Source organism: Stegodyphus dumicola, chromosome 5, assembly GCF_044657685.1.
Source record: "Stegodyphus dumicola isolate Sdum_Otavi_A_Nest chromosome 5, ASM4465768v1".
In the NCBI taxonomy this organism is placed as follows: Eukaryota; Metazoa; Arthropoda; class Arachnida; order Araneae; family Eresidae; genus Stegodyphus; species Stegodyphus dumicola.
Genome location: NC_140772.1, coordinates 44,606,561 through 44,728,456, shown reverse-complemented (window position 1 = coordinate 44,728,456; position 121,896 = coordinate 44,606,561). Strand labels below are relative to the sequence as shown.

General features: G+C 34.3%; 2 protein-coding genes across 4 annotated transcripts in view; one reads left to right on the top strand and one right to left on the bottom strand.

Annotated features, from left to right (window-relative positions):
* Positions 1–954: 954 nt before the first annotated feature.
* On the bottom strand, positions 955–84,675 carry LOC118189085 (histone-lysine N-methyltransferase SMYD3-like). Of its 3 annotated transcripts, none has more exons than XM_035359635.2 (12): positions 83,604–84,675; positions 52,553–52,616; positions 50,410–50,520; positions 42,663–42,732; positions 38,201–38,328; positions 24,902–24,975; positions 20,765–20,870; positions 14,391–14,507; positions 8,034–8,136; positions 7,764–7,944; positions 3,023–3,131; positions 955–1,372 (listed from the first exon to the last, which is right to left on the bottom strand). In XM_035359635.2, the coding sequence occupies exons 1-12, from the start codon at positions 83,645–83,647 to the stop codon at positions 1,328–1,330; spliced, it is 1,152 nt and encodes a 383-aa protein (XP_035215526.1). In that variant the 5' UTR covers positions 83,648–84,675; the 3' UTR covers positions 955–1,327. The 3 variants fall into 3 exon arrangements, with proteins under 3 accessions (XP_035215526.1, XP_035215524.1, XP_035215525.1); XM_035359633.2 differs by lacking the exon at positions 83,604–84,675 and adding an exon at positions 62,369–62,575; XM_035359634.2 differs by lacking the exon at positions 83,604–84,675 and adding an exon at positions 62,369–62,573 and having other exon boundaries at positions 957–1,294.
* An 8,070-nt stretch (positions 84,676–92,745) lies between these two features.
* LOC118188030 (integrin alpha-PS1-like) overlaps positions 92,746–121,896 on the top strand; it is a 266,270-nt gene continuing 237,119 nt past the window's right edge. Inside the window, exon 1 of the mRNA XM_085816620.1 lies at positions 92,746–93,033. Coding sequence (XP_085672746.1) covers positions 92,855–93,033 — 179 coding nt within the window. The 5' untranslated portion in view covers positions 92,746–92,854. The remainder of the gene's footprint in view (positions 93,034–121,896) is intronic.

The following is a 121,896-nucleotide window of genomic DNA, read 5'->3' as shown; positions in this document are numbered from 1 at the left end:
AGCAGCTTTTAATCTCTCCAACGATATCAGCATAAACGACCAACCAATTCAGAGGAACAGTAATAACCTTTTCACAGATGGCTCCAAAACTGAGAATGGCACTGGCAGCGCCTTCTGTAGACTGGAAAATGGAGTTGTAACATTCGAGTGGAAAAGGAAATTAGGCTTGAACAACTTGGTATACCAAGCAGAGCTTCTAGCTATCAGTGCTGCAATTAGATATGCGAACACATGTCAACAGGAGAAATTCTCCATACTCAGTGATTCGGCATCAAGTCTGGCGGCTATCGCAGGTCAAAACAGCCGGAGTCCTTTGGTATACCGAATACTGAAACAGCTTCTGACAATGCCTATTTCGCAAAAAAACCACTTTCAAATGGGTTCCCGCTCACACAGGAATTCAAGGCAATGAAGCCGCTGACCTACTGGCCAAGCAGGCAGCCAACTGCACGGATATATTAGAAAGACCAACTAAACTTCCTTGGTCTCATATTAAGCGAACAACTTTGACAAGTCTGCTACAAAATTGGCAAAGTAGATGGACAGAGGCAGACGTAGGACGAAAATGTTCGTGGTCGGAAGCCATCATAGCGGTGCACTCACTCACTCATTCTATCATCAGCTTCTCAAGGATATTCACGACTCGATGGAATGCCTTTATGTCCCAAAAACGGCTACATTTTACAAAAATCAATGCCTTACCCTAAGTTCGAACCTCGAACCAACGATAAGGCAGACGACTTCAGTAACTACCATACAAGGCGACAGTATATTTACACAATAACAACGGTTCAGTTTTAGTGCATATACTCGTTACATCAAAATTCAGTTGTGCGTTACGGTTTTGTTTTCATGACTTCTTTTTTTCCTCCGTCTTTCCTCGGGAAATTTACGATATCTTAAAAGTAACTGTGATTCCCAGTTCTGATGACACAATTGCTCAATCATTTTAAAATAGACAGCCAAACAAAAGGAAACTAAACACAGTTTTATTCTATCATTTTAATGCAAAAGTTACAGTTATTATTCTTATAGATGTAAACAATAAACTAATTTTCAAAACCAAGCAATATGAAATTAAATGAGAAAATAAAAAAAAAAAAAAATCAAGAAAGAAAATCGAAGTGTGTTTTCGGACACAAATTTTAAAGTAAGATGATTTTAAAAAAAGACACTTTTTAATCACTGTAGATGTTCATAACTTTCTTCAGAGATTATATACACACTGGAAGATAAAATGCTGTGAATCCTTTTTCAAGCTTTGAGAAATCTATTTATTCATCAAACGACGAAACTGGAACAGATGAAAGAAAATGACGTAAGCATTTTAGCATAATTCTAAAGCAATCGGTATTAGCCACAGATATTTAATCTGTAACGAAAATATAATGATTATAATTTAATAACATAACTAATTGAATTAACATATAAAATACAGTAGATTAACCAATTATTAAGAAATATATAAAATGTGGTTTACATAATAGTAAATAAATAGCTTATATTTATCGAGTTTTGAGACAGTGAGCAATCAGAATAATGACTGAATCCACTACACTTCAGCAATATAATGATATGTTATTATTAATTAATAGTTCTTATTCTAATTACTTCATTTTCGTGTTAAAGGAAAAAATTTGAAATAATGTATGGTGTGGAAACTAATATACAGAAAAGACTCGACTATCGTTCTCGCAACGGAAGTTTTCTTTATCGTTCACCATTTTTGGTTCCGAGTTCTGTTTCATGTGAACAGCGTTATTTATCCTCGCATTCGTCGAAATATCGTGGTATTGCATAACATAAGCACACACAACGGTCAAGTTGACCGATGGGCATTTTTACATTCTGATTTTTGGCAACACTGGTTGAGCAAAGGAACTGAGAGAGTTTGTGAACTTTACATTACATCGGTATATGATTTGTCAATGTTTGGTAAGAACAAGTATTCTACATTTATTATCAGTCCTGTTCAATAATTTTTGTTAGTTTAAATGTTCTTTAATTTTTTTATTGCCTTACGATGTTTTTTAGATAGTAAAATAGGTAAAATAACGCAATAAAATATATATACAGTCAAACTAAACTGTCAAAATGTAAATGAACATGTGTTCTTTAAGGTGTTAATAAGATGAAAATTTCACCTTAGAATTGCTTGCTTGGGAAAATTCTGAAGCATATTTTTTATCTGTATTATTTTCTTTCTGAATTATAAACGTATAAAAATAATGCAGTAATTCTTTGTACGTGCCTCGAACCTTCGTGTCTGTTTCTAGCCTAGTTTACAATTTTGTTTTTCCGAACTGTAATCATTTTATACGACTTTTTCTCTCTCCTTTCTGCATGCCTTCGTGGTGTAACCAGTAGCACACTCAGCGCGTATTCTACAGTTCCAGGTTCGGGTTCCGGCGAGGGCATAGCTTTTTTTTTTTTTTTTTTTTTCATGTCTTCTGCTTCAAAATAACCTAATGACTTTACAAGTTTAGTTCTCGTTTCTTTCATTTGTTTATTTTTGTTAGTTTTCAAGGGTTTCAGGCTTAATTTTCAGTTTAGATATACAAAGCATGTGGAAGGAGAAAATGAAGAAGGTATTTTGCAGAGCTTCTCCGACATTAATGAAGTTATGCGAAACGTTAACTTATTTTTCTATGCCCAGCCCAAAATGCGAAGCGAAGCAGATGTTGAAATATTTCAAGCCTGAAAAAGTCAATTTTTTATTGCGACACAGTTCGTGATTCTACTGTATACAGATTTCACTTTACTTTAAAAAGGCAGAGAAGAAGAACTTCAGACATAACTGTTAAGTGGTATGGCGAAACTTTCGCGCATGAATGGGATTCTTGTGTCCTAAGACAAATAAATTTTACTTTTTAAGAACACTTATCAAATATACGCAAAAATACATAATAACAGTAAACATTTTAATATAGAATTTTTGTACATAAGTTGTATGTAACATAGTACTATTACAATTAACATGTTATGTCCAACTGTTGTATAGAACATGTTAATATCAAATTACCTCAAGACCATACTGCATGTATGTAGAATGATCAAGGAAAACTCTGCCCAAGAGAAGCAGTTTACGGTAAATTGGTATCAATTCTTCGTAATATTCTCCAAATACAAACCTGAAAGAAAAGGAAAGATTGTTCAAGTGTTGGGAAAACTAGTAATCTAATAGGGAAATGTCAGGAAAGAATGCAGAATGAGACAAAATTCCGTGTTCCAATCTGCTGATTGTGTGTATGGTTAACATTCTCATATGACAATATTCTGAAGCAATAGATTTATTTACAAGTGCGAATTGCAACGAAGGGGTCAGTTTAACGTAGAATATCCACTTCCCAATCTACAGTTACAATTTGTTGCAGGAACCTTACTTCTTTACTCATCAGAAAAGAGCATACAGTGGGTTAAAAAAAAAAAAGCATTGGCAATTGCCCTATAATTGATCATATTAGCTAACAAAGAAAATGCTTGACAATTTCAGATGGACATAACGAACACAGAAGGTAATAAACACACAAATCTAATCAAACTTTCGTTTTAATATGCCTTTTACAGAAAATATACAAAACGTAATTTTGCATGTCAAAAAAAATTTGCAAGATCATACAGCAAAATGTGGGAACAAAATTTAATACTTTTTATTCTTACCTTTTGCATTTATAACAGCTTGTAATTTATTTCTCATACAGTAAACCGAAATTTTGATTGTACTATTGGAAATTTTGTGCCATTCTTGCAGGAGTATACGCTTAAGTTCATCTTTACACGAAATTTTATGTTTCCTGACTTCTAGGTCCAATTCGTGCCATAAATTTTCAATTGGATTTATGTCAGAGGACTGAGGATGCCTTCGTGTAGGACTTTCTAAGGCAAACTGGCTCGTATACACGTCCCACATGGGGAAAACCACGAAAACACCCATGCAGATAGCCCGTTCGTGGGATTCGAACCTCGGATCGAACTACCAGTGTTCAGCGACTTTACCGCTCAGCCACTGGTGGGTCCCATCGATAATGGAGAGTTGTTCGAGTTAGGCACAAAATGCCAAAGTAGACGCATGGCGGAAAAGACACGGGCAAAGTTTCAGGTCAGCACTTCAGCGAAGACTGAAGTTTGGCCAGAAGAGGCAGTTTGATAATAGGGAAAAAGATTCAACCGCGAATGATGGTCGTCAAAGTGAAGGGCAAAAGAGAAAATATAAGGACAACTATACACAAAAATTTAAACAAGGCTGGGGCACTGAAGATAACAAGGTACAGTTCCCCGGAGGAAAGCAAATCCCTCTAAAATTTAAATGGATACCGTCTTGTTAAAAATTTGGCGTTCCCAGTAGTGCTGGTATTTAATTTCCCTGCAGGTACATTGATCGACACCTGGGCTGAATGTAGTTTTCTTTCAGAAAATTTTTTCGTAAATACTTTTAGAAAGTATAAACTGTTTAACAAAACAGGGAACAAAAGTTATTGCCGCCAAAGGCAACAGTGGAGATGCATAGTTAAGACAGGACAGGGTGTGGGAAGCACCAACACATCGCAATAACCGTCTTCAGATGAACACCTCCACAGGGCGTACTTACGCCACGCATCGGTGTTAATTGAAACGTTCATGACATTACAAATACAATACCATACATTACAGTTGATGGTGAAATTATAAATAAATATTAGCATAGTTAAGACAGCATTACAAGTTAAAAATTTGTAAAAAAAAGGTTTTATTCCCGGTCGTCTTCAAGCTACCGTAATTTTAGGCTTAGATTTCTTCAAGGCGGCAGGTGCCAAATTAAATTTTCAGAAGTGTTTTTTTTTTTTTTTTTTTTTTTTTTTTTTTTTTTTTTTTGTGTAGCTCGATAAGCTGGTAGAAGAACGGACGCAGCCACCGGTGTTCCAGATAAGTCATTTAGAGGCAAACTAAAACAAAAAAATTGCAAAAGTTAGCCAGTCAGTTTACCGTCCAGGCCAAGGCACAAACTTTTGAGTCATAGTACAGACACTAGTAACGCTTTTTACTGCATTGAGCTATTTTGAGACGGCGTTCCTCGACACGTGCAAAAATTAAAAGGTAACAATCAGAATTTTTTGAGTGTATTTCTAAAATTTCACAACTAATTTGGCGACTCCCTTAGTCACTTCCCCGACCCTTGATCCACCTATGCTTTTCTTCAATTAATTAGTCCTATGATCAAACTTAAACTTCTGCTTTTTTAATTCCCTAAAGCCTGCTAACATTCGGTATGGTCTGATTATCAGCTACTTTTAACATTTCAGAAACATCGGGTCCACAAAGAAATTTCTATCTTAAAAACTAATAATAACTAGGCTTTTTTTTTTCGATTCCTGAGCTTACAAACCATGAATTTTATCCACACACACATTATTGGTAAGACTAGAACGTATAGCGACTCGCTACGTAGGTTTTCTTTTGTAAGTTACAATGGCAATCACCAACGGATGTGCCGAAGTTTTCAGCATCAAATCGCACACCTTTTGGTTCACAAATATTTTTATGACTAAATCAAAACATATTACAAATTTTAGCGCTGAATACATCATTTGTCTTTTTTTGAGAGAAAGCGAGATTGCTTTAAAGTTATATCTGATAAAATGGAACTGATGATTGTTCATTTCGTCTTATAATTTGTTCATTTATTAGAAGTATGTGTGTGGCACGAATTTTACTATCATAATGTGCCACTGTTTCTGAAATCGTGCACGCTAAACTTCCAGTTTCAAATAATCCTTTGATTATGGCAGGAAATAATATGAGAATTTTCTGTTTGAATACAACATTTTTTCAAAACAAATACAGGTAAGTTTTATTCGTATTAGACAGATCAGATGTCTTAAGTAATAATTACCAAACAATTTCAAATTTTTTAATAAGAAGAAACACTTTCCATAAAAAATACAAAGCTACTTCTGGAACACGCACCACTCGCAGATGAAAATGCATAATACGTGCATATTTAGGAACACAAAACTCTCTAAAAACCCAACATTGAAACCGAAATACATGGCACTTCAATATAATGCTTTATCAATACAGCGTAGGTTCTCCTTCGGAGACTCATACCACACTGATTCTTCTTAGAAATGACCGGCATAAATCTTGTATAATCATTTACCGCATTGGTACTATTCGGTTTTGAGGACAGTAAAAAATCGCCAAACTACTGTTCAGTGCTATCGAAAATAATTGCGGCTACCCAAGAAAGGAAGTATAATAGTAAATAGCTATTTAAGGTTGATGTTTTAATTTAGCTATAAATGCCCTACCATAAATACTAACCCTACGAAGCTCCTCACAAACACATTTCCTACAAACGCATGAATCCAGCCGAGTATTCAGTTCCGAAGCACTCTGAAAATGCGTTGCTGTATGTTTTTTGAACACAATTCTTTCCAAGACTCTAAATTTCAATTTTTCCTAATCTTACTTTATGACGATTTCTACTTTTAGCTATCAATATTTCAACCCCCCCCCCACTAGTAATACTTAAAGAAAATTTTTTATGATATCCAGTCTTATTAACTGAACCCATAGTGCTAAATTCTTTTTAGATAACTTTCTCATACCTCGATAATTATAACTGCATGAAGCTCTACTCTTATTTACTATACAGACATGACCCTGAATAAGATAGACCTCAAAAGATTTACTTTCTTGATTGGAAGGTCGGACGAGCAAAACTAATTAGTTAAAGAACTAATTATTTAAAAAAGTTTAAACTTCCGTATATCTCCCATTCACGCTCCATAATTATAAAAGTTTTAAATTCATGTCCCATAATTATAAATGGGTACTTTTCTGTTTTGCCGGTGAAAGCGATAAAGTCGCCAATAATGGTACAGCCGATGCCAAACAGAATATTCTCGCTGGTAACCTTTTAAGCCTCATTTTCAAAACAAGTCGCAGCTTTTTCTTATCAGATTGATTGTTTCTTTCAATACTGGCATAAAATTACATAGAATTTTTATCAGATAGTTCAGTTTTATGTCTAAGGCCATTTTCGGTAATTAAGTCAATCAGGATGCAATCACAGCGCTTAACCCGAAGCCGAAAATATAGAAAAGGGAAAGTCAAGGGTTAAATTCATCAATTCTAACGAGAATGCATTAGCGAAGTAAAGCACTGCAGTTTTACATAATTTCTGAGTAAGCTATTCGTACGAATTGAAATATTTCTTGCATTTAAACTTGTGTTCCAAATTAAGATTTAACGTGAAATTAATGTAGATAATTATTGAGAACATTAGATTTTTTTAGAGTAGTTTACGTGAGATGAGATCGCTTGGGGTCACGTGATATAAACCGGCGAATCACGATGTTGAATCGTGAAAGCACAGTAAATTCTTAATGTCTTTTTACAAATTTATTGTCTTTATTTATTGGCTTCTTATAAAATTTTAAGCGAGATTAAAATGTTTATGCCTTCAAAAAAAGAATTCTTAGAACTAGCATTTTTTTAATATTTTTTATGTGTATACTGTATGTTGTTGCCAATAAAGTCTGCTTGGCGAGATTTGCGCCGGCGAAACGGAAAAGTACCTATAAATGTTTAAGCATCTCTAATACCACTAACATTTAAACTTACACTGTTAATACTGTGCTCCTGTTAACAAAATTCATTCAAGATCAATGAAAGCATTCAAGATTCTCAACCCAAAGCGCACACATTGTTTGACATGCTGCATTTGCCAAGCGTTTCAGTTTCATAGACCAACAAACCCTGAATAAATCTAAAATTCTTACTTCATAGACTCAAGCAGTTTTTTCAGTTCTTTCACTTGTTTACTTGGATAACCATTCATGAAAAGACATTTCACTGCCAGAAGTCGAAGACGAAGAATATTGGTGTCCCCTAGAACACCTTCCTGTTTCTTCAGGACTTCCTCAATTACTTCAGGTAGCGGAGCACGAGAGAGATCGGATCCTAAGTAGGCAGAAATACAGAAAGATAAAACTGCGTTTCAGTACATATGCAATCAATATTTTAATCGAATAGTTTAAAGTGTGTCTTACCATGAATGTCTGTTAATGAACTTATCACATCTAAAAGTATCTCTGACTCTATAACGACGCCGTAAGCTCTTTTATCATCAATTATTTTCGTAAGAACAGATGTCTGTAAGAACAAATCACAAATTATTTTAAACGGAAGTAATATAATTAGTTAATAAATATCAAGAATACATTTTATTGAAGAATGTATTGCACTAACATTTTTTTCATTGAAGAGAGAGTGAGCTTTAGCATTAATGAGAGAATAAAATAAACCTGTAATCTTTTTACGGACTGGTCGCATACTGTATGCCTTGAAAATTAGGAAAAACTAATTTATGCAACGCTGTGCTCACGATAGCTGCGCAATCGCAGAAAAAACAAACAGGAAACAAACGAGATTTTTATTCATTCCAAATTTTAAAGATTTGAATTCGAGGAGAAAGTCACATTATGGATTTTTGAAGATAATCTTATAAATTTCCATTCTTATGGCAAATATTGAGCGCAGAATGCTTTGACATATAATCTGAATGTTTATAATCGAGGATGAATAACTGGTCGGCTCTATGCAGGTCAAAGTGTAATTTATGTTGCCTCATCAACAGGTGCGTCTAAATTTTATATAGAGATTTAAAATGGCTGCTAACAGTGGAACTGCTCGGGCAAAACAAGTTGACAGCATAGAAGGAGAATTCAACCTCAAAAAACGGCAGATATGTGCCGATAAAGCGGAAAAAACGATAAAGAACGTTTTACTCCGACAGAGAGCCACAAACTTTGCCATATTATATTCCAAAGCTCCTGTATCGGATAAAATCATTTTTGGTGTTTAAATTATGTTGGCTTGTACGCAGAATCATATCATATACATTCCACTAAAAGCATGCCATCGACGGAAAGCATAACGTTCGGCGCAGAAACAATGGTCCAAACTGATATTTTCAGAAGAATCTCGATTCACCAGGAGAAGTGATTCTGGACACCTGCTAGTGGGAAAAAGAATAGAACCTTTTACCATCAATATAATGAAAACAGAAGAGAAACACGCAAAATGAAACATAAAAATTAGTAACGCAACAACCTTGAGTTTGGCGTAGATTTAGTCAAGATCTCTGTCGATTTCGAGGGCCCCCAAAGTCCCTCTTCGTCACTCTTGCAGACTTCTTTGATCCTGACGAAGAGGGATCTGTACCTCTTTGCCCTCGAAATCGATTGAGATCCTGACTAAATCTAAGCAAAACTCAAGTTTGTTGCGTTACTAATTTGATTTATACAACAATATATAATATACACTGAGCAAAAAAAAAGGGGAAGAACAGTTCTATATCTCTCGTTCTATACTGGGCAGATTGACAAAATTCAACGTTTTGATGTCTCGAAAGCACGACTTAGGATATACATTAGATTTATATATAGCTTTGTTCTAATATAGGTATTCTAACACAAAATCGGACTTTTTCTGAAATGACCCATATTTTCCCATATTTCAGTTCTTCAAATTATGCCACGTTTTGTAAAAATCGCATGAGCTTCAAAAATTAGCTCTCAAAATTTTAGCTCCTTATTGTTAATTGAATTTGATATACTTGTATATTTATTAATATCTCTTTTTCTTAAACATACTTGATTCCTTCTTCCAGAATTTGAAATTTAGACTTAATCCAAATATAACTCGCCCATTTTTTATGATTTATTTCTAAAATTTGTATTTTTAAATATTTCGAAAAAAATCTTGAAATATAACATATAAAATTTTTAACATCATCTTAAAAGTAGATGTATTTATAGGCACACCTGCAAAAAAAAATTAAAGATTTTCATTCAAAATTTCCTAAGATACAGATTAATTTACATATTGGAGCATTTTGAAATTTTGCATATTTTTTGGGGGCGATAATAACGCCAAATGTAGTTCAGCACTTTGTTAATATTAATTGAAAGTATGAACGAAGTCTTCCCCCCCCCTCGTCTGCAATGAAAAAAAGGAATAAACAATAGGTTGCTATAAATTAAGAAGTTTGCCAAGTAAATTGTTGCTGGCGCAAACTTTAAAAAAAAAAAAAAAAAAAATCTGCTAAGATAAATTTTCGTCTTTCTCCGTAAATTTCGCATTAAGTTTTACAAAATTTAATATTTAGGCATAATTTGCGTCATAGAATCGAAATATGGAAAACTATTGGCATACCATTTCAGAAAAAGTCCGATTTTGTGTCAAAATAACTATATTAGAACAGTGCTATATATATATATTTAATATACACTCTTTTGAAAAATAAAACCAAGCATCAAGAAGGACTTTTGCGATAGTCACGAAATTTGGTATGCAAAAACATCTTGATCGAACATGCAAATGATCAAAGTTTCAAGGCAAATGAACAGGAATTGCGATCATAGCGCGCATTTCTAGTGCGCAATTCGCAAGGTATAAAACCAGTAACAGAAGCAGAAAATTTATTTCTTTTTTTTTTTCTTTTTTTTTTTTTTTTTGTTGCTGCCATTGTAATTTCGTAAAGAAGCAACTAAAGATGCCATCACGACGATATCAAATACCTTACAGACAACTAAACGACTTCGAACGTGGTTGCGTGAAGCTGGGTGGTCATACCAAGCAATAGGCCGCCACTTGCAGCCTACAGACACTGCTGTGCAAAGATGTTGGCAGCAATGGTTGCTACAAGGTAATTGCCGACGAAATGAAGGCTCTGGAAGGCCAAGGATCACAAATGCGAGGCAATACAGGATGATTGTTCGCCAGGCCCGAAACGCTCCAACGGTATCATTGTGGAGTATTCAACGCACTAGAGCCACGTCTATACCTTCCGTGCACCATCTCACGGCGCTTGGCTGAAGCGAGGTTACGCTCACAAAGGCCTTTAAGACGTTTGCCTTTGATCCCACAACATCAGCGGAGTCGCCTGGAGTGGTGTCGCAGCCGATCATCATGGCTGTCATCAGAGTGGCATCGTATAGTGTTCAGCGATGAATCCCGCTTCACTCTTGAAACACATGACCACCGTGTTCGTGTTTGGAGAGGACGGGGATAGCGGTCCCAATCAGCCTTTGTATTTGTTCGGGGCAGAAACAACAGCCATAACCCTTGGTATGATAGTGTGGGGCATTATTTCTTATGACAGCAGATCATCTTTAGTCATCCAGCGTGCATCTTTAACAGCTCAACGATATGTTGATACCATCCTGCGGCCGGTTGCATTACCCTTCATGGCACGTCATCCTGGGGCCATTTTCCAACAAGATAATGCCAGGCCACATACCGCTCGCATATCTCTGGACATATCTCGGTTGATACTCTTCCTTGGCGAGCAAGGGCATCAGATCTTTCACGAATCGAGCATGTCTAGGACATGGTAGGCCGCCAGATTCGGACACAAAATATCACAGATCTGGAGCGACAACTGATGAATGCCTGGCAGGATGACATTAGGAACCTCTCCACTCCTTGCTTCGACGAATTCAAGCATGCATTGCCGGCAGGAGCGGTTCGACCAACTACTAATTTGATCACTCAATAGGTGATTGTGAGCCGTGAACAGGTACTGCGACCTTGATTTTAATCATTTTATTATCTGTGTATGAGCTGTACACATATTCACTTTCATCAAAAACAACCACTTCCGTCATGGTGCTTCGACTTTTTTTTTTTTTTTTTTTGCAAAAGAATGTATATTCCAAGTCACGCTTTTGAGACATGAAAAACGAAATTTGAATTTCGTCAATCGGCCCAGTAGAACGGAAGATATAGAATTGGCCCCCCTTTTTTTGCGCGCGCACTGTACATGAATTTATATTTATGTTTGAAGCGTCAGTGTGCGTAACCACTTATACCAGGAAAGGACGCGGTGGAGTAAGTGAACATTTTTTATATTCTTCCCAATTGGATGGAGGAGATCCAGTTGCCAAATCTAGGTGGTGACGAATTATCGTTCACTATATTTTAATAGAGCACCATTGTATAACTATTGGATTTTTCGGAGCAGGAAGTAAGAATAATCAACTATATCCTCTTCGAATTCGAACCACGGAATTTCTAATTACTAGCCGGACGAACAACAACTTGCATCACTACGCCACGTAGTGCAAAAGGCGAAAGTTCTTATAAAACTAGAGATTTTCCAAAAAGTTCCAAATAACAACCCGTAATTTCAGTATTACCATAATATTCAAGTAACACCGCAGTTTTCAAAATCTTCGCATACTATAAATACACAAGGAGTGCTCAATATTGAAACACACTCGTAAGCCATCAAAATCACAGCTTGCCTTTTCATGTCTCTGGCCAGTTGTCACCCTTGACAGATACCTTAAGTTAAACACACTCGACGGATCCAAATCTTAGAATTACTTCGTCAAATAACAAATAATACAAATTCACTCTTGTGTTGAAGAATCTTTTATTAACAGACATGTAAAGTGGCTATCTATGACAAACTCTTTCTTTAACTGTAATTACAATGAAAGGAAGTGGGTTCCTATTTCATAAAATTCTATTTCCATTTCATCTCACTTTAAAATGCCCAACTTAAATGAAATTCCTTTTGCAAGAATTGTTTTAATTAACAGGTATTTTCATCTCAAATCTTGCTTGTACTTCTCTTTCTTCCATAACTTTACAGAATGGATATTAGGTAAAATTTAAATACACTACAAGAGAATTGCTAAGGAAAAACTGGAACAGTAAAAGTAAGAGCAGAAGCACTGTAGAGCAAGACCATTTAACTGTGTTAAAGGCAGTGTACTCACGTTTGAAGAACTAAAAGCCGTATGCTCTCTAATTACTATGCAAACGAAGTGGCTTCACGGCTTTCTGCTAAATGCTCACTACTGTTCGCAACACCCCAAAACAGCAAATTCAAAATATTCACAACTCTACTCGGCAAAGCGTTCCAAACTAGTTGCAGTAAAAACTGCAAATAAATTTGCAGCTTTTCCCATCGGCCAAGAAATCGACTGCTCTTATAAAAACACGGAACCTCCCACCAGTAATCTGATGCTAAATGTGTTTCAGTGTCTGGTCATAAGTCATACTGACGAATTCCTACCTGTTCGTTATTTCAAGCAGAACGCGCACACTTTTCGTAATTACTGAAAATATCTACTATGAGCACCTTTTTGATTTGCTCATTTTGATGTTCAGTGTGGTGGTGCTACCATTTTGCATTATAATGAAACTTCTGGGCATCTAATTCAGAAGTCAAACAACAAAAATCAGCGTTATATTTTCAAATTTTCGCAGGACTAGTTTCGATGATTTTACCGAACCACCATCCTCAGCTGCAAAAGCGCAAACGAACGAGATAGGATATAATGATCAGATAAGATAAAAAAGCCTGAACAGAAAATAAGTTAGTGGCGCCATCTGTTGGTGAAACCAGAACTAAAACATAATTTCTTTAAAGGCCCAAGGCAAAGATGGATTGGAATTAGGTTCGTTAACTAGACCAGAAAGATTTTTTGAATGTGAAATGCCTCTAGAAAATCCAGTTCTCCAATGGAAGATGTTTTTTGAATAATTTTGGCAGCAGAAAATTTGAAAGTGTGATTTTTGGACCAACAATGTTGGGCAACAGATCACTTCTGTGTTTCTAGCATCTATTAAATATGTGCCAGATCTCATTTCTTTAAACGATGTCTATCATTCGTTATGGCGAAATATGCCTCTGGTCCTTAGCAAATGTCAAGAACAATAAGCGAAGGTGTAAACTCAGACACTGGCAAGCGTTGTTGTTACTCTCGTAAACTGCTCATCAGTGGTCCAAGCTGGTTTAATGAGTGTTTTCTGGATTTTGCTAGTGTTTGTGATTGGATTATTGTGTCGTATACATTCAAGATTTTACATTCCAAGACTTCGTTAATGAGCGCTGGCTTACGCTTGTTGTATTTTTAATTGTACTTACATGCTACACAGTAAATAAATTTTTTAAAGTTTTAGTTCTGATATTAGTAAAGTGGTAGTTTTCAATATTAAAGTATGTAAAGTGGTAGTTTTCAATATTAAAGTATGTAGACAATGAATCGTTTGTCGTAGAAGGAGGTTAAATTCAGGCTTATTATTTCTTGACAAGGATGTGAGACAATTCTTCTTTTCTATTAGAATTCATATTCAAGACAACTATACAAACTTACAATTTTTTAAAAATTTTATTTTAGCTGAATAATAAAAAGCTAAACATTCAAAATAACTAGATATCTTTAAAATGCCATTTTTTTAAATTTCATCTCAATAACAAAAGTTAAATAGTATACATACACCTATTTTTACTCAAATTTTGGGTTCTTAAGATGGGAAGGGCAACGAAAATATTCTTCAATGTCATGAAAGGAAACTTATTCTCTCAACTGAAATTAATATAAACTTACCCCATATGGCTTAGAGCAGTCGCAACAAGTACATTCCTCTCCTCTCGCACGCCTTGAACTTCTTGAAGTTTTATGAGCAGTTATGGCACACACCATTGTAAAGAGATTATGGGTTACCTAAATAAATACTAGATGTCATAACTGTTTTAGGTATGAAAAAAATATATTCAGTGAGCTGTTCGCAACACGGATGAACGTATGGCGAACACTTACCTTAAATAGTTATGAACACTGCTCTATACACTTCTAATTTCTTTGGTTTCATAATAGAAGAATTGCCCTGGATTTATTATTTAATGCAAGCAAAGGACAAGAGGCTTTCTGCCTATGTTGTGGACATATTTCGAACGAAGCGGAAGTGCCCGTTTTCCCTACTACTCAGCTCTCGTGAGAAAAAGAAGAAAGAAGAGATTTAACTGCGCGGCATACCGTAAAGACACTACAGTCACAAACCTCCATAGCCTGTCCGGAATTCGAACATGGGACCTTTGAACAAAATGTCATGTGTCCATTTTATTATTATTGCTCGATACAAATTTTGGTTTCATAACAGATTTCACTAATAATACAAATTCCATTTATCTAAATCTCATCTAATTTTTTAGCTCTGTGAAAAAATTCACCTTATTTTATTACCTTTTTTTAATATTTCCCGTCGTTTAAATGAATTTTTTACTTAGAATTATTAAATTAATATAAACTATCGATGAAAATATTTAACAAAACGTTACTTTTAAGCAAAAATATTTTTTAGTAATTCGTATCAATAAAATAATTTGAGTTTAAACTTAGTTGAAAAAATAAAAACATTTTATTTAATAATTTTTTTTAAAAATATTTTTTATTTTTTACTTCCTTGTACGAAGTAAAAAGGAAGTATTGTAATCGCGAAAAGTTTCAGGCAGCATATTTCAACGAAAATATCCATTTTGATCGCTATCGAATGCAATTTAAGGATATTTTTGCGTGATATCTGTACGTAAGGACAGAATAAAAGACCCGTTTTCTCCAAAAAATAATAAATGAATTCTGAAGGGAATTTTTCGTGGCGTCTGTACGAACGTATGTGCGTAAGTGCGTTCGTACGTATCTCGCATAACTCAAAAACGAGTAGCCTAACAACGTTCAAATTTTGTATATAGGACTGCTATAACATGTAGATGTGCATCTCGTATTTTGTTTGCAATCGGCGCATCAAACGTATATAAATATATTTATATATATATCCACTCTGTTACCCGGCTCAGTGATCTCAGTTTCTTTACTCTTATATGTTTGTAAATTGTACCTTTTTTGCTTTAAAAATGGTTGAATTATGTTGTTTTTATCTTCCGGTTATGGATTTTATGCCTTTAGTAAATCTGTGTGCAATACGTTTAGAATTATGAGCAATTTTAAAGTTGTTTAATTGCCGCTAAGCCTGTTTTTAATGGCGGCCATTGATGTTTACATTTGAAACAGGAGACTAGTGGATTTGTTGCCAATCTATCGAAACTTAGCTTTGCAACAACAAAGATAACGCATTCATTTATTATTGCCAATTAAATCATGCTTAATTCTTTCTGGAATTTTTTCGAGGAAATAAGTGTTTAAAATTTACTTCGTAATTTTTAATATAGATATTTTGAGTTTTTATGTATTTTTGTCTTCTCGCGAAGTGAGAACTGAATTAATTGAATGAGAAATACTCAATCGTCTGTGAAAAACTGTTTCTTTTTTGTTTTGTTTGCTTAATTTCTTTTATACATCATTCTAGCTTTATTATAGTATTTGAATAGAACATGTGGCAACGATTAGATAATTTTATTCTTTACATGATATAAATGTGCATTATCAGTTATAATATGAACGAAATATAATACTGCTAAGTGAATCTAGCGCCAGAGTGTCGCTATTGTAAACAAATACTAGAGTGAATTAAAGAATGGTGCATTTAATCTATTGTTTATGCGCTGTCGGCGAAGTAGATTTAATTCAATCCAATAAGTTTAAATGAAATGCAAGAAAAAATGCTTATAATTTAATATTCCGTACAAGAAAGTCATGTGGTGTACACATCAGATTTTTTATTTTAGTACTTTAAAATAAAGTAAAAAACAATTATGTTTAGTTTTAGGACATACTTAATCTTTCGTTGTTTGTGTTTGCTTTGACTGAAACAGAAACAAGTAGTTTGTGAGTTAGGCAAATAAAAAATTTCATTCCTTAAATTTTATCTTTTTTTTTTTTTTTTTTTTTTTTTTTTTACTTTGCTAATGTAAATATATTTTTTAACCGTCTAAATCTTAATGACAAACAAAGAAAAGAAAACATTAAAATTTAATCACTTAAATAAACAAAAACTACGTTCTTGGGTCTGCCTCCTGTAAATATCAATTACAAATTACCTGGATAGGCTGCGGTCGCGATTAATGGTTACATGTAGTTCAAATACTTGGGATTTTAATGAATGAATAATGCAAGAAGCAAATTTTAAAATATTGCTTTTAACATCTTGCATTTCAAAAGAGATGTAAACAAAATCAGGAAAAAAAGAAAGAAAAAAAGAACGCACTACTTCAATTTTTATAAATAATGCGCTGAGGCAGTGGCGTAATTCTGCACAGGCGCGTAAAGCATGCGCTTAGGGCCTCTTAAATCCAGAAAGCCCGAATTGCAGGTCCCACAATAAAAAATTGCTTCATGATACATTATCCTTATTATTTTCCTAACAAAAGTAATTTATAATTTAACAGCATTCACTATATCAGGGTTTCTTAAATTTTTTTTCAGTCGCGACTCCTTTTTATCACCGAGATTTTTTCGCGATCCCAGGACCCCATAATATTGATGAAAATTTTGTGGGACCCCATAAGCATTACGCAAATCCGACACGCGCGCGCGTGTGTGTGAAATTCAATTTTTTCACTTGTACTGTAATATACTATTGCAGTTTTAGGTCATTATTTTCTAATTTTAAGACGTAGAGAAATGTAAAATTTTTTAATAAGTAACAGACGAAATGACAGCATCACATGCAAAGCAAGTAAAAATGAACGTTTCTATTACATAAAGAATGCGTCGAAACGTTTTCCTTTTTTTCTTTGTCTGTATTGTCTTATCTTTATCTATTTTCAGGTATATTGCGTAAAAATATTTGGTATTTGTAAAATTATTATAATAAGTTAAAAAAATATCAAAACTGCTCAATTTTTGGCCCCTCCTTCTGCAGGTCCCGCCCCCAGCCCATAGTTTATGAAACGCTGCTCTGTATCAAACTGGCAAACGAAAAACGCCCTCCATGACATATACTTTATGGCAACTCTAGCGACGCAAATTTGATCTACTGATGAGACAAAAATGTCTTTGTTGTTGGCAGCAATATTTTCTTAACTTCATGCATGTGATTCTTTCTAATTTGATTGAAATAACGCATGGTTCATCTCAGTGGTGGTTTCATTTAGTGTAGAAGGCCCACCAGCGGCCAAGGGGTCAAGTCGCTGAACACTGGTAGTTCGGTCCCAGGTTCGAATCCCGCGAACGGGCTGGCTGCAGGGGCGTTTTCGTGGTTTTTTCCCCATGTGTAACGTGTATACGAGCCAGTTTCCCTCAGAAAGTTCTCCACAAAGCTATTCCTCCCCTTAGGCAGATAGCCCTAGTGTGCTTTGCCATAATTAAATAAACCAATCATTTAGTGTAGAAATATATTTGTTTTATTAACAAGTATGTATTGTTACGACATGTCCAGGCGCGGTTAGATAGCTTCTCCCGAAGCAGGTTTAGGGTTGCCATAAAATGCAAAGGAAGGCAGGGTTGCTATATTTGGCGCGAGAAATCACCCATTTGGCGAAATTTGGTGACAAAATTGGCGATATGTCATGGACGGATGGAGAACCTTCTGGAACGAATTCTTACCGGTTTATCCCAGAATGTTCTCGAACACAAGCCAAAACCTATATAAACCCTGCTGGTACGCGGAGAGTCAGTGCGAGTTAAGTGTGTCTCATCTAGTTAGTCCGCGCGGAGACGATCGAGTTGACAGACGACCAGCGAGTGCCGAGTGCATAGAGTCTCTTAGTGTATCGCGGTTACTGCATCGTCGAGAGAGCGTGTTGAGCTCCGGGAACGACTGAATCGAAGAGTCGGGAGCTGTGCTCTGTGTGTCGTCGAGTGCATAGCGAGTTGTAACGTGGAGTCTCAGAGTACGTGGAGTTCCGAAAACGATCGAGCACAGTCGGGAACTGTATTCTAGTGCTTTGCCGTAAAGCTGTCTTCACCGTGATAACCTGAAGGCTGTGTCGCTGATTGTTTCAACGTGTTTATAGTATAGTAGATCTTCGGCGACTGTAAAAGGTGATTTTAGAGCTGTCCTGATTAAATATTGGCTACATAAAGTATGTTTCAATACTTCATCAAGTGTCGTCGTTATTCACTCCAAATCTGCACGAACCAGTGAAGAAAAGTCAACGTAACAGTATGTTTATTATCAAGTACGTATGTCAGTTATTACAAATACATATTTACTTGAGAATAAAAAATATTTCTAATAACTACACTTATTCACAAAATCATTAAAAAGATATAAAATGTGTCAATTCATAACTTCTTTTAGATTAATAAAGTCTTTATTCCTAACTGTCTGCAATGACATTCACATCTCATGGGTAGCAATGAGCATTTTCTTCTCATAATATAATTATGCCTGCCAACAACGTCGTACCTTTCGCTGAAGTAGCTTAGCGAAAATAATGATAAAATTGTCATAATTAATTTAATGTTTAAAACTGAGTGGTAATTATGGATAAAATAGTATATATACCTTGATGAAAGTTTTGTTACAGATTTATAGCCTCGATAGCTGTATCTGCAAAACGCTACGCTGTAATGGAAACCATGAAACATATTCTCACTTTAGATGTAATATACTATTATGCAGTCGATCTACCAAAAGTAATAATTGTAAAATCAACGAATTCCATTAATTATGCATATTCTTTAGAATTTCTATCATTGTTTTCTATTTCAAACTATAACACTGTAATAAATTTTTTCAGAAAAAAAAAATATTTTCTATATTAGATGCAACAACGTGTTTTAACAAAAACAGTGTGTAATGTATCTTATGTTAATTTATCAGTTATTAGATGTACGTCACTAATGTTTAACAAAACAGTGTGTAATGTATCTTATGTTAATTTAACAGTTATTATGATTTCGATCTTTACTGTAACTTCTTCCTTCCGTTATTCCTCACCAGAATGCACATTAGCTTTGACAGTATTGAAGCTGAAGGTTTCGGGCAATCGCATCGCGCTTCACAGCCAGCTCTAGTTTAAAGCGATATTCTAGCTTTGGTATTTCTCACTAGCAGATTGCTTTAAACTTTTTCTTCCCCCCTTTTTTCCGCCGGTAAAATACTGAGCCAACGTATAGCTTATTTTACTGACGTATAGCTTATTTTACTGATTGTGCAGTCTCAGACTACGTTACCGCATTTGAATTTTTATTGACTGTTACTGCTTCATTTAATCGCTATTAGTAGTACTTTGTCGTTGCTCAAGTCGTGCCTTTTATGTTCATTGTTCAGACTTAATAAATAAGTTATTTTAAGCCTTCTTCTGTACTTGCAACTATTTAAGAAGCAGAGTTAACTCGCCATCTCATCTAGTAACGGTCTGCAGGACAAAATCAATAACAACACTACAAGAGCCTCACTTGGCAGTTTAAAGGCCGATGCCATTATGACATAATTTTAACATATATTTCACAGTCATGTGACCTTCTATCGGGCTATCGGTTTTTGCCTTGACCCTGAATGAAAAAAAAAAAGGTGAAGTGGGAATCGTTCTTATCCAACTCTTCAACAGGCACTGAAATGGCACAGCCTGAAATGGGACATAACCAAGTGCAGATAATGCCGTCGTGGTAACTGGAAAGCACGTCTGGTTAGTATCAGAGGGTTCGGAGACACGGATTAGGCGTTGGACTTTGAACCAGAATTTCGATTTGAAAATATTTGAAATTTAACTGCAGACACGGCAACAGCATTTTTATAACAGTTTTATTATAACAAATAATCGTTTTAATTTGTAAACCATCATGGAATGGCAAAATAATATTTTACTTGGATTTATTTTTTTTATTTATCTTATTTTTATTTAATTTTTTTTATATTTTAAATATAAAATTTTTCATTTAAATTTATTTATTTATTTAACTATGTGTGTGTTTAGAATTCAACAACTGATACGGGTGAAAAATCGCCAGCAGATTAAAATAATCAGCCATTGGTTGAATATTATGGGTGAAAAATCGCCAACAGATTAAAATAACCATCCATTGGTTGAATAATCACTTTGAATTAATTTCAAACCCCACAGTTATATTATGCTTACCTCTTTAATATCTTTCTTTATTTTCCTAGTAATGCGTATCTCCACAATATGGCGATCGAACATAAAAGTAGAATTCGAAATACAAGAATGCTTGATTAATGAAGGGCTTAAAATAAATAAAAATTAATTAATTAAAAACGAGAAATTTTTGAAATAACCGGAAGAAAAAAAATAATAAATAAAAAAATAAAATAATGAGTAAATAAAATTTTAAAAAATAAAGTACATTATTTTTGTACTCAGATTAAAAAACAAGTATTTTATGAAAACTGATTTCTGTATAATTAAGAAAAAACAAACTATTGATTAACAATATTAAAAATGCGATGTTCGTTATTACTTAAATAATAATGAATGATATTGCATGCATCCCAATTTTCGTAAAGAGGCTTGTGTACTGTTTCCAAGCACTGAATGTTACCCATAATGAAAACCCAAAATATTACTTCCATCGCGGAACTTTTTGGAACTCAATTAACTAAACAGAAAGTAAATCAAAGGAATAATTTGGATTTCAGTTTGGCATACAGTTCATCATACCGACTGAGGATGGAAATTTTACAGACTAGTAAAAGAGCTTGTAAAAGTTACGTTACTCTGATTAATATCGTTACAAGCTACGGATTCATGGCGATCTTTCCAATAACTACACCAGAAGCAAGACAAAATTAACAATTTATTGCAATGAATAACAACATACAGCAAAATAAAGTTCTAAATAACTCAAAAAGAACAAAGGGATAAGAAGACAGCTAGAAATATCGCAGATGTCCATATAACTGATATAGTATATTCTAAAACATACTTCACGATTCACTCAGCCAACTCTTTGAAGTCTCTGAAGTAACTGACAGACCGTCTCTAAAAGCCATAATTATATAGAACTGCCAGCCTTATGGAAGCTTCTGTAAGAAAAATCGCTCCTAATGCTTCAAAAATAACGTTTTATGGAGACTTCCAGAAGGTCACCAAATCGGCAATAAATCTCCAAACGACGCAGAGTCCTGACAGAAGAGTTTCTTCCTTTATTCCATATTCTAGATGAGCTATTTTTACAATTTAAACACTGTTCGATTTAGAATTATAAGCTCTAAATCTTTAATGAAGAAATAAAAAATTATAAACAAAATACGCAGCTACAAATTTGACTGCACAAATAAACTAAGAATACTAGAAAGTCAAACATAATCAAATTCACTAAAAAGCTTACCAGTAGTATTTTCATCGCTGCGCATTTCAATCATCCACTTCGCAGAAAAATTCCACATTATGAAGTTAACTCCAATTTTTTTTAATTCCTCAGACTTTTCATCATTAATTTGACGATTTTATCACCTAACTACGAATAGATTCTTATTTATGCTGCCTTTATTCATGCAACAACTAAAATAAATATACAGTTGCCTAGAAAAATAAATTTAATTTTCATTAGTAAGATTATTCTAATGTTGAATCTTTTCTATATTTCATCTCAACAAGAACCTACGTTTTAAGAAATATGAGCTGGAAACATCAGCCCGTGGTGATTACATTCCTTTGCACTACCTGCTTTTAGCTTTTATGCTACCAGCTAGCAAGTATCTTTGATTGAATTTAAGTTAGTAATCGCGGAGAAGCAGGTTGGTAGGCTTTAAACGTGCAAACACTAATTGAATCATTACTATCTGTCTAGCCTGAAAGGAGCACAAATTTTACTGTTTCAGTTTTTGCAACTTCAAAACTGAAGTGCAAATAAATTCTTTGTTTTACAATATTGAAAGTATTTGGCGCTTAGTTTCGAAAGGTAAAAACGGAAACATAATTCATTTGCTAATTTGAGAACAACATATCAGTGTTTAGTATAAGTCAAACTGAGCTTGTTTTTGTAATTCCAATTATTTTTCCAACAGCGAAGGAAGAAAAAATGTGCAGTTGTCTAAAAAACTGTAACTGTAATTGCCAAATTAAAGTCTAAGAGACGTGACGATCTTATCCTCTAACTAAGAATTTTTTTAAAAAATTAGATGGAAGTTTTAATTATTTATCATGTGATACTTTTTAATACAAAGTTCCCGGTTTACGTTGTTTTACTTTAAAATTTTCTGTCTAAAAACTGAGTACGTCTTATACAACGATGGCACTGGCACCAACGGGAACACCAACAATAATGTTGCAGCGAATGAAACCTATAAGACTGTCGACGACCCGTGTTAACTCTTAGATTGCTCACGTGTTGTTTTTTTTTTAAAACCACAACGCCTCAAATTCTGTTAGGAGACTCACAACAATTTCTCTCCTCTTCCGCTCATTACAAAGAGGTGCGAATATTTCAAATGATATCGTTCTCTAGATCCTAACAAAAAGCTTTCCCCAGAGTGCATACTATGTAAGCTTTAGAAAGGAAATACAAAGGAATCCTTTTTAGGAGAAAACTGCCTACAGTAAAGATGAACTAACAAACCGGATGTTTTTACTTCCTTGTACGACGTAAAAAGGAAGTATTGTAATCGCGAAAAGTTTCAGGCAGCATATTTCAACGAAAATATCCATTTGGACCGCTATCGAATGCAATTTAACGATGTTTTTGCGCGATATCTGTACGTAAGGACAGAATAAAATGCTCTTTTCCTTTAAAAAAATTATAAAACTGCTTTAAAATTAATTCTGAAGAGAATTTTTCGTGGCGTCTGTACGAACGTATGTACGTACGTATCTCGCATAACTCAAAAACGAGTAGCCTCAGAACGTTGAAATTTTGTATATAGGACTGCTATAACATGTAGATGTGCACCTCGTATTTTGGTTGCAATCGGCAGCGCCAAACGTATATAAATATACTTATATATATTTCCACTCTATTACCCGACTCAGCGATCTCAGTTTCTTTACTCTTATATGTTTGTAAATTGTACATTTTTTGCTTTAAAAATGATTGAATTATGTTGTTTTTATCTTCCGGTTAAGGATTTTATGCCTTTAGTAAATCTGTGTGCAATATTTTTAGAATTATCAGCTATTTTAAAGTTGTTTAATTGCCGCTAAGCCTGTTTTTAATGGCGGCCATTGATGTTTACATTTGAAACAGGAGACTGGTGGATTTGTTGCCAATCTAGAGAAACTTAAGCTTCGCAACAACAAAGATAACGCATTCATTTATTATTGCCAATTAAATCATGCTTAATTCTTTCTGGAATTTTTTCGAGGAAATAATCGTTTGAAATTTACTTCGTAATTTTTAATATAGATATTTTGAGTTTTTGTGTATTTTTGCCTTCTCGCGAAGTGAGAACTGAATTAATTGAATGAAAAATACTCAATCGTCTGTGAAAACTGTTTCTGTTGTGTTTTGTTTGCTTAATTTCTTTTATACATAGTTTTAGCTTTATTATAGTATTTCAATAGAACATATGGCAACGATTAGATAATTCTTTAAATGATATACATTTTGTGCATTCTGAGTTATGATATGAATGAAATATAATACTGTTAAGTAAACCTAGCGCCAGAGTGTCGCTATGATAAACAAAGTGAATTTTAAAGAATGCATTTATTCAATTGTGGTTTATGCGCTGTCGGCGAAGTAGGTTTAATTCAATCTAATAAGTTTAAATAAAATGCAAGAAAAAATGCGTATAATTTAATATTCCGTACAAGGAAGTCATGTGGTGTATTCATCAGATTTTTTAAATTGATCTCTAGATTCAGGAAAACAAAATTTGTGCTGTTAGTAATACATCGTCACTGACTGTATGCGTTAAGACTGTTACATAGTCATCATAACATGATTATATATTAATATTCATCTTTCATCCAGCATTCTTGCAAACCTTATTTCATTTTCCCGTTGTTCCGATTTTTTCGATAGATACAGGACATGTTTGTTTACTCATTGTTTGTTTAATTTACGGTACATTAATCAATATTCCACACAATTTATTTTTACTTTTGACAATGAAAAAACAATACACTACTAAGTTTGCAATTTGGTGAAGTGTGACAATGAAAAAACAATACACTACTGAAGTTTGCAATTTGGTGAAGTGTATCTTTTACATTCTAATTTATTCATTCTATTTTCTACCGTACATAATCTTTTGAGTTAAAACCTAATTGGAAAAGACATTAGAACAAATATTTAGAGCTGAAAATACCACTCACCCAATGAATAAACTGTGTACTTCAATCTTTGGTGCATCGGGACTTAGGCTGTAACTATTCATATTGTTTTTCACCTGGAATTCAAATGTAACAATAAATAAATACTACTGCATTATGGTTTATACTGAATACAACATTCAATAGTTTCTTCTGAATAAAACAATGAAACTCATTTTTCATTATAACTGCAGATTAACAATGTAACTTAAGTATAAAAAGCATTTAAATATTTATTCAAAATCTGCATCCTCTGCTAATGTGAATTTTCTATTTTAGTATAAGACTTGTTCAGAAATATTTTACTGTTTCACAGTGGCGTAGCGTGCATAACTGGCGCATCTCCCCCCCCAAAAAAAACACTTATAGTAATATTATGTATAGAATATATTCGTAATAAGAAAACAATGAAAAAAATAATCAAATGCTGAATCTGACATAAAATACTCTAAAATATATTAAGCATAGTCACTACCGAACTACACTAGCATTATTTCGGAAATGTATCTGTGTCGGTGGAAAAATCACGATAATCTAGAATTAGTTTAAAAGGTACTTATTTTAAGTAGATATATTTATTAATAATAATATAATAATACATTAATTACTATGTTTACATTTTTACTCTTGCCTTGAATGACGCAAATTTATCAATTACTTCATCAAAGTCGATCATTTCGAATTTTTCTCATTCCTCATTTAAAAATGCTAAATGACTTAAGGGATCTTGGTCCCATCGTTGATTGTAATGTCAAAATTTATTTTAATTTGCTGAACGAACGTTCATAGCTACAATTTGATAATGAAATAGTAAGGAGTTTTTGAACTGCGACTCTTACGTTTGGAAAAACTTTTTTTCCTTAGATCTGTAATAGAGTTTTAGGTTCAGTGTTATCTTGCAGTCACATTCACTGCTCAAAATAATTAGGGGATATTGTGAGTTCGGTAAATAACCATATAATCTACAACCTTTTTAACAAAAGGAAATATAAGAGATTGAATATATGGAAATATAAGAGAAAATTATAACGTTTATCAAATTGAGAATATGGTAATTTAGTCTGTGACGATGAAAACTATGCGTTTTAGATAAGGAGTGACATGCAGCATTCCCATTCCTTTTGTAGAAGGAGATTAAAAACAATTGACACACGTTGAATGCTTTGTAGCAGTGAATATACGATGTCTCAGAAGATTACTTAGTTGAATCGGTAGTCAGGAAGGCCATCAGTCGTTTGCAGAAGAGTCAAACGCAGTCCGTTCTAGAGGAAGCGTTAGGAGTTTCCCAAAATGTCATTTCCAGGCTGTTGATTCGGTTTTGGGAAACTGGATATGTTTGAGAAATTCTGGACAAGGTCGTGTTATCGTTTTAAAATAAAAAGCGAGAACTATACGTGCATTTTGTTTAAAAAAAGTAAAAAAATATCTCTATTTTAGAGAATTAAAGTGGTGAGAAAGAACGTCTTGTATGCGGAGATATTTGGTTGATATACTTACTGCAAACATTTTATTACACATTTCATCAGACAAAGCAAGAAAATAAATAATTAATTACATTACAATAATTATTAATTTTACATATACTTTTAAGAAACTGATCAAAATAAAAACTAAAATTTTCCGGAAAATATTGTTTGGAGACCATCAAATTTTCCGGAAAATATTGTTTGGAGACCATCTTTCGCCCCTCTGAGAGCGGCGCCCGAGGCATCTTACATCACCTTGCCCCCCCCTCGCCGGGCCACTGCTGCTTCAATATAACATAAACAATACAACTTCTAAGCCAAAGCTATAGTTATTGGATTCAAAAGAGCCAAATATTACAAGAGGAAGAAACACAGAAAAATAAAAATGAGTACTTCTTTGTTATAACGGCCTCCAAGATTGAATCACAAATCAACCGAGATATCTCACCAAAATCTGACTGCGTATTCTTATACCTCGCCGCCTGATTGTTCACTCTTTCGCAAAAGTTTATAGACTCAACTACATCACATGTTTTAGAAAAATGAAAAAGAACACAAACACCAAATAAAAATCTGTTTATTTACATCACATGCGACTTGCATTCCAGTAAATATTCAACTAAAATAGCAATTTGTATTTTATGAAAAATAAAAAAACAGAAGAATGTGAGTCCCAAAAGTTTATACAATATTACCAGTTGAACAACTTGTAATCAATTTCAAATTACTTAATACTTCGTTCTATTATTATGACGTCGAATACATATTTCTCCACCGAGAGAACCAAGTTTCGTAATAACTCTGGTTCTACACTGTACCCATGCACTCTCCGTGGCTGCTTTTAAGACATTCAAAAAAAGAACTGCATTCCATTCTCTTTAAATCTCCGAGACATAATACCCCACACCTTCTTGACAGGGTTAATATCTGGGCTCCTTGGTTGTCCATTAAAAAACAGTGCTATTTTCCTTGTCTAATTAATTTTTTGTTGTATTAGAGGTATGAATGGAAGCACTGTCATGCTGGTACACCAAATTCTGTCCTCCAATGTTATCTGAAAATGGCATAAGATGGTCTCTTAGTGCTTCCATGTATTTAAAAGAATCTTGCCGACCATTTAGAAAGGTGGAAAATGGAAACCTATTTGCCAGTTGAAACTGAAAGCTGCCCACATCATAACAGATCTACCTCCACTGCTTCTACTGAAATAGCTCCGAGGTTGTTTTCTAAAGTCATGCTAGTAATATTAATACCCGACAGGACTATCTAGATTCCAATCTTTTTTCATCTCTGAAAATTACAGAGATCCATTTGTCACCATATGCCATGAGGTTACGGGACCACCGCAATCAATTTTGCTTGTGAAGTTTTGAAAGCGGTAATGATCGAGTTATTTTTACGTGAATCATACTAAGAGCTTAGGAGTCCTTAGTGGTGCGTGTTTGCCGTCAGGATCCTTCGTTATTAAGCCAACTACGTACGGCCGTATTGTACGTGCTTGTTGATAATCACCGGCTAATTTAATTAAGGGCCAACCTCGTTAGGTTTTTGTGTCTAGCATCGGCGAAGTCAGTTTAGTTTAGTATTAGACTAGTGTCTTATTTACTTATCTTGATTTAAACCCCAAATGGTAGCTTTCCTGTAAGCCCGAGAAAGGGCCATCTGTTATTATTTCTTTGAATAAAACGGTATTTTAACCCTACTCTGGACTTTATCGTTATATAATCGAATTAAGGGATAAGTCGCTACACAGTTCAATAGGTTCCTCTACGTTCAGCATAGACGAAGTAGTTAGGAATATTATAACAATAAGTAGAATAAGGATACTTAATAGCATTCTTAAGAAACAATATGTCAGTATTATTGTTATATAGTGTGTTGTTTGTTTTTACATTCGCCCTTCACGAGCTCGATGAAATTACACTGGTGTGCAAAAATTAAGGACGAGACGGTTTTTTCAATATAACTTTGTACAAAAGCTTTCCAAATCAACACATTTAATACCGTAAGATCCCCAATACGTAAGGACATGAGTAATGTAAGCAACACTTACTAAAAGAGAAATCAGAGGGATAAAAAGAAGCTTTATTGAAAAAGTAGCATGGAGCGCAATGCGACTGAAGGCCGAAACATCCCTGTGATGGGTGTCCAGCAAGAAACATCCGGTCTTTAATAGGGAATATGATCTCCCCTGACTGCTAGGCAGGTTTCACAGCGTCTGCCCATGCTGAGAATGAGGGTGTAAATGAGTTGTTGAGGCATTGCTGCCCATTCGTCTTGCAGCGCCAATCGAAGCTCCGGAATCGTTACTGGTGGTAAGGTACGAGCTGCCAAGCGTCTGCCTAGAAAATCCCATACATACTCGATGGGATTGAGATCCGGAGATCGTGCCGGCCAATCCATACGTTCAATATCCTCACTCTCTAAGAGCTGTTCGGCAGCTACTGTGCGATGACATGGTGCATTGTCGTCCATGAAAAGGAACTGCGGACCCATAGCGCCTCTGAAAAGACGCACATGTGGAAGAAGAATCTCGTTACAATAACGGGTCCCGTTGACTGAACCTGCGTCGAAGATGTGAAGATCTGTACGACTACCAAGCATGATGCCTCCCCAAACGAGAACACCGCCATCTCCATACCTGTCCCTTTCAATGATGTTCGAGGGATGATTGCGGCTTCCCCGCTCTCTCCAGATGAGTATGGGATGAGAATCGCTACTCAGACTGAATCTGCTCTCATCTGTAAAGAGTACTCGTCCCCATTCATTGTCTCTTCAATTCCGGTGTTCCCGGCACCACAGAGAACGCCCTTCTCCGATGGGCAGGCATTAGAGGTACACACCGTACAGGGCGTCGTGCAAACAGACCACCACCGTGCAGTCTTCTGGCTACGGTAAAACGCGATATCGGTCGTCCAGTCGCCTGTGTCGTGTGTCTAGCGTTCTCCCGCTGTCTGTCGCCTGTTTCTTCTGGCCTGTAAGGCATATACTGGTCATCTGCGGGTGTGGTTCCTCGTGGACAACCACTACTAAACCCCCGGATAGCTGTTCCTGTAGTTTGAAATTGTCTCCAAAGTCGTGAAACGATGCTGTGAGCAATTCCGAACTCTGCAGCCACACTTGTCACACTGCGGCCTTCCTCCAACTTCCCAATGATTCGACCTCGGGTAAAAGCATCCAGATGTCTTGTAACAGATTGTTTATTCGCCATTTCTCCCTGAGGCAGCAACTCGGTGTGATTTTAACTGCTATACGGCGTGCAATCTCTTTGCCAGAAATACTGATCTTACACCGACAACATGAATTATACTACTCAGACACTCCCCCCATTACGTCTACCTGCATATCTGCGCATGTGCTACCCGTACATCACCTTACTTAATCTCCTGATTGGTCTTTCTGTCCGCTCTGCCTCTTCGTTCAGCTGATATGCTAATATTTCGACTTCGTCCTTAATTTTTGCACACCAGTGTATAGCTGAGATCTTGGCACAAATCTAAAATCAGCAAATATGGTTGGGGGATGCTATAGCAAAGAAGTACCACAAAATGTTTTGCGCATAAGTCTGTGAAGACATGTCTCGTGTTTCTTCGATTCTATGACGCACTCCTATTATTTCATTAGTATCGTACAAAAAAATATCCAAAAATGTTTTAAGTTCAAAGAAACGTCCAGATGCATTTCACAAATAACATTTATTTGATAATAATTTTCGATTTATTAATAACAATAGCGTTTCTGTTTAGTATTTTGAGAAAATTAGTTACTTTAGAATAATAAAAAAAAAATTACGTTCCACTGATTGTAAGTCGCCCCTTTAAATTTCAGTATCGTCAACAAGGGGGGGGGAATAAAATTTAAGTAAATAAAAAAAAATTTGGAACACGTTTTGCAAATATTTATTCAATAGCGTTGCGTTTTTTTTCCTTCCTTCACGTTCGTACGGGGTTCGTATGGATTTGGAGTGAATAATGACAACACTTTTTGATGCAGTATCGAAACACACTTTATTAGCCAGTATTGTCAGGACAGCTCCAAAACACGTTTTACAGTCGTCGATGAACTACTATAAACACGCTGACTCGATCAGCGACACAGCTTTCAGGCTATCACGGTGGAGACAGCTTCACTGAAAACCACCAGAGTACAGCTCCCGACTCTGCTTGGTCGTTCTCGGAACTCCACGTACTCTCGAGACTCTCCACTGGCAATGCATAACTCGCAATGCACTCGACGACACGCAGAGCACGGCTCCCGACTTCGGTTCAGTCGCTCCCGGAGCTCAACACGCTCTCTCGACGATGCACTAATCGCGATACACTAAGTGGTGAACGCGACGATCCACTCGGCACTCGCTGCCCGGCTGTCAACTCGATCGACTCTGCAGGGATTGACTCCCTAGACGAGACACCAACTCGATATTAACTATCTCGCACTCAGACGAGGCACTCTGACTCGCCCTCTCGACGATGCACACTCACTTGATGAGAGACGCACACTTCCTTACTCAGGTCAGGTCAGGTTAGGTCATAGCTTTTTACTTCAAGTTCCGTACTATTGAAAGTGCATTATTTGATCTGTATTTAAATATCCATTTAAGGCTTTAGTAATTGGGGAAGGTTTTGTCCTTAGCAAGGGCGTATATAAGTAAAAAAGTGGAATTTTGAAATGGGTACTAAGCAGGAAAGTAGGCGGAGGGGGCACCATCTAGGTGCAGGAGAGTCAACAACAGACAGATGTTGTTCTTCTAGTCGTAGTATAGGTCACGTGCAGACCAGTACGGTTTATATAGCTTTCGGCTTGTGTTCGGGAGCATTCTGGGGTAAACCGGTAAGAATTCGTTCCAGAAGGTTCTCCAACCGTCCATGGTATATCGTCAATTTTGTCTCCAAATGGGCGATTTCTAACCAAATGTTGCAACCCTGCCTTCCCTTGCCATTTTATGGCAACCCTAAAACTGCGCGGGGAAGCCCACCGCGCCTGTACATTTCGTAACAATAGCTTATTTCGATTTTTTAAAAAAGTTGATTATATTAGCATTTTGGAAAAGTTAATTATTTGAGAATAATTAAAAATTCGATACTTAAAATTTACTACTGAGAACCACCATCAGTGTTATTCTTTAGATGGGTCAAGGAAAAGATTTAAGAACGCTTTATAAAGATGAAATCATAAGTTTAAATCCGACTAAATTACATCACTTCCAAAAAGACGAGACTATGGGATTTTCATATGCAACCGCGGCAAGAACTCCTCACAGAACCTACTCCGACCACAGCTCACTGGGCCACATGCACGATGCAAGACTTTATCTTAAACGTTACTTCCTTGTTAATGTGGTCACAGCAAATGATTTGTGAAAATGTGGCGACTTTTAAAATTAATTTAGAGAAAATCAGATAAATACTATAGCAACTTAAAAAAAAAAACTTTTTTATCATTGTGGAGTCCATAATTCGACGCTCGTTGCTGTTACAGAATCAAATATTGGCACTTTTTGATTTTCATTCACATCTGCCTGTCTGCCGCCCCGACAATATAGCGGTTAGAGTAGCCTACTGCGGTACCGAAGGGCCCGTGTTCGAATCCCGGAGAAGGCATGAGTTTAACTATCCGTCCCTAGGCGCCTCCAGAATAAAATGGCCGCCATTTTTGGCCTAGGAGTGATCAATGCTGAATCGGCAAGTGCCCAGCATTGGATTTTTAAAAAAAATTAACCGTCTGTTCATTTGATAAAAAGCTTAACAGTATATAAAGCGGTAAGCAGTAAAAAATTAATCCGGAAACTACGAAACAAACTATCAGTATGAAGGGGTTCCCATCCCCTTCTAGTTGCATCTCCAAATTATTTACATCTCGATGAACTGCTGACCATTTTTGCACTTTTGTTCAGTATGCAAATTTCCGTACTCTTGAAGAAAAACACTAACTTTTTTTTCAATTGATTTCAAGTTTAAACACAGACAGTATTTTAGAGGAAATAACGAAAAATACGAAACAATGAACGGTATCGCGAAGAAACTACCGATTATTTTCAGGGCCGAATTTAGACTTGATGAAGCCAATCTATTTGAGATATGGGGCCCTTTATTAGTCTATACTATATTTTAATTTATATTTTAATTTATTTTGGGCGGTAGGGAACAAGAAAGCCCTAAGCTATAGCTTGTGTAGCTTATACGTAAATCCTGCACTGCTTATTTTCCACTTGACGGAAAGTTACAGTTGATCAACCTTAGAAGAGGAAAAAGTAAGGAAAGAACAAAAGCAGCGTGAAAATCAGATATGTTGCCCGTTATATTGAACAAATTGCGTTTTCTTTTCTACATGATTATAAATAAAGAATACCAAATATTCTAGAGGAAGAAAAATATTGAATCAATGATATCACGTGAGGAAATTCGCTATGAAAACAGTTCTTAAAATGAAACACACTCAATGTAAAAAATCCGACGATGAAGTTTGCCTTTAGAAAATAATCTTCCGATATTTGCGACTGATTAGAGGTAGCTACATAAGTAAGGAAGTACAGTTACTTTTCATATTCGCGAGCTGCTAGTTCTTTTATATAATGGTTGTTGCTATATGTCATCACTCGTTAAGAATAGAACAAACTTAAAATTTAGAAAAAACATTTAACTGAATATAGATGAAAATAAATAGTGCTGATAAAATTAAAGACTTTTGCAAAATACGATAACCCAGGGATGAGAAATCTTCCATTTGCTTTAATAAATAAATGGTAGTGATTTCAACAAATCATTTTCTGTAGCCTATGAATGTTTTGAGCATTGTACAGGATGAAAATTACGAGAAATTGCACGATTAGAAACACATGACCTTTGACTTCAATGTTTTGAGCATTACACATAGTGAAAATTAGGAGAAATTACACAATGAGGAATACATGACCTTTGACGTCTATGTTTTGAGCATTGCACAGAGGGAAAATTAGGAGAAATAACACGATTATAAACACATGACTTTAGCTTCCAAAACCATAACCTTGTTTACCTACAGAAAAACTTGCAATGCTTAATAAAATAGAGAACTCAATTTAACCTGTTTAAAGTAAAATGTGAAAAATGTTAACGTAAAAAAAGAAAGGGCTAATCTTTGGAATATGGTAACAGGCAGTTTGGTGACATTTTGGTAGGCGATAAAGGACTTTGGCAATAATGTAACAAGTACCCAGTTCCAATTACGGATTATTTTGTTTGAGAGAAATGAGAGATCATGAGATATGTCATGTGACATATATGGACGAATCACAGTTCTTTAATCGGAAAAGGGGGGGAAATCTGAAAAAATATCTGCAGTACTTTTAAGCATTTTGTATTTAGCTTCATTCTGTGTTGTGTGAATGATTAATTTTTGGATCCCATGGCCCTATCTAAAGTGAATTCGAAATGGGTATTTAGTGGGATTGAAAGGGGTAGTAATAAGTGTTTTTTTAAGGTTGTGCGAGATAGAAGTAAAAATTGCTTTTTAAGTTTTATTAAGCAGTATATTCTATCGGGTAGAATAATAATATCTGATTGCTGGAAGTCATATGTCTGAACGGCTGTCCAACGGCTGTCCTATCACCTGCACGTGACCAATTTACTCAGCTCAAGACAGTTCGGTTTCCGACCACGTCTCTCCACCACACATGCTCTCTGTACTATCCGGGACACTATACAACGCAACAGAGCTACGGGATATCATACGGCCTTCATCTCCATCGACCTGCAGAGCGCGTTCGACACCCTCTGGTGGCCTGCTATAAAACAAGCCCTCAGAATAGCACGCTGCCCAGCAAATATCTTTAACACCTTTAATAGCTATTTGGAGAACCGAAGCTTTTTAATATCCAACGACAACGGCACAACCACCAAAAGCCAGGAGCGAGGATGCCCCCAGGGCTCCTGCGCCGGACCGGTTCTCTGGAACCTAACTTTCAATTCTGTGCTGGAAGCTGACTGGCCACAGCATACTACAGTTGTTGCTTACGCAGACGACGTCGCTCTGCTGGTCAAGGGACGCACACGGAAGGAATTAGAAAGAAATGGGACTGCAACATGTACCATATTCGAAAACATGTGCACTGCATTAAAACTCAAAATTTTCACTGAGAAATCCATGGCCCTTGTCATCCTTAGGGCAGGTACAAATCCATCACGCCGTCCTTGTATCAAATTGCACAATCAAAACATCAAGATAGTCTCAACCCTTAAACATCTAGGCCTTCTCTGGGATCAAGGACTCACGTGGCTCCCGCACATTCAAGACATCAGAAAGAAGACTATCACCATTGCAAGGAAGGCACGCACCTTTCAAGGGGAAAATTGGGGGCAGAACCATCATATACAGAAGATCCTATATCACACTGTGGCAGAGAAGATCGCCACGTACGCTGCCTGGGCCCACCCAATGGGCGCTCGTAAAATCAAATTACTGACTACCGTCCAACGCCCTTTCGCCCTCAACCTCACGAAAGCCTTTCGCACAACTGCAACAATTGCGGTGACTGTCCTTGCGGGGTTGCTGCCTCTCCACATCAAAGTAGAAAGGGAAGCGGCATATATAACTCTAGTATACTTGAGAAAAGACGTCACATTCTACAATAGCACCTACAGCCCAGTCCAGTTTGAAACACCTGGACACCCTCTCCACACACACCCGGCAATTAAAGGCAAAGGAATTTCTGTCATCATTCCACGCACCCCTACCAACACTGGAATGCAAGTACCTTCACAAGGTACCCACATCTTTACAGATGGTTCTAAACAGGAGGAAGGTGTAGGCAGTGCCTACATCCACTACCAGGATGGCCTGATAGAACAAGAATGGAAAGGTCGTTTGGAAAATCACAACAGCATCTTCCAAGCGGAGGTCCTGGCCATCACAGCAGCAATGCAGCACATTGTCCATAATGATCTAACTCATGCCACACTTCATACAGACAGCTACTCAACACTTCAAGCCCTCCAGAACCATCAGCACAGATCCCCACTAGTCATCGCCCTTCAGCACCTCTTGCAGCAAAATTCACATATGCACACGACGCTGATGTGGATAAAAGCACATGCCAACAACGAAGGCAATGAGTCAGCAGACCGTTTAGCCAATCAGGCAGTAACCGACTCAAATGCACAGCAGATCCACCTTCAAGCCCCACCTTCCTACCTAAAGGGACAGCTCCGGAGTAAAGGGCTCCAACAATGGCAGGAGGAATGGAACCATAGCACAACTGGCCGCCGCACCTACGATTTCTTCCCCAAAGTCAGCACGGATCGACACATCGCAATCGCTCCGCTGACACGATATATCACGGGACACGGCCCATTCCCCAGCTACTTCCAAAGGCACAACATCTCATCAACAGATATATGCGTCTGTGGAGCCCCAGGCAACCCAGACCACTATCTTTTCACCTGCCAGCTGACAAAAGACCATCACCTCCCATGTCCAACCATTAACAGAGATGCGTACCACCGCTTTATCATCACTCACAAGCCAGCCATAACCAAAATCTGCAAAGCTATCACTCAAATCGGGGCAATGGGCCAAGATATCTGCTCACCGCAATAGACCAACACCTATCCAGCAACTCTTTAAACACGATCATCTTTTCGTCCCCTCTACCGACTATCCAACCTTTTCGAAAGCTTTTCACTCAGGGGCCACCCCCACAAGTTGTTAAACAAAAGCTCCCCACCACCAAGCCTTCAACTTTATGTGCACACGTCAATCTTCTTTAGAACTTACCTTACCGGTGTGCTAGCAGAGTACCAAATGTGTCAACTCAAAGTGCATTCATATGCCTACATCACCTTCCAACCTATTGCAATGAATGGTACACCGCACGTATACACCATGCACCAACTCCGACTATGCCTAAGCACTAGTGCACACATCAGTGAAGATCAGTACCTACACCGTACTTGTTCACAGTCATAGTAACTGTGCAACCATTGTGACTGTGTACTGAAATTACTGTGCCTAACATAGTGTCTGCGCTGTAGTGACTGTACCAACCTATAGCAATTGCATTAAAACTTAGTGACTGTGCCAAACTCCAAATTTAGTACTATTAGTACCACAGTGTACAACTAAACTTTAGTGTAGCCTGAACTCTTGCAAATTTGAACTATAGTGCAGACTGTACTTTCAGCGAACTCTAACACTAACTCCTGACACCATAACTCGACATCCGGTACTAATAGCTTCATCTCTGTGTTTAAGTGCTCACAGCACATTTGCAACCCCAAGGATACCAGCAATACACATATGACTCTAAGTATTTATTACTCTTGTTTTTACTCTTGTATCTTACATATGTGTCTCTCTTCATATTTATCTTAATATCAATGCATCCTTATGTTCGTATCTGTTAGTATTTGTTTGTTTTTGCCTGTATATGTATCTATTCTTGTATTTGTTATATTTTTATGTATCTGTGTTATTCCAACAGCCATGCACACCCACAAAGTTATTGTCACGCAACCATTGTCAAACAATAATCCTCAGCTCCTGTTTGGCCATGTATTGATCTTTAGATCTGTATTATAAACTCCCGAGGCAGCCTCGCGGGGCCCCAGGGAGTTGTTATTCCTAGATAGGGGAGGGCGTGGGACACACGCCTGTTTACCTATGTTAAACACCAGGCGTCCCCGTCCTCCGTCACCTGTCACCTGTTAACCATAAGTATCATTTTAAAGATCCTGAAACAGGCGCACATAAGAATACGATTGAGATTCTGAAGAAGATTAGGTAAGTTAGTGTTTTTATGCATTGTTCTAAATATAAGGAATAAATAAATTAATATGCTATTATTGGAAAATTGTCATTAGCAATGAATTAGTTTAAAGTAATTAAGATTTTAAGCTAATTTTTATTAATTTAATGTATGTGTTTATTTATATTTTAAGTAGTGTTTTTTAATTTTGTAAATTATATGTTTGTAGCATTTTGGAATACGTTTCAGTAGAAGTAAACGTGCATGGCAATAATTTAAATATTTGACACTAAGTATTTGCAACCATTTTTAATGTTTGCGTTATAAATTCGCAGGTGACGTTTATAATAGATAATTTAGAGGGAAAAGTTTTTGGATATTTTATTTATTTTATACGTGCAAATTTTCATCCTTGGAAAGGGTATATACTTTTTCGCGATCAGGTAATTTCATATATGTCCTTTTTACCGACTTTAAAGATTCACAAAATTTTCCTGCATTTTCGTGCAAATTTTTCTAATTTATGAGAAAAAAAGCAATGTACATACATGAATAAAGTCAAGAGTGTGCGCAATGCCATTTTTGTGCAATTCTGGGATTTTTTTTAAGTAAAAATAGGTCGACGTGTACATGGTTACTGTGTATGCATTCTGAAAAACGCGGCAAGGAGTTTGCGATTCTGCACTTTCTCCCAATTTTGCAGTTAATATTCGTCATGATTAAGCACTTTTGTTCCATAAAATTTCTAGCATAAGCGTAATTCGGCTAGCAGATTGTTTGAAAAAATGTTGAGTAAATAAAAAAAAAAGAAAAAAGAAACCTGTCTTTATTTCGTGAAGACAAAATGGCGGCGAAAAAAAAAGTAGAAGGTTGCTGTAGCAGGGTTGGTTGCCAAATTTTCGCCAAAAATCGCCAAGTTACCATAATCCAAAGATTAACCAAAGAAAGAAAAGAAAAACGAAAGGAAATCAGTGCTAACCCATTTTAAAATAAAACTAGGAACGGTTAACAAAGCAAGACAGAATCCTATATTAATTCTACATATCTATCCCGATATCATGAGCAGACACAGGAAAAGGTGACCAACGTTTCTCTAGGCTCTAAAAATATACATACCTTTCCAATTATTTCTATTAGGCGATCTGTTTCTGGCAGATTCTCTTCGCCAATATAAGTCTCTAAACAAGCAATTACTTCTTTCACAAGTAGTTGCGTTTTGGGATCGGATTCTAATTTAGCCTTGCCTACAGGAAAATAAAAACATGACAATTAATTTAACATAGTCTTATTTAGCATTTCCTGTATAATCTTAATTACTAATAGTTCTTTTAATCACAGCCGAGAAAAGGGTTACTTGCCTCGGTGATAACTAGAATTGGAGCCAAATTAACTACAAAAAAATCAGAAATTCCTCTTAAAACATCTATAACTGCTAACTTAACTCTGAAACACACCAAACTGTCTTACAAATATATTTTAAACAACACATTTTATTAATATTTTTATAATAATTGTATTATATTCATAAGTACTGCGACGCACTATATTCATATGCGCTGCTTTTATTCTTTATGGTTATAATGGCCGATTGTTTTATTGCCGTTATTTCTTTTTATCTCTCTCTCCGGTCAAGATGATGCCTCTTAGTTAATTTTTGAAGAGCAGTACCGATAAAATAAGGAACAAAATTATTTAAATACAAATTAATTGACTTATTTTAATTCTTTAACGCAATCAGGATTTCTGCGTGATATATAGTTTCTACCACATAGTTTTCTCTAAACAACTCCAAGGTGGATCAAGATATGGCTCAATGACACTAATTTATATTCGAAAGTGCTGAGGTGTCACAGTACTGCACATACTGTTTCTTAAAATCAATTGCTAGTATTGAATTTTAAACTGCGCAGACTACACTTACTTAGAAAGCATCAATCAAACAAAGGAATGTACAGCTGCACAAACAAAAGAACTGACAACTACACAACATTATGTTCTTCATTTATGTAAAAAAAATACGCAATCCCACAATTCCATTCACATGTATATATATATGAACGACTAAGAAGCCGATCATCACATCACTCTTTAAGCAGATTTGTACATCTACAACAACAATCTACCATACCCAACACGAAGTTTCAGTACTGCACATAGGGATCAGGCCAGTATAATGAAACTGGTTGTGGCTTTGTTCAATAAAGCAACGAACAAGAATCTCGTACATGGAAAGCACAACTTTCACTCACCAATAGCATCTTCTAAGCAGAAACGCAGTTACAGTCAAAAGTCGTTAATCCGGACTCGTCGGGACTTCGGCGATTTCGGATTATCGATTTTTCCGGATTATAGATCATCAGTTTAAATCTGGTAAGATGGCATTCTGAAATTACAAAATTAAAAATATGAAACTGTAATTTATGAAATAAAGAACAATTATGATCTAAAGGGTATCAAAATTTACAAAAAGAAAAAGCTTAATATTTATTTGTTTACTTTATTAAACATTTCTTTCAATGCAAGTTGTTTAAGCTGCTTCGTTTCATGTGATAATACTTTCTCTTTAATTCTATTAAATAGACATAATTTCTTGTTTAGTTACAAAGTTCTGCTGTTCAAGTCCTATAATTGCTGTGTCGAGAATACCGACTAATTTGTCAATCGAAATTTTTTCGTTTTCAATAACCTCTGTTACTTTCTTCACTATCGGAAGCGAATTATAATGACGAGGAACTGGTTTTAAATCATATCAAAGACGGAGTACATCGAGATGAAATACTACATTTGGTAAGGAATTATAAGCCAAATAAAATAAAAACATCTGCTCTGAAGATAAGGATAGTGTTGACAGATTAACTTCCAATTCATTGCGCGCCGCGGCGTTCCCCCCCGCCGAGCAGCGTGAAATTGATAAACAGATTTCGGATTTCGAAACATACTTTCGCTTTCGATCCTTTACATATTAACAAATATATATCGGAAATTCTATTTGATATAATCGAAAGTTTAAGCTTACTTTTATAAAATTGCTCTAACAGTCTGCAAAAAATAATAATCCGGATCCAATTCGAAGATTTAAGAACAACGCAATGTGCAACATTAACTGAATTAGATAATTTTAGCTTAGCTTACACCGTCTGTTATACATTAAACGCGCATGCGTAAACGTTTTATGAGCATGCGCACAAACATATTCTCAGCCGTAAAGGTCTTACGCACGCACGTAAACGCCTATGCGCATGCGGAGGTCCGGATTATAGATCATTCCGGATTATGGGTGTCCGTACGACTTTTGACTGTATTAGCAATTACAATAACTCAAGCAATAACTAATGAATACAACAATGCTGGTATCTACAACGAGAGTCTCAGTGCTATTCACCATCTTAAATCAAGACCACAGTTCTCGTATCATCAGTAACATTCAAAGGACTTATGACGCTTCAAACACCTTCATTTCCATCTCCACTGACAATGTCAAACATAGAAGAAATGAGTAAGTAGATGCACGGGCTGACGAAGCAGCTTACAACGTTGGAGGAAATTCACATATGCCTCGATCTTACTCCCTCCTCTCGCCAATTGGCTTAAGAAAAATAGCAGAATGAATGGAATCACGCACCAAATGGCCATCAAACCTATCAATTCTTTCTCAAAGAAAACAATAAAAGATGTTTTTCAAATGCACAGCTTAAACGCTATGTTACAGGTCGGACCTGGGTGAAAATAAACTAACATTGCCTAAGCAGTGTTGCCTAAGCATTAGATAGCAGTAGATATGGTAGTGTTGGAATCTAACCTGGCAAACTGTCTACAGATATCCAGCGAGCCACTTCCTCAGACTTCAGGACAATACAAATAACAGATTTCGGTAACAGCGGCTATATCACAAATAAAAGAGACTCGTCATAAAGTTTAAGGAAACCCTGGACATTCTGGGCAGCATGTGAACTCTATCTACTGTTACATAATTCGTCTTTTATGCAGTTGCATTATAAATTGCCATAACAACATGAAGTTCTTATTCATCACATCCTCTGTTACTCCTTTCCATTCCTTATCAAACCACAGCGAAGCGAGTTTTCGCACAACAGGAAGTGTTGGACTGTACCTGTTCAACCATCAAAGATGACTATAAAATACTAGTGTCGCCGTCTTCCGTTACCTATCCCGTATTTATTTATGAAAGTATAGAAGGACACAATTCAAGGCCGCTGCGCAGGGGTGGCAAAATTGTTCCCCGCATAAAGGCGCCTGGGCCATGGGGGCGCCAAAATTTATAGTACTTATAGTTTTTTAATTTAATGTTACTTAAATAAAAGTTGTTAAATTACATGCTTGCAATTTTGCATGTTTTATATTTTCTAAGCAATAAAATGAGATTTTATTTTTATTTTAATTTTAATTTTAAATTTAAATTTAATTTTACTTTCGTTTTCGTTTCTGCGGGTCGTTTTCGTTTGTGTAAAAAACAATTTGATTGCCGATACGGACAATAAAAACACGTTCCGTGTGGAGTACGTGTTAAAAAAATAAGAATTTGTAACATTTAAGGTTGAATTTTACACTATAATATTAGACACTGCTATTTCTTAAATTACTGAAAGATTGAGTCAATTAAAAGAACATTACAATTACTTCGAGGTAGTTCCCTCGTATTTGCAGCACTTTATGAGTGCAACAAAACGCCATAAAGAGGCGCCAAACTTCAATTTGAACGAGGGAGCCTAATACCCACGCTGCGGTCCTGACACAATTAATACATTTGCACATAATACATTTTCATAAGAGATTTCAAGACACAATCCAGATATTAGTCTTCCTGTGGAAGCATCCAGGTTTAGGTTTGAAATTAGTTGGCATGTTAATAAGTAGAGCTATCATATCACCGGCCCATGATACAATCTTTGGATATTCAAACATATTGCTTCCGAAAAATTACAGTGATTCCAAAATCTGTGTTTGAAGCTATGATGCATAATGGCTTGCCTTTGACTAATCCCAAAAAGTGATTCCAAAATCTGTGTTTGAAGCTATGATGCATAATGGCTTGCCTTTGACTAATCCCAAAAAGTGATTCCAAAATCTGTGTTTGAAGCTATGATGCATAATGGCTTGCCTTTGACTAATCTCCAGCATTCATTTGCATCTCCATTTTATTGTTTATATTCACTTGCTTCTCCATTTTATTGTTTATATTCACTTGCTTCTCCATTTTATTGTTTAGAAAGATTTTTTTCAGTTACTATTTGTAAGTAAGTCTGCTCTGCATTTCATGCAGTGCTTAAACCTTGCGATTTTACCGCCAGTATTAAAAACACTCCCTTTTAAAAGTGCTTAGTTTCTACCAAAGGATTATTAGTCATGTAATTTTTTTTTTTTTTTAACGCGGTGAAATTAGCATTACATTTCATATAGCGCATGAGAATTCTACATTTTAACTTCAAGAATTAAATATGATACAAGGACCTTTCTTAATCAGCGCTTACTTTTCCAATACTAATGCAATGCTTTGCATTTATACACGTATTCAGAATTCTGAAATGAAAGTTATCTGTTTATAGTAAAGAAAACTTACGTGAATCAAGGTCAGCAAAACTCACGATCTCATTGCCAATTTGATCCGTTATTTCACTCCAGTTTTTACCCTAAAAAGTTACAAAATAAGCCAGATTATGAGATTGCAAAGTTTAAAATATTATCCTAAAAACGCAATTTGTTACCAAACATTTAATGAAATTGCAACTTAACAGGTTTATAAACATACCATTCAACCAGTGATCCATATGTCTGGTTTGGATTGGTTTATTTTGATTATGCAAAGCCCTCGAGGGCGATCTGAAAGAGAAACTGACTCGTATACACGCTACATAAGGGGAAAACCGCGAAACGTCCAAGCAGCCAGCCCGTTCGATAGGACTCGAATCGCTAACAGTGCTCGTCGACTTTACCGTTCGGATATCCAGGCTGATGATATTTGCACCAGCGGTGCGATTAGCCTCTTCAGGTTATTCACAACAATATTAGCCACGCATGCTCACTGAGTTATCGGATCCGTCATTTGAGCGCACTCAGTTATTGGATCCGTCATTTGAACTGAATCGAAAAGAAGAAATCCTAAGTACACGAACTGCCAATGTCTGTTGCAGTCATTTTTTTTAAATAAAAAAACAAAAAGGCGGGACGTTGGCGTAGTTTATCATTTTTTAAGCATTGGTAAAACTATATATATATATATATGGTCAGATTTATGTTCGCATAAACTATGAACGGTTGGAATAGTTTGACTGATTTGGGGACAGAGGAACTAAAATGTCGTTTACATTTTTTGTACTTTTCGAATATAATTAGATTCAAAGATGTGCTTTGCACAATAAAGATTTTTAATTTATTCCTCTTCGAAGTTCTTCCTCTGAGAAAAGATAGTAACAATTTGAATTTTATTTCTGCGTAGAAATTTTAGACATGAAATATGTTAAATGCGATAAAATCAAATATTAAATTAACAATTAATCATATAATACTGCTTACTAACAATTTTATATGCTCTGTTTACGTTTTCTATTGAAATACTTTTCATTTTCAGGACACAAAAAATATTTCAAAGAGTAGTATTTTCTTTTTTTCCAATGGCAGATTGTGAATAGTTACAGTGTAACCCAGACCATTAAACTATATAAGGCCACATGTTGTGGTCTCTTTATTATGGAGGCACATAAAAGGTGGGCCACCATTGCCTCCTATGAAGGGACGGACAGTTACAACCATGCCTTCTCCGGATTTCGAACCCTGGCCCTTCGGTGTCACAGTCAGACTTCCCTAACCACTATACCGTCTGGGCAGCCTTTAAATATTACTATAAATACATTAATAAATGAAATTTAAATAAATAATGAGATGTAATTTAAAAGACAAAAATAATTTACTGTAAGAGATTTAGATTGAAAAATTTTCACACGCAAATGAATTATAAGATTTTATGGTACTATTCCGTTTTAAGAACCGTAAAAAAATTGCAGCGAAAATGTATGCGCAAAAGCGCCAAATCTAGCAAACGCGCTACACGCTGATTCCAGATTGTGTAAGTTTATATATTTCTTAAGACGCCATTGAAATACTAGTTTAATTTTTAAATCCTTTTTTGATATTCTATGGATTTCACAATTTGGGAATTGCCCATGACGAAAAGTCTGCAATAGAATTTTGGGTAAAGTGCAGAATCACCCACTGCTTGACGCGTTTTTAAGAATTGCACATACTCGGTCTCCATGTACACATCGATCCATTTTCACTTTAAAAAAAATCCCAGAATTGCACAAAAATGGCACTGCGCACACCCTTGACTTTATCTATGTACACATCGACCTACTTTCACTTAAAAAGTAAAAGAAAATTGACAAAAATCCAATTGTTTTTGAGTAGATGGTTTCTGCCAGGAAGATATCACACTGTGAGGCTAAGGCCATGTCAGTGGTCTTCCTTGGTGGCGCTTACTCACTCACTCACCCTTGTAAAATGCGGCAAACAAATAAGTGAGCGATTCTGCACTTTAGAGAATATTTTTTAAAGAAAAGGCATCATTCATTATAGAAAATTATGTTTGAGCATCCATTCAGTCATGTTTAGCCTTTCTTACATAAATTATAATAATAAAAAAGTATTATATGAAATTAACCTTTCATCTAAATTAAAACATCAATCTTAGTTATTTACTATTATACTTCCTTTCTTGCATTAGGGTTGCCGCAATTATTTTTGGGATCACTGCCATCAACAATAGTTTGGCGATTTTTTACGGCCTTCAAAACCGAATAGTACCGATTTTATTTCTTAAAAAACTTTGATTTTGAAATATGGCATTTGAACCTATAAATATGTGTGGACACTGAAAAGGTGATGCATATTATAAGAACAGTATAATTTTCAATAAGTTTTCTTATTGAATAATAAATTCGGACATTTCTTTGCTAAGACTAGGGTCTAAGTTTGCATAAAAATTCCTGTGTTAAGTAAAAGAATTGAACTCTTTATGAATATAAATATAACTGTTTATGAATATGTTCTTTTTTTTACATTCTAATGTAACATATTTGTCCAGTAAGGTTTCACGATGTTTATGACCCTTGTGAAATTTTTCCAATCGCGTTTGAATCAAAACAGCGAAATTTTGATTTTCATACAGTTATTTTGCCCTTTCAATTTCAAAATATATGGAAAACTTGTTTCCACACTCAAAAGGCAAGAAATTTGTATTTGTCACATCCATCGCCCTCAAGTTATGTCAAACAAATAACACGTAAATTTCTGTAACAATAACTAAAATTTTAGGTTAATCTTAGAATTATGGTAACTTGGCGATTTTTTGGCGAAAATTCGGCGACCAACCTTGCTACAGCAACCTGCTAGTTTTTGTTTGGACGCCATTTTGTTTTCACGAAGTAAAGGCATTCTCCCCCCCCCTCAACATTTTTTTCCAAAAATCTGCTAACCGAATTACGCTTATGCTAGAACTTTTATGGAACAAAAGTGCTTAATCATGACGAAGATTAGGTACGAAATTGGGAGAAAGTGCAGAATCACCCACAGCTTGCCGCGTTTTTAAGAATTGCACATACACGGTATCATCCATGTACACGTTGACCTACTTTCACTTAAAAAAACATCCCAGAATTGCACAAAAATGGCATTGAGCACACTCTTGACTTTATCCATGTACACTGCTAAAGTCCTAGCTAGTAACCTTTATCGCCTTACCAAAATGTCGCCAAACTACCTGTTACCATATTCCAAAGATTAGACAAATTTAATTAACAAAGAAATCTCGTACAAGGAAGATAAAGCAGAAACTGTTAACAACCCTCGCTATCGCTCGGTTAGGGTTAACAAAATTTCCTCCCGCTGCCGTTTATCTTACAGCAAATCGGTGTTACATGCTTGTACTTGGGTTGACTGTGCGTATGCGCTAACGTAGATGGTGCGATTAGCCTCTAAGAGGCTATTCGAACCGTCGGTGTGATTAGCCACTGCGCGCGATCCATACGTCAAAATACACACAAAGTAGCAGCAATTTCTCACCAAAAATTCGACATGCCAACATTTTTTAAACATTAAAAGCTGTCACGATCGCTATGTTTTTATACGATTTTCAATTATCTACTTATAGAATTGCCAAAAACCTTTGAGCAGTGGGCAGTTTTTAAAAAAAATCTTTCGATTTTTTTATGCTTTCTATACATTACGGGTGGCAACACTTTAAGTTAGTAAAAATCGCATGGTGGAATTTAGGAAAGTTCCAGAGCCGGAACTAGATTTTTCAAAAGTCACAAGCCCATATTTGCATTATTTTAAAACAGTTTTCAAGCAGTGAAACAGGTTTCAAATGGAAAGAAACACATGAATCCAGGCGAATCATTCAGTGAGAGTTTACTATATAATGATAGGCTCACCAGCGGCCGAGCGGTAAAAGTCGCTGAACACTGGTAGTTCGGTTCGAGGTTCGAATCCCGCAAACGAGCTGGCTGCTTGGCCGTTTTCGTGGTTTTCCCCATGTGTAACGTGTATACGAGCCAGTTTCCCTTACTAAGTCCTCCACGAAGGCATCCCTCCCCTTAGGCAGATAGCCCTCGAGGCTTTGCCATAATCACACACACACGATATAATGATAAATCATATCTTTAATACAAAAGATATACTGTATTTAAATATTTTGTGATTTTGCTCTTGAATTTTATGTGGCGTAAGGACGAAGAAAGCGATGCTTAACAATAAAGTTAAAAAGACAAAAACAAATTGTGTTAGCAGGGGTGAGTCTACAAGCAGAATGCTACAATGCTACAATACAAAGCAGAATGAATCTACAATGCTCAGCGACAGCATAAAAAAACATAACGAATCCTCTAGAGTGACATTAAAATCTGAATCTTCCCAGACTTCCTTTCTTTTATAAATTCTGTTTCCATTATGAAGTTCCATAGTTTCCCATTATTCAATTTGACTTTTTAATTACAGTTATTGGCATCGGTCCATATCAAACACATTTAGGATTTTGCGCGAATACTTGGAGATCTCTTCAATAATTACGGCACATTAGTTGGAAAAAAACTGACAAATTATTCCAATTAATAGCAATATATAGTGAAATAAATAGCTGTATATAACTCAATGATAACGGAGAAATAAAGCAAATTCTCCTTGGAAGTATCGTTGTCAACTGATATTATTCACAAAGCAAATTCTATACACAGTTTACTCAGTTGATTCTTTGAAGTCTGAAACAATTAATGACCAGCTGTCGGAGCCCTATTTATATAACGTTGCCAGGTTGTGAAAATTTGCTCCTACGGCTTTTCGCCACGCGTTTTTTGGAACTTCCAAAAAGTAGCAAAAAGGCAAAAGTGTTTCTGCCTGCAGCTAGGATTCTATTTATTTCACAATGGATTCGAAGAATCTAGAAGCAAATGAACATAAATTCAACTAATTCCCGTTAACATAAATTCCCGTTTTTCGTTGTTCTTGGGCTGAAGCCGTATACCAGGCTAACTAGATATGTGATAAACGTAACATGAAAAAATAACGCAAAAGCATAATAGTCCTTGAAAAATTCCTTTTAGGAGAAAAAAAACTATGGCAAATCGTTCGTAATAAAGACTATACGAAATAAAACATGTCCGTCGATGTCGAAGCTTGTATGTAACGCACAGATTGAGAAGTGGGAGCCATGAGATGGGTCAAATAGTACACGTGACTGAAAGTTTAACGATTGGCTGGCAGAAGCTTAGCTATCGGCTGAAAGTAAGAAAGGCAACAGAGCACCAGCAAACTATAGGCTTTGTTCCAAATAATAATACAGTCAAAAGTCGTTAATTCGGACACCCATAATCCGGAATGATCTATAAACCGGAACTCAAAGCTACAAACTTTCTGCGCATGCGTCGCATAGACGCATGCGCGTAAGACCTTTACGGCTGCGAATACGCGTGTGCGGGTGCGCAAAATACGTTTACGAATGCGCGTTTAATGTATAACGGATGGTATAAGCTAAGCTAAAATTATCTAATTCAGTTAATGTTGCAGATTGCGTTGTTCCTTAATCTTCGAATTGGATTCGGCTTATTATTTTTTGCAGACTGTTAGAGCAATTTTATAAAAGTAAGCTTGAACTTTCGATTATGTCAAATAGAATTTCTGATATATATTTATTAATAAGTAAAGGATCTACAAAGCGAAAGTATGTTTCGAAGTCCATTAAACAGAAAGTGGAATTGCTTCAAAAAATGGATAAAGGCATATCCTTTGTTTATCTGAACTTTGTTTAACTTTAACGCCGCGGCGCGCAATGAATTGGAAGTTGATCTGTCAGCACTGTCCTTATCTTCAGGGCAGATGTTTTTATTTTATTTGGCTTATAATTCCTTACTAAATGTAGTATTTCATCTCGATGTACCCCGTCTTTGATATGATTTAAATCAAATTCCTCATCATTATAATTCGCTTCCGATAGTGAAGAAAGTGACACAGAGGTTTTTGAAAACGAAAAAATTTCGATTGACAAATTAGTCGGTATTCTCGACACAGCAATTATAGGACTTGAACAGCGGAACTTTGTAACTGAACAAGAAATTATGTCTGTTTATAGAATTAAAGAGAATGTAATATCACATAAAAAACGAAGCAACTTAAACAATAAATTACGGTTTCATATTTTTAATTTTATAATTTCTGCATGCCATCTTACCAGATTTAAACTGATGATCTATAATCCGGAATCGCCGAAGTCCTGACGAATCCGGATTAACGACTTTTGACTGTATATAAATAATAACACAAACAGAAATAACATGTTATAACAGCATATAAGTAAAATAATATAAAGTAACACGGAGAGGAGGACAGAAACCATGCGTTTAAGAAAGGGGTAGACTACAAATGATAATTAGGGTAAAGGGCAATACAAGAAACAAAGAACAACAAAGGAATACATTAATCAGTCTAAATGTCTAAGGATCATAATTTAGCATTGGAATTGAGGGGTTGTTAACGCTGGAAATTCTGTTAAAATAATTTTAGAAATTTTTGCAATGAATACAGTAACAGTTTTTGTGCCAAACTCTTCGTGTATAGTTGCGCTGCGGTAGAACCAGCGAGCATGACAAATTGGGCGTAGCGTAATGTTTTGACCAATTTGCATCCTCTGAAACGTGGTTTTACAAAACCCCAGACGGGACATTGGCCGTAGCGTAATGTTTTGACCAATTTGCAGCCTCTGAAACGTGGTTTTACAAAACCCCAGACGGGACATTGGCCGTAGCGTAATGTTTTGACCAATTTGCATCCTCTGAAACGTGGTTTTACAAAACCCCAGACGGGACATTGGCCGTAGCGTAATGTTTTGACCAATTTGCAGCCTCTGAAACGTGGTTTTACAAAACCACAGACGGGACAGGCATAAATAATAATAGGACGCAACATGGCCTTATAGATGAATAACTTATTGTCAAGGGATTAAACCAAGTTCTGGCGAATTAAGCGATGAAGACTTCCTCGCTTTACACTTCCGGAATTCATAGATTACATGTGTAATGTGAGGCTTCCGTGTTAATCTTTCATCAAGTATAACACCAACAGAGATTAGTTGCTTGGACCACAGGATAGCAGTATTTTATACATAACAATTCTCGGCTCTTCAGTATGAAAACATGACTGCCACCGTTTTTCCGACGCTGATCTTTATTTTCCAGCTCTGAAACCAGGATTCCATGTCTGTGGTTTGTAGTGCGTGTTTAACCGAATCCAGGCAGATTAACAAGTGATACAGAATTCTCCCAGACTGGGAAGGCGGGGACCCAATCGCCAAAACCCGGTGCTGATGAATTATCACCCATCATATCTTAGTTCGGGCATAACTTGTGAAGTCATTTAGAATTATTTTTAACTCCAGATCTTCCTACTGCTAGCCGAGCGTGCTTTCTAATTACACCGAGAAGGCACGCGGTAAAACCTTACACACTGAAACCTCCCCATATCGAGAGAGAAAAACTTTATACATTGAAAAATCACATCGATAACACATCACAAATTTGTATCAATCTGTAATAACATACTTTAATACTTGGAAGTAAATTCAAATTAAAGTGGTTTTGCCTCTCTTTGGTATACAAAATTCGACCAATTAACAATGCAATTTATCGCGTGGTGCAATAACATAGAACATTTGATTTTATTAATAATTTTTTGCGTTTGAAAACCATCACAACAATATTTTTGATATTTCTATGTCACGAAGTGATTTTAGTATGAAAAAAATATGAGAAATTAATAAAACTTACTTTTATTTTCAATATTACTTTTGCTACAATTTGCACGATATCTTGCACAAGGGTGTCTGGCAAATTCTTCAGAAATTTGCATTCTAAATTGTGATCACTCCAGGCTTCTTCCTAAAAATTAAAAGAGTTCATTTTAACAACACATAAATGGGAGAGGAAAAATACTGAAACAAATAGTTGTATCTTTCACATGACGCAGACCACACATGTACATAAAATACTAGCAAATACGCCTTTACAATGCTAAACGAACATAATTATACAGTAATTACAATACTTAATATAAATAGTTATTAATTAAAAATAAAATGCTTTTAATCTTCGTCCTGATTACGGTGTTTGGACAAAAATACTTTACACAATTTATGCCGTTTACAATTTTTGTATATTTTTGAACATATTTGTGTTTGTGTGCAAATTAGATTTTTTGTTTTGTATTTTTAAGTATAGTTTTAATTAATTTGTTTAAATATTTATTGGCATTTTAAAAATAATTTTATTATTTTTGTTTTGTTTTGATAACTGGAATTTTCTTAATCGAATTTATGACCATGTATTGAGCTTGACAGCATATATTTCCTGTATTATTTTCTACAGATTTTAATTCTGAACCCACTTATATTTGAATTGTAAAAATATCTTAGTAGGGAACTAGCGACACTTGGCGATTTCTCGTCGACTTGATGACATTCTAAATGTTTCCAAAAAGACGTGTTTTCTTTTCAAAGTCTAAGAAGAGATTTTTCTCGTAGCTTCTTAAAGCGCTTAACTTTCCCCTCAAGCAATTCTATAAACACAAACTGTGAGCGACAAAGAGTCAGTCAGTCAGTTCAATTTAGTTCACTTATGCATTCCAGAATTCGGGCAGACCAACGGCCGAGTCCTTGAATACTGGTAATTCGGTCCGAGCTTCGAATTCCGCGAATGGGCAGGCTGCATGGGCGTTTTCATGGTTTTTCCCATGTGTAACGTGCATACGAGACAATTTACCTTAGACAGTCTTCCACGATAGCATTCCTCCTCTTAGGCAGATAGCCCTCCAGGCTTTGCCATAATCACATAAAACAAACAGTCATTCCAGAATTCTGCGACTATCTTTGATTCTACTTTCCTTTACGAGTTATTTTCGTTATCCGTGATATTCTTCGGCTGGTAACGAAAATTTGCTTATTTGTGTTTCTCTCCTTGGACTAGTTTAGTTATTTACTGTATCAGCTGTCATTTTTTAAATAAAAAGCTAACTCTGCGACTATCTTTGATTCTACTTTCCTTTACGAGTTATTTTCGTTATCCGTGATATTCTTCGGCTGGTAACGAAAATTTGCATATTTGTGTTTCTCTCCTTGGACTAGTTTAGTTATTTACTGTATCAGCTGTCATTTTTTAAATAAAAAGCTACCTTCTTTCTGTTCAAGTGACATGTTTATTAAGGAGATTTCTCTGAACCCGTTGCACACAAAAATACATTAAGCAATTAAATCAGTCAGACCTAACCAATATTCTTTCAAGCAGTTTCTTTTATAACTACAGTTACAATAAAACTTCTCCTAATTTCATTTCTTTTGACCGAAATCGCGTTCAAACGAAACATTCATTAATGCTAAATCAGTATGCAGAAAAACATTTTGAAATTTTTTTAAATGAAATTTTTACCTTTTTTATTTTTTCCATATTTGAAAGTAAATACAAATGATATAATATAGCCAAGTAATATAATAGAGTGACTGAGGATGAGGGGACCCAATCACCAAATCGTGGTAATGACGAATTACTTTTTTACCACTACTTTTTTAGTTCGGGCGCCACTCGGTAGAGTCATCTAGATTTTTTTCGAAATCATAAGATGGAAGAAATCCACAATACCCTCGCCGCAATTCGCATCACGATGGTATGCGGAAAGGAGAAAAAAATACCTTATTTTAGAAGTTTTTTTAATTAAAAAATAAAGCATCAGTTTATTTTTACTCTTCTAAAATTAAAAAAAAAAATTAAAACATGCATTATAACGCTAAGATAATCCGCTTATTACATAAATTAATATTAAATAGAGATGTGTCTCTCTCTTTAAAGGAGGTACAAAGCTAAAAATTTTCGAAAAGAGCAGTATAAAAGATGGAATTGAAATGAATATAATCTGCCTTACCTGACATTTTTTTCCACAATACTGAGTAAAATGACAAGCGCCACAACGTTTTAGATAAAAGCTCCTGAAATAGAAGATAGAAAAATGATAGAAATAGAAAAATGATAGAAAATATAGAATAATGAAATATATAAATGAATACAGAAAAATAGAAAAATTATCTATTCTAAAATAGAAATCTATCCTGAAATAAATAAATGATCTATTCATTTATGTAATAAGAATAATTACGAAACTACAACATAAAAGGATCACGTAAAAATCAAATATACATGTGTTAATAAAGGGTAGAATAATTATTGTACTAATTTTTTCTGTCTAGTTTATTTATCACACTTCGCATATTACATACAATTATTTTAATTAAAATGTAGTCTGCAGCTTTGTTAATTTTTACTTAGCATCTTAATTAAAATTTATAAGTTTTATTAACATGAATAATAATTATAATTTACTATTATTATTTTGCTAAGAATAATGGCATTCTCCAGTCAGTATTCTTAATTGATTGGTTGGTTGCTCATTTGACTGATGCAAAATAATAATAGGAGGAGGGTTTTATGTGTATGAGAAAAGGACTGCCTGAGAGAAACAGGCTCATATTCATGTTAAAGAGATACACAGCCAAAAATAATATTCGGAGAGCTTTCAGATTTCATATTACGGCCAAAGGGGCGTTTTTAACATTTACGCATACATTACCCGTTTCGAGAGCATTTGGGCTAATAATATTTAAAAACAGCATACGTTTAGAATTTTGACGGGTTAATCTTTGGATTATGGTAACTTGGCGATTTTTTGGCGACCAACTCTGCTACAGCAATCTGCTAGTTTTTGTTTGGACGCCATTTTGTTTTCACGAAGTAAAGGCATGTTTTTAATCTGCTAGGCGAATTACGTTTATGCTAGAATTTTTATGGAACAAAAGTGCTTAATCATGACGAAGATTAGGTGCGAAATTGGGAGAAAGTGCAGATTCGCCCACTGCTTGCCGCGTTTTTAAGAACTGCACATACACGGTATCATCCATGTACACGTCGACCTATTTTCACTTAAAAAAACGTCTCAGAATTGCACAAAAATGGCATTGCGCACACTCTTGACTTTATCCATGTACACTGCTAAAGTCCTAGCTAGTAACCTTTATCGCCTTACCAAAATGTCGCCAAACTACCTGTTACCATATTCCAAAGATTAGACTTTTGACGTTTTATTTTTATACATTATTTAATTTTTTTCATTTTTATATAGTTTGGTCTCGATATGCAAAGGAAATAATGATAATGCAAACGAAATAAATAATGAGACTATTTAGATATGAAAACATTAAATCACAAGTTTATTAAAATATTCATAATTTCAAGTAATACATTTTATAAAATTATTTAATACACTTCAGCATTATTTGCGTTTTTCAAGCACGTAAGTACGTAAATACTTCTTGGGTTAATCAAGTCAATCAATGCAACTTCAAACACTTTTAATTCAACTTAACCTGAAATCAGGGGCGGACTAAGGCCTAGGCAACCTAGGCATGTACCTAGGGCCCGTAAATTTGGGGGCCCGAAAATTAGATTTTTAATTTTTATAATTAATTTTTATTTAACACAGAAACGTGATATTCATAATTATTGCTTAAACGTATCCAAATTATGCCGAATCGTTGATTGATTAAGTCGACAAGTATGAACGAGTGTCGATGTCGAGTGTCGATGTGTGTAAATACGATCGAGCCTCGCGCCTATCGAACGTGTTTAAAAAGTCAAATGTAGCTATTTAAAATCAATATCTCCTGAACGTACTGCATCGTTTGTGAGTTGTGATTGAAAATTGTGCAATTAAGACTTAAATACCTAGACTTGGTTGCAAATAGATTGTTTTAGATTTACAGTTAATATTTTTTGGAATTCCTAACTATTTTAGGAATTTTTTATTTTATTTAAGGGAAGTTTTTATAAAATTACATTACATTATTTAATTAAAATAATATATAATATAAATACGATAAATTGTGATTTTGTTTTTGATTGTGATAATGAGTAAAAATTAATTTACAAGCAGATCGAGATAAAGTGACAAAACAAAAGAAAAGATCGTTGGACAAATTTTTGTGCAGTTAAGTACCTATATTTGATTGCAAATAGATTGTTTTGGATTCACAGTTAATACTTTCTGAAATTCCTAAAATAAAAATGTAAGTTTTTATAAAAGTATTACATTATTTAATTAAAATAATATAAATACGACAAACTATGATTTTGTTTGTGATTGTGATAATGAGTAAAAATAAATTTAATTGGAAATCATTTTCTTCTTTCTTTTTAGTACATGGTCTTTAAAATGAGTTCCTATAAACATTTAAGGGGAAGTGAAAAAAGAAAACGAAAAGCAGATAGAGATAAAGTGACAAAACAAATGAAAAGATCGTTGGGCAAAATTTTAACTGTAGATGGAGAACAATTACAACAATCGTCATCATTTTCACAAATTTCACCTGCTCAATCAAAACTCCAGAATCATCATTTGTGTCCGAAACTATTCTGCAAAAAGACCAGCAGGAAAAACCAAGCAATTCCGTTTGTGAAGATGAAACAAAAAGAGAAAATATAAATTTAAAATCATCTCAAAGTAATGATGAAACTAAGAGTTTTGTAATTGCATTATGGCCAGAATATTTAACATACGCCATGCTAGAGTATTACATAAAAAAATCCACCAAAATCAATAAATGGATCTTTGGAATCATCTTCTATTCAATGCAACGAAGGGTCAAAACAAATCACAAGATAATTAACTATTGCCTCCTTCTTCAGAACAATTAATAGCGGGGAAAAAGTTCAAACAGATTGGTTGGCTTATACTGAAACCAACAACTTATTGTACTGTTACGTCTGTAAATTATTTTCCAGACAAACACTAATCACAAAAGGGATGAAGGATTGGAAGAATGTCCATAAAAAGTTGTCAGAGCATGAAAACTCCAGTGACCACATTAACTCCATTTTAATTTTTATAACAAGATCTAAAATTACCGGACGCATTGACACTGAACTGGAAAAACAAATTATAAATGAAAAAAATATTGGAGGGAAGTACTTAATCGTGTGGCAGCGATAATTAAATTTATTTCTTCATACTCTTTAGCGTTTCGTGGTAAAAATGAAGTGTTTTTCGTGAAAGTAATGGTAATTATATAGGTGCTTTGGAATATTTATCCAAGTTCGATCCATTATTGCGGGAAGACATGAAAAAATAAGCAAACTGCGGCACCGGTACTATAAATATTTGTCGTCTACAATATGTGATGAATTTATTTCTATTATATCGAAAGATTTACAACTCACAATAGTAAACTAAATAAAGGATGCCGAATTTTACTCTCTAATTATTGATTCAACACATCAGCTGACCGTCATTTGCTATGTTCTTCCAAGTGGTATAAAAGACAGATTTTTGGGATTTCTACCTATATTTTCTCATACTGGTGAAAACTTGGAGAAAGTTATTTTAGAATGGTTAAATAATATAGATTTAGACATCACTGACTGTCGGAGACAGAGATGGTAATGCATTTATTATGTCAGGTAAATATACGGGACTCCAATCCAAAATAAAACAATATATTTTTTCTGCCCACTATGCGCAAATCATTCGGAAGCACTTCCGCAGAGAACCCGGTAAATGTAAACATCGCCAACTTTGGCGATAATAGTTCAAACCTGGTAACCCAGCGGATTTATCTTATTCCTGCCCACCAGCGGCCGAGCGGTAAAGTCGCTGAACACTGGTAGTTCGGTCCGAGATTCGAATCCCGCGAACGGGCTGGCTGCATAGGTGTTTTCGTGGTTTTCCCCATGTGTAACGTGTATACGAGCCAGTTTCCCTTAGAAAGTCCTCCACGAAGGCATCCCTCCCCTTAGGCAGATAGCCCTAGTGTGCTTTGCCATAATTAAATACACCAACACCAACTATCCTATTCGCTTGTTCGAAGTTCGCAACCATTCCTCTTGCGTTCACTTTGTTGAATTATCGCTGTCGTTGTCCGCATTTGCAGATTTATATTATTCTTCTCTTATTTATTATTATTTTTTCTGAATTTTTTAACAACGAATAGATAGAAATATTTTCGTAGATAGATGCCGGTTCTCGGTTCGGGAAGAAAGGAAGAAAATACGCCGGGGGGGGGTGAATGCTAATTTGTAACACGGCTATTCACGTTGTGTTCTTAATTATTAACAGCTGTGAGCATGCTATGAGGTTTCCAACCCTTAAATAATTTGTTTCCGTAGGCCGCAAAAATGTGCATTTTAACTAATTAAGTAATGCTTTTATTTTTATTATTGGTTATTGTCATCTAAAATTATGAGAATAAATCAATTTTTATGGCGTAAAATTTTAACAAGATAATATATTGTTAATGCTTAACAATAACCTTTCAGAGGATGGCAGGTGATATAAATAGATGATTAAATTGAAATAAAAAATATGATTATCTACGATGACAGAATAGTTTGATGCATCACCATGGTCATCAAAATTATCAAACCACTGCTGATGTAAGGAATATATTGTTTTCTGTGTTAACTGGAATTTAAGACAAATTTTTTTCGTTTATCACGTTTAACCGGGTAATTTCAGTACATTTATACTAATTTATATTTTTTATTTCCGTTATAAATGCTAATATATTATCTTATGCTTAATATATTGTTTTCTGTGCTAACTTGAATTTAATAAAAATTTATTTTCGTATATCACGTTTAACCGGTTAGTTTTACATCTATATGCTTGTTATCTGTGAATTTTTACTACCATATGCTTAATATATTGTTTTGTATGCTAACTTGAATTTACATGCACTAAAAATCACGTTTACAAAATATCACGTTTACGGCTCGGCTCATCGAGCTTGGCGAGTAAAAATGCAACGGCGCCAACGGGTTCTTTCCCGAAGGGTCAACGGGTTCTCTGCGGATGAAAACCTAATCATTCATTAAATTTAATTGGAAACGATGCTGCCGAAAGTTGCATGGAAATGACCACTTTTTTAAATATCGTTCAGGAATTGTACGTATTTTTTCAAGTTCTACACATAGGTGCAATGCATTACAAAAATTTTGTAAGAGCAAACACTTGAGTATTAAACATATGTGACACCATGTGGTCTGCTCGTTCCGATACTGCGAAATCCTTAAAGGAAAATTATATGAAGAAATTAAACATTGTTTACGTCATTTTTCCTCAAACAAAGATGAAAAACCATTAACAAGGTCCAAAGCTGCCGATTTACATAAAAAACTTAATACATTTGAGTATGTAGTGTTACTTACTATATAGGAAAAGATTTGAGAGAATAGATGCTTCAAACAAGACACTTCAATAAAAAGACGAATCCGTCAATAGAGCAGTTTTAATATATGATTCAATTGATAAATTTCGTACAAACTGTTACAGATGATTTTGACAATTTAGAAAAAGAAGCAGAAAAAGTTAAGAAAATACGAAAGCTATTTCATGGTGAAATTCCAATCATGAAATAAGATTCAGTGGCAAAGAACATTTTAAAGTTAATACTTTTTGTTGTATGCGATTCTTTAATTAGCAACATTAAAAAAAGATCTGAGGGATATAAAACTATTAGCAATAAATATCAAAACAATTTTTCATGATAGTGATGTGCTAGCGACTCTTCAATAGAGGAATTAAAATGTGAACAAGATTTAAACTTAGCAGAACTGACAAATGAAGTATTACAATTTAAGACTTTTCGGTACTTTTCCGTTTTGCCGGCGCAAGCGATAAAGTCGCCAATAATGGTACAACCTTTTACGCCTCATTTTCAAAACAAGTCGCAGCTTTTTCTTATCAGATTGATTGTTTCTTTCAATACTGGCATATCATTACATAAAATTTTTATCAGATAGTTCAGTTTTATGTTTAAGGCAATTTTCGGTAATTAAGTTAATTAGGATGCAATCACAGCACTTACCCGAAGCCGAAAAATATAGAAAAGGTAAAGTCAAGGGTTAAATTCATCACTTCTAATGAGAATGCATTAGCGAAGTAAAGCACTGCAGTTTTACATAATTTCTGAGTAAGCTATTCGTACGAATTGAAATATTTCTTGCATTTAAACTTGTGTTCCAAATTAAGATTTAACTTGAAATTAATGTGGATAATTACTAAGAGCATTAGATTTTTGTAGAGTAGTTTACGTGAGATGAGATCGCTTGGGGTCACGCGATATGAACCGGCGAATCAGGATGTTGAACAATGAAAGCATAGTAAATTCTTAATGTCTTTTTACAAATTTGTTGTCTTTATTTATTGGCTTTTTATAAAATTTTAAGCGATATTAAAATGTTTATGCCTTCTTTTTTAAAAAGAATTCTTAGAACTAACATTTTTTTAATATTTTTTATGTGTATACTGTATGTTGTCGCCAATAAAGTCTGCTTGGCGAGATTTGCGCCGGCGAAACGGAAAAGTACCGACTTTTCTACGTAAAGAAAATATTATTTCGCCTGTATCCATGCGGTCATTTATTCAGGAAAATAATAATATTGCAACATTCCCTAATTTAAACATACTTCTGAGAATTTATTTAACACTTCCAATAAGCAATGCAAGAGGTGAAAGATCATTCTCAGTAATGGCCAGAATAAAAAAAATTTTAAGATCCACATTAGGCCAACAAAAATTAAATAGTTTATCATTACTTTATATAGAAAAAGAGTTATTAAATAAGTATATTAATTATGACAAACTAAATGACGAGTTTGCAGAATTAAAAGTGAGAAAAAAGGCAATATAACTAATCAATCTAGGTTTAATAAATTATGTTTATGTTTGTTTGTTTTAATAAATTATGTTTATTTAATTTTTGTAAGTGTATATTATTTTTTTCCTTTTTTTTTTCTTGGAATCCGATAATCCAATAGAACTACTTACTATATCCTTTAAAACCAAACTACCAAACGCAAAGTATGTGTCGATTGAAGGATAGGCCCGGAATTACAATGTTGCCTAAGGCCCGTTTTAGCCTTAGTCCGCCACTGGTGCACTCCCTTGACTTTATCCATGTACCTATTTTCACTATTTTCACTTTCATTATTCATCGACCTATTTTCACTTAAAAAGTGAAAGAAAATTCACAAAAATCCAATTCTTCTTACTCTTGTAAAAAGCGAGGTCTAATCCTAGTATCCGGTGCACACGGGATTTGGCTACTTTATGATGAGCAGTAAAAACGAAACATATACGATTAGTAAACGGGTCATTCAAAGAAAGTATATAGTTATACATAGTTATATAGTATGTATGTAGTGATAGTATATAGTGTATAGTATATATACATGGACGTTCTTTGGGTCATTTTTGGTGTTGGCGATAATTTTCAAAATCGCGCCAAGGCTGCACCGTATACTAGGATTTTACCCAGTTAACTCTTGCACCGTCTGGTGGGTATTGTTATGCACCTATCACTGATTATGGACAGTTCAGGCTGTTATTACTGCTTGCAAACATAGCTGTGGTGTATGATCTGCCGACTGATTAGGAAACTTTGGCTCAACGGTGATCGTAATTGGATCATTAATTGCTGAATTTAACTAACATTGAAAGTGAACTAACATTGAACATTGATTGTGCTGGATATTGTTTAATTTGTAATTTATGTTGAGGATATAAACTGATGTTAAAAGTGAGAGCAACGTGTAAGTTGCATCTTTCTAGTTAAGAGATTTTAAAAGTAATGTTTTATGTGTAACCGGAGGTGCAGTTTTTCTAGAGAGGTCGACCTCCAAATTTTGCATCGTATCTTTCGGTACAGCTCCAGATCTTCTGGTTTTGTCTCTGAATTTAAATCATCTCATTCAAATGTATATAAAAAAATTTGATACCCATAAAGGAAGTAAATGGAAGAAGAATTTGGTGACAGATTCATAACAGCTAAGACAACGCCATTATCATCTCGTAGTGAAACAGAACCTGTGTAAATTCTGTTTTTTTTCTGTATTCATTTTCATTCTGATTAATTTTTAGGCTAAAGTGCAGAATCGCCCACTTATTTGTTTATTGCTTTTGGTACGGTGCAGTCTTGGCGCGATTTTGAAAGTTATCGCCAACAACCAAAATGACTCGTTTAACTACTCATCGTATATGTCCCGTTTACTGCTCATCATAAAGTCGCCAAATCCCTTGTGCTCTGGATACTAGGATGAAACTTAGATAGAAGCTAAATGAAAAAAACTGTGAATTTTGAATCACCAACACCAAAAATGACCCAAAGAACGTCTATGTATATACTATACACTATATACTATCACTACATACATACTATATAACTATGTATAACTATATACTTTCTTTGAATGACCCGTTTACTAATCGTATATGTTTCGTTTTTACTGCTTGCTGCTTATCATTCTGCTGGGATGGGTTCGAATCTTGCACCAAGATATGAAAATTTACGATTGTAGTGTTTTTGCGGATTGAGGGTGCTACATCTTACATTGTGAAAATTGTCTGGAGGAACATATGGCAGAAGAGAAGAGGGATACTAGATCTCCTTTTCTGACTAATTCTACAGCGAACTATTAAAGGTTTTACAATACAACGTTTGCTATTTTTAAATTCAAAATTCACAGTTTTTTTTCATTTAGCTTCTATCTAAGTTTCATCCTAGTATCCAGTGCAAAAGGGATTTGGCGACCCAAACAACTTCTATGTACTATACACTATATACTATATACATACCCAAACAACGTCTATGTATATACTATACACTATATACTATGTATAACTATAATATATTCTTTGAATGACCCGTTTACTACTCATCGTATATGTCCCGTTTTTATTGCTCATCATAAAGTCGCCAAATCCCGTGTGCACCGGATACTAGGATTAAGCCAATATTAAAATACTGGGGGGAAGTACAGAATAGCCCACTGCTTGGTGCGTTTTTAAGAATTGCACATACTCGGTATTCATGTACACATCGACCTATTTTCACTTAAAAACACATCCCAGAATTGCACAAAAATGGCACTGAGCACTTCCTTCACTTTACCCATGTACACATCGACCTATTTTCACTTAAAAAAAATCATCTCAAAATTGCACAAAAATGGCACTGCGCACTCCCTTTACTTTATCCATATACACATCGACCTATTTTTCACTTAAAAAGTCAAAGAAAATTGACCAATTCTTCTTACTCTTGTAAAAAGTGCCAAACAAATAAGTGAGCGATTCTACACTTTATCTAAATACTGTGCGTTTGCAATTCATGAAAGAACGTATTCACCCTCATCAGTCTCAACTTGCGGATAATCGTTTTCGCTAGATAACAGCGAAAAAGGTAATCAATTCTTATTGTGTATTTTACAATAATATCTATCAACTATTTACCTACTGTAGAATAATTATTAAACCAGTCTGTAACACACAATTGTCATACAGCAACATATTTCAGAACAATATTCGTAAAATAGTATTTACAGCTTACATAATAATGCAAGCTGTAAAACGGAGGAATATAAAAAGTTCACAATATTACATTACTAACATTCCTAAGCTTAAAGAGATAAGATATTTAAAGATACCTATAAATATGGTTTAGATAATTATGAAAGGTACATTGTTACATTATATCACGAGGCACAAAAATCTTCCTTTGTGAAATAGTAGAACATAAAAGTTATACATTTGGAGCCAATACATTGTTATAAAATGAAGCAAATAGCTTAGCAATTTTAAAAAAAAATTGAAATCACATTTCCTTAAAGAGGAAAATCTTATGAAAAATCCTACCTTTCAAAGCAGTTTTCGCACATAACTGCATGCAAATCCTTCCTAAGTACAGTCACGAAAGCTTTTTTTTTATAAATTATATCCCCAGGATTGTAATATTGCTGCCGATCCTCTGCCATTTCCTTTCACTTACACACAGAATTATCTTACCTCTTCACTACAGGAAAGACACTCGCTTAATTCTGTTCAAGCCTGTCGCGTCAGCTACAGGATGTTTACTTAATGCAAATGACGAATCAGAATCTCCTCAAAACTACGAGATATTTATTTAATGCATAGGAAGAATCATAGTCTAATGAAACATATATACGGTATAATTTATATTTTATTTATAACTTACATTTTTTATTAGTCATCGTTTTCACATCTGGAAATCATACCGGGTCAGATTTTTTTGCTCTTAAGAGGATAAACGCAATATAAATTATTATTCCACGGTAGAAGTGGCTACCACTTGAGCAAAGGAATTGGTTAAAAATGCGCGCAGTCGGTCAAGGGGTCATTTTTGAAAATCAGATTAGGAATATGTTCGGGAAAAGCTTATGAATATATTTTATACAAAAATGAGGAATATATTTCGTGCACTAAACACGGCTTATGTTAGGCAGCTCCAGATTAACCGAGGCTTGTATGAAAAAAATTTTGTTTATTGTGGAACGATGAAAGTTATTATCACAGGCAACCAGAATAACGCCAAATTTCAACGGGAGGTGCAAAAAGGAGTAGAAAATGTGTGTGGAAAAAACAGCAGTGATAGCAGACCTCACAGTATTTAAGGAATTTGTTTTTTATTCACAGCATTACTAAAATTAGTAGAATTATACATAGTACGATTGTGGTAAGTTGGCGTACGACCTTGAAGCTATTCATTCTTAAGAATGCTAAACGCAGATGACGCTTGGCGACCGCACGTTTTGGCGACTTTTCAAGCGATTCTTTTGCGCTTCCGAACCGCCTGTTTGCCGCCTATACGACTTGTCAGGGGCGTAGCTAGAGGGGGCATCTGTCCCCGGGCGCAGAATCAAAGGGGCGCCAAACTGATGTTACGACATTTTAGAATTAAATGTTTTCCATCTTTGGCAAGCAGTAGGGGGCGCGAAATCTTCAGTTGTCCCTGGGCGCTGAAAACCCTAGCTACGACTCTGCTTGTTGTTGATAGTTTAGAATCAGAACCTATTTAAACTTTGGTGTGCTCGTAATGTTGTGTTTGAAGAGTGCTTTTAATTTTGAAATTCACTGAATTCGTTAATTATTGCTCACTTAGCTTATTACGCTTTTGAAGAAACGAGTTTTTTTTTTTTTTTTTACGAAAAACATGTCTGGAAAAGATAGAACTATCCAATAATCCAATGCAAGGATCAAGGGAATTGTTCCATAAATTGCTAGAGTTTCTTGAGAAGGAAGTAGTTTTTGGAAAGCTACGTATGCCTGTTCTTACGAATTTTGTATATACGTAAAATAATTTTACCGCAATTATATGTAATCTAACGTATAATATAACATGGAAAGCCTCAAGAGCGTTAAGCTTCTTCGGAAAAATAAGATTACAGAGGCAAGCCCATTTAACACTGAGGTAAATGATTGCCGCCAAGCTGACGATGGTTTGGGCGGTTTAGACTTTGTCGCTCAAATAAAAATAGCCAAAAGTCGCCAAACTTGGTAACAGTTTTGTTTGATCCCTATACAGTGAGTCCCAAAATTGAGGGTACACTTAATGCTAACTTAATTTGTAGGCTATTAAGAATAGAAATTATTATGCAAGTTTTCCTAGTTTTGTTCCATTAAAAAATATACATTTTTCTTCTTAACTACACAAAAAATAAGTTATAATACTCCGTTAAAAAAGTACTATATTACTTAAACGAAAATCTTCAACTTCTGAAAGTCACAAAATTGAAAGTACACTTCTTAAATGACTGTGTAAAACTACCAGTAAAATTTTAAAAATAATTTGTATCTAAGATTTATACAAAAATACAACCTTTTAGTATCCAAATATTTCAAATTTGAGCTTACTACCTTTCTGTGTGACAAATATGGAGAATAGGAAAGAAAAGACGATTGGGGAAAGAAAACTGGCCATTAATCTGTCTAATCAAGGAAAATCTTTGAGAAAAATAGGAGAAATACTTGGAAGAAGTGTAAATTGTATTAGAAAAATCATTCAAAAATTTAGAAAGGATGGTACGCTGGAAAACCAAGCAGGGAGAGGCAGGAAGAAAATTCTCAGTTCAGCAGCAGAGAGGAGAACTGTGCACACGGTAAGGATTGATCCTACAATAAGTGCCCCCAAATTTGCCGCAAGTACTTCGGAAACTGTGGGTAAATCTGTTTCTGCAGAAACAGTGCGCAGAATCCTCAGAAGGGCTGGTTATAATGGCAGAAAAGATCTCAAAAAGCCCTTCATTAGTAAAATAAATAGAGCTAACAGATTAAAATTTGCTAAAGAGCACATTCTAAAGCCTAAAGATTTCTGGAATGAAGTTATTTTCAGCGATGAGAGTAAATTTAATGTTTTTGGCAGTGACGGTCATCGTATGGTATGGCGCAAGAAAAATTCAGCTTTAGATCCAAGAAGCACAATTCCAACTGTGAAGCATGGAGGTGGGTCAGTAATGGTTTGGGGCTGTATGGCATCATCGGGAGTTGGAAAGCTAGTGTTTATTAATGGAATAATGGATAAAATGGGTTACCTTAATATACTGAAAAATAATTTGAAGGACAGTGCTACTCAATTGGGACTAGGATCAAAATTCACATTTCAACAAGATAATGATCCAAAGCATACAGCAAAATACTGTCAAAGAATGGTTGCTGTATCACTGCCGAAATCAGCTGAACACACCCCCTCAATCTCCTGATTTGAACGTGATCGAAAATTTGTGGTCCCACCTTGAAAAAGAGGTCCGAAAACATCAGATCACAAGTAAAGAACATTTGAAGCATGTACTAAAAGTGGAGTGGGAAAACCTTTCACCCGAAATTACGAAAAATCTTGTCGATTCGATGTCCCGGCGGCTGGAAGCTGTCATCAAAGCGAGTGAGTATGCTACAAAATATTTATGTGTTGTTTTTTTATAATTTATGTAATAAAATAATTACATGTACCCTCAATTTTGTGAGCTCAGATTTTTGATGATTTCTGTTGTACATTTTGTTTCTATATTTCATGCATTTTTTTATGTCTATTCATGAATAAATATTAAGATTAGATATCTTTCTATATCCTCGTCTAAAGGTTTTGGTGACTGTCTTTATCTGACAGTTTTTGTTTTCATTCTAAACGTGAATTCTGTCGTAGAATGGAGTGTACCCTCAATTTTGGGACTCACTGTATATCTATAATTGCTCTGACTGCTACACGTAACTGTAATTGTATGCTGCCCTATAGGTAACTACTATAACTGTATATACCTTCCAGCAAATCGAAGGTATTAGAAACTTCTCAGCGGCCCGGGAAACATTATTTAAGTCTGTAGAGAGCATCAAAATTAAGTTTATTTCAAAGTATTGAGAGATTACTCTGCGAAGCATTAAGGCTTTGTATACTGTCTTGTGTTTAATTATCTTAGCAATTCATAACTACTGCTGGCATTGTGTCATACTGAGACGAGCTGTTCGAGTGCTTTTGTGAAAAGTTCCAGAACTGTAAGGTTTGGAACCTTACAGTTCTGTAAGGAAGTGAACTTTTGGGAAAATAAATTTTATCATTTACCATCGGTTCTGTGTGCATTATGAACATTATTGAGCAGGCTCAGAGAACAGCTAGTGTGTTAATGAAAACAATTACAAGCATAAAGCAAAAAACTAATACTTCGCTTATCCTGCCTACTCCAAAGAAACGAAGAAGACCTAATAAAAACTGAAATGTGCTTAATAAAAATCTTAATAAGAACCATAACTTTATCCTCATCAATTTCAAACTATAGTAGTTTGTAACCAAAAAAAAAAAAAAAAAAAAGGTAATAGTGCCAAATCTGGAAGCAACTATGGTTATTTTTAGTGATGGGCCACTTCGGTACTTTCTTGTACCCGGTACGAGAGTAACGGGTACAGACAAGTACCCGGTACAAAATACCCGTTACTCAAGTAACCGTTACTTTGAAAAGTACCGAAAACCGATTTCAAGTACCGAGTACCCAAGTAACGATTTGGAGTACCGAAGTAACGAAATACCGGAGTAACGGTTTGCTGTACCGTAGTACCCTAGTAACGGTTTGCTGTACCGGAGTACCCTAGTAACGGTTTGTTGTACCGGTGTACCCTAGTAACGGTTTGCTGTACCGGAGTACCCTAGTAACGATTTGGAGTACCAAAGTACCCTAGTAACGATTTGGAGTACCGAAGTGCCCTAGTAACGATTTGGAGTACCGAAATACGCAGTTAACGATTTTGCGCACTGAAGGAACTCTGCCACGTCACCACGTGTTTGATTTTATCTGTACGGAGTAAGATTTTGAATGAAAACATGTCAACTACGGAAGTGTCTGAGGAGCAGGCCATTCATGGACACAAGGAGCGCATATCACCATTTCGCAAATACAACCAGATACTACTGTCCTCGTACCAAAACCGAAGTGAGCTGAACCCTCATCGATCCTCCAGTAACGAATACCGAAATACCGAGAAGAGACGCATATTTTCGTTACAAAGTAGCGAATACCGAAAAGCACCTGTTTCGGTAAGAAGTAACGAATACCGAAAAGTACCGATTTCGGTACTGAAGTAACGGGTACTTGGATGTACCGATTTTCAGTATCCGTTACAACTAAGTACCCGTTACAAAATACCCGGTTCGGTAGTACCGATTCATCACTACTTATTTTACCATGGAATCATTACCTATTCAACAGTAGTGTATATTTTTTAGAGCTATAACCATAGCTCATGGATGTCTCTTTAATTAATCACACGAGATGAAGAGGAAAAAATTGGCAGTTCAAAAGGAAAACAATCCCGTGAACAGCAAAATTTCATAGCTGTAAATAAAACAACGATAAAGAAAATATTAAGCAGTATCTTCCTTAGCGCACCAGAACTCCCGAAATCTCACAGAGTAAAATCCAAAACTTAATTCAGTTACCTCCCTTTGAATCGCATCACTTATCCTGGTTCTTGGAACCACACTTGTACACTGTTAGGCGGGTTCTGGAAACCTTCGAGAAGAATCGTTCTAGGGAGTAAAAATGCGTTTTCCAATTATTTCCAGAAAATCATTATTTGTCACGTATTCTCCAAAGTGGCGATAAAATTTGTCACTAGGCTCATTTCTGCCCATATCTTACTTTCTAATATCTCAGAATTTAAACGTCATCGCATTCAGAACGCGTATATAACCTGGCCATATTTCACAATTTAAATGTTGTCGCATTCAGAACAATACAAGAAATAAACGCTCACATACAAAATTAAATGGCTACAAATTTAACTACAGAATATTACGTCCTAAAATTACTAATTACTACCATTGTTATGAAGTGAGGTACTGCAGGTGGCGCTGACGCGCCAAAAGAGTTAGTTAGGCCATCGTGAGCAGACACGTATCTTGAAACGTCCAAAGGGCTAAAATCTTGTAGTCTCACTCTTGAATATGTATATAATATTGTGTATTGCGTTTAATCATCGTAATAAATGTGTGTGAACTTGGAGAATCTCTTGAAATATACCAACACTGATCACCCTGTAACCACACCTCTGGACACTGTGAGGTAGGCTATGCTCCCTCTATTGGGAGTCCTCACTGATGGCTCCTAGTATTGGAGCCATCAGTGAGGACTCCTGTGAAGATCAGTGAGGATTTCCAGTGGGATTTCAAGTGAAATTGGTCGGTAAGAATTTGAATTATTTATTCCTAGTATCGATCTTTGAAAACGAAACATAATGGAGGATCTAGGCAAATCCAAAAAGAAACGTGCTATTATACGTAGTAAAGTTACCACACTTCTAAATAAACTTGAGAAACTATTTTCCGAAGAATTCAGTAAAGAACATCTGGAAGATTTGAATGCATCACATGAGTTGTTAATTGAATACCATGAGAAACTTAAAAATCTTGACTCAAAGATCGATGACCTTATAACTGATGAAAAAGAATATTATAACGAATTACCTGCATGTGAAGAGTATGATGAAAAACTCATAACGTGTAAAGCTAAGATTGTTAGTAAAATAAAGAAAATTAACAGTAATAAAGTTGTTGAAAGAAATGTACTTGCAACTAGTAATGGTGTTAGTAGTACTCTGAATGGAAACAATGTTGTTACAAGTAGTGCTTCAGTAAAGTTACCTAAATTAAATATAGAAAAATTTGCTGGTGATCCCAGTAAATGGCTCGAATTTTTTAATTCCTATGAGAATGCAATTCATTTTAATCCTAGTTTATCCAAAATAGATAAGTTTACATATTTGAAAAGCCTATTATCTGGTTCCGCATGTAATTGTGTATCTGGTTACGCTTTATCAGAAGAAAATTATGATATATGTATTAAAAGTTTAGAAGAGAGATTTGGTCGTAAAGATGTTATTATATCAAAATTCAAGCAAATTAACTTTTAACAGTTAGAACCAGTTAAAAGTTCTTCAAATGTTTTTGAGTTAAGAAAGCTTTTATGATCAGTTACAAATCTGTGTTAGAAATTTAAGTAGTTTGGACGTTACTTGGTCAGATGATCAGTTGCTCAACCCAATAATTCTTAAATTGTTACCTGAAGATTTAGCTCTTGAATTTCATGGGATAAGATCATCTAACCAAAACATTGAAGTGAGTGAATTAATAGAATTCATTAAAATCGAAACTGAATGCCGAGAAGCAAGCATGTTGATTAACAGCTCAAAAGGTAATAAATGCGTAAAGGTTAATCCTAAACTAGGGTTCAAAAATTATCAAAATAAATCATCAACTTCCACATTTAATACTTTTTTTTTTTGTTGTGATTTTTATAATGAACATGATTCTCTTGAATGTGTGAAACATACTGATGAACAAAAGCGGAAGTATTTAAAAACATCCAATTTGTGTTACCGCTGCTTTAAGAAACATAGGACAGTTCACTGTAGAACGCTTGTGAAATTTGTAATAAATCATCCTATAATAAACTATTTTGTTATCTAAAAACAAACCAGAAGTTGAGAATTCTAAAGTGGAAACAAGTGCAAACGAAAACAAAGCTATAGTGTCTGCTACGCATTTGGATAAAAAATCCGTATTATTACAAATTTGTTAGGGCATCGCTCAATATAAACAAAAGTAAACAATTTGTCGAGTGTTAGCTGTTTCAGGTTCCGAATTAAGCTATTGTTCTAAAGATTTAGCGAACAAATTAAATTTGTTTATAAAAAGAATAGAAAAAATTAAAAGTTTATTCCTTTGGAAATACCGTATTTATGCGAATCTAATGAGCATCGTTTTTGACCAAATGTAGTATTCAAAAGTGGGCTGCGCTTTAGATTCGATGGCGCATTAGATTCGAGTGCAAAGTTCGCCGATGACGTCAATCAAATTTCTCGACTACATTTACTGTTACATTTATCGTTGACACATTATTGCATAGAGGATACAAACTGCAGAGTACGTCGTCACGAAATGGAGGGCAAACAGAGAAGAATGTCATATGACGCTACTTTCAAACGTAAAGTAATTAATTCTTTATGCTGAAAAAAATGGCAATAGAAAGGCAGGGAGAGAGTTCAACGTAGCTGAGAGCAATGTTTGCTTGTGGCGGCAACAGAAATTGGCACTGTTTGCAACTAAAGCTAGCAGAAAGAAATTCACTGGCCCTCGCAAAGGAAGACACCCTAAAATTGAAGAAAACGTTTTGGAATTTGTACGTGAAAGGAGGAAGAATGGACCACCTGTGACTAGTGACACCATAAGAAATAAAGCAAAAGAGGAGGCTGAAGTTCTTGGAATACCGAAACAAGAGTTTAAGGCTAGCCGTGGATGGGTGGATCGGTTTATGAAGCGGATGGGTTTATCTCTAAGACGCCGTACAACAATATGCCAAAAGCTTCCTGCAGATTTTGAGGGAAAACTACTAACATTTCAGCGGTATGTCATCACACTTCGGAAAGAAAAGAATTTTTCAATGGGGCAAATTGGCAACGCTGACGAGACGGCAATTTGGTTTGATATGCCTCGTAACTACACCATTACGGAGAAGGGGACTAAGGAAGTTATCATCAAAACTTCGGGATGTGAAAAACAACGCGTAACAGTGATGCTGGCAATAACAGCAGACGGGTGCAAACTTCCCCCTTTCTTAATCTTCAAACGGAAAACATGCCCTAAAACCCCTAAGAATGAAAAGCTGTTCCCAGATGATGCGAAACCAAGAGAAGGGGTGGATGACAGAATTATTAATGCTTGATTAGCTCCGAAATGTATGGAAACGCCGTCCCGGTGGGCTCTCTAATCCATCAATGCTTTGTCTGGACGCATTTCGTGGTCATCTCACCGACGACGTAAAAAAGAAGATGCACAGCCTAGGCAGTGATCTTGTTATCATTCCTGGAGGGATGACATCTGTGTTACAACCCCTGGACGTTAGTATAAATAAATCTTTTAAGGGGTACGTTCACGAAAAATGAAGTACGAAAAATGGTTTTGTGATCCAAACCGTGTATTGACCCCGACAGGAAAAATTAAGCGTGCTGCACCGCACATTGTTGCACACTGGGTTTCTGCTGCCTGGAAAAGCATCGAAGCACCAATGATTGTGAAATCTTTCAAGAAATGCTGCATTTCAAATTCATTGAATGGCAGTGACGATGACGTGCTCAGGAACGCCGAGGATGACTATGATGAGGAAAGAAGAAATGAAGCTGCTTCTGACGAAGAGAGCTGCGAGGATTCCAGTGATGAAAACATTAGTGAATAAAGACGTTTACTATTAATCACTGATTGTAGAAACTGTTAGCTAGATAGAAATGTTACGATTTATTTCATGTTCATATTTTACGATAGGTACCGTATATATGGTAGTGCTAATTAACAATGATTGTTTCACATGACAATAGCCCACTAATAGGTTAATTCTATGTTCTGCTACTTTATGTATAAATCCATTGTTGTATAAAATATGATATCTAAATTTAAATAAAATTATCATACCATTAATTGATAGTTTATATACAAATCCATTGTTGTATAACATAAGATTCAATAAATTCCTCATATCATTGATGCGCATTACATTCGCCGACAAACAATTTTTTTATTATTTAAAGTTTTAAAATGGGGAAGCGCATTAGATTCGCATAAATACGGTAGTTGCCAAGAGAAGGAATTTCCTATTAGTTCCATAACTCTAAAATGTAGAACTCATCCGTCAAAAAGAATATTTATTGAGGTTTGCGTAACGGATAACAGAGCTCCGTTCAAGGTCAACTGTCACCGTTCGTGATAGAATTTATGGGAAAGCGAAACAAACAGTTGGCTGATGATCCCAGTGAAATAAAAATAAGAGTTTTCATTGGCATGAATTATTTCTGGTCTACACAAACAGACTCAGGCTTATGAAAGAAATACCGGATAAGCAATTTTTAATTCCCACATTGTTCGGGGAAACGATCTGTGGACAAAAATCTTCATCAAATCAACACGTTTCAAATGTTACTTCAGTTAGTAGACGCCAATTCAGCAATTCTGTTCGCCATTCAGTCGTTTTGGCGTCTAGAGGAATTTTTTATGAGAGACAGAGACTCGTTATCGCGGGAAGATTTAGAGGTTATTGATCTGTTTAATAAGAACTTACGTTGCGAAAATGGAAAATACATTGTTATTATTTAACGAAAGAAAATCAAAATTTAAAAATAATTTCCTAATTGCTAGACATAGGTTTAATTTATAAGAAACTGCATGAAATGCTTCAGAAATCGTACAAATACTGAATCGCAAATAATGGTCGATCTTCCGGCATCTCGAGTTCTGTCAAGCAGAGTTTTTTCTAAAGTAGGCCTTGATTATGCAGGGCCACTCCTTGTGAAACCCCGCAAGGGAAGAGGAGTGAAGCCAATCAAATGCTATGTATGCCTGTTCATATGTTTTGCCACGAAAGCAGTAGACTTGGAGGCTGTGAGTGATCTCTCTTCAGAAGCCATTTTGGCAGCAGAAAGTTCGTAGTCCGTCGGGGCAAACCGCAAGAGATATTTTCTGATCAAGGGACTAACTTTGTTGGTGCAAATCGTGAATTCAAAAGAATTATGCCATCCATTTTATCACCAGAAAAGTTCTAAAACCAGTTAACACAAGAAATCATTGTTTGGAAATTCAATGCTTCTTCCGCTCGACATTTCGGGGGTCTTTGGGAGAATGGCATTAAGCAAATGAAAAATCACTTAAAATGTACAACAGGAGCTCAACTGCTCACATCTGAAGAATTTCTCCCCTTGATAACTCAAACTGAAGCTTGCTTAAATTCCAGGCCTTTAGTGCCAATTTCCAATGATCCCAATGACTTTAACACCTGGTCACTTCCTTATTGGAACCGCGCTAACAACCATTCCTGAACCCAATGTGATTGATGATAAGGTAACGCCAGTTGAACGCTGGAAACTGATTCATTACATTTTCAGCACTTTTGGAAACGCTGGTCATCAGATTATCTCTTCCAATTTCAAGAACGTGCAAAATGGCTGGTAAAAGAGGATAGCTTACCACCTTTAGGGTGGCGTCTAGGTAAAATAATTACTGTTTACCCAGGATCTGCTGGAAAAGTGCGAGTAGTGAAATTAAAAACTATCAACTTAAACGTCCTATCAACAAACTCTCATTACAATTTTGCCGTCGTGAAAATTAATGACTCTAAAAATTTTATTCTTTTTTTCACGTATAATTCATTGTATTTGTATTTTAGTTTCATTTTAGTTTCGTAGTAATGTTTTGTGTCTAAATATAGTTAGTAAGTATCTTAATAATTTTCTCTTTCAGCTTATGGTGGTTTTGAAATCCATATTTTAACTTTAAATTTAACTCCACATATAATTAGTTGATTAATTAATTATTATTATTAATAGTTGAAAATCTTGTTAGTATTGAATATTATTATTACTCCTCATATTAGTTAAAAAATCTTGTTAGTATTGAATATTGTTTTGTTCGGGCGCAGCCCAGTCCACCTTGCAAAACAGTATTGAATATTGTATTAAAATAATTCTAAATTTGAAGCTTGTAATGAATAATTGTTCATCGCAGACCAGTATGTTATGAAGTGAGATATTATAGTTGGCGCTGACGCGCCAAAAGAGTTAATTTAGCCTTGTAACTCATCGTGAGCAAACGCGTAACTTGAAACGCGTAACTTGAAGGGCTAAAATCTTGCAGTCTCACTCTTGAATATGTGTATAATATTGTGTATTATGTTTAATCATCGTAATAAATGTTGTGTGTGAATTTGGAGAATCTTTTGAAATATACCAACACTGATCACCCTGTAACCACCCTCTGAACACTGTGAAGTACGCTATGCTCCCTCAACCATTAATGCAAAGATTAAATAAATAAAACAAAACACAGTATTATAAGAATCCACAAAAACAACAATAAAACTAAATGCACACAAATACTCACAGAAATATAAAATATCGGCCAGGTTTTAAGGACAGCATATCCTGGGCAAAAGAATCACCAAGACCACGGACATTGCCAAAGTAAGGTACAAGTCTATCAGAGTATACTACTTTAGGTTTGGAAGAAGGAATTCGTTGTATACCCACCACTTTGCCGTTTAATTTCTTGATGACACAAAGGTCCCCTCCGACGATGTCTGCAACTTGGGGTTCCAAAACCAAAACTTGATCTCCGTTGACTTCTGTCATACCTCGTCTTCATCTTCTTGTCACTGTGCTGGTCCTTCCCCTCGCGAACCGATGGATGTGTTACAAACGCGCCTGTAGATCTTCCAGGTACTTCTCAGGCGAAAAGGATGTGTATGGTGGTCATCCGAAGGGCAGGCCACACGACAGAAGAAGATCATGGCCAAAAATCATTTGCAATGAAGGAATTCCGTGCTTTTATGAACGGCACTCATATACACTAGCAGGAATAATGACAGCTTCTGGCTTTGTCCCAGTTCTTCTGGCTTTGGTAAATGAATAGAGAAAGACGTTCCAATATTATTCGATTAAATCTCTCTGCCATGGCATCCAACGAGAGTTTTGAATATTTTATATACAATCTATCCATTTCTATACAGTACTTTAATTATGGGAGATGTGAAATTTCTTCTTTGGTCACAGCAAATAAGAAATCTAATTAAGAACCAAATTAAGAAATCAAATTTTCTACTGGAACATATTGTTACGAATTTTGTACTTAGATAAGTAATTTTAGTAGAATTATAAGTAAAATTTTTGTATTTTTCTGCGTAATGTAGCGCGAGACAAATTTTAAGAGAAAGCTATGCCGAAAAATTAAGAATACAGGGCCAGGTTCATTTAACATTGAGTAAATGGATATCTCGGTAAATTGACGAGATATCCATTTACTCAATGTTAAATATATCTCGATAATTTGACGAGATATCGCCAAGCTAACAACGGTTTTAGCAACATATATTGTCACCAAATTTGGCGAGAAATAGCCAAAACTTGTCAAATTTGGCGACATTTGGGTCCCGTCCCTGTATTATCGTATTAAGTATTGTAACTAAATAAATGTAATTGACCACTATGTTAGCTGTAACCGTAATTCCACCCTCGTATTGCTTTCCAGTAATTTCAACAAGCAGGAAGTAGTAGAAATACCTCGCCGGCCGCTTGCAAACTATTTAGGAAAGAAAGAGCATCTTCTCTCATCTTCTTAGTTATTGTTGTTGGACTTGTTAATTCCGCGTGAACTGAGATATCCGAGTTAGCTTCCTTTTTAGATGCGCTTTGCGTTTTTTTAACGTACTGTTGCGTGAGTACGGGTTCGTTACGAAATGAATGCACAAGTCCGATGAAAAATGAACAAAATTTATTATTATCACAACAAAAATGATTAAATCTCCTCAGATATTCGTGCAATATTACAATATCTCACAGTAGTTATCTTTTAACTACTTAAACGTTCAAGAGAACTTAATTCAAAACAGCTAAAGAAAGCTAATCCGCGAATTCGCTACAGTCAACAAGAACAGTTTTCTAAATAAACTCTTAAAACAACAACAAACTAACTAAAATCATCGAATTTAGAGGTTTTCCTCCTTTTTATAAGATTTTCGTGACCTCCTTTTTTTTTCTCCTTTTTAAGACGCGTGAGAATTTTCTGTAACTTTCTCGAAAACAAAAAGAGATATATTTATTTATTAAATGTTTAAATGCACGTGCTCTTGTATTTTTAATTTTCCGGCTTAGCTTTCCTCTAATATTCATCACGCGCTACACTGCACGGGGAATAAAACAATTTAATTTATAATTCAACTAACATTAGCTATTTAAATACCAAATCCGTAACACTGCCCCCTTTCCAAGGACTGCACGTCCCGGGCAGTACAATCGCTGGACAGGAAGCCAAACTTACAACTAAGGCATAAATGCAATAATTAACATTGCATTACTATAACAAACAACATGAAGAATAAATGCAATAACTAACTTCAAACAAATCAAATGCTAAATAAAAATCAAATACTAAATACAAGTCAAATCAAATACTAAATATAAGTCAAATCAAATACACATTTAGAAACAAAAAGGACCATGGTCTTTCACTATTTACAATTATTTACAGTACGTACCATGGCCATAGTAATGAGCTAACCTGTCGTAATGAACGACTTTAGGTTTAGAGTTCGAAGACTTATGCTGTTATCACATCTATAGACGCGCGCGCTTACCCGGGACAATTCCGAGAAACGAGATTCTAGTAGCACGGCTTTAAGCGGCAGGCTTCCGAGAAATGTTTCGTCTAGCTAGGAGGAACGTGTCCCGGCTACGAGCAACATTTTAAAACTTTTCCCAAAATGTTCCGGCTGGAGACGTGTTCCTCGAACGTTCAACCAATCAGACGAAAGGTCAGCTTCTGAAGGATCTAGGTAACTTTCAATATGGCGATGGCTCTCACTGTGAAGTGATGGACGGTGGAAATAGAGGCCGATTTAATTATTGCTGTTTTGTTGTAATACAACTGCCTGAGTCATTTTTTAAATGTGTATATATTCATTAAATATATAATCGTAGAAATTTCAGAGTTGACATTATTTTACGACGTTCCATTTCGGATTTGTTTACAAATTGTTCGTAGCCAAAAGTTCGCCAAATTTGTCGTATTTCGTGCTGATCGTGTATTATAACACTGTTATACTCGTATAATAGAATTTTATTTTTTAAATTTAAGTTGAATAATTTTTTAAAATCCGTTTGTATATGCGCGGCTTTTCTCCTAATTACTTATCTTTTAAATTGTTAACTGCATAATCAGTGACACATTTTAAACAGCATAAAAGATGCATAAAAAGAAAAGCATAGCTTATGTAATAATGAGAATACTCATTAAATTTGTCTATTATTTTCATGTTATTAATGAAATACTTTTTGAATTATAAATACATTAGAAACTATACTTTTATTGGAAATGCTACCTATTGAAACATTGAAAATTTATGGATTTGTTATTATGCATGATGAAAAACATCTGTATATACATTCATTAATATAAATCTTATTCATTACATTAATACTAATAAATATATATTAACAACTTCTAAAACATCGCATCTCTCTATCTGTATGTAAATATATGACTTATTAGATGTGTATATATATATATGTATGTATGAATACAAAAATGAACATTGCCAAGAAGTTTATTTGAAGTTACTTTTAATTCAGATAACGATTATGTAATTGGCAGAACTATAGTTATCAGTTCTTTGCAAATTATTATGGGTATGTAATAATCAGTTGAAAAATAATTGATGAGTATTTGAGTACTAAAGAGTGTACACATTTTGTTATTGGGTTAATTCATAATTATATCATACGTATGATCTACGTAATAAAAACATGACTAATAAATAATAAGAAATGTAACAGCTGTGCATTTATAACATTTGATTACTTAAAACAGCGCACAACTGATTATCACCTTCATGTCTGTTTACATAATGAATTGCACTTTCCAATTAACTGCACGGGCCTACTAGTGGCCGAAGCGTCGTTGAACACTGGTAGTTCTGTCTCAGGTTAGAATGCCGCGAACGGGCTGGCTACATGACGTTTCATTGGTTTGCCCCATTTGTAACTGGTATACGAGCCAGTTTTAAAAAATCTTCTACAAAGGGATCCCTCCTGTTGTTATCCCTCCCGGCTTTGCGGTAATCACATAAAACCACCAGCGGCCGAGCGGTAAAGTCGCTGAACACTGGTAGTTCGGTCCGAGGTTCGAATCCCGCGAACGGGCTGGCTGAATGGAAGCTTTCGTGGTTTTCCCCATGTTTAACATGTATACGAGCCAGTTTCCCTTAGAAAGTCCTCCCCGAAGGCATCCCTTCCCTTAGGCAGATAGCCCTAGTGTGCTTTGCTGTTATCTCAATAAATCAAACCATAAAACAAACTCATGATGTGAACACCTAATTTCTAGAGTTGGTATAATTAATGTGTTTTAGGTATATTACCGAGTGTTCTATGGGACAGTAAACAACTCGCACATGTTTGATTGCTCATGTATTCATATGCTTTATTTGATCTTCATTTTGCTAAATAGTATCTGCTGGCTGTGAGGAGTTAAATATCAGCCATATAGATTTTTGTCATTTGAATGGACAAAACAGTAATTATGAGCCATAAAGTTAGTCAGAAAATGCTTTCACCAGGTCACAAATTTTCCAGTGAGCCATCAATTTTTCATTGAAATGCAGACAACAGAAAATACACATAAGCGATGTGTGATAAATAGACTTATCCAGCACATGTTTTTAAACTATTCTTAGAGTGTATACAGAATTTGGCTATTACTGATGTAATTGATTGCTATAACCAGAAGTGTGTTTATCTGTTACATGAAGTGCCAGAGTGGAGATCAAAGTGATTAACTTAATAGCAATCACCTTTCTATTATCTTCCATTATTAACAATAAAGTTTAAAACGAAAAGCGTGTGAGCGATACAAAACAACACGAAGAAGCGAATGTCACTTGAAAGGAAACGTCACTTTCGCCAATCTGAGCGATAACTGATTCTTGTTTGGCTTTCAGCCTGTTTGCCAAGTGAAGATGGTAACCCTATTTCGCCAAAGGCCGTTTCTCAGAACTGTTGCTACAAACGTTTTGTCCCGGCAACAAACAGCTAATGTGATAACGGCTTTACGGATCCGAACCACGACGTCATTCAGCCTGTTTAAGACTGTGTACGGACCATCCCAAGATGATTGTAATTTCGGACAGAGTCCTTTCCGTCGAGTCGGATTCCACAACCAAACCTTGTCTTTTTCGTAGAATTGATGTCCACTAGCTCTTGTGTCGTAGCGGGTCTTCATCTTCTCCGTCGCCAAGTTGACTCGCTCTCGTGCAAAGTTGTGCATCACTTCAAACCGGGCCTGGAGATCTTGAATATATTTCTCAGGCGATGAAGGAGCAACAAGAACAAGAGATCACAAGGCAGACGAAGGTCACGACCGAAGAGCACCTGTGATGGTGAATAGCCGGTAGTCTCGTGGACAGCACTGCGGTAAGCCAGTAAAAACAGTGGTAATTTCTTGTCCCAATCCTGTTGGTTTCTAGAAACCACTAATGAGAGGTTATTAAGGATGGTTCGATTGAACCTCTCTACCATGCCGTCCGACTGGGGATGTAATGGCGTCGTTTGGGTTTTGTCAATGCCGAGTAGCTTGCATAGTTCTTTGATTACTGCCGAGGTAAAATTCCTTCCCTGATCTGAAGGTAACTGAAGAGGCACTCCGAACCTGGAAATCCAGTGCTGTATCATCACCTCAGCTACTGTGAATGCCTCTTGATCAGGAATAGGATACGCTTCAAGCCACTTGGTGAAGTAATCAATGACAACGAGTATGTATTTGTTGCCATCAGCAGTTTGTGGCAGAGGTCCCAAGATATCAAAGGCGATACGTCCAAAAGGCGCGCCTACGTTGTAACGTTGCAGCTTGCCTCGACTGCGTCTCTTTGGTTCTTTCCGACCTGCACAGGCATCGCAAGATCGACACCACTTTTGCACGTCATCCTTTGCATTATTCCACTAAAAGCGCTCACGAACTCTCTGCAAGGTCTTCATTATTCCAAAGAGACCTCCTGTAGAGCTATTATGTAGTTCTTTAAGCACATCAGGAATCCGGGATCTTGGAAGTATCAGTTGCCATCGGAACGTCTTCCCATCATTCGATTCGAAATTCCGGTATAAGACACCGTTTCGAATGTGAAGTGAATCCCAGAGTGCCCACTATTGTTTTGTTGTAGAATTATAGATAGAAATGTCCTCCCATGTAGGTTTTCTGTTCGATGATTCTATTAAATCAATTATGGGTTTAATGTCGCGGTCTTCCAGCTGGTCTTTCCTGACTTCATCATCACTCCACGGGTCTCGATCAGCCGATGTTGATGTTGCAATTTGTCTTGCGACTGGACTCAGCAGCTCGTATTTCGCTTCCACCCTTGAACAATATCGGCAGCTTTCTGGGCAAGGTCTTTTAGACAGGGCGTCGGCGTTTCCGTGTGATGATCCCTTACGATGACGGATAGTAATGTCATATTCTTGGATTCTCTTAAGATGACGGACTTTTCTTCCATCGCAGGACCCCTTCACAAGCTGACAGAGAGCAAGCAATTATTTCCTAGCCTATTTAAGTTTTAGTTTTAGAAGCCTATTTAGTGCTTGAACATACTATTTAGTGCCTTCTAGTAGCAGCCACAGAGATCCTGTACAAAGAGAGCTATGCATTTCGCAGGTGGTGGAGGTTGTATCTTGGGCCTGTATTACAAAGGATGATCACAGAATTTTCAAATAGAAAGGTTTCGCTGAATAATGACTGGATAAAAGATAAGTTATTATGATGGAATTAGCCTTTGGGTATCGGAAATAGACATGAAGTTGAAGAATGAAAGCTTGCTTTAAATTACAGAGATTTCTAATACATTAATTTAATATATTTAAAAAAATATTTTAATAATATAATATATTTATTTTATTATCCAAAAATATTTTTGAATTAACAGAAAGGTACGGCAAGTTTCAGTGATCAGTTGTCAGAAAGGCTTCTTCTGGATAACTTAATAATAATAAAAGGAAATAAGCTTATTTTACACATGCTTTATGGCATAAGAAAAGCAACTTCTGAAGTATATTAAAAACTAAAAAGATGTACATATACCATAGAAATGATTTTTAACTCTAAACAAAATTACTGGTTATCATTTCGGAAACAAAATACAATACTTGCCCATAATAAGACCAACTTGTGAAAGATTTTTTGCCAAACTGCAAATCATTGTGTAAGGAGGTAAATTTCCAAAAGCCATTTTGAAATTTTTAATAACATGACTAATAATCATAAGATACTACTTTTTGATCAGTAACATGGGTTGTTTGAACTAACTAAGAAAAAAACTTTAAATTGCATCAGTATTATAACGAGCTATTTAATTTTAAATTATAAAATACACTGAACCGTCTGTAAGACAGCCAGGTACAGCTGCTATAAAAATTTTTCTATGGTTGTTTTAGAGGGATGATAATTGATGCCAATGTTATTTATGTTGTTAAATTACCACTTTTGTCGTCCTGGTTCTGTTCTCTGTCTATACATTTTGAATCTTAAATAATGCATTCAGCATGGCATGCACACTGCGTGTAAGGAAAAAGAAGCAACAGAAGAAACTGGAGAGTTTGGTTAAATAATAAAAACCAAATCCTTAATACCACTATTGACAGAGAGAGACCAAAATGCAAATAAGAAGCAAATTTCCTTAAAAGTTAACAATGAAGAGGGATTAAAATTAGACTCAATAGTTAAAACCATGGGATTTTTATTTATATAAAACATCAAATGTCAAATGATGTGGTGTCTCCCCCCCCCAGTATAATTTTTCGATGTGGAGAAATAGAAAACATGATTTTTTTAACTAGCAATCGTAGGCAATGCAGAAGTTATGAATTTCTTTTCTTTGAACATAATTTTGTGTTTTTCAGTACAAAATTTAGGACACGCATCACTGCTGTTTGGAGGAAACTTAAAATAGAACTCTGTGAATATAATTAAAAAAAAAAAAATTACGAGTCACTAAAATAAATAAATATTCAGATTATTTTCTTGTGTTCTAACATATGTAATTATTACTGAAGTAGATTCTAATATTTATTTTATAATCATGCATTATGACTACTTAGGCCACAATACAGACATATATAAATTTTCACTATTTTTTACTGTTATTACATGCACAATTGCCGTTTTTTTATTAACAAGAGAACTGAACAAAGCATATCAATACTTTTGTATCAGCAATATGAGTAAGTTTCTGTTTATTAAGCCTTTTAAAGTTGTAAAGTTGCGCGCTTCCAACCTGCACGCAACAAAGTGGTGACTGCTGAGAGCTGGAAATAGACCAAAGTCTTGAGAAGGGTTTAAATCCCTTTTATTCAACTTTAGAAGCTACAAATGCGTGCTCTTGACGCTCACAAACTACGCCGACCCGGCGGTAAAATAAAAATAAGAAACTAAAAAGAGATAATAACAAGTGACTAATTACGAGGCTCTCTAAACGTAACTAACCTCACCGCGTTCTAAAATACCGCTGATAATTCAGTAAACTCTGAATATTACGTTGAAAGATTAACAATTTGCCGAGGCAAGCACACAGGCCGAAACGCGTGGTTCTTGAATTTCTAACTTGCCACCTCCACACTCGTGAAGCAAGAAAGCACACCTTCGAACTCGTTTCCTTTCTATTTAACTCAGAATACTTCCGCTGATAATTTGAATCCTTGCGCGTTCTACTAAAATTTACATACTCTGGCATTGGCAATTCCAGGGGAAAGTAAGGCTTGACAGGAAAGGTTTAAACTTAAAATAAATGTTAGTTAAAATAAATATAAACCCTACAAAGTTCTCACGATGAATTAATTCGAATAATGGAAATAATTGACTGTAGCATAGAGATTTATTCGTATTGCGTCCAGTCTCGTATACAGCAAGAAAAAAAAAACTAAATATGAAGAGAGGCCCTTATCAATTCCGCAAGATTTTCCATCACTTACCATAATTTCGCATAAAACGTAAACAAAGTACCGAGACTTCGTAATCGATTACAAAGTGCAAATCATATCAGCTATTCGTCATCGATGGGGAAAGGAAAGTCTGGGCCATCCGAAAAAGCTGCGACCGCGAAATCTCCAGGTTCGTAGGCCTACCTCATCGTGGTATCTGTGTCCCAGGGAGTGGTGATCTTAAGTAGCCAGTTTAGTGGTGTGTATTAAGGGAGATTCATTAAAAGTCCATCGTCTCTGGAAGTGTATGCCCCAAGGCGCGGCAAGTAAGAAATTCTAAATCTCTCAAAGGTGACTTTTGAGACTGGTAGTTCCATCTCCCTGAGGTTCCTCTTGATGCGGAGATTCTCAGTTGGGAGCCAGTCCGTGTAGTACCTGATTGTGACAGATCACGTCAACAGATATTATTATTATTAATATGCATTATTTTACATAATACAGCATAATTTCTAAAGTACGCATATACGTAATGCAGTTATGCTCAGAATATACAATGCAAGTATTATGTTCCTCTAATTATTTTATAGTGCACTAATTTCAATACATGTTTTATATGTTATGTAAGCTCTTGCTTCCTTATGCGGGTTATTTTGCATTACTCAAAATTACTTACTAATTTATGCATTTTTATTCAGTGGGGGGTTAATTTGGATTGGATTGGATCATTTAATTATGGCAAAGCACACGAGGGCTATCTGCCTAAAGGGAGGGATGCCTTCGGGGAGGACTTCCTAAGGGAAACTGGCTTGTATACACGTTACAAATGGGGAAAACCACGAAAACGCCCATGCAGCCAGCCCGTTCGCGGGATTCGAACCTCGGACCGAACTACCAGTGTTCAGAGTCTTTACCGCTCGGCCGCTGGTGAGCCTCAGTGGGGGTTAAATACCAAACATTATCCATTAAAGCCTAATTTTACATTATATATTATTATACATTATTTATTATATTATTCATATTACATTACATACAGTACATTACATTACACATAAACATTATACTTTATACTTGTTTAACATAATTCATTCTACATTATACTTACCTATCATTATAAATTACACAATACTTGACATCGTATAAAATCATTTCTAGACTACACTATACACATTTTCTATTATATATAATGCACACAATGCTAGAATCTATTAACGATGCTCCAATTGTAGGTGCATCGACGTCTGCAGCACCACGGATTGTCAAGGCGGCTTCCCATGAATTGGCATGAATTGAGGTGATGATGAGTATATAGTCCTGGGGACTTAGAATTTAGTAACCCTACGGGGTACGTCTTAGTGGTGAAATCTCTCCACTCTAGTATTGAAGTGGAAAATTTCTAGAGAGGATGCTTGGTTCTGGTCCGGTGGCTCCATCTTTTGGCAAAGCTGCAAGTAGTAGCTGAGAGGAACGTTGGTTGAGTGTAGCAATTTTTGAAGCAATTATTTGATAAGCAATTATCGAAGAGGCATATTTTGGATGAGGATGAAAGTTGATGGTACATTATACTGGAAAACACAGTGATAAAAACATTTGTAAAATGCTAAAAGTAGTAAAATAAAAATATATACAAGTCTCTAATTATTTGAATTCGTGAGAGGACGAAAGCCAATCAGAAGTTTATTCGTTGGTCACATGATCACTTTTGGAATTGGACTTAGACGATTTCATAAAATACAATTTGTAGGATAAATATAAAAAACTTGATTAAATACGTGATTAAATAGATGAGTATTTTTTTTTTTTTTTTTTTTTTTTTTTTTTTTTTTGAAGAAAAGGAAAAATTTGGTGCATAACAAGTCCATATGCCTGCTTGATCAGGCGGAAAGTCTATTCCTGCTTGCCCAGGATTAATGAATATATACACAATATACATGATGAATTATGAAGTTAGATGAAGTTCGATGAAGTTAGATGAAGTTAATTCCCTTGACCAAAGAATCTCTAAAGAATCTCAGATTCTTTGCCTTGACACTGCAGTAGAGACAAGCGCACCTACAGTCAAAGAATCTGCCTACAGTGGTGCGACGAACGACAATCCTGGACACAGGAGTGACAGCATCTTGTCTTTTCAGGCGAATGCTGGTTCTGCTTACAGCATCTTATTCCAGCTTGCATTTTTATTCTGTATCTCATTAAGTTCCTATGAAAACAGAGTCGGAAAAACTTACTACAGGAGCATTGACTAAATTTTAAAAGATCAATAATGTTTTTACTTTAATTTGTACTTATAACAACGCCAAAAAAAGTTTTATACGTAGATTTAATATTTTAATCGATAGCAAAACAAGCTGAAGTGCATTTCAAACAAGACCTGTTACAATTTAAACGAAGCTATTAAGATTACGATTGGCCCACCAGCGGCCGAGCGGTAAAGTCGCTGAACACTGATAGTTCGGTTCGAGGTTCGAATCCCGCGAACGGGCTGGCTGCATGGGCGTTTTTGTGGTTTTCCCCATGTGTAACGTGTATACGAGCCAGTTTCCCTTAAAAAGTCCTCCACGAAGGCATTCCTTTCCTTAGGCAGATAGCCCTAGTGTGCTTTGCCATACTTAAATACACACAAAAAAAATAAGATTACGATTGTCTTTCATTCGCTTTCTCTAGAATTAAAATAAATGCTGTGCTGCAGTGCATACACGCAGAGGAAAATGCGATTTTTTTTCCTATTATATTATCCATTAGTTTTTTTTAATATTGGGAGGGAGAGATAAAAATAAATAATCATAAATTTTTAACGTTATTTTCAAAAATAATTACAACATTCCTGAATGGAAAAACTGCATTAGGTTTATGCTCAGTTTACTCCTTAAACAAGCTAATTTATTTCAATAACGGAGGTTATAAACCTATATTCTTTAATTAAAAAAGCACTTAGCAATTTTCCGCATATTCTTAATATCTAAAATATTGTAGAAATAAGCTCCTGTACCAATTACTATTTGTTTACGAGTATAAGAGAATTTTCAGCTAATCTTTTGATACTGAAATCTGGGGATATGAATTAAAAATGACTTAAAATAATTAGGTCACAGGGTTGAATAATTTAAATTAATTAAAAAGTTTTTTATTTTATTTATTTATTTTTTTAATCATTTTTCTCAGTGTGAGTATCCGACTTGGAATTTTTTACCAACTTTCAGAAATCTCTGCTACAAGCAAGTCCGGATGAGCAACATCACCCTCCCTTTAATCGTTTACACCGCCGGTCTCTCGCCTCGTTGATTTTTTGACAACCTTCATCCCTTATTCATTAAGCGACATCACTCATTTTCAGTTTCATACCCTACCCACGTTGATCTGATATATTTTTAGGCATATTTTGAATGGATAAGGACTTGGCACTCGTCTTCAACTAACCTGATAGGTCTAACTAAGTTTAGATTGGCAGTTTATCCGAACTTTTCCGATATATATATCTGGATTCTCTAGGTTGGTTTTTAACGTGGATTTTCAATTTTGGCTGAGTTTTCTCTAAAAAATCTTATCTATCAGCATATACACGGATCTACTTACATTCAGAAATACAGGATAGCTATTTCATTCAGCAAAAGGTTAATGATAAAAAATTGTTGGATAAACACAGTTTCTGAAGTTTGTCTGAAATTTCTTCATTCCTTTCCTTTGGCTCAATGAATTTCAAACGAAATGAGAGACACATTTTCTTTTTGTTCGATGTTCTTATCATAAGAGCTGGATTAAAATAATATGGGATTTACACGCAACGTGTTTCTGAGGAAACTAAAGTAAACAATAATACAGGTCTTTTGGCATACTTTTAGAATGATTTTGAGGGCCCAGATCGAAATTTTAGACGTCTAAATGGTAATTCGGGCTTACTTTAATCTATAGATATGAAGTTAAGACATAATTTTTGTGACATGAATCTGGAAATTCTTTCGATTAATTCTTCATTTAGTATAATTGCCTGTGTCGGTTGAAGATTTCAGAACCGCAGGTAGAAGGCATCACTTAAATATGGTTATTAGCAGGACAATGCCTTATTTAAATTAATAGTTGAAGCATCACACTTAGACCACAACAGCAAAGTCAGAAAAATTTTAAAATCAGCATATATTTAAAATTCCCGATACAGTGTATTAGCATATATTTCATTAGCATTTTCTGTTTCTTCTGTCTTTTCTTAGTTTATGATATCAAAAAAAAAAAAAAAAGTAAGATGACTTCTACAATTTTTTTTTATCTTTTTATTGTTAACTTCTTTGGTTTTTAACTTTATTTATTAGATATAACGTTATTCGCAACTACGCCACATAAAATCCAAGAGCAAAATCACAAAATATTAAAAACATTGGGCCTTTAGAATTCTCGATAGAGCTATACATTGCCGCACATTTACCATACACAGCCATACATAAGCGCAATCTTCCTTTTTCTTTTATATTCGCTACATGTGCCGGCAACTTTACGATGAGTAATTGTTTTGAAGGTAAACCGTTGGGAAGACATTGAAATTCTCTATTTTTAGGATGCAGAGTAAAAACTTACGATTTTACTCTGCATCCTAAAAATAGAGAATTACGATTATTGTATTATGACAATAAGTTTAAGACGTTTACCATTAATTTATTTTTGGCTATACCACGCTTCTCTTAAGTGTCATTCAGTCTTACGCCCCCTTACTATTTTATGTCTTGATTTGCGCTGAATTAATCCTATATTTATGATTAATGCTTCATGTTTTTGTTTTGTTTGTTTGTTTGTTTTATTTTGTTTTGTTTGGCGATTATAAAATGATAGGGCGGCGCCATGAGCAGTGGCACCTCAGGAAATTTTCGAATTCCCATGGCTTCATCAGCCCTTTTCATAGAATTTGGAAGTTGTTTTAATTCACAACCGTCCGTGATTAATTTATACTTAACGTAAAATATGTAACATAATACAATAAAAAAATCTGATGTGTACACCACATGACTTACTTGTACGGAATATTAAATTATACGCATTTTTTTCCGGCATTTTATTTAAACTTATTAGATTGAATTAAACCTACTTCGCCGACAGCGCATAAACCACAATAGAATAAATGCATTCTTTAAAATTCACTTTGTTTACCATAGCGACACTCAGGCGCTAGGTTTACTTAACAGTATTATATTTCGTTCATATTATAACTCAGAATGCACAAAATGTATCTCATTTAAAGAATTATCTAAGCTTTGCCACATGTTCTATTCCAAAACTATAATAAAGCTAGAACTATGTATAAAAGAAATTAAGCAAACAAAACAAAAAAGAAACATTTTTTCACAGACGATTGAGTATTTCTCATTTAATTGATTCAGTTCTTACCTCGCGAGAAGGCAAAGATACATAAAAACTCAAAATATCTATATTAAAAATTACGAAGTAAATCTCAAACGCTTATTTCCTCGAAAAAATTCCAGAAAGAATTAAGCTTGATTTAATTGGCAATAATAAATGAAGGCGTTATCTTTGTTGTTGCGAAGCAAAGTTTCTCTAGATTGGCAACAAATCCACTATTCTGTTGTTTCAAATGTAAACAAGCAATGGCCGCCATTAAAAACATTATTAGGCTTAGCGGCACTTAAACAGCTTTAAAATTGTTGATAATTCTAAAAATATTGCATACAGATTTACTAAAGGCATAAAAACCTTACGGAAGATAAGAACAACATTATTCAATCATTTTTAAAGCAAAAAATGTACAATTTACAAACATATAACAGTAAAGAAACTGAGATCACGGAGCCGGGTAACAGAGTGGATAAATATATAAATATATTTATATACGTTTGGTGTGGCCGATTGCAACCACAATACGAGGTGCACAGCTACATGTTATAGCAGTCCTATATACAAAATTTCAACGTTCTGAGGCTACTCGTTTTTGAGTTATGCGAGATACTTACGTACGCACGTACGTACATACGTTCGTACAGACGCCACGAAAAATTCTCTTCAGAATTCATTTTAAAGCAGTTTTATAATTTTTTTGGAGGAAAAGAGTGTTTTATTCTGTTCTTACGTACATATATCACGGAAATACATCGTTAAATTGCATTTGAAAGAGATCAAAATGGGATATTTTCGTTGAAATATGCTGCCTGAAACTTTTCGCGATTACAATACTTCCTTTTTACGTCGTACAAGGAAGTAAAAACAACAACAAAAATTCCTTATCGATAAAACTTCAGTCGATATTTTTACAAGCTTATTCCAATGGTGTCCAAAATCCATAGTAAATATTGTTCTTTGGTGGAATTTATAAATCAGTTTTTTTTCCATGTCTGATTATATTTAGTATTTAATTATTCACATTATATAGTTTTTATTTTGAATACTGATTTAATTTACTCGAACGAATAAACTTATTTTACAGATGAAATTGCTTTAAATGTAGGTAAATTGTTAACAGCATATTTATATTAATTACCATTTGCGTTAATCTTCGTTCCTGTGTTATTTTAGCTGCTGTCAGATTAACCCTGATTTTGAGTTAGCAGTGGACGTCTTGTGAAGAATTACCCCAAATAATCTGGAGTTAGCTAATACAATGAATGAATTCCATATTAACCGAGCCTTTCTAATAAAAAGCTTAATTTGCGTATTGCAGGGGGATGCAAAACATTCAAATCACAAACCAGCAGTGTAAAACAAAACTGTCTGCGAAAGATACAAAAAGGAAAAGAAAAATATTTGGGTTAATAGTAGCAGTAGCAGATAATATATTATTTAAAAGTTGATTTTTTATCCATAGCTGTATGCAATTTACTTTTACTTGTTTATTATAAAGATTTTATAATAAAAGCAAGATTAAATCGATTTTTCCTTCCCCTCTTTCTTCTTTTCAGTCCAAAGGGGCAATTTGCCCTGAAGGACTATTAATTTCATTTTGGCATTTTGCGTCGATTCACGATAAGCGTTGTTTCACTTTTCAAATTGTTGCCACCAAATACAGTAGAACTCTAATTATCCGAATCAATTGGGACCAGACATTATTCGGATAATCAAAAATTCGGATAGCTGGATTTTTCCCGAAGAAAGGGTCTACGTACAGTTTAATTAATTACTGTACGTAGTCGCGAATAAACGCACTTGAGACTTGAAATAAGAACTTAAGAACATGAGAACCTAAAATACACAATACATTCAAAATGAGAAAGGAAAATAATAGAAGTTAAATACTTACTTAATTATACAGTACGTTCTAAATGAGAAAATAAAATAACAGTAATAAAAAACTTACTAAATTATGTGATTCAAATCTTATTTATTGCAACAACTCAAACTATTATGGCACTTTATGACCTCTCTTTTCGACTTTCACCAGAGCATATCTGTGATTGTCGACATACACCGGTGAGGGTCCGAATATACAAGAATGTAGTGAAATATTCGGTCTTTCACCGACGTATTTGGTGAATGTTGATATTCTCCGGTGAAAGTCGACATTCTCCAATTTCGGTCTTTCACGATAACATATGTTTTACATATTGTAGAGTTATTAGGTAATTTTGAGAAGACAGAGCGATTGAAAAATTAGCTACGCCTTCGCCGGGAATCGAATCACGGACCTCTGACATACCGGCTCAGTGTGCAGAACCACTACACCACGAAGGCACGCTAGGGGAGTGGGAGAAATACCTTATAATATAACAAAATTACAATGAAATAAGCAATATCCCTTAATACAAATATTAATTATCCTAATAAATAAATTAACCAACTTCCCGTTGCCTTCTCTCAACAAACGTCTAGTATCCAAGAGAAACATTAAATTTAAAAATTGCACAGAATTATCGCCCTTATTTTTCCAAGTGGTAACAGTGCTGATTTTCAACAGTCCAGTATACAATTGAATGAAAAACTGTTGCTAAAACCACATTTCTAAAAGAATGAAACTATTCAAAATGATGCGATAAAATCGAAAATATCAAATAATAAAACATCTGATTCGAATTTTGGAAAACTTACTTCGAAGGGCACTGGTTCTTGTCTAGATGCACCTATATACCAAATTTCGTAGCCGTGAATTTCGTACATACACACATACACACACACACACACACAGACTCTTTCTTTTGTTATATGTAGAGGCTAGCAGCTTCGCTGCCAGCCTTCGTCTGGCTTTTAAATGTACCGGAAAAATGGCTGAAGGGAACACCAAAAGTTAAATTTAAAAACTGCGTAGAATTTTACTCTGAAGAACAACTTCATAAAAAAAAGTTATTTCGTATAACAAAATTACAATGAAATAAACAATATCCCTTAATACAAATATTAATTATCCTAATAAATAAATTAACCAACTTCCCTTTGCAAAATCTTAAGAACTCAAATGGTATAAAGGAGGTTAAAATCTTTGTTTCCTAAAAAAAAAAATCACTCAAAACTTTTCAAAATCTTAAAAACAGTGAAATGAGCAATAAATAACATAAAAGAATACAAAAAACAAAAAATTCGGTATAATTAATGATATTTTATCTTATATTTTCAAGAGGAAAAAATTACAATGAAATACGCTATATCCCTTAATACAAATATTAATTATCCTAATAAAAAATTAACCAACTTTCCGTTGAAGAAAAAAATCATGCAAAACTTTTCAATATCTTACAGACAGTGAAATAAGCAAAACATAACATGAAAGAAACTCAGAAAACAAAAAATTCCGCGCAGAATTTTACTCTGCAGAACAACTTTTTGAAAAAAAAATCAATCAAAATGTATTATATACATATAAAAATGACAATGAAATATGCCAATTTAAAAATACAAAATATTATAATTTTTTCAAAATTCTTTTTGTCAAAGCTTTTTGTAAGGATGAAAGTTTAACGTGTCCACAAATCAAAGAAAAATAAATTTTTAAAAATAAGCTGTTTTAGAAAAAAATCCCGTTGAAAAGGTGTTAAGCTCACTTTGTTAAATAAATTCGTATTTAATCGATTTATATAAACACGAAATTTATTTTAAGTTCGTAAAATAGCTAAGTGCCTACGTTTCATGACGATGTGAAAATAGAGTGTGTAGAGTAAAATCTCGCTTTCCTGTAGCCCATTATGTCTCAAAATGACGCGATTTCGTCACAAAACATAAAATGAAAAAATTCTAATTCGAATTTCGAAAAAATCGCTTCGAGTTTCACTGGCTCTTGTCTACATGCACCTATGTACCAAATTTCGTAGCCGTGGGTCTATTAGTTTACGCGCAGCGCGAACGAAAGACACACACACACAGACAGACTCTTTCTTTTATTATATGTAGAGAAAAAGAAGATTTGATATTTTGTCAGAAATTTAAGAATTTTTGATTAACAAACTCAACGACTTCAAAGCGGGCAAAATCATCTCTAGCGCGCGAGACTGTGTATCCGAAATTCTGAAGATATGCTCATTTTAAAATTATTTTCCGATATTGCTGTTAAATTAAATTTTATGGTTCAACTGCAAAGAACATGATATTTAATAAATAAGGGTAAAACACAAAACGTTACCAAAAAAAAAAGTCCCTTTACGCGTTATGTAAAATCTGATTTTTTATATACTTTTTTGTTTTTGTTTTTGTTTTTGCGAAGTAATCTAGATGACATTTCTCAAGTTCTCTTGGTCTTTGATGCTTTTATAACTCAGTTTCTTTATTCTAATGATGTTTATATTCCTGATATTTGCAGTGAGTTTCCTTTGTTTTCAGCACTGATTTAATTTATATGATGAAATAATCTTATCCTCCACGGATTATTTCTCCATCGTCTACTTTTGTAATTGTTCCCCGGATTGAATGTGTTTTTAAATTAACTTTAGATTTCGTCTCGAATATCACCAAGTTAAATCGGGATTTGACTGTATATATAATTTAATCTAACATTTCTTCCTAAGAAGTTCATGTTTCATTATAAAGAAAATTATTCCTATTTTTTGTGCCTTTTTTAAATGCTCTGAAATTAATAACGATTTTGAATTAACTGTGGTCGTTGTCCCCAGTTAACTGTGGTTGAATTGAATTAACTGTGGTTGTTGTACTGGTTAATCGGAAGTTAACTGCATATATTTTCGAAAGCATCATTTCTCACCATTCAGAGATTTCAATTGATCTCCCACTCAATTCAGAGAATCCTCCTCCGGGTTGCGGTGCTGCTGCCATCTGGTGGTAGAGTGAAATCCACACCCAACCGAACGGCTACCCACGAGAGTTTGACCATTCATTCTAGTTTCAGACTCGGCAACGGCGGGGAAGACTGTAATCCGTTCTCTCGCACCTTGATCCACGTGCTCCGCCGGATCCGCTGTCGGAAGCGGTTAACTGAGAATAAATATGTGTTTTGTACATTACTTCGTAACTTTGACTGTGATTCTTGTAGCAGTGAAACTAGGATCTTGTTTCAATTTAGAGACCCGCATACCTGTCATCAAAGAAGGACCGACGGATTCATATTTCGGATATTCCGTAGCACAGCATCAACTTACAAATGAAGACGGAATAGCTTCTAGTGTGTAAGTACCCGAAATGCAAATATTTCCTTTCTTTTGACCCCCAACTGTGCCTATTCTTGTCTTTATAGCAACAGATGGTATACAACCATAACGCATACCCTATTCGAAATTTTGATTAATAATAAATATAGTAACAAACCGGCCATACAATTTCATAACTTTCTTCAGATGACATGTGAGTGTGAATAAAGAGAATATGAATGTGCTCAAGAACCTATATTCGCAATCTCTGACTCAGAGTCATTACAACCTTACAAATTTATATGCAGTGTGTTTTTAAATGAAATAAATTACTTAAACACCATTTAAATCACGTAGGAAAGTGGGATAACCCAGATTATAATTAATAGTAAAATAATATTAACAATTTACCTGTCTTTTGAAACAGTTGAATTCGGATAATAAATTCATTTGATTACGTAAATTAAATGAGTAATCAAAACAAAAAGAGCACACTGTTTCCTGCTCTTAATTTGAAATAATAATTTTTCCATCATTCTACAATAAATAATTTTTTTGTAGGCAGGGCCCGATTAATCTGGCCTTAGTAAATAAAGTGTTGGCTGTATATCTTTTGCATCATTTTAACCGGGATCTCGATCCATTCAAGCTCATTATAACCGAATTAGAGGGTATAAGTTTTTTTAATAAAAAATATATTTAATGAAAAGCTGTTATGTGTTTATCGTGATGCATGTAATGGAATTTCGGAAATCTGAAAACCGAAATTACAATCTCACACGTTGTTTTTCATTTCATCACTTTAATATCAGTATATGGAATATCCAGTTTAATAGAATTCAGTTAATGTTCTAAACCACAAGCAATTTTTTTTATGCAAAAATGTTTCGATTTAATAAGCCTTTTCCGTTCTAAAACCATATTAATTTACTTTTGCGTAATGCCAAACTAATGACAAAAATAATTTAGTAGAAGTTCTAAATTTGTTTCCCCATCGCATTTTTGGGAGTTTAATAAGAATAATGAGGGATGTAATTTCTTCAAATGCTTGGAAACAAGATATTTTCCAGTATTCTGCGTTTTCCTCTTAGCATCAAGATTTTCAGATATGATAAACTTCTAACATTTAAAAATTTTTAGCATCCAAATTTTGTTTTCTATGTTATGTAACGAAACTGAAGTCCTATTAATTCGGGTCGATTACCAAAAGATATGTCCGAGGAAAATTTCTTCAAATTTTGATAGTGCAGATGTTTTCCTTTATCTGCTCACGTATTTCATCACTGATTGCGAATATCAAATCGCTCTCAAACGCTAGTAACACTACTGGTATGCTTGCAAATTAAGTGGCACGCTTTTTGGAAAATCAGAATTCTACTTCACATTTTTCAACGTTTAATTTTCTATTTTTATTTACATTTCACAACTTTCTGCTCAGCATCTTTATTTTTTCCAGTTTTATAAATTAGAGAAATGAAATAATTAATTAAGGGACAAGGGGAAAAAAAGCTTTTAATGAATTGATTTAAAAAATTAATGAAGTTACATTGCCTTCCGAAACATAAGTATGCAAAGCAAATTTTGCAATTTTCGAAAGCTTAGTTGCTGAAAATCGCTGCGAATGCAGATGGCAGTATGCAAATATCCTATGTTACAGTCAGTCACGAAATTCAATGTCCGAACATACGCTAATTAAATAATCACTGAATGCGCTAAACATTCTGAATGGGCTTGGTAGAGATCTATTTAAGTTGATAGGATGTGTTTATAACTTTCGTAGGCTAATTTTATGATATTCGCGTTTCTATAGCTGAAAGATGACGAGTGGTGTTGGCAGAGAATACAAATATCCAGACTGTTCTAAAAATAGCTGATCTTCAATATTTTCAGTTGAAATATAAACTCTAAATAAGAATTAATCTTTTCCAAAAGGGGAAATATGTTTTCTTTCACTTGAGTTCAATCCAAAATTGAAAGCCACAGAGAGTAAGTTTCATTGGAAACTTCCATAAGGTACATCTAATTTTTTTTAAACCTTATTTTAGACAAATTCCTGCGTTTGAATAATTTCTGTAATTTATTTAATTTCAATTTAGATAAAACGTTCTTTTCTGTAATGAATCATCGTTGAGGATTACCAAATGCAAACTGTGGGTCATTTTTTTCGCTAAAAAGCATGGTATTCCAATAATAATCAAATTATTTTCGAAGAGTCGCAAAAGATTATTAAGAAGCGTATTACTTTTAAAGGCTCTCTTCATTACATAGATAAGCAAAGCACTATTAAAATTTTAAGTAAAAGTCGCAGATATTCACAGAAATAGATAAACGCTGTTATTAGTAATAAATGTACCAAAAGATCATGACGTGTCATTGGGCACAAATAGTGTTGGAGACATTTAAGCAAAGTTTCAACTTGCTCATCAAACTCTTGCACCATATAGGTTAACTTTTACGTATGCCTTTATCAGATAAGAAAAACTACTGAGAATATTAAGCGTTGCATTTTTTAAAGTAAGCAATGTGTGCATAAAACGATGCACAATCCACTTAATTTTTTATGTAAGCCTTTTTTTAACAAGCTCTTAATAAAATAAAACAGTATAGAAAAGAATCTAGAGTACCAGGAAAGAAATGCAAAAAGGTTAGCAGAAATATAACAATGAAAGTATATTACTGCTGTGATGCAACCAGTAAATTTCGTCCGTTTCTGACAGGCAAACACCATAAATAACCGATATTTTCATGACCTCTATATCTGCAATTCGGTGTTTCGTATTGACGTGTTAAAAGGGCATGCTGTGCTTATATATGAGATTCGATTTAATTAAATTTGAATCTGAAAATGGATATTGTATTTGCGTGAAAACTAGTGCATGTATATGGTATATACGCTAATTCTGAACCCAAACGTTTCTTAGCAATATATTTCATTCTAATGCTTTATCGTATTTACGGGTGATTAGTAAATTTTGATTTAAATTTAATGGATAACTGCTCTTCCTTCTCAATTAAATTACCACAGGAAATCTGTTCGCCAATCCCCTTCCTTTTTTTAAAGTTATTTCTTTTTTTTTTTTTTTTTTTTTTTTTTAAGTTATTTCTTCTTTCCCCTTTTTTTCTTTAAATAATTTGACTCCTTAAAAAATTGCCCGCTTGTATTAAGAGGTTAATTATTCAGGGTTCAGAGGTTATTAGCTGCAACAGCTATTCAGAATTACGAAGGGGTTATAGAACATAAAGAACCTGAAGTTATGCATCCAGCGGTTATTTATTAGTAAAGAAAATTATCCCAACATGGAAAATACATAGTTAAGCTCCGAATATCTGACTTTCGGTTGTCCGACATGCTAAGAAAATTTTATTGGTAACAGAAATTCCTATAGTGAATGGTGGTAATTGGGAAGCATGTCCGGCTAGCAGGCGGAAAGTCAGGAGTTCGAGTTCCGACGAGCATAGCTGATTTTTCTTGCTTCAAAGTAACCTAATGACCCTATAAATCGGCCTTCTTATTATCGTAAGCATAGTCATAGATTTGTTTTTTGAACTGCTAAGTAATTTAATTGCATTACGTTCGTTTTATCTCTGCAGTTTAATTAATCGAGGTTTGTAATAAATCAGGAAGAGATTTTTAATTCTTCTCGGTATTCCAGATTTTTCTACCATGAAAGTAAATCTCTGGTTTAAAGTTTATAAACTTAATGTTTTCTGCAAGTTTTTATTTGACTTGTATTTTATACAATACACAGAAAATTGAAAGCATGAAAACAAAACATTTGAATTTTTTTTTTTTTTTTTTTGTTTTTGTTTAAATAATAATATTTTTGAAAAAAGAAATTATCACTTATTAGATTATCTGGCGAAATACTTTGTATGATTAATTTGGATATTATATTTGTATGATAAAGTGGGAAGGTATTCCATAACAGGTTTTATTCTCAGCTTCGAGTTTTGTAAATCGGATCCTGCTTTTATAACAAACTGAGGTTGGTTGCATCGGTTCAAAACTAAAACATTTTAAACATTTTTTTTTTTTTTTTTTTTTTTCCCACCTAAACGAGGATTAGCGTTTTATTAGTTATTATCAGAAAAGCAATCTAAAGTTATCGCATAATATCTAGTAGTATCTGAAGATGAAAGTAAATAATTTGAAAAAAATATTTAACTTCAACAAAGCCGATGTTTATTAACCACGAAAAGGTTGGAGACATATTTTCTCAATTGAACTTATTAAACGGAAAATCCGTCTCAAAAGAAAGAACTGTTACCTTCTATCAAAAGTCTACTTAAGGAAAGACGTTACAGTTGTCTTTTTTTTTTTTTTTTTTTTTTTTTTAATACGCTCTAGAGATAAAGCAGCTACCAATTACTAACGCAAATACACTTTTTTAATAACACAGGAGCTATTAAAAATATTGGATTTCCCTTCACTAACAATCACGGCCCACCAGCGGCCGAGCGGTAACGTCGCTGAACACTGGTAGTTCGTTCCGAGGTTCGAATCGAATCCCGCGAACGGGCTGGCTGCATGAGTGTTTTCGTGGTTTTCCCCATGTGTAACGTGTATACGAGCCAGTTTCCTTTAAAAAGTCCTTCGCGAAGGCATCCCTTCCTTTAGGCAGGTAGCCCTCGAGTGCTTTGCCGCAACCTAATAAACCAAACCACTAACAATCACTTCGAGTTACGCTTCAACTTGAAGGCTGTATTTTAAAGCGATTCAACTGATTTTCTGAAATTTCACATCAAAACGCTCTAACTAAAGAATGTGAAATTCATATTTTGATAAGTTTTCAATATTTGATTATGAACCAAAAATTATGCTAATCAAAAATTTATTTAAATGAAGTTGGAAGCCGAATCTGGGCTTCTAGATGCCTATACTCGAGTGGTGAGTATGGGCATCATCCATGTTATTCAAAATTTTATGTCTATAGGTACCGTCATTTTTTCACTGTGCAAGAGACGTACATACATTCATTCTGATTCTTCATTATTTAATTTCTTTAAATATAACGCAGGGCTGTAATATTTGGTGGCAACAATTCGAAAAGAAAAACGACGTTTTATAGTGGACTACGCAAAATGTTAAAACGGAATTAATGGGCAACTTGCCCATTCGGGCTAATAAATTCTTATATCTATCAATTTAAATCGTATCATAAAATATTTAATTAACAGCACAAATTTAGTATTTAAAACGTTATTTGTTACTTTCGGTATCGAAATGCCATTGCTTTACATTCCGGAATATAAAGAAATCAAAAAAAAAAAAAAAAAAAAAAAAATTATAAAAATTGACTTATTTGTTAAGTCGTTTATTTAAAAAATTATTTATTTATTTTAAATATAAAGTCCCAGCGCTCTTTGTAGGCGTTTTGACGCATTGGAAAAAAAAAAAAAAATTCAAATTAATTTTTAGTAAGAAATCTGAAATTGCAAAAACATTTTAGTTCAAAATTTCCTGCGATTGCTTGTCTATAAAAAGCAAAAATGAAGATAATATTAGCGCTTAAATGGTGGAATTATTACTATTTGTTTTAGTCCATAGCTTTACATCTTGTATAAATTACTAATAGTATAAATAAAAATCTGATGTATACACCACATGACTTCCTTGTACGGAATATTAAATTATACGCATTTTTTCTTGCATTTTATTTAAACTTATTAGATTGAATTAAACCTACTTCGCCGACAGCCCATAAACCACAATAGAATAAATGCATTCTTTAAAATTCACTTTGTTTACCATAGCGACGCTATGGCGCTAGGTTTACTTAACAGTATTATATTTCATTCATATTATAACTCTGAATGCACAAAATTTATATCATTTAAAGAATTATCTAATCGTTGCCACATGTTCTGTTCAAATAATATAATAAAGCTAGAACTATGTATAAAAGAAATTAAGCAAACAAAACGAAAAAGAAACAGTTTTTCACAGACGATTGAGTATTTCTGATTCAATTAATTCAGTTCTCACTTTGCGACAAGGCAAAAATACATAAAAACTCAAAATATCTATATTAAAAATTACGAAGTAAATCTGAAACGCTTATTTTCTCGAAAAAATTCCAGAAAGGATTAAGCATAATTTAAATAATAAATGAATGTGTTATCTTTGTTGTTGCGAAGCTAAGTTTCTCTAGATTGGCAACAAATCCACTAGTCTCCTGTTTCAAATGTAAACATCAATGGCCGCCATCAAATTAGGCTTAGCGGCACTTAAACAATTTTAAAATTGTTGATAATTCTAAAAATATTGCAGACAGATTTACTAAAGACATAAAACCCTTAACCGGAAGATAAAAACAACATAATTCAATCATTTTTAAAGCAAAAAATGTACAATTTACAAACATATATATAAGAGTAAAGAAACTGAGATCGCTGAGCCGGGTAACAGACTGGATATATTTATAAATATATTTATATACGTTTGGCGCGGCCGTTTGAAACCAATATACGAGGTGCACATCTACATGTTATAGTAGTCTTATATACAAAATTTCAACGTTCTGAGGCTACTCGTTTTTGAGTTATGCGAGATACTTACGTACGCACGTACGTACATACGTTCGTACAGACGCCACGAAAAATTCTCTTCAGAATTCATTTTAAAGCAGTTTTTTAGTTTTTTTGGAGGAAAAGAGTCTTTTATTCTGTCCTTACGTATACAGATATCACGCAAAAACATCGTTAAATTGCATTCGAAAGCGGTCAAAGTGGATATTTTCGTTGAAATATGCTGTTTGAAGCTTTTCGCGATCACAATACTTCCTTTTTACTTCGTACAAGGAAGTAAAAATCAATGTAGCTAAACAACACTAAATATTCGAATTTTCTTTGAAATGAAATAAATAATTGAAATTACATTTAGAAGTTCATACCGATTCATGAGCAGAATCCACGAAAGTTATTAAATTACGATTAATTTTTCTCTCTCATACACAATGAGAAATATTAAGAGGTAAGGATATTAAAATTTACTAACAAACTAGTATAATAAAATATATAAAGCATTTTAAAGCACTAAATGACTAATAAAAATATATTACTGATAAAAATAAGCTAATAACAAAATATATGAACCATTTTAACGATTATGGATTAATAACTAAGTTTCTTTGGGCAACCTCAAGAAACCAAATAAGGAAGTTCGAACTATGATTTTCAGCAAAAGACAAGAATGCTGGAATTGTACAAAGTCTAAGCTTGTGTAAATAGTAGACTCTGACACAAAGCAAGAAACGTTATTCTGTTTGCAGTCGTAGACTGATAAGATTTCATGAAACTTCCTACAGAGCTAATATTTTCTAAACATGGCGACGAGGAGAATCGAAATTCTTGCTTCCATATCTTCCCAAGCAGAGAAACTCCTTTTAAAGCAGAGAAACCGTCTTCGCGCTTTTGTCGAGACAGTATATTTTAAAATTATTAAACGTATATCTATGCATTAATTGTAGTAAAATTAATTACTATTTTATTTGCTTTCTTATGAATTAAAGAAAAACAAAAAAAAGTGCTCTTTGAAATCTTCAGATTGCATTCTAAGATTCTATTCTAAGATTCCAATTCTATCGTCACAGAAAAAGTTTACGTTTAAAAAAAATTTAAAATATAAAAAAAAAGAAAATGTTTAAAAATTTAAATCAAATTTAAGCTAAAGAGTTGCAACAGAATTAATGTTCAGAAATTTAAGATGAAGAACGTGAAATCTTATTTTCAAACGAACTGTTTGTTCAATATGAGAAACGTTAAATACCAGAAAAAATGCCTCGTTAGAATTTTATTACCTAATAAACTGAGGTCACATGGAGGCTTTTGCATATTTCAATAGTTAAAAAAAAATAGTCGCATTTTTACATGACGTAGCTGCGCTTTTTTTTTTATTGGAACGCTTGTATATGATGCTTGTGATAAATATTTCCCGCAAATGAAGTGACTACTGAGAAATTGAATAAATCCAATAAAGAAATCCTGTGAGTGAAAACGATAAAACTTCTCAAAATGTTGAAGTATATATATGTATATTTTGTTATTTATTGTTATTCATACATAAGGTATTTCAGAAGGTTTAAAATTAAATACAGTGTCTCAAAAAAGTGATGGGACACTTGTGATTTACAAAAGGAAACTGTAATAAAATAAATTAAAAAAACATGTAAAAATGTTTTGTGGGTGTGTTTCATACTTAAATTTAGTAACAATTATTACATAATATACATTTTCTCAAAATATTAAAATATTAATTTAATAAAAACACAATTGTTTAGAACGGAGCAAAAAATGGCTCACATAAGTGATGGGACACCATTAGATACTACTACGTGCTACAATAAAAATATTATTTTGGGTTTTTATTTTTACTCAAAAGCAATTGGCAACAATTTATAAGATCGTCTGCCGTCTTTCTCTCCAATTTGTTTTGGAATTTTTGTGTTTTTTAGCTCTGTGCAGCCATGAATGCTAAACGAAAAGAAACTTTGCCTGAAATTCGAAAATTAGTTATTAATTTGCATATTGAACTTGAAAAATCTATTAGAGAAAATGCTGAAACAGTTAACATGAGTCATTCAACGGTTTTCAATATCATTAAACAATATAAAAAGAATCATATGATTCAGGATAAAAGAAGACCTGGCCGACCATCAAAGCTATCCAATTTAAAAAAGCGAATTATTGTTCAAAATATTAAAAAAAAATCGAAGAATGAGTGCTCCTAAAGTTGCTGCTGATTTACAAGCACTATATGGAATAATTGTTAATCCTGAGACTATTAGAAGAGTAATTCGATCTGCTGAATATTACGGTAGAGCAGCCGGGAAAAAATTCTTCGTAAGTGAAAAGAATAGAAAACTCAGACTGGCTTTCGCAAAATCCAACATAAATAAGAACTCTGATTACTGGAATGAAGTTATATTTGCTAATGAGAGTAAATTTAATATATTTGGTTCTGACGGTAGAATCTTGGTGTAGAGAAAACCCAGGAAAGAATTTCGCAAACAGAACTTGGTGCCAACAGTAAAACATGGTGGAGGAGGAGTTATGGTATGGGGGTGTATGTCGTCCGCTGGAGTTGGTAATATTGTTTTTATTGACAGTATAATGGATCGGTACAAGTATATTGACATTTTTAAATCAAAATTTGAAATCTTCAGCACGAAAATTGACCCTTCATAACGATTTTAAATTCTACCAGGACAATGACCCCCAAGCACACTGCTTTGAACGTTAGACTCTGGCTGCTGTATAACTGTCCTGAAATAATAAAAACACCACCACAATCTCCAGACTTAAATCCCATAGAGAATATTTGGCAAGAATTGGAATCAAGAATTCGCAAACATACCATTTCTTCAAAACAACAATTAAAATCATTGCTTCAAGAAGAATGGGGTAAAATCACTCCAGAAATCACAAAAAAATTAGTCGAATCCATCCCAAGAAGATTAAATCACGTTTTAAAAGTAAAAGGAAATCCAACAAAATATTAAAACATTTTAAGAAGTAAAATTTTTGGATAAATATTTGATGGAAAAGTAAGTGTCCCATCACTTATGTGAGCCATTTTTTGCTCCGTTCTAAACAATTGTATTTTTATTAAATTACTATTTTAATATTTTGAGAAAATGTATGTTATGTAATAATTGTTACTAAATTTAAGTATGAAACACACCCACAAAAAATTCTTACATGTTTTTTTTATTTATTTTACTACAATTTCCTTTCGTAAAGCACAAGTGTCCCATCACTTTTTTGAGACACTGTATATCTTAAACAGTTGGGCGTAGACATATAACTCTAATTCAGGAAATGAAAGAAAGAAAGTAGGACATAAAACTACAATAACTCATAACTCTGCCAACTTGATACGTTTTTATAAACTTATACTAAATTTAAATTTTTATACGGGATTCATAGAAAATTGTTCTAAAGTACTGTACTGTAAAGCAGGAGTTTAAATAAATTCTTTGGCTGTTTGCTCAATGTTTTAGTACTAAAAGGTTAAAATGATATGAGAATTCGTCTGGCAGTACAGAAGATTAAACTAGAGTGAGTTAAGTCTTACAGGTCTTACAGAATACGAAAGTTTAAACTTACAGGTCTACGATCAGCCCATTACGCGGAGTAATTCCGGCATGTTATCCGATAATCCGTGTTATCTGACCACCATTTAGTTACGTATGCATTTAAAAATCGGTGGAAGGAGGACAGTAATACTAATTTTACACATATTTCCTCAGCAGGAAAGTTGTTACCTAGTTGAGCCCTATGTTTATTTATTGTATTTTCAGTTATATTTCAGTTACACACTTTAATTTCGAAAACTGTTATAGTTCATTTATTCATAAAGGTAGTTTATCAGTTTAAAATGCATTTTTGTAGATAATAAATTCGTTGATTATTATCTACAAAATGCATTGATTGCGATTAATGAAAGCATTTTTAATAACGAGTCACAGAACAAACACATTGAAAATTGATATTCCGGTATTTGTAATTTTATCGTCTGTCCGTAGCACTTTTCCCATCTCATTTTCGTTATTGTGCATTTATTATGTTAATCTGTTAAATCTGGCAACAGGAAAATAATGTTTACTTTCTGATAATTGGCAACTGATATATTCCAAGATTCGAAGAACGTTTACTCGCTGTAATAAGTGTTTCTATTCTCATTAAGAATAAATGATTAAACGCTATCGTTTTAATATCTTGTTTCTTATTACGCTTACGAACGCTATCTACGCACAATTGGCTTTTATAGTGGTTTAACTTTTACATCATTACATTTGATGTATGTAATATCACTTACTAGTATAGTAGCTGTATAAGATATTTCATCGATATAATAAATTTCGATTGATGCGGAAGAAATTTAGTCCATCATTTCCTGTTAGGAGAGGGGTTAGGAGTTAGGAGAGGGGGGTTAGTTAGTTAGGAGAGGGGGGTCTGCCGTTTAGCGATATTCTATATAACGGACAGCTGGGAATGAAGAGTCTCGAATTACCTTACCTGCTTTTGTGACAGGACAACTGTCGGCGTCTTTCATCGAAGGGGAGAATTTGAGGGCAAAAATACATTGAAGAATTCATTTGGGGAGTAGGATAGAGGAATATTTATGAAATTGCATGCACCTGGACTTTTTATGTTAATTTTACGTTATCTGGGGCCTGTTTGACGTGTTGAGAATATTTATTTCGCTCGTAGAGCTGTTTTAATATAACGGATTTGTGTTTATGTGTACTTATTCTTAACATGGAATATGTTAAAAATAAATAAAGCATAACAAATTAATAATTTAAAATTTTTATTTACTTTTGTGCATTCGTTAATGTTATTCCCAATAAATGGTAGCTTGTAATGAAGCCGTTCTTGGAGGCACTGTCACAGAGATTCTCAACCAGGTGGACATTCCCCATAGGGGTGGGGGAAATTTCATAGTTTCAGGGGGAGAATGCAGTCAGCCTTTTAGTTAGCTTTTCAGTATTTGGTTTTAGTTTATGAATGTTAAAAAAATTACTTCTATTCAAATTTTGGTATTTCCCACCATTTTCTATACATTTTGTTGTTTAATGAATAAAACACGTTAAAAATAATCTAAATCTAAATTAATGTATTTTTCAAGTTTTGGAAAGGAGAGGGAGGGAGGAACTTTTAACAGTGGTGAAAGGGGGGGCGTGGGGCGAAAAAGGTTGAGAACCCCTGCATAAGAAGAAAAGCGGAACTGAGTTTTGAAGGGCTCTGCTTAATAAAAAGAAGTAACATAGATTTATTCATTGTATATTGTAAATAAATGGTTTGGAACACTTTATTTTAATGTGCAGATTAAAGAAAGCATTCAAATGCATTAAAAATTGGTACTGGTTGCCCCGGAAAATTGCTTAATAGGAATTCAGTTAGAGGAAGAAAAGAGGAAAAAAGGATCATTTAAAACACTTCCTTAACATTTAAATTTTTTTTCTGTCTTTGGCGTTAAATGTGTGTTAGGAATAACTTTTAGAATTGCATTCTATAGCTAGAGGAGTTCAGCATAGATGATAATACAAATAAACAGTGATAACGGAAGTATCTAGACTAAGTTAATCTTAGTTATCTAGACTTGTATTCAAGTTATCTTAGGTAATGTTTCCCAAACAAAATGGCAAATTTTCGCTAGTATGTTATTAATAATACCTACTTCTGTGCAAATCTGTTTTATAATTCCCTCTTACACGTTAGTCTGTTTGGCTCTGCAATATTTTAGGTATATTAGTAATTCCTCTTTGCATTTCAGAATTTTTTTTAATCATGCATTTATTTTAAAAAAATCAAAGTCTTCGTGACTTGTCGAATTTTAACGACCAGATTTTTTTTATTACCTCTCCTCTTTGATGTTAACTGCATAAGGTATTTTCTCCTTTCTTTCTGCATGCCTTCGTGGTGTAATGGTAGCACACTCAGCACGTTTTTCGAGAAGTCCAGTCGACGGCATTGCTTTTTCACGTCTCCTGTTTCGAAATAACTTAATGGCTTTGCAGTGGCGCCCGAACTAAAAAAAAATGTGGTGGATGAGGATTCTTCACCACCAGGATTTGGCGATTCGGTCCCCTAATCCCCAGTCGCCCTTTAAAAGGGGGTATGTAAGGTATTTTCTCCTTGCTTTCTTCATGTCTTCGTGGTGTAATGGCAGCACACTCGGCTCGTATTCGAGAGGTCCAGGTTCGAGTTCCGACGAAGGCATTGCACATTTTCACATCTCCTTCAAAATAATCACCTAATGACCTTACAACCGTAAGAATAAAAATATTATGTTTTTTAATAAGCTTATAATTAGACTTGAGAAATTATTAGGTTTTTTTTCAAAGGAGAATGTGAAAAATTAGTTACGCCTTCGCCAGAGTTGAACCACAGATCTGCGTATTACTCGCCAAATGTACCAAGCACCTTTTGTGTCAACAGGAAAATTTCAAAGGAGGGTTAAAGATTATAAACAAAAAATTATATTAATAACTTGAATTTTATTATTTAATTTGGGGATTCATAACTAAATTACAGAATGTAGATTTTATTTGATTCGGGGGGGGCAAATGCCCCGCCCCTCGTTCTAACCAATATACTATAAAGGCGTGAACGGAAGAATCCTGTAATTCCTTATAAAATAAACATGATAAAAATTGCTAAGCCCTAATAAATTAAATCTCTTTATAAAAAAAGTAATTCTAGAATCTACTAGTACTATAAATAGGGGTACAGACCAGTTACTCTAAATGCTGTGTTGGTGGATATTACATCATGCAGCTCGAAACTGGGATGAAACCGCTTAAGAGTTCCCAACCCTATACCAGCGGACATCATGACGCAGCCGATCGTTTAACGTGTGCCCTCCGCTGTGCGATCACGATAAAAATGTTTTAGTTTTCAATAAAATGATATGTGAAAGTTTTCTCATTTTTAATGAAATAGAAATTTAGGTTGATTGCAAAACACCTACTTCTTCCGTACTCTTTCGTCTGTATCAAAAATAAAATCTATTGGTTGCGATGAAGTTTTGTAATAACATACAAATTACATGCTTATTTTAAATTTATTTCTTTTTTTTTTATAATAATTTTGTTTGGACGTTCGTATACTTTTTTAATATTTTGATATTTTCCTTTTTGTACCATGTTAGAAGATTGCAGTATTGGAAGATCGATGGTTGAAATCCCGATGAGTGCACAAATTATTTCTCTCGTTTTTGACTCAAAAATACCTAATGGTCTCTACAGTTTTACATGACCTTTCAAAAAACACAGTTTTTTTCTGTTTATTCTTTCCTCTAACTTCTATTTCTTCCTTCAGTCTCACCAGCTGTCAGAGTACAAATTATGCTTCATTTAAATTGCGAGTGAATTTGTGATTTAACCCTTTGCGGCACAGTGTTTCCGGTCTGGACACACCTAAAAATTTCCTTCTGTAAGCACAGAAAAATTAAATGAAAAAGGATTTATAGGTTACTCTGAACCTTCTTTATTTATAGTAGATGGCAGCTCAACACAAACCAGTCCATATATTTTAGCCATGTTTATTTTTTTAAGACCCTCATTTTTCAAAGAAATCTTCCAGATTTTTTTAAGGGTATAAAAGGAATTGTTTGAAAAGAAATTTCTATGTTATTTTTTGGGCTGTATGCTAATTTCCTTATTCTATATTAGTTTTAAATTTTTACCTTGAAATCTTGCCTAAAATCAAACGGCGAATCCTAGGTGTGCCCAGACCGGGCTCACCGATAATCTAGGACAATTGAGAGTCTGTATTCTTTGTTTCTCCGCATCTCATCGGTCAGTTCATTGATAACAATGCTCGTTTCAGCACTCTTTTCGAAGCTCTATTCAGTCAGTGTGCCCAGTTTGGGCACACCCACGGAATTAAAACGATAAGTGCTATCTTCATAAAATTTTACTTGTGTACTCCTCTAGGCCTAATTAGACTGCCTACCTTTATATGTATATATATATATATATATATATATCAAAACTCCGATTTTAAAAAGTAGCGTGCCGGAAAGGGTAAAAGAGATAACGTTGGCAGCGGGCTCGAAAACAGCTTATTTATTGAGCTGTTTGTATGTATGCTGGTTTCGTTTCGCTTTAGCGTTAGAAGTCGCGGATAGCTGCAGTCGGATTAATTGGATATTGAAGTTATTTGTTATGTTACAAATTTCAAACATTTGCATTTCTAAAACTCCGCAATCAGGAATAAATAAGTTTTATTAAATCTTATTTGTAACTACAAAATGTACTTTTAATAAACCTTTTCAAATAAGTTTTACCTCATTATATGTGTTCCTGAGGTTGCTGGTAAAGTGCAGAGACGAGAATTCATCGGAAGCATAGTGGTGATTTAAACAGGGTTTAGTTTCATAGTTCATTAACTAGGCTTAACTTTTGTAATTAGAAAAATCTTTGCAGTTTATGTTTCAGATATATGTATATACACAGTATCACAAAAATTCTTTTAAACAGAAATATCCCAATATTATTTCCGCGCAATATGCTGCTGAAAAAGGAGTCAATTATATATAAAATAGTAAGAAATTTAGAACCATAACCACAAAGACATGAAAGAAATGAAATTTCAAACCATTAAAATCCCTAAATCTCCCACTAAAAAAAAAAGTATTATTAATGCAAAAGCAGCTTGTATTAATATATAAGAACAGAATACATAAATAATTTAATAAACAACAGAAATACATACGTAAAACTATATGCATTTTTAAATATTCCTGTTGTTTTAGCGATTTCACCTGGTTTTAAAACACCGAGTTATGGGTTATTTTACACTTTTTATTGGTAGATTTAAGGATTTTACTGGTTTTAAATTTAATTTCTTTTATGTCTTTGTAGTTAGGATTCTAAACTTCTTACTATTTTACATATACAAAGAGAGAGTATTTAGTAAAAAAGCAATATTTTTTTAAAGCGTATACTCTCTGAGGAAGGTTCTATAAGGTAGTAAAATGGTCGCATGTTAGTTGGAAGTAATAATATTAAAGCCAGATAAAGAAATTTCTTCTAAAGGGCAATTAAAATTATAAAGATGTATGAACTTGGTGTACCAAAGAATAGAAATTAAAACTAATGATCTGATTTTTTTTCGTACTTTTTGTTATAGTATATATGTAAGATAAAATTATATGAATCAGAATTATAACTATAAACATTAATTCTTCCTCTCTATTCTAAAATCTCAATAACTTCTCTGCATTGCGTCATTTCTAGATCACTCTATGGCCCGCGCAACTCTGATGACGTAATAGTTAAAAACTGAAACTGCCTTTGTAAACCAAAACTTTTCGCCGTGCTTCCATCCTTCGTAACTACTGTCTGTCTGCGAGAAGAATAGCTCCCGCCACAGTGTCTGGCGGGTGGCGGTCGCTATAGCAACAGTCTTAGTATATTTCAAATAGGGACGAGCCAAGGGTTGCTTTATTGTTATTTTACTTTTGGTGACTGTTGGCTGAGGGGAAAAGAGTTATCATTCGTCTTCAAGACACCCCTACGGAAAATGGGTCAAGGCTCGTTTCTACGGCAACAGACAGTGGTAGACTAACTGGCGAGAGGTTTTCTTATGATAGACAGACTGTACGCACTTCAGCTTTTGCTCTCTACTGTGCTAAGATGTAATTTCGCTGGCTTGCTTTCTGTCTCAACAATATCAAAAATGTAAATCGTCTGTGGAAAGGCACGACTAGAGTGCCAAGTGATTGTGGCCACAAGTATCAGTTGCAAATAAAAATGGAATTAAAACCGCCTCGACTACCAAGTTCTTTAGATATTACCAAGTTAGCATTACTAGCATACTACGCAATCAAAATCTTCTTCAATATGGGTCTAATCACGCATCTACAGTGTTCCGTCTTTTCCTTGTGCTTTATGACATATATATATTCAGTTTGGTTATCAGTTCAAAATTCAAGACTGCATTCTGAAAAATGGAAGCTTATATCCAGACCCAGACCCTCATTAGTGAAAAAGCTCACGCTGTCCTCCAAATTCTAGGGAGCCTTAGTCACCGTATAATTATTTATAATCCATTTTTTGCCTCGTAAAAACAAGGGAAACAAGCACTGGTGACCTTTAAAAGAACTCCGCCCCAGACTGTCATAACCGAACCCTACTTATATCCGTAATCTTAAGATATTTTGTGATGGATTCTTTTTATATAACACCTTCCAGTCTGCCTGCACGTGCCTAAAGGTAACTGTGTGCATGTTGGTCTTTATGTCCCCTGAGGCGATCCGCTTATGGAAGACTGAAGATTCACAAAGCGATCCTCCTCCATCTCTGTCTGAAGTGGATAGGGGACACTTAATGCGACGAACGTGCTTGGGGAACAGCGACAGGGGCTCTTGAATTGCCCCCATCCGCCCTTTAGTATTAGACTTTGTTGGCTTATCATGTTTGATGATCCCGGACTATTTTTTTTTTCCCTCCCAGTTTTGTTCTGCACGGCGGGCGCGATAAGAGGGTAATTTGGATAACAATGGAAGACATTAACGTTCAAATTAGTTCTTTTGTCTGAAGCTATCAAGTGTCAGAGATAAACGTGAGGTTTCGAGTTGTTTGTTTACATTTTCGCCACATACATTTAGGTGAAAGGTGTTTAGAATTGTGCAGTTGCTTTCTTGCGTCAGAATTCTTCATTATAGTTGCATTCTTGTCTCCACTGTGTGTGTCTGAGAGAAAGAGAGAGATGCGTGTGCGCAGTGGAATTTATTTTCTCCATGAAGGGAAATTTCCCTTTCTTAAAATATGTATTTTATACTTTCTCGTTCAAACTTTTGAAATTATATCCATCCCTCACAAAAAGTTTTCCCATTTCTGAAATTTTAATTTACAAGAAATAAATCCTGGTGACTTACCCATTGCATTTTACCTAATGGGGAAAGGGAAAATCTGGGAAAAGGGGAAAATCCGGAAAAAGGGCAAATCTAGCGAGGCTTTTGTTAGTTTAAATTTGTAAGGAAATTTGAGTTTGATTAATGCCGTTTGAAGTCTCAATGGATTTGTCAGGCGAAACATGTTTGCATGATCTTAATTATCGACTTGGTTGGAGGCTTCAAGCACTTTTCCCTTGACAAGTTCTGTTTGAAGCTTTGAACAGAGAAGATTAACAAAATAATTTTTTGTGCACGTTTTTCAATTTTTCTGTAGTTTGAATAGGTTTTCTTAAATATTTTAAAATCTACTTCTCCTATTACAGTGCTTCAGAAATTTTGATAGGAAACTACAAATGTTTTTAAGGACTTTTACTAGGTTTCAAACTTCGTTTCTACTTTAAATTACCTAATGATATTTAAACGTGTGTGTGTGTAGTATTGTAGTTGCGTAGGTGGAATCCGATACATTTAACAGCTTGCAGTCGTCATGGCCGAGAATGGATATTTTGATGTGCTGCAGCTTGAAGTCTACGTAGTTAGATAGATGGATGCAAAAAACAGAAACTTCCAAATATAACCGTTTCAAAACATAATTTTATTGCATTATAACTCACATGAAATAATTTTTTGATAGACAAGGAATTTATCCAGTCGTATTTATGTAAATACGATAATTTTAAGTAAGTCTATTGTCAATTATTAAAGTAAAGGTCTGTTGTAAATATTAAGTAAGTCTATTGTCAATTATTAAAGTAAAGGTCTGTTGTCAATATTAAGTAAGTCTATTGTCAATTATTAAAGTAAAGGTCTGTTGTCAATATTAAGTAAGTCTATTGTCAATTATTAAAGTAAAGGTCTGTTGTCAATTATTAAAGTAAAGGTCTGTTGTAAATATTAAGTAAGTCTATTGTCAATTATTAAAGTAAAGGTCTGTTGTCAATATTAAGTAAGTCTTTTGTCAATTATTAAAGTAAAGGTCTGTTGTAAATATTAAGTCTATTGTCAATTATTAAAGTAAAGGTCTGTTGTAAATATTAAGTAAGTCTATTGTCAATTATTAAAGTAAAGGTCTGTTGTGAACTAGTTCTAATTAAGTTTTAATTTGTTAATTCATTTCCATCATATTTTTATACCTTACATATACTTCCCCGTTCAAGAATAATAAGGCTTGGCGACAGAAAAGCCTTTTTAGAAAAAGCTTTAGGCACAAAGGAAGGGAAATTCTGTACAATATTTACAATTTTCAATCAGGAAACAAATAAAGGGGTTCGAGATATAATTTAGAAATACCAATAAAATATCATTCTGTAAATAAAACTTTAGAGTTCAATTTGAAAGTCTCTAAAATACAAATATATAAAGTTCTTGATGTGACTGGAAAATCACATAGAAAATTTTGCACTCTTGTGAAAAATCTTTCATAAAATGAAAGTATTTTTACCAACATAAAATCAATATTTTTCTAGTACATAGTTATGAAATTCTATTATATTGAATATTTACTATAAAACAAAACCAGATTTCCTAACTGTAGAGTGTGTAATGATTAATAAACAGAAATGAAAAAATACAATGTAATAGTAAATTTTGATTAAAATGGGCAAGTCCTCAGCTGTGGAATGTTTCCATTCCTTATACATTGCTTTTAGTATTGCATTAAAATAATAAAATAGTTTGTATTTACTTTCTATGACCATAAAATTCTTTATAGTACTTACTTGTAATAAAAAATAAATATACAAAAATTAAATTCAAGTTAAGATGAATAACGTGTTTAAATAAATAATGCCTAAATTTTACATTACCCTACAATAATAATTTAAAGAAAAACCTTTTAGATTAAAAAAAAAAAAAAAAAAAAAAAAAAAAAACAGATTTAGAAAAATAATCAAATTTTGACCAAGACTGTCTCAACTAAGGTTTAAATCATCGTAGTGATACTTGTTTAGAGAACGGCTTTTAAAAATTTTCATACAGTATAAATATTTTGAATTATTGTATTAATTATTGTACATGATTACAATAAGTTCCAAGATTTTGTTTTGCATTTAACATCATAGCAATAACATGGTATTTTTAATTTACCTAATTTTGTGCAAATTGGAAGAAGGCCTAGCAGCTTTCTTTAATTACTTACATATCCATCTTTTGCTCTAATCCATTTGAACTAATTGCTATGATTGACCTGCAGCAGTGTCCAAGAGGGTTATGTCATATAAATTTTTAAAAAACCTCTGTTCCTTGTTTGAAGGCAACTGGCCTTCTTGAACTACGATAAAACATTCAATTTTATTTTTAAAAAATTCCATTCCATTATAAAAATAATAATTATGTATGAAAAAATTATAAGATAGGAACCTTCAAAGCTTATAGTCACTTCATTTTTAAAATAATTAGAAAATTCTTCGAATTCAAATTTTTAAACAATATCTCATTGTTAAAAAAAATTTAAACGTTAAAATATTAATTCAAAGATATTTAAAAAATAATGTAAAACTGTACTAATTATGTTAATCATCTTCCCTAAATAAAATCTGAAAATTCTTTAATTTGTTAAACCAAATTAGCAAAATTCAATCCACACACACACACAAAAAAAAGGGGGGAAGAAATATTTTATTCTTTTGCGTTTAGAGATGAAATGAAGTATTTCACTAGAATTCATTTACAATAGTTATATGGTTATAATTTGAAACTAACCAGTTATTTAGGATTTCAGCCTTTACTGTAACTTCTATCCGTGTTTACATTACAATGAAAATTAGTTAGATAGTATTTAAGCTGAGTTTTTTGGATTGTGAGATAGAGCGTATTTTTGTCTTTCGCGGCCACTTTAAGTTAGTTTTCTTGCCAGCTCTGATCCATTTCTAATTGTTCGGCTTTGCGTTATTATTGCCGACATTTGAATTTGATGCGCCGGTTAGAATTTCTGAACCAGCTTAGATTTAAATTTAAGACTTATGTTTTAACTTCTGTTTAAATAAAAAGGTTTATTTTAAACCTTTCCATGTCAAGTTACTTTCAGGCATAGCGATAATTCACTTTAGGTCTCTTAGGGTTATGTATTATTTAACTTTCACCGGATCAAGAAAAACTCTATATAGTTTTAAAATGGTTTCCATCTCCTCAAAAATAGAATTTTTCGAACGTTTGTCCTTGAGAGGGAAAAAAAGAGAAAATCTGTATGATATACGTACGAAACTTTTATATGAATTGTTAACAAATAAATTTTAACCGATCACAAATCTGGGAACTGAAAACATTTACCTCATTTTTTGACTGTGACGGGAATGAGAAAATAGTGCTATCACCTAACAGGAAAAAAGAAAAGCTCCAACTCAAAAAAATCAGGCAATAAATAAATAAATAAATAAATAAATAAAATCTGAAAGCATTCAGATTTTAAAAAATTACGCCCAAAGGGGCTTTATTTAACGTTTTGTGTGCTATCTTTATTTATTAAATACCATGTTCTTCACACTTAAACTATAAAATTCAATTCAACAGCAATGTCGCAAAATAATTTTAAAATGAGCATATCTTTAGAATTTTCCGATACACAGTCTCGTGCGCTGGAGATAAAAACGTTTTTTTTCCCGTACAGTACTTCCATTGCTTGCTTTGAAATCGTTGAGTTTCTTAATCAAAAATTCGTTAAAGTGTTACAAAATATGAAATGGATAATAAAACAAATTTTAAATTCGGGCTTCCAGATGCCCATATTTAATGGAAGATAGTTATTCAAAATTTGATGGCTCTAGGTACCGTTGTTTTATCCCAATGAGAGAAACATAGACACATTTATGCAGATTCTTCATTATTTAATTTCTTTAAATATAACACGGGGCTCTAATATTTGATGGCAACAATATGAAAAGTGAACCGGCATTTATAGTGAACCAACGAAAAATGCCAAAACGAAATTAATAGCCCTTCTGGGCTAAAAAAACACCCTTCTGTAAATTTTCTTGCTTTAAAGAAGATGGACATATGTCTGATCTCTCTGGAAACTGATAAGAGTTTTCTTCAGAATCTACGTCAGCCTTCTCTTTTTGCATAATTTAAATGTTATTTCTGTTTGATTTTTCCTCATGCTTTTTAACTGTTACTTTTTAAGCAAACAGTTTATAACTTATTTAGTTATAATTAATTTATTTCTACTAGTAAATTATTTTGCATTCACCAGCGACTGATTACCATTTGTTTGGAAAACAAAACTTTTTTTTTCCCTAAAACATAGTCCGCAGACATAGAAGTAGCTTAAAGCTTAATAACAAGGAATAAACACCTCATTAGGCGCCTATTTCTGTCAGCGTATGCCAAGATGATGTGGTTGATCACCTACCACCGCGTCATACCTGTTTCACTCTGGATTTCACTATTCTATCTGCAGAAGGCGTCGGTGTGTCTTTGCCAGGGACGCTGTTGGCTGTAGCTTCCAGTTTTAGATAAAGGCGGCATCGTGCTTGTTTTATAGAAGCTCTCAAGACACAGCTGATAAGGAAAGACACTTAAATTTTCCCGCTCTCGAGCTGTATGGTTGCTAGGAGACAAGAAAATTAAATTCCACAAGCCGCTTTTTGGTCGCTGCTTCTGCTGAAGAAGTACTACTTCAAGTCTCCTCGCCTTCATCGTTTCCCGAGGGTTTTCTTTTCAGACGATAACAAACGGTGTGTTGGTTTTGTTCCCTCTCGAAAAATACCTCATCCCACCCTTTTTTAGGAAGGAATCCCGTTTCCTCGCGTATATTACGAGGTGAACGTTTTATCCAGAACAGTTTATTCTGTTTGAATGGCGAAGCTGGATTTCTGTGATATTATTTGTTGCAAGCATTTTTGTTTGGAAAAGTTCTTTGTCAAAGCCTGAAGTAAAAATATACTATAATTGCTTGATTTACCTAGAATATTAAAAAAAAAAAAAAAAATCTGAAATGTTTCATATTTTAAATTACGTCCAAAGGGGCGTTTTTTAACATTTTGTGTGTTACCTTTCTTTATTAAATATCATGTTCCTCGCACTTAAACCATAAGATCCAGTGCAACAGCAATATCGCAAAATAGTTTTAAAACGAGCATATCTTTAGAATTTCCGATACAGAGACTCACGCGCTGGAGATAAAAATGTTTTTTCTGCACAACGTTGCCATTGCTCGCTTTGAAATCCTTGAGTTTGTTAATAAAAAATTCGTCAAAGTTTTAAAAAATAGGAAATCGATCATAAAACAAATTTCAAATTTGGTCTTCCACATGCTCATATTCGTTGGAGGATTACGTTATTCAAAATTCGATGTCTCTATGTACCGTTGTTTTATCACAATACGAGAAATATGCATACATTTATGCAGATTTTTCATTATTTAATTTCTTCAAATATAATGCAGGACTCTAACATTTTGTGGCAACAGTTTGAAAAGTGAACCGACATTTATGAGTCCGACGCAAAATGCCAAAACGAAACTAATAGTCCTTCGGGATTCAAATCCATTTGGACTAAAAAAAACCCTAAGATTTCCTAAGAGTTATATGGGCTGTTTATTATATAACCTAAGGGTTATATAATATATATCTCGTTGATTACTTCTTTTCTCTTTAGTAATAATAACAACAATATAACTTTTCATGATAACCTGAGGGTTATATAATATATAGCCCATATAAAAAATGGGCTAAGTGTTATATATTATATAACCTAACGGTTTATAGGGCCAAAAGTCCCTCATCTCGGACATGACGTTGGAAAGAAAGCTAAACATGAAAGCCTAATATTAATCTTGTGGAATTTCTTTAATTTTTTAACATTTCACGTACAATTTTGAAATATCTGGGTATGTATCAATAGTTGTTTAGCTAAAATCATAGCTTTGCCTTCAGACTTCTGCAAACAAATTGAAATTTATGTTGTGAATAATTGATTCAATTTTAAGAACTATTAAAGTTAAAATTCAAAAAATATATTAAACTAAGCTAACGAGTAGATCACTAAAAACCAGGAAATAACGCGAAGCAATAAAATCTGTCAGGCATTTTGACTTCAAATCAGATCAAGATGAATCTTAAAATTAGACCTGAAACTAAAGGACTATCGGTATGCTTTTGAAATTAGTCACTAACGATTAATCAAAAAGTGATCCCTTATTTTACCGATGCATTTGTGCGTTTTTTTTATACGAAAGCCCCAAAACCAGAAGATACCTTGAAAATACATTATTTATTAGCATATTTTTCTTTCTAACTTATTCCTCCTAGCTATACCAGCATTTTTTTAAATTTATGGTAGCATTATGCAGACGTGGATGGATAGCTGAATATGTTAATAATACAACATGGATGTGTGCAGAAAATTATCTAAGGAAGGCGCAAAATTCGGAGGCAGATAATTACAGCTACAGATTTTTATTTTAATTATTTAATACGGTGGCTTGACACATAGGTTACATAATGCTGTATAATATAAATATAAAATTCTGTTTACTATACACCATTTCATTAAAAGTCCTTACCCTGCTAATTTTCGCAATATATTTCCTTTTGCAAAAAAATTTAAATAATGTTCATGTTTAGGTATTTTTAAATTAAAAAAAAAAAGTTTTCGTAAAAATGATAGAATTTAACTTTTTATACTGTTTCCCAGTACGTATACTTAAAAGAAATATACTTATACTGTAGTTCGGTTCCAGACGGTTCCAGTGCAGGCGAACGGGCTGGCTGCATGGGCGTTTTCGTGGGTTTTTTTTTTTTTTTTTTTTTGTATAACGTGTAAACGAGCTAGAGCCTTAAACAGATAGCCATCGCATGCTTTGCCGTAATCAAATAAACCAAACCAAATCATAGTCATTCTGTAAAATAAAATACAAAGAATGAGACTCAGTTCCTATTAAAATCGATCGAAATGTTTGTATTAGCACGTATTGAAACCAAATATGTGTTAAAACTAAAATTTTAGTTCAGACAAGGGTTTTTAATGTTAATCTATTAAATTCCGAGTTTTTCTATGTAGTACATTGTCTTGAAAAATATTAATCATATTGATCATTGCAATTTTTTCAAAAAAAAAAAAAAAAAAAAAAGGAGATCTTATTTACGGAATTTTGCATATCCGTGTTTTAGAAAACACGAACAATTTTATTTGCTTAAGTTAAACGTTAAAATCATTTCTAGTGTAATGAATTTTTTGTGTGGTTATTAGATAATGATTTTCAAATAAAATTTCTTAAATAATAAAATTCTAAGTATGCCTATGAGATACACTTTTAAAAAGTTTTCATATCTTCGTGGTTAGTAAAAAAAATAATTTTGACACAGTTTAATAAAAGAATTTGCGTGTAACAAATGTTTCCCCTTTTCACTTTATATGAATGTCTCATAGTTGGTGTATTTAATTATGGCAAAGCACACTAGGTCTATCTGCCTAATGGGAGGGATGCCTTCGTGGAGGACTTTCTAAGGGAAACCGGCTCGTATACATGGGGAAACACCCATGCAACCAGCCCGTTCGCGGGATTCGAACCTCGGACCGAACTACCAGTGTTCAGCGACTTTACCGCTCGGCCGCTGGTTTGCCGAATGTCTTGTAAAAGAAGTGCAGTAGGTCTTTCAAGTTAAACTCTGTTATTTTGTTGCAAGCGATGTACACGATATTTAAGTTATTGTGGGGCTAAAAGTGTTAGTAAATTATTCTGAATATTATTATTTGAGATATTTTCAAAACATTCGTCAAATATTTATATGATACAAATGTTCATTAAAAAAAAAAAAAAAAAAAAAAAAACATTTTACTAAATTTTTGTACTTACGATTTTTAACCGACATTTTTTCGCAATCAATTTCTTTAAAAAATGGCATATCAGATTTCTTTTGACGTTTTATTTTTCTGTAATAGTATAGGCCGCAAACGTAGTTGGGAAGAAAAAAAAAAAAAAAAAAAAAAAAAAAAAAAAAAAAAAAAAAAAGACATCGATTTAGTAAGTAAACAAACTTTAAAAAAAAAAAAACTTAATTTTAAGTTACAGAAAATAGAAACTGTAATTAACCTTTTTGAAATGTAAAATACAATGATAATAGCACAACTATTCATTTGAAATCTGTTAAATTTTTCTTTTAACCTTTCACTAGAAATAGTACACATCACATAATTCCCGCCTCTCTATTTTCTGGTGATAAAATTAGTTAAAAAAAGGAGGAAGAGAAAAGCACGCAAATAAATATGGTAGTTCAGCAGCCGAGAAAGAGCCTTGAAATCTCAATCACTGTAATTAGCTTTTCTTTCGCTACGTAAATGAATAGGGAAAATTTATATTATGATGTCTTCTTTCTTTAGTGAGTTCCTTTTCTTCCGCAAGAGATGAAAAAAAAGTTTAATCGAAACTTGGTTGATATAAAACTTAAGAAGGAAAGCCATCAACTGAACTCTCAGAACTAAATTTATTTTAAGAGTTTCGTTTATTCTGAGATAGTTTACAAAATTTCCTTTTTTATTTAATGGAACTTCGTGAAATTTGCAAGATTTTCAAACTGTTAAGTCATAGATTTCATACAAGTATCTGAGCTTGATTAACCTAAGCAGTTGCTTAGAACCTCAAGGACAAGGTGCACCACAAAAAGGTCCTTAAGAACTGGGGAAAGGGGGGAACCACAAAAATTTTTCACTGCCTTTTTTATCGTAGAATATATATTGCAGGTAAACCAAAACCGAGAGAGAAGAATGGGAAGAACACAGGGGTAAACTAATGATCTGTGGGCACCAAAATCTTTTAAATGCTTAAGGTCTCTGAAATTCGTAATCTGACCTGAGTACCAAACACAAATCACTATATTTCATTTTTCATTTGTAAGCAGAAATTACCTGCTAAATTGTATTAAAGATAGAAGAGAAAGAAATTTAACTAGACAAAGTATTCTAGACAGAGGTATCGACCGAAGGTGAGGGATTCCTTGTTGGAGTCCTATCTGGCTCATATTTTTGGAAAAGCAGAGAGTGAAGAGAAAGAAAAATGTATGTAAAGAAGGGAAAATGTTGCTGAAAAAAGTCTTAATGAGGCTATTTACGCTTATGCATATACACTAAACTCAGCTATACAAACAGCCCTTAAGAGAGCAATGCCCGGCAGTGCCCTGATATCTACTTTCTAGATCGTGGGCTCCGAGGTGCTTGGGCATCTTGCCTGGACAAGTGGTCAGCTTATCGTAGGACCCCCGGTGTACGTTTATACATACGTAAGGTTAAAATTTAATTCTAATTTTAGACCCTAAACTCGTTTTTTTAATTAGAAATTTATATCTTGGTTAAGTAAGTGGTTTTCTCAATATTTATTTCAACCAAAATTTTAACACGCAGTCATTAATTTGGGAACATATTTAAGCCAATGAAAATATTTCTAATTGCTGCATAATTACCTATGACATTTGGCGTTTTATTTGGGAAAAGTGTAAAGACTTGGTAACGGGCAAAGAGAAGCTAAGCTTTCATCTAATTCAACGCAAGTTGATATCATTAATAGCTTAAAACGAAATTCGGTAATAATACCCTCCAGTGAGAAAATTAAGAACTGCATTCGCTTGCGAAATTTCAGATTTAATAATTTCTCTTAAGGCCTGCGTTCATCAAGTTTAAGACGCAATTTATATCTCTTTTTCATATGCCAAAAACTAAAATCTTATGAATATTGGAAATATATGTCTACAGTAACGGGCTCGCTCCTTTCCTTCACCATTTCATCTATATATTGCAAGTGACCTGGTGCAAAAGGAGAATTATAATGCTTAAGATGATTATCAAGCATCACCCTCTTCTCTTCTACGTCACCACACTAGATTTCGATTATGACATTTATATATGTATACATATAGTATATCATCGTTCATTACCCAACTGAATTATGTTCTTTTCTCTCAAGAACAAAATACTTGGTTAACGGTTATTTCATCGTTTATTGTTTCGCATTTATTTTTTCATTGCTCATGCGTTTCTCTTTCCTTTTTTTTTTTCTTATTTAATTAAACATAAACATTTCCTTTCATATTTTCTGTACTTTTTTTCATGGGAACTTTTTCGAGAACAATACGATATTATTCTTTCCAAGTGCGATGCTTCTTAAATCCTGAGATAAATATCCTTAGGAAGGAAAATGAATTGCCGCTATAATCTCATACAAATTGTCTAAACACACGTTAAGATACCACGGACATATAAAAATATTTTCGTGCGGCGTAAATATTACAAGGGAAAAAAACTCACCACTTCGTGAGCCATTGAAGGCAAAAAGAAAGGAAAGGTAAAAAAAAAAAAAAAAAACTCGGTTCATTTTTAGGGGGAATGTTCGAGGGGTGTCGAGATTTGAGGCATGTTGCTCGTGCTGGCTTACCGTCTTTTCTCTCCTGCTCTTAACCTTGACGACCTTCGCTGAGGGGTCTTCTCCCCGCCCATAGTGAAAACGGCCTCCAGCGGTACACTTACCTGTAGGGTGGGTTACCGTTTTTCAAAACTTGAACGTCTGTTTGGCGATCAAATGTTACACATTCTCTAAAATTTCAGAAGAATTTGTAAAGCACTAGACCAATTTAATACCTCGCATATAATATAGACAGAGGCTGTTCACACATTTTTTAGACGATATATATTGTATTCACAAAACTAAATTACATAAAATTGTGTTTTAAATGTTCTATTTGACATCCCTTATTCTGAACTATCTTTCGACACCGCAATTTCCAGGATAATAATGCCTTTTGAAGTGGCAGAAGAGGTATTCTATCCCATTCCTCTCGAACAGCTTTCCAGAGTAGGGTTTTGGGACAACGTTTGGATAATGCAGTTTTTAAAAGTCCGAAAGCACAAAAATCCATAGGTGACACATCGGCAGATTTAGTAGGGATATCAGTGAAGGGTATGGCCTTGATACCAGTTTTTTGTTCCATTTCTTTTAGGAAATTTACACTGGATTTTGATGTGTGACTGCTAGCTTTGTCCTGATAGGGTCTCACAGATTGATGGCACTGTGGGTAAAGCGACGGTATTTCATTCAGAAAAATTGGCGATCAAATATATTCCTGATAGTATTTGGAGTTAATCTTGACATTTTTTTTCGCACTCGCTTTATTTTTAACTTGCCATTATAAGAAAAACCAGCAACAATCATGAATCCCTTAGAAAAACTTTCTTTCGATTCTTTGAACCATGTACTTAAATTTTTTTCTCCCCTTTTATGATAATAAATGGCTCTTTTTTGTTACAATCGTTTAAATACACCCATGCTTCATATGTTGTGACAATTGTTTTCCATTTTTCTTTGGATATTTTTTTCCATTTTTCTTTGTTTCTCATACAGAATTCTGCAGCGTGTCCTGCGTTGAGCGATATGCTTTGGAAGAAGACGATGGACATTGCGTTTTTTTCGCTTTCTTAAGATTTAAATCAACGTTTATCATTTTGTTTACATTGGACACCGAGCATTTTAATGATTTTGCAACTGTCCTTTGACTAGGGGTATTTTCTTT

Coding starts and splice junctions, on each gene's coding strand:
- LOC118189085 (XM_035359633.2), bottom strand. CDS start 62,487: ATGGCAGAGGATCGGCAGCAATATTACAATCCTGGGGATATAATTTAT. Junction 7,945..8,033: donor TTCATTAACAGACATTCATG/GTAAGACACACT, acceptor CTGCCTACTTAG/GATCCGATCTCTCTCGTGCT. Junction 3,132..7,763: donor AAACTGCTTGAGTCTATGAA/GTAAGAATTTTA, acceptor CTTTTCTTTCAG/GTTTGTATTTGGAGAATATT.